Source organism: Triticum aestivum, chromosome 4B (genome assembly GCF_018294505.1).
Source record: "Triticum aestivum cultivar Chinese Spring chromosome 4B, IWGSC CS RefSeq v2.1, whole genome shotgun sequence".
In the NCBI taxonomy this organism is placed as follows: domain Eukaryota; kingdom Viridiplantae; phylum Streptophyta; class Magnoliopsida; order Poales; family Poaceae; genus Triticum; species Triticum aestivum.
In genome coordinates, this window is record NC_057804.1 from 562,595,602 (window position 1) to 562,739,780 (window position 144,179).

Consider the following 144,179-nt stretch of genomic DNA (forward strand, 5'->3'; position numbering starts at 1 on the left):
CGACGTTCACATAACACCACTAGAGGAGAGACAACATACATCTCATCAAAATATCGAACGAATACCAAATTCACATGACTACTTATAGCAAGACTTCTCCCATGTCCTCAGGAACAAACGTAATTACTCACAAATCATGTTCATGTTCATAATCAGAGGGGTATTAATATGCATTAAGGATATGAACATATGATCTTCCACCAAATAAACCAACTAGCATCAACTACAAGGGGTAATCAACACTACTAGCAACCCATAGGTACCAATCTGAGGTTTTGGTACAAAGATTGGATACAAGAGATGAACTAGGGTTTGAGAGGAGATGGTGCTGGTGAAGATGTTGATGGAGATTGAACCCCCTCCCGATGAGAGGATCGTTGGTGATGACGATGGTGATGATTTCCCCCTCCGGAGGGATGTTTCCCTGGCAGAACAGCTCCGCCGGAGCCCTAGATTGGTTCCGCCTCGTGGCGGCGGAGTTTTGTCCCGTAAGCTTTCTTATGATTTTTTCAAGGTAAAATACTTCATATAGCAGAAGATGGCCACCGGAGTGATGTCAGGGGGGCCCACGAGGTAGGGGGGCACGCCCCCACCCTCGTGGATACGGTGTGGGCCCCCTGACGTTGATTCTTTCGCCAGTATTTTTTTATTAATTCCAAAAATGACTTTCATGGAGTTTCAGGACTTTTGGAGCTGTGCAGAATGGGTCTCTAATATTTGCTCCTTTTCCAACCCAGAATCCCATCTGCCGGCATTCTCCCTCTTCATGTAAACCTTGTAAAATAAGAGAGAATAAGCATAAGTATTGTGATATATATTGTCATATGATTCCTTATGCTCAAGTAGCAATCTATTCACAATGTCAAGTATGAATCAGAAACTTCATTGAAAACTAACAAACTATAATCTTGGTCATTGAAGCAATTACAATTTATCATAACATCGGAAAGAGTCAATATAATAGCTTTTCAGCAAGTCCACATACTCAAGTATCATTTAGTCTTTCACAATTGCTAACACTCCGCAATACTTATGGGTATGGAGTTTTAATCGGACACAGAGAAAGATATGGTCTTGTAGTGTTGCCTACCAACATTTTACCTCAAGGGTAATGTCAACAATAATGGTTCATGCTAACTTACATCCAATTGGATATGTTAATCAGGATCTTTCCAACACAAGGTGCTTGCCAAAGGATAAAATATAAAAAGGGAAAGGTGAAGATCACCATGACTCTTGCATAATGTATAAGAAAAAATAAAAGATATGCCCTTCGCAAAGGGAAGCAGAGGTTGTCATGTGCTTTTATGGTTGGATGCACGAAATCTTAATGCAAAATAACGTCACTTTATATTGCCACTTGTGATAGAGACCTTTATTATGCAGTCCGTCACTTTTATTACTTCCATATCACAAGATCGTATAAAGCTTATTTTCTCCACACTAATAAGTCATACATATTTAGAGAGCAATTTTTATTGCATGCAACATGACAACTTACTTGAAGGATCTTACTCAATCCATAGGTAGGTATGGTGGACTCTCATGGCAGAACCAGGTTTAAGGATATTTCAGAAGCACAAGTAATATCTTTACTTGGTGCAAGGAATTTGGATAGCATGAGGGGGAAGGCAAGCTCAACATGTTGGATGATCCATGACAATATACTTTGTTTCGGATATAAGAAAACATAACCCATTACGTTGTCTTCCTTGTCCAAAATCAACTCTTTAGCATGTCATATTTTAATGAGTGCTCACAATCATAAAAGATGTCCAAGATAGTATATTTGTATGTAAGAACCTCTCCTTCTTTATTACTTCCTATTAATTGCAACGATGACCAAAATTATATTCATCTTTGTTTTAAAAGCTCCGAGCTCTGGCACCTCTCAAATTCTTGTTTCCCTCTGCGAAGGGCCTATATATTTACTTTTATTGTTGAGTCATCATCCTCTTATAAAAAGCACCACCTAGATAGCACCACTGTCATTTGTATGCTTTGTTATTAATTGATGTTGAGTTTGACTGTTACTGGATCTCTTTTTCCATGAATTATAATGTCTAGTCAGTCCTTGGTCTTCAGAGGTGCTCTGCATTTATGTTTTGCAGTCTCAGAAAGGGCTAGTGAGATACCATCACTATCGCAGGATGCTGCTAACGCGACACTATGATCAGAGACACTTTGACAAAACTGTGTGGGATGCATTAATCGCAAACAGTGATGTAAAAAACCGTCAAAAAGGATACAAAATGTCTGCAATGGCGGAGTCATCAAACACGGTTCCGATTTTAGTTGCGTGTGCGATGCAGGTGATACGTCTCCAACGTATCTATAATGAAGCATTCATGCTATTATATTATCTATTTTGGATGTTTATGGGCTTTACTAAGCACTTTTATATTACTTTTGGGACTAACCTATTAACCGAAGGCCCAACCCATATTGTTGTTGTCTTGCCTATTTCAGTGTTTTGAAGAAAAGGAATATCAAACGGAGTCCAAACGGAATGAAACCTTTGGGAAAGTTACTTTTGGAATGGAAGCAATCCAGGGGACTTGGAGTGCACGTACGGGAAGCTTCGAGGTGGCCACGAGGCAGGGGGCGCCCCCCCTCTGGGCGCGCCCCACACCCTCGTGGGCCCCTCGAGGCTCCCCTGACCGACTTCTTTCGCCTATATATATCCATATACCCTAAAAACACCAGGGAGCAAGATAGATCGGGAGTTCCGCCGCCGCAAGCCTCTGTAGCCACCAAAAACCAATCATGACCCTGTTCCGGCACCCTGCCTGAGGGGGGATCCCTCACCGATGGCCATCTTGATCATCCCAGTGCTCTCCATGACGAGGAGGGAGTAGTTCACCCTCAGGGCTGAGGGTATGTACCAGTAGCTATGTGTTTGATCTCTCTCTCTCTCTCTCTCTCGTGTTCTTGAGGTGATACGATCTTGATGTATTGCGAGCTTTGCTATTATAGTTGGATCTTATGATGCTTCTCCCCCTCTACTCTCTTGTAATGGATTGAGTTTTCCCTTTGAAGTTATCTTATCGGATTGAGTCTTTAAGGATTTGAGAACACTTGATGTATGTATTTCCGTGCTTATCTGTGGTGACAATGGGATATTCATGTGATTCACTTGATGTATGTTTTGGTGATCAACTTGCGGGTTCCGTGACCTTGGGAATCTATGCATAGGGGTTGGCACATGTTTTCGTCTTGACTCTCCGGTAGAAACTTTGGGGCACTCTTTGAAGTACTTTGTGTTGGTTGAATAGATGAATTTGAGATTGTGTGATGCATATCGTATAATCATGCCCACAGATACTTGAGGTGACAATGGAGTATCTAGGTGACATTAGGGTTTTGGTTGATTTGTGTCTTAAGGTGTTATTCTAGCATGAACTCTATGATAGATCGAACTGAAAGGATAGCTTCATGTTATTTTACTACAAACTCTTGAATAGATATATCAAAAAGGATAACTTTGAGGTGGTTTCGTACCCTACCATAATTGTTCATTTGTTCTCCGCTATTAGTGGCTTTGGAGTGACTCTTTGTTGCATGTTGAGGGATAGTTATATGTTCCAATTATGTTATTATTGTTGAGAGAACTTGCACTAGTGAAAGTATGAACCTTAGGCCTTGTTTCCTATCATTGCAATACTGTTTACGCTCACTTTTGTCGCTTGCTACCTTGCTGTTTTTATAATTTCAGATTACAAATGCTCATATCCACTATCCATATTGCACTTGTATCACAATCTCTTCGCCGAACTAGTGCACCTATACAATTTACCATTGTATTGGGTGTGTTGGGGACACAAGAGACTCTTTGTTATTTGGTTGCAGGGTTGTTTCAGAGAGACCATCTTCATCCTACGCCTCCCACGGATTGATAAACCTTAGGTTATCCACTTGAGGGAAATTTGCTACTGTCCTACAAACCTCTGCACTTGGAGGCCCAACAACGTCTACAAGAAGAAGGTTGTGTAGTAGACATCAAGCTCTTTCCTGGCACCGTTGCCGGGGAGGTGAGTGCTTGAAGGTATATATTTAGATCTGGCAATCAAATCTTTTAGTTTCTTGTTTTATCACTAGTTTAGTTTATAAAAGAAAAACTACAAAAAAATGGAATTGAGTTTGTCTCATATGCTTCATCTTTTTAATATCTTTCATGAGAATGATGGTAAGGAAAATTGTACTCAAGTGCTAGAAGAAGAAATCTATAAAATGTCTGGCACTAATTCTTTGAATGAGGAGCATGATTGCAATGTTATCAGTATGAATTCTTTGAATACCCATGATGCTAATGATATGCAAAGCCACAAGCTTGGGGATGCTATGTTTGATGAAGATGATATGTTTAGTCCCCCAAGTTTTTATCAGAATATTTATTATGATGAAAGCATGCCTCCTATTCATGATGATTATTGTGATGATACATATGCTATAAAGAATAAGGATAACCATGAAATGTGTCATCATGATTTTAGTTTTCAATTGGATTATGCCTCACATGATAGTTATTTTGTTGAGTTTGCTCCCACTACTATTGATGAGAAGAAATTTGCTTATGTGGAGAGTAGTAAAAATTATATGCTTGTAGATCATGAAAAGAATGCTTTAGGTGCTAATTATATAGTTGAATTCATTCATGATGCTACTGAAAATTATTATGAGGGAGGTACACATGCTTGTAGGAATTTCAATAATATCAAGTTTCCTGTCTATGTGCTCAAAATTTTAAAGTTATGCTTGTTTTACCTTCCTATGCTGGTTGATTATTGTTCCCATAAGTTGTCTGCTCACAAAATCCCTATGCATAGGAAGTGGGTTCGACTTAAATGTGCTAGTCATATTCTTCATGATGCTCTCTTTATATTTCAATTCTTTCCTTTTATGTGAGCATCATTGAAATCATCATGCCTAGCTAGGGGCGTTAAACGATAGCGCTTGTTGGGAGGCAACCCAATTTTATTTATGTTCCTTGATTTTTTATCATGTTTAGTAATAAATAATTCATCTAGACTCTGGTTAGATGTGGTTTTATGTTTTAATTAGTGTTTGTGCCAAGTAGAGCTTTTGGGAAGACTTGGGTGAAGTCTATATGATCTTGCTGTAAAAAACAGAAACTTTAGCGCTCACGAGATTAGCTGCCAACTTTTACTGGAGAGTGATTTTAGGTTTATTCTTTTTGAAGATGATTAATAGACAAATTACTCAGGTACACAAATTTATTTAAGAATTTTTGGAGCTCCAGAAGTATTCGAATGATACATATTACTACAGACTGTTCTGTTTTTGACAGATTCTGTTTTTATGTGCTGTCTGCTTATTTTGATGAATCTATGAGTAGTATCGGAGGGTATGAACCATAGAGAAGTTGGAATACAGTATGTATTACACCATTATGAATTTAGAATGAGTTCACAACAGTACCTAAGTGGTGATTTATTTTTCTTATACTAAAGGAGCTTACGAGTTATTTGTTAAGTTTTGTGTGGTTGAAGTTTTGAAGTTTTGGGTAAAGATTCGATGGACTATGGAATAAGGAATGTCAAGAGCCTAAGCTTGGGGATTCCCAATTAACCCCAAGGAAATATTCAAGGACAACCAAGAGCCTAAGCTTGGGGATGCCCCTGGATGGCATCCCCTCTTTCGTCTTCGTTCATCGGTAATTTACTTGGAGCTATATTTCTATTCACCACATGATATGTGTTTTGCTTGGAGCATCATTTTATTTTATTACTATTTTCTTACTGTTATTTAGAATAATGTTTTGCATCTTTATTTCCAATAAAAATGTCAAGGATAGCCTTTACCATGCTTATTTTGCAAGTATACATGTTGCTGTTTCAAAGCAGAAAGTTTACCGCTGTTGCAAAAATTCCCTAAAAAGTCAGGGAGTGATATTATGTTGATTCTTTTTGCATACTGAGATCTGATAAATCTTCTACAGCGTAGTATTTTTCTTATAATTTTTTGAGTTAGGGAAGTATGATTAATGTTGCATTCTTTACAGACTATACTATTTTGTCAGATTGCTGTTATGTTTGCATAATTTGCATATGCTTGCTTGTTTAATGATTCTATTTGAGGACAAGAGTATTAAATATGAAGAGACATTTAGTATGCAATGTTGAATAATAATGTTAGTGATTTGTTACAGTAGGAAATGATAAGGTTTTTGCATTGTTTTATACTAACTTATCTCACGAGTTCCTGTTGAGTTTTGTGTGGATGAAGTTTTTGAGATTTAGGGAAACCGTGATATGAAAGGAATTAAGGAGACACAAAATCTCAAGCTTGGGGATGCCCAAGGCACCCCAAGATAATATTTCAAGAAGTCTCAAGGATCCAAGCTTGGGGATGCCCCGGTAGGCATCCCACCTTTCTTCTTCAACAATTATCGGTTAGTATCGGTTGAGCCTAAGTTTTTGCTTCTTCACATGAGCTGTGCTATCCTTGCAATGTCATTTTGTTTTGTTTTGCTTGCTGTTTAAATAAAATACCAAGATCTGAAATTCTTAAATGAGAGAGAGTCTTCATATAGCTACATAATTATTTAACTACTCATTGATCTTCACTTATATCTTTTTGGAGTAGTTTGTCATTTACTCGTGTGCTTCACTTATATCCTATGAGTAAATGGTTGAATGAATTGAATATCATAAATCTTAAATTATTTATGTTTCATATGCTTATGCCATGGGTAGTGATGACTTCACATATAAGAAGTAGAGGTTGTAAATTTATTGAAGGTTAGCAAACATTGTATTGGTCACTTGAACAATTTATGAAAGAATATTGAAGGAAGAGAGATTTCACATATAAATATACTATCATGGACATCTTTTGTAGTTGTGAGCACTCATTAAAATATGACATGCTAAAAGGTTGACGTTGGACAAGGAAGACAACATAATGGATTATGTTTTCCTATATCTGAAAAATTATATTGTCTTGGATCATCCAACATGTTGAGCTTGCCTTTCTCCCTCATACTAGCCAGATTCCTTGCACCAAGTTGAAATACTACTTGTGCTTCCGAATATCCCTTAAACCAGTTTTGCCATGAGAGTCCACCATACCTACCTATGGATTGAGTAAGATCCTTCAAGTAAGTTGTCATTGGTGCATGCAATAAAAATTGCTCTCTAAATATGTATGACTTATTAGTGTGAAGAAAATAAGCTTTATACGATCTTGTTATGGAATCAATAAAAGCGACAGACTGCATAATAAAGGTCCATATACAAGTGGCAATATAAAGTGATGTTGTTTTGCACTAAGATTTTGTGCATCCAACCATAAAAGTGCATGACAACCTCTGCTTCCCTCCGTGAAGGGCCTATCATTTACTATTATCTTCTACCCTTATACAAGAGTCATGGTGATCAACACCTTTCCTTTTTACACTTTTTTCCTTTGGCAAGCACTTTGTGTTGGTGTGATCTGGATATATATATCCACTTGGATGTAGGCGTTCATAAATTATTATTGTTGACATTACCCTTGAGGTAAAAGGTTGGGAGGCGAAACTATAAGCCCCTATCTTTCTCTGTGTTTGATTAAAACTTTGGACCCATAAATATCACGTGAGTGTTAGCAATTGTGAAAGACTAAATGATAGTTGAGTATGTGGAGTTTGCTAAATCAAAGATCGAACATAGACCCTTCCTGAAAATAAGATGAATTGCAATTGCTTGATGACTAAGAATGAAGTTTGCTAGTTTTCAAGAAAGTTTATGGACTATGCTTTAACATGTGAATAGCTTGTTACTTGATCATGAAAAGTTTTATGAGATGAACACTGTTATGAGATATAATGATGCTAGAAAAGGTGATTGAAATTATCATTGATCAAACTTGTGCACCTGCTAGCATTCACACTTCACAAATTCTTTCTTTTATCATTTACCTACTCGAGGACGACCAGGAATTAAGCTTGGGGATGCTGATACGTCTCCAACGTATCTATAATTTATGAAGCATTCATGCTATTATATTATCTATTTTGGATGTTTATGGGCTTTACTAAGCACTTTTATATTATTTTTGAGACTAACCTATTAACCGGAGGCCCAGCCCATATTGTTGTTTTCTTGCCTATTTCAGTGTTTCAAAGAAAAGGAATATCAAACGGAGTCCAAACGGAATGAAACCTTTGGGAAAGTTATTTTTGGAACGGAAGCAATCCAGGGGACTTGGAGTGCACGTAAGGGAAGCTTCGAGGTGGCCACAAGGCAGGGGCGTGCCCCCCACTCTCGTGGGCCCCTCGAGGCTCCCCTCACCGACTTCTTTCGCCTATATATATCCATATACCCTAAAAACACCGGGGAGCAAGATAGACCTGGCGTTCCGCCGCCGCAAGCCTCTGTAGCCACCAAAAACCAATCGGGACCCTGTTCCGGCACCCTGCCGGAGGGGGGATGTCGGTGTCAAAACCAGCGGATCTCGGGTAGGGGGTCCCGAACTGTGTGTCTAAGGCTAATGGTAACAGGAGGCTGGGGACATGATGTTTACCCAGGTTCGGGCCCTCTCGATGGATGCAATACCCTACTTCCTGCTTGATTGATCTTGATGATATCAGTATTACAAGAGTTGATCTACCACGAGATCGTAGAGGCTAAACCCTAGAAGCTAGCCTATGATTATGATTGTTGTTCTTCTCCTATGGACTAAACCCTCCGATTTATATAGACACCGGAGGGGCCTAGGGTTACATAGAGTCGGTTACAGAGAAGGAGATCTACATATCCAAATTGCCAAGCTTGCCTTCCACGCAAAGGAGAGTCCCATCCGGACACGGGACAAAGTCTTCAATCTTGTATCTTCATAGTCCAATAGCCCGAACAAAGTATATAGTCCGGCTGTCCGAGTACCCCCTAATCCAGGACTCCCTCAGTAGCCCTTGAACCAGGCTTCAATGACGATGAGTCCAGTGCGCAGATTGTCTTCGGCATTGCAAGGCGGGTTCCATCTCCGAATACTCCATAGAAGATCTTGAAAATGAGGATCGTGTCCGGCTCTGCAAAATGAATTCCACATACCAACGTAGAGAGCATAATATTCCACAAATCTAATCTGCTGCGAGGTAGTTTTATTGGCACTACACGTGTTGCGAGGTAGTTTTATTGGCACGTCTTGTCGAAGCAAAGATCGTGTTCCCCTTATCGCGGGATTCTCATCAATACGGGCGTGGGTAACCCAACTACGCATGTTGGTATGACTCCTCGATTTCAGGAAAGTCCCAAACGGTCACGCTGAGGATGCTTGATATTCACCCCCTTTATAGAGGGACCAAGGCATGTCCCTTTCTTCCCACGCTTGCTCCTTCCCCCACCTCGAGTTCCGACACCCAAAGCTTAGGCGTAAGCACTTCGGACCTTCAATCATGTCCGGATCCAACCTTCAAGGTCGATGGATGGCCTCCTCTATCACAGAGGAGGACATCGAGAAGCTCAGGGAGGCCAGGTATCTGACCGCTGAAATCCAGCACAGGCTTCCTGCCCAAGGGCAGGTCATCCCCACTCCCGGACCCAACGAGAGCATCGTATTTGTTTCCCACTTCCTCTGAGGCTTAAGCTTTAGTCTTGATCCCTTTGTGAGGGGGCTCATGTTCTATTACAGGCTAGATTTTCACAATCTAGCTCCAGATTCCATCCTTCACATCTCGTCGTTTATCGTCGTGTGCGAAGCCTTCCTCCACATCACCCCACTCTTCGGTCTATGGCTCAAGATCTTCAATGTAAAGCCAATGGTGATCGACGGGCAATACGCGGAGTGCGGAGGCGCTATAATAAGCAAAAGTGCCGATGCCCCATGGCCAGAAGGTTCCTTCCCGGAGGTGTCCGATTTATGGCAATTGAGGTGGTTCTATATCATAGCTCCCTGAGGCACAAAGTGGGCGGCCGCCCCTGCCTTCCGCTCGGGCCCTCCGCTGCAACTGGTGTCATGGGTCAACGAGGGATTGAACTAGGGGCCTGCTAATGACGTACCGATATTGCAGAGCCGCATTCGGGATCTTCTTGAGAGGGATGTCAGCCTCATCAAAATAATTCAGGTAATGCTAGTCCGTCGGGTCCTGCCGTGCAAACGTCGACCTCTCCGGATGTGGGAGTTCAACCCAGAAGGACCACGAACTATTCAGCACTTCTTCGGCATGACGCTCGAAGGGATGTATCAGTTATTGTTAGGATCACGAATAAAGTGTCCGGACACCACCGAGGATGTGGGTTTGAACTGTAATCGTCCAGATACCCAAGTAAGTAACTCTACAACCGAACACACTGTTCATGTTTATCATAACATTATTCTGAAAAATATTCGCGGCTAGGATTGGCTAAGTAAGGTGGAGAGGATCAGGTGTCCGGCCCCGCTTCCTGAAGGGTCACTAAATCCTGCATTAACCAGGATGCTTAAACACGCACCATATCAAAAGCCATCGGGGAAGGATGAAGTGAAGAGTAGAGAAGCCGAAAGCGAGCTTCATACATTGCACATCCAAACCGAGGGAATTAATGTCTCCACGAAGGAGGATAATTGGGGAGGTGAATCTAAAATTCCCTCCCCCCACGGGAAGAAAAGGACCGCCTACGAAGGCTCGGAAGCGGAGGTGCCCAAACAAGGGAAGAAACCCTCGCCAGGGAGTCCTGCCCTAGAGGGCGTCCTCACTGCACAGCGCCCGCAAACGGGCCAGCCCTCCACCGAGTTGTAAGTGAAAAACTACTGTGATAAAATATGTCCTGCTTTATCTCTGAGAATAATAACCGAGACGTATCTTGCAGTCCGGATCATAGTCCTTCTCAATAGAGTTTGTCTTCTGGGGATCTTCTTCCGGAGATGATGGAGAGCGAAATGCCTCCTCCTGCCTCCCCGCCCCATGGGGTGGACGACCCCAAGGTGTCGTCACGGAGGATTTCTCCTGATCCACTAAGGCCAGAAGTTAATGCTTCGGCCGCCCGAAGCCCGGAGTATTCGGCTCCCAGGGAGAGCAACAAGAAGAGTCCGGGATTGTCCGGCACCGAGACGGACACACTGACGGGCCTTCTGGAGCGAGCGACTATATCAGAGGCGCACCGTACTTTAATGAGTATGGTGTTTGAGAGGATTTCATCCGCCAAAAGCGGGTTGAATGAAGCTTTTACGAGCCTGCTCGAAGGCTTTGAGGTACGCAAAGAAATATGTAAACTTTCAGCTGTACCACACACGCTAGGTGTGCTCTGTATAGATAGTAGGCCCTGAGACTCTAGTTGCCAGCCCGAGGCGGCAAACAGAGGATTATACTCCCAAGTAATGATCGCGCTGCGTTATGTGTAGACGGCTAAGTGTCCGGCGGTGGACCGGACTGCTGATTTCGCGGAACTGAGACGACAGCTTGATGTGGCGGATGCCGACATCGCGCTTGTGAACAAGCGGCTTGACGAGGCATAGGGTATGTGTTTATTTTGTAAATTGTCAGCAAATATTTTAAGAGGAGCATGATGCTAGTATCTATAATATGATGTGGCTACAGATGGAGCTGCTGCCGTGGAGGCCCTTTGGGCGTAACTTGCCCTAGCCAAGGAACAAGCCAGGAAAAGTGATGCGGCCTCCCTAAAGGCGGCCGAAGAGTTAAGAGCCGAGCAGGCTACTCATCGCCAAAGCGAAGATAAAATAGCCAAGATGGCTGTTGAGCTGAAAGATGCTGCCGGCCGATATGAGCTCCTTGAAAAGGAGAGCCAAGCGAAAGCGGCTGACCTGAAGAAGACCTTGGAAGCGGCCAAGGAAACGCGCTCTGAAATCAGAGCTGCACTGGAGGAGCTTCGACAAGCCGGAGATATCACGGCTGGGAGGCCCTTCTTGTTGCGGATGAAGTTTGGAGATTCGAAGTATGCCCCTCTGGATCAGCTATGGAGTGCTGCAGACGCGTATGCGGACCTGGCGAAAAGTACTGCTGATGCGACCAAGTTTTTCAAAGATCAGAAAGATAATGAGGTGGAAAGGTTATTCTGGTCGCAATTCAGTTCCCCGACGTGTCCGTTGCCGTTGAATGAAAGGATGGCCACATGGGCCGAGCTCCATAGGTTGTCCGGACTTGCCATGAGGTATGTCGTAGAACATCTTTGGCCGAAGGGACCAAGGCCGGACAGCTATTTTGGTTTTGTGCAACAATTCCTAGGCGCTGTGTCGCGTATAGACGCTGTGAAGAGGTAGGCATGCATAGAGGGTGTGCGGATGGCTCTTGCCCATGTTAAAACATATTGGGCAGGGATGGAGGCCACTGGTATTGCAGCCCGGGATCCGGCAGGAGGCCAGGAGCCGACCGAGCACTATTTTGAGCAAGTCCCACAAGGCGCCTGTTTAATAGAGGCTTAGTGCTCGAAGAGTATTATGTTCGAGTAACATATATCTCAAGTGTAAAGACAACGCTATTTTGATTATAAAGGATGTATTTATACTTTTGCCCGAAAGTATTGTAGTGTCTCTTGTGCGGCAGTTTATGTATGTATATAACCTGAAAGTTTGCAGTTGTCGGCTTCAGCCCCCACGCATACAATGCGGGGGTATTCGAAAAAGGCACGTAATCACACTTGATCCAACGTCTTGGTCCATTAAGGAGGTGATCGCATGTCGATCTAGGCAATCGGACTATATTACTTTAACACTTTCACTTAGCCATAGGAGTTTGATAGTGGGGCTACTATATAGCCCCTAGTACTTCCGCGTTCATCTGAATTTGGTGCGCAAACGTACATGACCGGGAAACCAGTCCTTTGTTAATGCGAAGGAATCCCGAAGATTCCGCTGAGTCATCGAGTGGTTGACCAGTCTCTCGTTGTATCACGAGAGTCAGTTTTCGGCTTTCTCTACTGAGGTGCTCGTCCGGAATAACCAGGGCACAATCGCAGTAGTTCTCCTTTGGCCGCCTTAGCCGATAAAACGGAACATAAGGTAGCAAACCCAGCAGCCGGGCAAACCCAAAATTTGACCAAAGACATGATTCAGAGCTGATGCATATAAGGCCAAACTCACAACGCCGAACACTCCCGAAGGTATTCAGACTTTGTAAAATATACTGCCCTGAGTAATGCCCTCGATAATGAACCCCAAATTTCCAGGTACGTGCATTAATCTGGCGTGGCGAAATGCCAATAACGCCAGTATCCCTCATGGGTGTATTAAGTACCCGGGGGATGTCAAGCAACAAGAGACATTAAAGAAGGTTTACACAGGGGCTTAATCTAAAGAGAAAACTTTGAGCGGGGCCCAGCTGCATGTCTGCGCCTTTGTCTTTGTTTGCCGTATCCTGGAAGGGTGTAGCACGATGGTCATCTATAAAAAGGAAAAACCCAGGTAAAAGAGTCTGGTGTAATCGTGCGAGAAGTTGGTTATTCTCACTGAATCATTAAAATGAATATATTATTATATTAATAGGGTCAAGCCAAACTGTGGTCTTTGTTATATGTTTGCAGCCCCTAGCATCGCCTATGGGGGTATATCTATAGACCCCAGCTCAGGTTTATCTAGGCTATTACCACCGGCGGTCCACCAGACTCATCTAATCGTGTTTGTGGTCTTGACGACTGGTCATGTATTCTGGTTGGAGAGGTCGCTCAGTCTTTGGCTGCTAGAGCCGCCACATATTCTTCCGCTCGTAAGGAATGCTCTGTGTTTCCGCTAACTATGATGACGCCACGTGGACCGGGGATCTTGAGTTTAAGGTAGGTGTAGTGCGGTACTGCGTTGAAGCGAGCGAAGGGCGCTCTTCCGAGTAGTGCGTGATAGCCGCTTCAGAATGGAGCGATGTCGAAGATTAACTCTTCGATTCTGAAGTTGTCGGGAGAACCAAATATAACCTCTAATACAATAGAGCCCGTGCAGCGGGCCTCAACGCCTGGTATTACTCCTTTAAAGGTAGTGTTACTTTGGTTGATTCTTGATGGGTCTATCCCCATCTTGCAGACAGTGTCCTGATATATCAGATTAAGACTACTGCCGCTGTCCATAAGGACTCGAGTGAGATGGTATCCATCAATTATTGGTCAAGCACCAAGGCAGCCGATCCTCCATGCCGGATACTAGTCGAATGATCCCTGTGATCGGAAGGGATTGTGCAGGACGACCAAGGGTTGAATTTGGGGGCGACGGGCTCTACAGCGTATACATCTTTGAGTGCGCGTTTGCGCCTTCTCTTCGGTATGTGAGTTGCGTAAATCATGTTCACTGTTTTGACTTCTGGTGGGAATTTTTTCTGTCCCCCAGTGTTCGCCTGGCGAGGCTCATCCTCGTCTTCACTTGGCGTCTCCCTTCCTTTGTGTTCGGCGTTTAGCTTGCTGGCCAGCTTGAAGACCCAACATTCTCTATGGGTGTGGTTTGCAGGTTTTTCGGGGGTGCCATGAATTTGACATAATCTGCCTAGAACCTTGTTTAGGCTGGACGGTCCATCTCGGCTGCCTTTAAATGGCTTTTCCCGTTGACCGGGTCAAGAGCCCCTGAATCCGGCATTGACCGCCGTGTTGTCCGGACTCTCTTCCTTGTTTTGACACTTGTTTTTGTTGCGTCGTCGCTTCCCATTGCCATCCCTAATTTCAGATGTGTCTGGGTCGCTGGTGCCCCTACGGGCCAACCAGCTGTCCTCACCCGCAGAAAGGCGGGTTATAAGGCTTATAGGGCCGCCATTGTCCTTGGCTTTTCTTGGCCGAGGTGTCTGGTGAGCCATTCATCTTGGATACTGTGCTTGAAGGCCGCTAAGGCTTCGGCATCCGGACAATCAACGATTTGATTCTTTTTAGTGAGAAATCTGTTCCAAAGCTTACGGGCTGACTCTCCGGGTTGTTGGATTATGTGAATTAAATCATCTGCGTCCGGAGGTCGAACATAGGTCCCTTGAAAATTGGCCCTGAAAGCATCCTCAAGTTCCTCCCAACTTCCAATTGAGTTTTCAGGGAGGCTTTTCAACCAATGTCGAGCTGGTCCTTTCAACTTGAGGGGCAGATATTTAATGGCGTGGAGATCATCTCTGCGAGCCATGTGGATATGAAGGATAAAGTCCTCAATCCAGACCCCAGGGTCTGTCGTTCCACCGTATGCCTCTATGTTCACGGGTTTGAATCCCTGTGGAAATTCATGATCCAACACTTCATCGGTGAAGCACAGGGGGTGTGTCATGGCATGCTGTCGACGGTTGTTGTGTTCGGGGTTGATTCCAAACTTGTATTCGATCGTTATGATTGTTTTGTTGGCTATGATCTTGCGCCGGAGCACGTCCTCTAGATACATAGATGGACCTAGTCGCACCGGCCTTTTTGTCTAGGAGCTCACGTAAATTGTGTGATGGCTTGTGTGCGGCATCAGTAGCTGCGCTGTCGCGGCCACGAGGTGGTCGGTCCGGCTGATCAGCTATATTATTCTTCGGCGGAATGGGCTCTATGGCCTCGTCGTCGAATTCGGGCAGCAGCTTGTGCTTTGGATAGCTCTTTGTGTGGTGATCGTCGCCATATTTTTCTTTAGTGTCTAGCACTTTGTTCCATCTGCGGTTGAGCATATCCTATGTGGCCTTAAGCCTTTGCTTATGCTTTTTCATGCTCCTCGCAGTGGCCATAAGCCTTCTATGGAGGTTCTCTTGTTCCAAGTGTTTTTCCGGGATGAATGCGTCATCGTCCGGACTGTCCTCCTCTCCGGAGGCAGGTTGATGAGTTTTACCCTCGGGGTCGTCATGATCGGGCGTCTGCTCCAGACTATGTTTGGCGTGCCTTGGCTCAGCCTGCTCCATCGCTGGGTCCATGGGGTCGTCGTTTCCTTTGGAGTCGACCGGGGTGTCAATTTTTCTTGCGCTGTTATCGCTATTTTTACTGTGGCTGGACTTAGGCAGCGCCTGCACCGTCATTTTGGTTTTTTCCCGAGGGGTTATCCTTCATTGCATCATTTTTGTCACCGTTCTTCTCCTTGGGTGTGTCCACCATGTATATATCATATGATGAGGTGGCTGTCCAGCGTCCCGTGGGCGGTGGTTCCCGATCATCTCCAGCATCGACGTCCATACCGTCGATGTCTTCGGAGTCGAAGTCCAGCGTGTCGGTTAAGTCATCGACAGTGGCAATTAAGTGGGTGGTGGGTGGGCAGCGAATTTCTTCGTCATCTGCATCCCACTCGAGCCGGACATAGTTTGCCCAGGAATCTCCTGATAAAGAGAGAGAGAGCTCAGTGAATTTAGCATGTCACCAAAGGGTGAGTGTTGAAAGATATCCGCGGAGGTGAAATCCATGATCGGTGCCCAATCAGATTCGATAGGCATGGACGCGCGCGGTTCGGAACCTAAGACCGGAGATAGGTCCGGGGGTCCGGTGACACATGTTTCCTTAGAGGTGGAGCCTGTGTTCGGGTCCAACGCCAATGAGTGCGCGGCCTCCGTGGCAGGGTCCATCCACCCATCCTCGGATGGCACGATCTGCTCCAGATTAAGGGCCAGGGAAGCCATAGGTGCAATATCCGAACACCATCCGATGGTAGATCTAAGTCATGCACGTCGTGACTTTTCTCCGCTCCTGACACATGCTCGAACCCATCGAAGATCAAGTCTCTGCGAATGTCAGCCGTGTAGTTCAAGTTTCCAAATCTGACCTGATGGCCAGGGGCGTAGCTGTCGATCTGCTAGAGATGGCCAAGCGAGTTGGCCTGCAGTGTGAAACCGCCAAATATGAAGATCTATCCGGGGAGAAAATTCTCACCCTGGACCGCATCGTTGTTGATGATTGAAGGAGCCATCAAGCCTCGTGGCGACGACATAGTGGAACTCTCAATGAAAGCACCAATGTTGGTGTCAAAACCGGCGGATCTCAGGTAGGGGGTCCTGAAGTGTGCGTCTAAGGCTAATGGTAACATGAGGCTGGGGGCATGATGTTTACCCAGGTTCGGGCCCTCACGATGGAGGTAATACCCTACTTCTCGCTTGATTGAACTTGATTATATGAGTATTACAAGAGTTGATCTACCACGAGATTGTAGAGGCTAAACCCTAGAAGCTAGCCTATGATTATGATTGTTGTTCTTGTCCTACGGACTAAACCCTCCGGTTTATATAGACATCAGAGGGGGCTAGGGTTACACAGAGTCGGTTACAGAGAAGGAGATCTACATATTTGAATTTCCAAGCTTGCCTTCCACGCAAAGGAGAGTCCCATCCGGACACGGGACGAAGTCTTCAATCTTGTATCTTCATAGTCCAACAGTCCGGCCAAAGTATATAGTCCGGCTGTCCGAGTACCCCCTAATCCAGGACTCACTCAGGGGATCCCTCACCGGTGGTCATCTTCGTCATCCCGGCCCTCTCCATGACGAGGAGGGAGTAGTTCACCCTCGGGGCTGAGGGTATGTACCAGTAGCTATGTGTTTCATCTCTCTCTCTCTCTCTCTCTCTCTCTCTCTCTCGTGTTCTTGAGGTGATACGATCTTGATGTATTGTGAGCTTTGCTATTATAGTTGGATCTTATGATGCTTCTCCCCCTCTACTCTCTTGTAATGGATTGAGTTTTCCCTTTGAAGTTATCTTATCGGATTGTGTCTTTAAGGATTTGAGAACACTTGATGTATGTCTTGCTGTGCTTATCTGTGGTGACAATGGGATATCATGTGCCACTTGATGTATGTTTTGGTGACCAACTTGCGGGTTCCGCCCATGAAACTATGCATAGGGTTTGGCACACATTCTTGACTCTCCGATAGAAACTTTGGGGCACTATTTGAAATACTTCGTGTTGGTTGAATAGATGAATCTGAGATTGTGTGATGCATATCGTATAATCATGCCCACGGATACTTGAGGTGAAAATGGAGTATCTAGGTGACATTAGGGTTTTGGTTTATTTGTGTCTTAAGGTGTTATTCTAGTATGAACTCTATGATAGATCGAACGGAAAGAATAGCTTCATGTTATTTTACTATGGACTCTTGAATAGATAGATCAAAAAGGATAACTTTGAGGTGGTTTCGTACCCTACCATAATCTCTTCGTTTGTTCTCCACCATTAGTGGCTTTGGAGTGACACTTTGTTGCATGTTGAGGGATAGTTATATGTTCCAATTATGTCATTATTGTTGAGAGAACTTGCACTAGTGAAAGTATGAACCTTAGGCCTTGTTTCCTACCATTGCAATACATTTACACTCACTTTTATCGCTTGCTACCTTGCTGTTTTTATAATTTCAGATTATAAATACTCATATCCACTATCCATATTGCACTTGTATCACCATCTCTTTGCCGAACTAGTGCACCTATACAATTTACCATTGTATTGGGTGTGTTGGGGACACAAGAGACTCTTTGTTATTTGGTTGCAGTGTTGTTTGAGAGAGACCATCTTCATCCTACACCTCCCATGGATTGATAAACCTTAGGTCATCCACTTGAGGGAAATTTGCTACTGTCCTACAAACCTATACACTTGGAGGCCCAACAACGTCTACAAGAAGAAGGTTGTGTAGTAGACATCAGCAGGGCATACTGTTCAGTTTAATTAACTATTTGCGATGAGGAAGAAGAACCAAAATGGGCATACAGATGATGGCGTGTGCAATATACGGCATACAGTTCACTCAGATTAACTGTTTGTGATGAGGAGGAACAACAGAAACAGGCAGCTAGATAAAGGTGTGTGTGATTGGGGGCATACGCTTCAGAAGGATTGAATGTTTGCGATTAGGAAACATAACAAAAATAGTCAGCCAGATCAAAGTGTCTGCAATTGACGGCATACACTTCACACAGATGAACTGTTTGCTATTAGCCACAACAAACAGAAATAGTTAGACAGATCAACGTGTTGTGCGCTAGACGGGCACACATTCTAATTAAAAGAAGCGTGCGCGATGGTAATTACGAGCACACACGGTTGTTGGAACAAGACGTGTGCTGACATTGCCTATTGCAGTCCACCCTATGGTGCAAACGCCACGTACGCGGCCGAGAAAGTGTGCCGACGTTACGCCGTCTGGGAACAGTGTCGCACCTAGAAATTATAGAACCGTCAATAAATTTTGAGCATGCGTCCCGTCACATTCCAAATTACTACCACACTATATTTAATTACAAACCTGTTCACGCCAATCAAAACCTAAACGGTTTCCCACTTAGGAGCGTATTAGTACTCGGTTATAAATACTACTACTCCAAGATGACTGCACATTCCTCCTCAACTCCTCATCCACAGAAACAAACAAGTCATTCATCATCGTTCCCTTGCGTCTGCCATGGCCAGCGTGAGTTCTGGGTCGAGAGATTACCACCAGGGAGAGGCGAGCATGGAAGCAGAAGGACGAGAGATGTCCCGCCTCGCCGCGAAAGCAGCCGATATGTCCCTCTGCGCGGCCGTAGCACACAGACGTCCTGTTGAGCCGCCAAAGCAACACGGAGGTCCCGCTACACCGTCGATGCAGCAGACTAGTCCGGCCGCGCTGCAGAAGCAATAGAGATGTCCCGTCGCACCGTGAATGCAGCAGAGATGTCCTCCCGCGCCGCGGCAGCCTAGGAAAATGTCTCATGGGTAGGCGAGGACTCTTATAGGCCCATGCATGTGATCGTCCATAGCCAGATGGATCAGATCTCCGGCTGGATGAGGTTGCAGGACGACATGAAAGCCTCATTTGAACAGGCTACCAGCGTCATTCGGCAACTAAGGGAGGGCAATGAGAAGCTCCGAGCCGAGCGCTGATACGTCTATTTTGCATCATGCTTTTATATCAATATTTATTGCATTATGGGCTGTTGTTACTCGTTATATCACAATACTTATTCCTATTCTCTCTTATTTTACAAGGTTTACATGAAGAGGGAGAATGCCGGCAGCTAGGATTTTGGGCTGGAAAAGGAGCAAATATTAGAGACATATTTTGCACAACTCCAAAAGTCCTGAAACTCCACGAAAGTTATTTTTGGAATTAATAAAAAATACTGGGCGAAGAAAGTACTAGAGGGGGCCCACACCCTGTCCACAAGGCACTACAAAAAAATACACTTCCGTGATGATACGTGTTTGTCACAGTAGGTCGCGTTTTTTTCATGCATGTACATCCATGATGATTTGATGACAGAATCAAGATAGTCATACCTATGCTGTCGTAGAAGTGTTCCATGACATTACCAAAATTATCATCACGGAAGTGTCCACTTCCATGACGATAAATCGCGCGTCATAGAAGTGCTTTCGTCAAGGGTGACCGACACGTGGCATCCACCATAAAGGAACGTTGTTAAGCTATCGGGTCGGGTTTTGGATCCGATAACCCGTTAACAGCCCTGACCAATGGGGATTTTCCACGTGTAAAATCATCATTGGCTGGAGGAAACACGTGTTGGCTCATCGTTGGGACAAATGTCATCCACTCATTGGACAGAAGGCGCCTATGATACGTCGACACGTGGCACGACCCAACAGTGGCCCATTCCTATGAAAAGGCCAGCATGTTTGACTTGGTCAAAAGGTGGCGGGCCGGCCCATGGAAAGCCTGTTAACGGCCTGTTCGCATATAGCCCATTTACAGCCTGCTAACCGAAGGCCCGTTACGCCCTATCTCAATTAGGCCCAGTAGCGTCATCTGGGCCATCCAATATGATTCCAGCCTGTTTTCACTTCTGGCCCATGTATGGCCCATGACGTGTTTCAGCCCATATGAGGCCCTTTGTAACTCTTGGCCCATTAACGGCCCGCGGTGAAGCTGGCCCGTAAGGAACAATGTATCACTTTACACCCATTAACGGCCCATGGTGAAACTGGCCCGTAATGAACAGTGTATCACTTTATACCCATTAACGGTACGTTATTCCGTTGGGCCGTTTCCAGCCCATGTTATCTTTCGGCCTTCTAAGAGCCCATTTATTCTTGGGCTCATTTCAGCATTCGTTTACTTACGGTTCGTTACTGTCATTTTCTGCTTGTGGGCCAAATTTAGCCTGTGGTTACAGTCGGCCCGTTTGTGGTCCGTTAATACGTTGGGCCGTTTTCATAGCGTCATCAAATACGGCCTATTAAGGATGGCCCGTTATGGTCGGCCCATGAACGGACGATTCCAACTCTAGCCCGTTTACGACCATAATGGGCCCTATTTTTGGCCCATGTTTGGCCAATCGATCATACGGCCCATATAAGGCCCATTGATGATACGACCCGTAGAAGGCCCATTATTTCTACGGCCCATAGAAGGCCCATTGTTTCTATGGCCCGTAGAAGGCCCACTGTTTCTACGGCCCGTAGGAGGCCCAGTGTCACTATAGTAAATATTAGCCCATGGTTATTGTGGCCTAGTTTTAAAAAATAGGTTATTGCAGCCACTAGCAAACCGCGGAAAAAGAACTGCAATGACTACAAGCAAACAAAGTAAGCAACTTACGCTAGGCTATCACGGCAATCACACATATTACATCCATTGGGCATCAAAGTTCGCCACCAGTGCAAATAAACACACTGACAAAAGAATATACAGAACTAAGAGCACTTTAGAAGGCACTAGGCCTGGCCAGGTCGGGCCCCCCAAACAACCAAAGAAGCTGAGTAGACCTCAATTGTGTCAACGATAGATGCACCAACACTAGATTTATGGCATGATGTTGCGCACGGCAGTCCTCTGACATCTTCATTGCCTCTTTGACTTCAAGTCGGAGCTAAGCTGAAGCAAGCCTTTCCGCATTAAGTTGAGACTGAAGAAGTCGAACTGACTGAGGCAGCGACTGCACAGAGGTTGTCTCACACCTGCTGGTGAGTAGCTTCAACTCACTGTCTTCATCAAGACAGGACCTTGGGGTCATCTCGCTGTCCTCAAGATGGTTTGGCTCACTATCTCCCCTAAAGTTCTGCCTGGCGTAAGAGATACGACTCTGAAAGAGAAACAAGGAGACACGTAACATGTTTCACAATTATATAAGCAAATAAATGGATCTGTTCTGCATAAGGAACATGTTTTTACAACTACAATTTGAAACTGGTAGTTGTTGCAAACATCCAATCAGATGTAAAGAGCAAAGCAAACAGCAGCGGATGAAATGATGCCTATCCAAATCTATACTAGAACAAAGTTTGAAGGCTTGAGAAGGATGAACTTACATTACATGTTAACACGGGCTAGACAAAGCCCTTCTCCATGTTGATGGAAGGATAATTCAATAAATTACCCAAAGAAAATTCTTTATAAGCGTTGCCATTATTCTACATTTTGCAAAGAATAAATATAGATCAAATAATATTGGAAGAAATAGAGTATAATGAAGCCCAGCTGCAGACTGATGATACATAATCAAATAGCAATTAATAAAGTACAACATTACAAGGCAAAAGGGAGAGAGGTACTGACAAGAGAAATGCAGAGCCCAATATTGTTTTGAGATCGTATGATCCTTTGAGCAAGGAGATTCATCTGAAATTAGTTTTCATACAAGAGAGAAGGTAAGGCACAATCAGAAATTTAGGAGTTCAAATTTTGAATTGATATCGTAGACAGTACCTGACGCTGGGCTCCCATCAGTTCTAATAGGGGTTTGGCCACTGGACTAGGGGTAAGCGTGGTACAGTTGGGCCTGTGTTTTCTGTGGCTGCTGATCTATCTGATTTAACAGGTATCACTACCTTTTCCAAATACCTAGTTTGTACTCCTTGAGGATCTGCACTCACCCTCTTCCTTTTGGACATCTATTACGAAAGAACAACATTTTACTAGAAAAACATAGTGTGACGACACATGGAATAGGTACAGAAAATGGATAGGTATGGCATATACTCATGTATGATGCTTAACTAAGCAGATGGTGTAACAAAGTAGAAGTAATGCAAGAGGTCAAATGCAAAATATGTGCGACCAATACAACTTTGCAAAGTCAGAGCAAGCACCTTGATGGGTGAATAAGATAGGCCATCCTCCACCATGCCAAGTTTGTTAGCCAGTGGATCGTTCCGCAATATTCCTCTCGTGCGCCCATTCTCATATTCATTTTGATAATGTTCAATATCTGACATGCATGAAAACATAAAAACAAGTGAGATTTTCTTTGTAATGCAGAAGTGATTCTAATCCAATATTGCCTCCCTGTAAACCCCTTTGTGCTATCTCTGCAATTCTTTTAAGAGATGCCATGCATGCTGTAATTTGTTGTGTGCATTAATATAATGTGGACTACTACTCAAAATATGAGAGCTCTAGAAGTGATGACACTTTGCAGATGACAACTTCAACATATAGTAAAGAAGAACAAGTTGACCTGGCCTAGCAGATTCAAATTATACTAACGGAGAACAAATCGACCTGATCAGTCGACCGCAAGAGAAGAGTATCATCTTAAAGAAGAGCAGAAGAGCAAGCAGATTGAAGATATTACAAGTCTTTCAATACAATGTCGGTTGGTCACCCATGATGAACCAGAGCGCACAGAGAAATACTATTCTTTCTGGTCTCTCCATATGTGGCTCACATGCATTTCGAAACTAAAGTAGGAACATTTAGCTAACCAATTAAACATCTCTCAGTTTTACTAATATCAGCAATAATATCATATATGAATTTGTACAACTAAGCTTGTTTAGCTCGATGGGGGGGAGCAGTGCTATTACGACATGAACCACGTAGGCTGATTGTGGTCATCATAAAATGGGGAAACCATAAGCATGATGAGTACAGTGTTGACCGTGGCAGTGGGATGGCAGATCTGAAGCTGCAAACCGCGCAAAGGGTAGTTAGCAACCGATGTTTGCTTTGAAATAACAACTAAGATTTGGTATGGACAAGAAAGTACGGTCAACAAGCGACAAAGAAATGCAATTATGCCGTCTCTCTATATGTCGCGACATGCATTTGGAAACTCAGTGGGACCTTTAGCTAACCAATTAAATGTGTCGGTTAACTAATATCAGTATCATGTCACAATCATATTTGAACAACTAAGCTTTCGAATTCTGAGTGTTGTGTTTTTTAGCTTGAAGGGTGGAGTAATGCTAGTACGACAGAAAGCACCTACGCAGATCATAGTAGAGTAGATAAAAGGGGAAAACCCTAAGCATCGAGAGAAAAATTAGGAAAGTGGAACTAGATGGACCAGTGGGTGGCACACATGCTTTTCGAAATGAATATAGGAACATTAGGTGACCAATTAAACGTTCTCTGTTTTAGTCATAGGAGCATCATATCAGATTCGTATTTCAACACGTAAGCTTTGGGTTGAGGTCTTGAGGAGCAGTGCTAGCATGACACGAAGCACCTACGATGATGGTAGTGAATATAAAGGGGGGAAACCATAAGCTTTATGAGTATAGTGCTCGTGCCATGGCGGATCTGAAGGTGCAAACCGGACAAAGCTACTTCACAAACAATGTTTGCTTTCAACTAGCCACTACAATTTGGTACGGACAAGAAAAGTACAGTAAATAAATAACGATCTATTTTCCAGGTGAGATCAATAACTTAAGCACATATCAAAGAGTACCACCTCTCTTGCGACGCCGTGTAGGCCTATGCTGATACATTGAGGGTGGTGCGGGTGCGATGGCTGTCGGCGGCGGGGAAGAAGACTTTAGACGGCAAACGGCTGGGTCGGGGGATATATCCTGTTGCCGTGGACGAGGCGGTCGTAGGAGCGGCAACGACAAGGGGGACAATGGCACTGATGAAGCAAGAGGAGGCGATGAAAGTATCCTTGTCCAGCACCGTGGATGAGAGACGTCCATCTCTTGTAGTGGACGACGAGGTAGGTGTAGCGGCTCCGGCAAGGTGGAGGATGGGGTGGCAGACGGAGGAGGCTGGCCGCAGTGCGGAGGTTGTCGTGCCACCGATGGTGTATGAATGGGGAAATGGAGGGGAGGGGGGATCTCAAACTTTGGGATGCGCTTCTCTGAAATGTGGGAAAGTTATGAACTTATCCCCCGTTTAAAATTTCGGACATCGCGTCGGTTGGGGATAGGACGGTAATCTCGCATCTCCCAAATATTTGCCGGTAACTATTTCAGGCGAGGAGAGGGTGTTTTGCCGCCCACGGTTGGCGCCCATGGTGTATGAACGGGGCTGACCGGTAGGGTGGTTGTGTCACGTCTGAGGGAAGTTACACATCTGCCCCTATTTAAAATATTAGCCTACATCAATTTCAGACGAGGAGAGTTTGTTTTGCCGCCCACCGTGTATGAATGGGGAAATGGAGGAGGAGACACGTGTCTTTCGGACGAGCTTGAATCAAATGTGTTTTGCCGCCCACGTTTGGCGCCCACCATGTTTGAATGGGCTCAGAGGCCGTCGTGTCATGTCTGATTGAAGTGACTAGTCTACCCCTATCGACAGCAGTGTAAATCCGGTCGATAAGGATGTCAAGTGTCAGGGGTAGACAGTAATTTGCATCTCGCAAACACTTGCTTCGGGCAGCCCACAAATTATAGTGAGTGTTTAGCCACTTCATTCAAAACTTGGGAGAATTAGCATTCACGTTTGCCCTGGGCCCTAGCAAAGTAAATTCAAATCCAATTTGTATTTGATTACGAATATCCACAGATAATTCTACGTTTTGTTATTTATTTCTTCAAAACCACAACAAAGATTTATTCCACCTTTATATATGATTATGATTTAGAAATGCCGTGATCTTCGAACTCAGTACGTTGGATACACTCTGAGTCAAACAATTATTTCATCCAATACAATATGCTCACACGAAAAACAGTTCACCTTATGTCAATCATACAAGTACTGAAGATTACCTCGCCTAAAAAATTCGGATCATTACAACACATGGACAACATAGGGGGTCTTGCAACATAATCCATTCAGAGACATGACAAAACATGCAAGTACAATAATCTAATGACAATTTCAACTCGTATCTAAAGAAGAACCGGGATTACCTTGGGCTTCAGATAGCAGAAACAGCAGGACCTCCTCCGTCTTCAAATGCAACATTCTTACTTCCTCCAATTCTTGGGTTGCTTGCATAATGCGTGCCGCTAATTCCGTAATTTCCAGTCTCAAGATAAAGATTACCTCATTCATGGCAGCCACACCATCTCTTTCTGCCTCTAGTAGAGCCTCAAGCACTATAATATCTGTGCTCAGACTGCTCTTCGGCGGTGTTGTCTCTGAACTGCTACCATCTGGTAACATGGATGGCGCACTGCTTCCACATATAGATTCTGGGGTTGTACATTGTGTCCTATTGTGAACGGCATCCTGAAAGGTTTTCGCTGGACATAAGTAAGAGATAGTTATCTTATGATCCATGCAGTAAGCTTACATGGTAAACGACGGACGAATTATTGCCGAGCATGGCAAACTATATTTAAATGGTTCGAAGCAACATCAGCCGAAAAGAAATTAAAATGGTAAAGATGAAACTAGGGATGTAAGTGGCAAATAAACGACATCCGCTAGTCCCATCTAGTTAGTTTTTGCTACCTCCCTAGTTCATTTTTCTCAAAAAACAAAAACTCTTTTGAACTATCATACCACTAGTGGACTTTAATCAGGATTAAATGGGACCCAGTTGAAAGGGAGTGTACCACCGCTATATTTAAGTTGCCAAGGCATCTAAGCAGTTGAAATAATCTGAGAAAGCACTTAACAGTGTGGCCTCATATAAACTACGAAGACAGTCTTGTGATGAAGTTGAGAGGAAAAGTTAAGGACACAAATGAAATAGGCATGCATTTCGTTACGATAGTACAGCAGGCACTGTGACATATTGGCCAACTCAGGTATGGCGTAACAACAAACAAGCATTCGAATCAAGCAATACAGCAAAGCAGACAATTGAACTATTTGTAATTCAGTAGGATTACAGGCTGAGGGCACAAGCCAAGAAAGCAGCCCACTCGCATTACATTACACTTGTACTAAAACACACTGGCTTACCATATGTTGCTGTGAAGCCTCGCTGCTGTTGCAATGTTCTTTGAAGATATCGTCAGCATCCCATGGTTGCAAATCTAGTTGTTGTAGTTTATTCTGCACCCTCTATTTAGGTAAAATTAATTTTAATCGCATGCACTGGTCCAAATTGATAATCGATGGTTCATCTAAACTAATGAAAGAAGAGTGTGTGCATACACGACAATATATCTGCTTCCCTCTATTTTTATGCTTGTTCGAGGTGCCAGCCCCAAAAGAACAAATATTTTGCTTGATGGGGTTGGCAGCTCCATAATTAATAGAAGCATCAAATTAGTCATGCAACTTGGGAATATCAAGAACACACAAACAAGTAATGAATAGAGGCTCGGAGCAGTGATGTAATAGCTAGCATCAGAAAATGTAGGGTAAAACGAACAAAAAGCAGCAGAACCACATGCTAGTTTGCTAATGTGTAATTAAGCATAGAGAACATTAAGTAGTCGGATGGAACCAACAGGTGGCATCAGAATAACACCATTATCATAAATATAGCATTCAAGAAGTAAAATAGTAGGCAGTGACATCTAGGAAGTATAGTAATACTACTTAGGACAAAACTAAAGCATATTAACTATACGTGCACTGGTATGTAATTTAGCACATGTAACATGTTCACTGCCAGAAGTATGGCCCTACAGGTGCAAGAAGAATAACGCGTCTCATGAAAAACTGAATGATGCCCTGAAGAAATTCAAAGGTGCAGTGCTTATGCTAGGAAAGTGAACGTAGGCACCGGCCGTTGGATAATAGTACCTGATTCTCGGCGGCGTATGGGTATCGTTGTCATACTTGATAGCTAAGGATCGTCGATGGTGCTCGTGTTGCGGTTGAGTTTGGGCCGGCTGTCGCCATTGCTGAAGAGGCTCCGGTGCTACGGTTGCGGCGCTAGTCGACATACAAGAAAGATCATCTGTGGTAAGTGAACAGTTGCACGATAAAGAGAAAAACTGAAGGAGTACAAATCGAAATAACCTGATGAGGCTGTGGCGTCGGTAAAGCAGGGCCGGTGGAGTTGAATATGGCATCCGTGGAGCGGGTCCAGTGCAGTGGATGAAGGCTTCAGCGGGCGCGTTGTATAGTGCTTTCAGTGAGGCGGATCTATTGCGGCGGACGAGGGCTTGTATGAAGGGCCAGCAAAGGGGCGGACGAGGGAGTTAGTGAAGTGCCTATGCTGTGGTGGACGAGGGCGCCGGTTAATCAGATCCGGTGCAGTGGACCATGATGGCGGTCATGGAGATCTCGAGCGGTGGACAAGCCAGTCGCTGAAGCGGCTCCGATGAAGTGGTGAGTTGGCAGTTGGGGGTTCCAAGGTGCGGAAGGTAGATCCGGCGGGGTGTGAGGTCCACCGCTGCAGCAGAGGACTAGATTCAGCAGCTTGCCGTGGTTGGGGGGGTCGGGAGGGGAAGGGGAGGGGCTTTGGGGAAGAATGTTGGGGGCAAAGAGGGGAAAACAATGGAATTACCAAAGCAGCCCTTTTCCGTTCATGTCGCAGGGGTAAAACAGGAATATCGCAGGGTTAAACTTTCGGGCGCGTGATATTTCGATGTGAGCGGGAAGTTTGAAAGCTTTTGGTGCCTAAAATTATAAGTATTCTGCTCTCGTACGACCGACTATGATATCATGGCCGACAATTTGTTTGTATTGCATGCAAAAAAATGTGCAAGTTTTGAAAATCAATGTCTCCAACTCGAGACTTAGATTGTCCGTTCAATTCAAATATGGATCATTGAGCTATTACAAGCAAATACCATCATACGGTCCAATTCAAATGAAATTCCAAATGTGTTTATCCTAAATATGATGACAAAAGCAAAAATGTGTATGTGTATGAATAAAGTGGATGATTATAAAGTTTGAACATGCTTGTATGTGTATATCTCTAGGTTTGATATATGAATTTGAAATCATGAAATCCCGGCTTAAAAAATGTACCTCCATTTAAATAAATTACAAAAGCTAATGATGGAGTCGAATTCCAAAATTCCAATCTTAGGTTGTTAATTATGGTACATCAAGGTATATCACACATGTTCAAAAGTATCGTTATCTCATAGTCCAAACTATGAAACAAATTGATCAACCATGAGTGCACAATATCTCAATTACGCTAAAGTCCCTCAAATATAGACACCTTACTCTTTATCTGAAGCCAACCCCCTCCCCCCCACCACCACCACACACACACACATAGATAAATCCTTCTCTCCCCCAAACACCAACACTCGAGCACATTAACACCCTTCTCTCTTGTAAAGTCCGGACCCCAATATAGGTCTCTATCACTTTGTCTCTCGGGCATGCACACATCTCTTCCCTCACTCTCTAGGTCTCCCACTATCTCTCTTACCCAAGCACATGCACTATATAGAGTGTATATTTCCCATACACACAAAACGTCGCCCCCAAACGTCTATCTCCCTAGTTATGTGGTTCTCGCGCACTCACCTCACACACAACCCCCACTGCAAACAAGCACAATTTGTCTCCTTGTGCACCACTCTCCTATTTCTATCTCTCCCACATGCGGACCCGCCCCAGCTCCTTCCCTGTATACATATATGTCGTGACTCTTTCCATAGCTCCCTAATGTATCATCGTTCTCGATTTTGCACATTGTTCTCTACACCATCTATTCTAGATCTCTCATGAAGTCCCTATCACACACACGATGACTCGCTTCCCTTGTGTCTCTGTACATAGGCCAATTTCGGACAACATCAACATTGTCTCCCTATCTATATGCCATTTATGGACACAAACGACCCCTCTCACCCCCTCTCTTCCTCCCTCCCTCTCTCTCTCCGTCGCTAGCTCTCTCTCTCTCTCTCTCTCACTCTCACACCCCTCTCCCACACACACAGTCGATGTCTCTTCCAAATAGTCTGCTCCCCCCGCCCGCACCCGTGCTATCTCGCTACTACACATGTCACACCCTTATACTAGGTTTACATCATCACTGGTCTCTCTACTCCACATACACACACTCCCTCTCACACACAAAACACGTGCACAAACACACCCAGACACGCACAGACACCCATTTATCTGGATCCTCATCTCTCCCCATGTCCGCATGTGTATCTCACACACTCACTCTCTAATTATGTATATGTGTCTCCACGTTACACAACACAAAGCCCCATGTACATGTCTCTCTCTATCCTCCACACAAATAGACACAAAGAATCTGTTATCATTGCCTCAGTCTCTAACATATCACACACACACATTGTCTTTCTCTCTTTCTCGCAAACATGCTCAACAAGGGTTTCCCCATGAATAACTAACCGTCTATTCGTCAACAATCATGGCAGTACGGCGAACACAAGACGTGAAAAAGAATAAATCTAATCGTGCTTAGACCACCTAGTATGACAACTAGGACTAGAGCAAGCCAAAAAGCGCGCCGCCGTCACCCCATCCTTATCGGCGACGGGAAAATCTTTGTTTTACATAGTCGAGAAGTCATTGTGCTAAGGCCCCACATGCCGAGGCGTTTAATAGAATGTAGATGCTAGTTTACGGAAGCAAGTATCGATAATACGTTTGTATCTCCATACTTATATTTCTTCTCTTATAAAAAATCGAGTTGGTGATGATGGTACGTGTGCCATCTTGCAATATAGACCGTCCGATCTATATCTGACGGGTGGAAATTAAACTAAAAGATACCCGCACCCCTCTCCACATTTGCAGACAAGGCCTTCCCTCGTTCATCCTTATCTCCAACAAACCTCATTGTTGAGCAATTAAGAAAGGAAGCCTCTGGAACAAACTGGCCTGGTGGTCGCTGCCGGTGTCATCAATCCCCATGCCTCCGCTCAGTCCGACCACCAATCAGCACCACACCCCACTCCTCTTCACCTTATCTCATATTTCTCAAGATATCATTAGTTTTTACAAATGGGATTACTCCCGCAAGGGTCAATCACAACAAGTGCTTTATAAAAAAATGCATCTTGATGTTTCATGCAATGCACGGATCTTGCTAGTACTCCTACAGAAGACTAAGTTGGTGATGATGGTGTGTCTGCCATCCGTCGTTTCTGACCATTAGATCTACATCTAACGACTGTGAGGTAAGTTGTTGCCTTTTCTCATGAACATCCCACTTGTCTACTAATTTGCAGAAAAACCCATAATTAGTATCTTAAAACCAACCACATCCCTCCCTGACCTCACCAAAATAGCCCAAGGAATATATTCTAATTGAAACATAATATATCTCTAGTGAAATATGTATATCAAAATTAGAGTGTTTTGTATAAAGTTTGTGAATAAGTATTATTCTAATTATGATTCGTTGCAACGCACATGCACATTGCTAGTATTTCCAACCATGCATTTTTCCCTAGTATTCCATAGTTTCGAGTTTTCCATCAAGATATTAGTCACTCATGGTTGATATTTACTTTCAATCATGTACACATATGGACTATGTAACTAGCCTTGCTTATTGGCTTCCAAAGGTTAACTTCCGCTCCTACTTGCAATATGTGGAGTATTTAACAAAAACTACCACTTTCAACCAGCCCTAGGAAGAATCTATTGTACAAAAAATAGCAAAAACATACCCAAAAATTCTTAATCCATGCCAGAAACTACTACCTAGTACTCCTACCGATTAGGTTCATTTAAACCCATTTATGACAGGGTTGGTCCACAGGTCCGTGCTGACGAGGCAGCTTAAACCAACAAATTTTGTTTGACCGTTTACACAAGGGATCGACATCTGACCTTCTATCCTGTTATTCCCCCTCAAATCTTATTTTTCTTGAACATTACTTCAAACAGTATTGATGCGTGCGCGTCGGTGGTGCCGGTGATGAACGAGTTGGCCGCCGCTCCGCCGGACGGGCCGGACGCCGCGCTGGCCTCCGCACGGGTTGGCAGGCTGGCCCGGGCGTGACTCGCGAGCGAGCAAGCCACCGCGCTAGCCTTCGCTTGAGCCAGATGGCTAGCCTTAGCGCGGCGCGCGCGAGCAAGCCGCCGCGCTGCCGTGCCAATCTAGCTAGCAAACCTTGCAGACAAGCAGCTGGACGGAGCTATCTTGGCTAGCTAGCGGCCGCGAGCACCGGACGGAGCTGGCATCCGGGCTGCTGCAACATGGGCTCCGCACGACCGGCGGTTTTGACCTTGCCTTCTTCCGGCGGCGGTAGCTGCGTCCCATGGCCGAGGATGACTAGGTGGACAGGCCGGAGGTAGGAGGTCACTCGGGGATTTTTGTGCAGACTGACATGTAGGTCCCACAAGTCATAACGCCCAGTCGAATAGAAGGTGTTGACTTAATGGGAGACATGGGCCCTGTCAGATGTTCGAGTTAGATTCTAACCATGAACTAACTCTAACCAAAGTGGTGTTTGGATGGCAGGGTTAGATTGACAACAAATGTATCCAAACAGGGCCATGGGTTGAAACGTGCCTATAACGGCACTTTGTAGTGTAGTCGTTTCTTGGTAGGGCTGGTTGGTAAGAGCATGTACAATGGTTGATAAAGTAGTCTTATCTTAAGTCTACCACGTATGCAAGTGGTAGTAGTTCCTTGGCATTTTAGTGGTTTCTTGCATTATTAGGGGTTTCTTGTAAGGAACAATGTATGTACTACTAGCAACAAAAGGCGATTCTAGGTTGCGTTGTACTCTAACGAGTACTACTAGTGGTCGCGGGAGTGTATACCTCGTTTTGTGGGTTCGATCCCGGCCGAACGCACGGCGGCCTTTTTTTTTAAAACGTACTACTACACTTCGCTGCGAGCCAATATTTTACACGGGTAGTTTGAGTTTTGAAGTCAAACGGACGTGCGGCTCCACAATCTGGGTGCACTGGATAGCCTAGCCACGTGAACGGGTTTTCCTTCCCAGCATCCCGTGGCTTGCATGCTCACCTTAGCCTCACCTCGCTTGCAGCTTCCTCATCAGCTAGTAGCATATTTAAACTAGTGCCTCCCAATTAAGCCCGAGGAGCTGGAAAAGCCTGGTGGGGCACTGGGAACTATGCAATATGGCTCTGTACGTAAAGTGCTCTACTACTACTCTCTAGCTTGTGGAGTTGCACGCATGGAGTTCACTCCATTATTGGCTCTACTAGAAAAGAAATTCCTCTTGACATGTTTTTTTTGAAACGGAGGCAAAAGCTTTGCTTCATCTCATTCATAAAGAAGGAACTACTAACAAAGTTCGACGAGATCCATTACACCTCCACAAATGGAAGTGCAAAGCCTAGTCTCGCTGTATCAAATAACTCAAATGTTCTGCCCCCGCAGTAACCTTCGCTGATAAACAGGCTGCTAGTGTGTGCGTGAGAGGAGCGGCTGAGTAGGCCAGCTACGTGAGAGGAGCGGCTGAATAGAGCACCGAGAGTACCCACTAGGCCACTACGCAGGTGTACTTTCCCTACATTGATAGTATAGCGATGGTTCTAGAGAACAGTAGTACCCTCCACTTCCAACTATAGCTCCTTGGCCCTGAGATTCAAGAGTTCAAAACTGGTGCACTATACTAGACTAGACTAGAAGTACAGTACCTCGCACTACTAGTTGAGAAAAAGTAGTACTAGTACTACTACAGTACGAGTACGTACTCCTTCGTCACATAATGTAAGACGTTTTTTAACACTAGTTGGTGTGTACAAAAAATGGCAAAAACATACCCAAAATTTCTTAATCCACAACAAAAACTACTACCTAGTGCCAAAAATTTATTACTAGTGCTATTATTTATAGTATAATGCAATCCCATAACATTCCATAATGCTAGTGCTAGTAGTAAATAATAGCCTGCCCCCTTCGCTGAGGAACGATCTACAGTTGGAAGGGACGAGGCCCTGCTGTTACTACGCTCTTATCTCCTCCTCGCCAGTCCCCCCCCCCCCCCCCCGAAGAGAAGGCAGTTCGTCGCTGCTCCCATGGATTCGCTAGGCGGTTCTCCTCCTCGTCGGGGCTGGGAGACCTTGGACGACGATCCTCTGGGATAAATCGCACGCCGCTCCGACGTCCTCACCGCCGCAAGACTCGGTGCTTCCTGCACAAACTTTTTCAAGATGCTGCTTAAACAGGCTTGGGAAAAGGCCATGCTTGTTGGTCTTCCATGCGTCCTCGAGGAGAAGGTTCTTCTATGGGACAATCCTTCGAAAAGTCCATCGCTCCCTGGCCATGGTTGCACGTTGACTCCGCTAGAGTTGCCGACGTTGAGAGGTAGTCGGATTTTGTCCGATGAGCAGGTCAGCAATGGAGTTTGATGATGTAGTACTTAGTTATTCCATTTCCATCCCGTAATTTCTCTGCTGCCCACCGTCTTATATATAGGTCTGGGTCGGTGCCAATGAAGACTGGCTTGCATACCTCCAGCCGGATACCACCATCATTTTGCACAACATCCACAGCAGTGCGGCCGTTCCGGTAGACCCCTTCTCCACCATTGGGATCGGCCTTCCGGACTGGCTGGGCTTGAATACGTATGATGATGCCTACATGAGATTGAAGAAGATAGCAATTGTGGACCCGCCGATAAAGCGACGCGACTACAATGATTACTATCTCATCACGGTGTTTGACATAAGGATTGCCATCAATGCAAGAGGCAGTAATGGCAGAGGCTGGCGCATGTTGACGACGGTAGATTTGTACCCCTACACGTTCGAAGACGTCGTGCGCCATCTAGGCCGCATCTTGGCGGTGACAAGCCAGGGGACTTGTTTCATCTGGTTGCCATCCTACAGTACGGGAGATTACAAACGGAATGCACAAACCATCATTTGCATCCCTAACGGTACTCCATTATTTTGCAGGGACCAGTCATCCCCCAATCAAAATAAGATCGCCGATCCTGGATGTGCATTTGCATCTGCGATTCGGTCTAACCTGGGACCTTGTAGCTAACTTTGGCATATTGGGATCAACTATCTTAGCAGTCGTTACCCATGGTACCACTGATGTGCAACATGGTCACACAATCTACCACAATCGGACCGTCACCATCTACCCAGGTATTCCATTTTTAACCCTCTCGCCTTCTCTTTCATTGTTGTACTAGTAGTATACTTAGTAGTGGTACTAGTAGGAGTAATTTTTACCTTGGAGGACGTGTATAGCTAGCTAGGCCCTGGAACACTTGAACCCACTAGCTGCCACCATTTTTGTTTTTCCATGTCTTACTATCTCATCCATGTAGCCAAGAGTGGCTATATATAATAAGCCGGTTATTTTACTTCCTCTATACCGGAGTAGTACTATTTGCTACACAGTATTACTGACCGCCATATTTGACCACAACATTATTATGCATGGACCTTGACTATGTACGCCACCATGTGTCCATATCAGGGATGCCGCGTGTACCAGATGAACGGCGCCGAGTTCGACCCCCGTGATGCTACGTGGGTACCGAGGAACACTCTGGGAGAGTACTCGCTTTTCATCGGGGACAGCTACCCCATTGTGAAGTGGATGCCACCTTCCGTGCACGACACGGAAGGCCTGCCGTTCATGAAGCATGGTTGTGTCTTCAGTGTGCACCGCCGGATGAACGACATGCTGGGACACGCTATCCCTGATTTATTCCGCTTCAGCTTGGATGAGTCTCCATCGTGTGGAACCGGACTAGAAAGCTACGACAGTGATTCCCGTTACCCACCGCTATGGATTGTGCCATCCATGAAGAACACCTGGGACCGGAACTTGGAGGAGGACATGTAGCCCATCTATAACGTGTAAGTGGAGTACGGTAATTGTGAACGGTAGCGCTGTGAATATATGTAGACTAGTCATGCACAAATTTATCACATGAACTGGAGATGAACTTGTGTGGCATACTGGCATTTGTCCTTTAGAATTTATTACTAGTAAATGTGTTATGTGTACGTGCAACTTGTGTGGTTGTTGCACGGGCTCCAATACGCTCTTTGAGAAAAAAAAGGTGGCACAACTTTGGATATACGTGACATGGCGGCATCATACAGTAGCATCGTTCGCTATAGTTGTAGTACACTCCTACTAGGACAACAACTCCTATAAAACCTTGCGCTCGGCTCTTTGCCTCTTCGGGAGGTTCAACAGTTCGTACTCGTGTGAACCTTGCACTTGGCTCTTCGCCTCTTCGGAAGGTCCAACAATGATGATACTACAGTACAATATGCTTCTGGCAATCTGACACCGATTGAACTGCTGCACGTCCACCGCGAGGGCGAGGGCGAGGGAGAGGGAGAGGGAGAGGACGCTGTAGACAAGACCCTCTCCTCGTCCTGCGAACCACCGCGCGTGTGGGCGAGGGAGAGGCGTATTAAGCAAGCTTCTCCTTGTTCGGCGAGTTGACGGGACACATCAAAGCAGTACTAGTACTAGTAGTCCATATTGCGTCCTTTCCGATTAATATGGCTTAATTTGAAACAAGGAAAATATACTGGCGGTCAATGTATGTAAAATACGCTCTTTACGGTCACTATATATAGTTTTGCGGTGATTATACAAGAACTAGCTCATTGTAGAGCACCGTATTGCACCCTACTGACCGGCCACATAGTCGACATGGCACTTTGTTGACTGGTTAAATTGTCACCTGGTTTTTGGGTCCCACCTGTCAGTTGGTAGAGAAAATAAATCAGTTAAACAAAACTTTACGCAGGCGCGACAGTAGTCCAACCCTTGCGCGCGAACCACCCTGGCTGTGTATGTGAGTGCATGCACATGTACTCCCTCGGTCTTCCAACAAAGAGTGTACATCGGCTAAAAAACAAAGAGTGTAGTACATGATGTACATCTACACTTCCAATGAATTTAGCCTTTAATCTAAATCGATATTGATTGACTAATGCACCAACTTGTGCTCTAGGTATAGGCTACATGTCTATCCTTAATGACAGCATTCAACGGCCTTGATTTAATCTTCTTTTCTCAATGGTCACATGCACACATAAGTCTGCTACTTTTGGGCGTTAATTATGCCCTAGTCAATGTGTAAATATCTAAATGTACTGTCTTTCACGGACATAGGGAGTAGGTTGAGCACTTGAGCGTGAGCGTGTGTGTTGCGTCGTGTGTTGTGTGCCCCATGGGTGCGTGAGTGTTGTGTGCGTCCATGTGAACGTGTGAGTGTTGCATGTTGCATGCATGCATGCATGCATGGGGCTTACTCCCTCCCATTGACATGTTCATATTTCAAGCTTCCTCTGTTCCCTCCATATGGTGATACTCCCTCTGTTCCCAAATATGGAGTAAAAGCCTCCCTCTTTTCACAAATATGGAGTAAAATGAGTGAAGTGAGCGTAGAGGCATAGGGATACTATAGAAAGGAAGTCTTCGCGATCCACCGCGAGGGCGAGGGCGAGGGAGAGGGAGAGGGAGAGGGCGCTGTAGTCAAAAGACTCAAAATCCTCTCCTTGTCCTACGAACCACCGTGCGCGTGGGCGGGGGAGACGGCGTACTAAGCAAGCTTCTCCTCGTTCGGCGAGTTGACGGGACACATCAAAGCAGTACTAGTACTAGTAGTCCATACTGCGTCCTTTCCGATTAATATGACTTAATTTGAAACGAGAAAAATACATTGGCAGCCAACTTATGTAACAATACGCTCTTTACGGTCACTATATATAGTTTTGCAGTGATTATACGATCACTAGCTCATCATAGAGCACCGTATTGCACCCTACTGACCGGCCACATAGTCGACGTGGCACTTTGTTGACTGGTTAAATTGTCACCTGGTTTCTGGGTCCCACCTGTCAGTTGGCAGAGCAAAGAAATCAGTTAAACAAAACTTTACGCAGGCACGACACGAGTCCAACCCTTGCGTGCGAACCACCCTGGCTGTGTATGTAAGTGCATGCATGTGTACTCCCTCGGTATTCTAACAAAGAGTGTACATCGGCTATAAAACAAAGAGTGTAGTACATGATGTACATCTACACTTCCAATGCATTTAGCCTTTAATCTAAATCGATATTGATTGACTAATGCACCAACTTGTGCTCTAGGTATAGGCTACATGTCTATCTTTAATGACAGCATGCAACGGCTTGCATGCACACATAAGTCTGCTACTTTTGGGCGTTAATTATGCCCTAGTCAATGTGTAAATATCTAAATGTACAGTCTTTCACGATCGTAGGGAGTAGGTTGAGCACTTGAGCGTGAGCGTGTGTGTTGCATCGTGTGCTGTGTGCCGCATGGGTGCGTGAGTGTTGCGTGCGTCCATGTGTATGTGTGAGTGTTGCATGTTGCATGCATGCATGCATGCTTGGGGCTTACTCCCTCCCATTGACATGTTCATATTTCAAGCTTCCTCTGTTCCCTCCATATGATGATACTCCCTCTGTTCCCAAATACTGAGTAAAATCCTCCCTCTGTTCCCAAATACGGAGTATTTGTCTTTCTACAGATTTCATCAAGTGACTAGGTATGGAGAAAAATGAGTGAAGGTGAGCGTAGAGGCATAGGGATACTATAGAAAGGAAGTCCTCGCGATCCATTATTCCCCATCTCGGTGAGAGAGAACTATTCAACTAGTCTTTGCAGTGAAGTGATAATACACGCTGCAGCAGATGGGACACATAATTAATAAGCTGAACCAGCGTGTTGGTGTTACTAAATCAGCCTTACCCAGTACTGCCATCATGTTTGCCAGTAGAGCACGCTTCCGCAAATACGCCTACGCACCTCTGTCCTCCATTAACTGACATATGGGCCCTCTTGTGGTAGACCCACATGTCATCGGTGTAACTATTTACACTCCGAAGGACGGTATATCCTGGTAGTAATACTAGTAGAATTGAGATTTACTGCACTTTCTTCCCCATCTTCCACTCTTCTTCCTCCTCTCTTCCCCATCGTCGGCCGCACACCATTTACCCTCGCTCACTGCTCGCCCACCCGCGCCATCTTCCTTGGTAGCTCACGCATACCATATCCCCCCGCTCACTGCTCGGCCACACGAGGAGATGCTTCTTCGCTCGCCCGCCCGAATCCACTTCCCCACTGGCTCACAGGCACCGAAAACCCCAATGGTAGAACCGACTGACATGCAGAGCCGTGATTGGAATTCCCTCCCCGATGTTCTCTTGGAGCAGATCTGTAGTCGTATGGACATACTCATCACCGTCCATCTGGCCGCATGCTCGGTGTCTTTGTACCGTCTACTCGTCTGCAACCGGAGTTCTCTTTTCAAGACACCGTGCTTGCTGATGCCCGATCCTCGCAGGTGGACCAGACACCGACTTGACGATCCTACGGAGGTTGCCATGGTGCCCCTCGACATGCTACCACTACCCGTCCACCTGTCCTTCATGCGCGGCCACTACTGGGCGGGCATGAAGGCCAACTGGATCATCCTCATCCACCACTCCGGTAGTCCGTGGCGTCTCATGGATATCTACACCCAGCGAGAGATCACCCTTCCATCGTTGGATACCACCGCCATCGAGCCTCGCAGCCCGCCGGACACTCCTGCCTACTACGCACGAGACGCGTCAAGCTCTTGGCTCGACCTCTGTTTGCAAAAAGTTGTAATCTGTGAAGTGCCCACACCATCAGAAGACTACATGGATTACAAGCTCATTGCCTTGTTCAACATGGGATTAGTCTATATGGAATCCGGCCGCCATACATGGTTATGGCTCATCATCAATCTTGTTGAGGCAACATTTCTGTCTGATGCTATAGTGCATGATGGCATCATTTACGCGGTCAACGCACAGATTGGCTGCCTATACTGGTGGAATCTATCGTCGTGTAATTGTTCTATCTCATCTCATCTTTACCTTATGAATATGACTGCATGTTCATTTGTTACAAATTTAGAATACATAGCATGTCTATAACCACATCATTGCTATATGTCCCTCTCATTTCCTAGATTTTTATGACCACACATGTTATTGTTAGAGTTGATATGAGAACAATTGGCATCTAATGATTGTTAGAATACATATTATGAGCATAACATCATAATTTCTATATGTTACTCTCGTTTACAAGATTTTTATAACAACGCATGTTATTGCTTAGAGTTGATATGAGAACAGTAGTAGTAAGTTCTATGGTAGAATATGAGTAGGCGCTGTCATAGCTGTTTTCCTCTCATTGTTACATGATGTTTGAACCATGACATATTGCTAGAATATGAAAGCCATTGGCTTATTTTTTTAACTTGGGGTATGATTATGACCACGGCATTGCAATTCTCTGTCTACGATATGTGTCACTGTTATAATAATCTTAATTCCACACATACTCTAAACATGATTGTTTAGTTTTGTCCTTTTGGTCTCCAATTTGAATTGTTGCAGCAGACGCAAATGCGCTGGCCTTCATGATTCCAGGACTTGGAATCATACCAGCCGATGGGTGGTGGTTTATCGCTCGTTCAGCTGACGGCAGTCATTTGATGCTCATTCGCATGTACCAAATTGACCAAACCATTACATCAAACCACATGCAGTACAATGCGTGGGGTGTTCATGACATTGATGGCTATGGCTGCTTCGTGTTCGAGAAAGATCTCAGCTCCGTTGGGCCAGGCGTATTCAACTGGAGGCGGGTTTACAGCCTCAGCAACCACTCCTTGTTCCTTGGGCTCAATTATCCGATCATCCAACCAATCATTGATCATATCACCAGCGATGATTATCGTGCTATGCAACTTCCATTCGCGTGGGGGGACTGTGTTTACACATCATACCATGGGTTTCATGAATCACCATATCCAGAGATTCGTCGACACAGCTTGTTGCCAGATAATCTTTAGTGTGTGAAAGGCGTCAAGCTTCCATGCGATGGATGGCTTTTGCAAACCCGACATGCGGCGATGTGGTTCATGCCAACAGCAAATATGCACAACTTGATTCGTGTTGATATCTAGACTGAGCCATGTATTCTGCTGCTATAGCACGACCCTCTTTTGTTGGTTATTATGTACTTTTGTTAGTTTGAAGCACTCCTCTGGTTTGAAGGATAGATACCTTCCTGGGATCAAGTGCATCCTAACTCACCTGCGTAGGATGTACTGATAATGATGATGGAGATGTTGTGCACCAAAGCCTTATTCTGCTAACACCCTGACCCACCCCTCCCTCCGTACCCACCCGGCCACCCCTCCTCCCGCATATCCCCCGTACCCACCCACCTTCTTCGTCTCCACCCCCACCACACACCACCACACCAACCTCCCTCCCTTCCCCCACCACAGCACCACCTCCCTCCCTTCCCCCACCCCATCAACCGGTGCCAATCTCCCCATCCGTGACCTTCCTCCCCTCGCTGACGAGCCCCCCTCCCCTGATCACCTCCCAGCAAGAGCGGGCACCGGATCCAAGCCGCGGTGACCCCCCACCCCCACCCCCGCCGACGAGCCCCCCTCTCCTGACCACCTCCCAGCACAAGCCGGCACCGGATCAAAGCCGCGGCGACCCCCACACCGCCCACCCCCACAATGCCCCGGCGCCGGATCCAGGAAGCGAAGGCCTGCCACTAGAGCTAGGCCACGCCCCCCGCCTCCACATCCAATCGACGCAGTTCGGGTCGACCGCCACACTGCCGCGCCGGATCTGCTCGCCCCTGACCTCCTAGCACCTTCTTCAACCTCTCGCCGGTCCTCCTCTACATTCGAGCTTGTTGTTCGCCGCATGTTGGGTCGAGCCTTCGGCATCCACTTGCTCATAGGAGAATCCCCCACCTCCTCTTCCTCGTTACATCGGTGAGATCTGCCACCCCACGCCCCATCCTGCACAACCCCTCGCCAGATCTGCATCGAGACCTCACCTCGCCCGCACCCCCACTTGTCGGAACTAATATGCAGTTCGGTGGGCTGTGTCGTACGGTTCGGTGGGTCATGCCATCAAGTGCGGTGTGGGCTGCAGCTCCCCCTCATGACCTCATGCAGTTTACCGGCAACACTCACTCATGTTATAGTTCGTTCTGGTCGCCATCGACGCCGTACCCATGGTGGGACGTTGCAGTTCATTTTCCTATGTGTGCAATTCGTTTTTTTCTTTCTCATTGCCCAACCAGCGGATTTGGTTTGTCTCGCCCCTATGCACAATGAGCACGTACATGGAGTACATCCTTCGAGTACTTGCGGTTCGGTCGGGCAGACATTGCAGCCTGTTGTGCACACATCAAGTTCATTGCATTTTTATGTGTCGTGGGATGTATTTTGTCTATGTTTTGCAATGTGGAGAAAAAAATGCATTTTGCACTATTTTCCTATGCAATCTGCTTCTCTTGTTTGTAGGAAAACTCTTCGGTGCACTCCATAAAAGAGGAAAGAAGAAGGGGAAACCCTAAGCAGTTCACTACTTGCCCCCATGCAAATCCAAACTCATGTTGCCCAGACAACATGCATAAAGAAAAAAACTGCAGTACACTACATTCGAACAAACAGTCCAGATGCATTTATAAGAAGTTAAAAAAACAAAACATAAATTAAATGGAGTTCACTAAACTCACCATGTAGTTTGAATGCATTTGTAAAGAAGCTGAAAAAAGGACAAAAAAATATGATGTTCGAATTAATGGAAACCAAAAATTGATGTCGTGTCAGGACCCCGACTCAATGCCACATCGATCTAGCATGTAACACCTCATATCACTTTGCGGCCTCACGCACGGTATTCCCACGGGTGTCGCCTTACCTTAGCCCGGGACCGTTTGCGCCTTTTGGCACACGTATATGACGGTGTCACTAGCATCCATATGATAAGGAGCCCGGGCTGACATGGCTAGTCGTAAACCCAAAGTAGCACAGACTTACAGGGACAGGCATCCATGACCCAGCATCCGAACGTGTCGGTCATCAGCGAGTGAATCCAGGCTGTAGCACTGGGCTAACAGGACTCCGGTGAACCGGGCTGTAGCAGGCTAACAGGACTCCGGTATTCATCGCGTGACATTTCCCCGAAGGGACAGACACAGGAACGAAGAAGGACACATGCCGGCCAGCCTAAGTGTTCCGGAGCAGTAGCAAGCTACCATGGCTCGGTGAAACACTAGGAGACATTTCCCCGTAAGAGAGGCTACTAAAGATAAACAACTAGATGGTCAGATCCCACACATACCAAGCATTTCAATAGCATACACACAATATGCTCGATATGTGCAAATACAACATGGCATCACAACATGACTCTACGACTCAAGTAATTTATTCAATAGGCTCCGAGGAGCGAGATATTACAAACAGGGGTCTCATGACCCAACATTCAGAGCATACAAATCAAAGCACAAACGGAAGCTATCATGTCTGAGTACAGACGTCTATAAATGAAAAAGGCTGAAAGCCTGACTATCTACCAGATCCTGCCGAGGCACAAGATCGTAGCTGAGGTAACAAGCTAAACGTCGAAGTCCACGTGGAACTACTAGTGAGACTGAAGTCTCTCTGCAAAACATAAAATAGGCAAACGTGAGTACAAATGTACCCAGCAAGACTTACATCAGAACTAACTACATATGCATCATTATCAACAAAGGGATGGTGGGGTTTAACTGCAGCAAGCCAGCTTTGACTCGGTGGCTATCCTAAACTACGACTGCAAGCGACTCTTTTGAGGTGGCGCACACGAGTCCACATATTCACCATATCAATACACCACTATGGATCCGCTCCCGTCTCCCTACGAGAACGCCATCCATAGCACTCACGCTTATCTTGCGCATTTTAAAGTATCCACTTTCACTTGTCTATGAACTGATATAAGCAATCCAGAAGTCCTTTTCCGCGGACACGGCTATTCGAATAGATGATGTTAACCCTGCAGGGGTGTACTTCTTCATACATGTTTCCACCACTTAGCGTCTGCACACGACATGTGCTCGGCAGACTTCAAGCGAAAGCCGACGTGGGTGTAGACCACGACCTACCTAAACACTCAAGTCTCTAGTCCAGGTTTATCGCCTATTCGGGTTCCATCCATGAGGAGATCCGGCCGGAGTTTCGCTCACAGCCCCAAACGATGTGAACAGGGTTCCCGAGATACCAAACGGGCATCCGGTACACCGTGCCACGTACCTACCGCATCACAGCCCACCCCTACGGTCAGCGCTGTCCACGGCCTCCAGTAAGCTACAAACACCAGAAACTACTTGCAACTCCTGGACAGAGGACGAGGGTGAATAAGAAGTCGAGCGGGGTCATATTTCAGGGCCCAATGTATGGTAGTAGCTGAATCATGGATCACAAACACAGAACTCAGTTCCTAAGGACGGCTTCAATGAGACAACCCACCATGTACTCCTACATGGCCTCTCACCGACACCTTTTACCAAATCGTGTTCACACACTTAGCTCACACATGGTAGGACATGTTCACACACCTCTGATTCATCCCCGATGAATCAGACCTGACTCAACTCTAAGCAGTAGCAGGCATGACAAACAAACATGAATGAGTAGGCACAACAGGGCTCAAACAACTCCTACTCATGCTAGTGGGTTTCATCTATTTACTGTGGCAATGACAGGTCATGCAAAGGATAAAGGGGTTCAGCTACCGCAGCAAGTAACAGATGAATCGATGTTGTCCTAATGCAGTAAAAAGGAGCAGGAGCGAGAGAGTAGGATTGTATCGGAATGAACAAGGGGGGTTTTGCTTGCCTGGCACTTCTGAAGATAACATTGAGTCTTCATCAGTGTCAACGATCACATCATCGGTATCACGTCTATCGAGAGGGGACAAATACCGGCAACACAGAAGGGAACACAATCAATGCAATGCACAATATGATGCATGATCATGACATGGCAAAATGAATGTGTTATGAGCTAATGCAACTAGCAATAGATTAAATGAAGTTGGTTTGAATACAAGATTCAAATTCAAACTCCATATGTGATTATTTAAATGCCCTTTAATTGATTTGTGCTAAACAGCATCTATAAGTTGTTCTAACATGCATGGAAATGGTACAGATGGATTCCTTGAATTTTTCTGATAATTTTTCATATATAAATTATTTAATTTGGAGTTACGGTTAATTTTCTATGATTTATTGAAGTTTTAGCTATTTTCTGGAATTTCCTGATTATTTTTAAATCCAGAAAATACTTATTGCGTCAGCATGACATCATCATGACGTCAGCAGGGTCAACTGGGCTGGCTCGGGTCAAACCTGACGTGTGGGGTCCACACGTCAGTGACACAGAAGCTAATCCCGCGTTGACTCTGGCTTTGACCCGCTACGGGGCCCGCTGTCAGTGTCTGTTAGTGTGTTAATGGGAGGGGGATTAGCCGCTAATGACGGTTCACGTCAGATGCGCCGGCGGTTGGACGACGGCGACGATCAGAGCGGCGGTGGCTCGCCGGAGTTGCGCCAGAGACGACGGTTCGACGCGCCGGGGGCACCAGAGGATAGCCCGTGCCCGCGCGCATCTAGGGGAACCATCGGGAGGTGCGGGGGTGGACGGAGTTCGCCGGAGGCGAGGTTGTGGCGGCGGCCGGAGTTCGGCGCCGATGGAAACGACGACACCGTGCACGGGAGGAGCTACGGTTAGCATCTACGTGTTCTACAAAAGCTCACGAACCCAACGGAGGCACGCACGGGACCAAATGGCCACCGGAGCCTCGTCGGCGATGAGCTTGTGCGGCGGCGTACTGTCGGGGAAGAGAGGCGCGGCGGCTACGGCATGCTAGAGAGAAAACGGAGAGGGGGAGGATGATTAGGAGCTCACGTGGAGTGCAGTGGTGGCCTCGGCGTGTTCGGGGAAGCTCGGACGGCGACGAATCGACGGCGACCATCGGCGGCGGTCGAGGACGAAGACGATGGCGTGGAGGCGAAGCAGAGCTTCCCGAGGGGCTTGGCTCGGTGGGGAGGAAGAGGGGGTCGGGGCGGAGCTCGTGGGTGTGTCGGAGCGGCTCGGGGGTGGCGGTGGCCGCGAGGGAGCTCGTCGGTGGCGGCGGCTCCGTTCGGGCGAGTGAGAGAGAGAGGTCCAGGGGAGAGGATGAGGACGCGGGAGAGTGAGGGAGAGAGGCAGGGAGGTGCGTGGCGTCGCTAGGAGGGGCCGGGGAAGAGCCAGGCAGGCAGGGAGGGAGGAGGTGGCCGGCGCGGGGCGGCCACGCGCCTCCGTCCTTCTGGCGAGGGAGGAAGACGACAGGGAGGAGGCGGTGGTGGGCTGGGCCGCTGCTGGGCTGCACAGTGTTGGGCTGCGGGTGGGCTGCCAGGTAACTTCCTTCTCTCTCTCTGTCTTTTATTTCTGTTCTGTTTTTCTTTTATTTAATCTGTTTTGCCACTGTTTTGAATTTAAAAATAATTCAGACAATGCCAAAAACTCCTCTGAAAATATTTATGCTGCTTAATGGACTTTTCCAAAAGCACATAAAATGTTTCAGGGTATTTGGAAATATATTCTATACAAGTTATGAATATAGTTCCAAATGCAAATAAAGTAATGATTTAAATTCAGTGCTCAAAATATTCCTCAAAAATGTTCATTATTTTTGGTTTGGTGCAGAACCCTTGCCAAAATATAACCAACATTATTTAAGGCCATTTTGAAAACATTGAATGCATTTACCAGGGTTCTTTGCCCCTCTTTTATTTTAAGTTTTGAGGCTTCCAAAATTCCTCAGTTCAAGTTTCAGAAATTTAAATATGATGCCTGGATGAAGATGCAACTATTTACAATCAATATTCTAGGGCTGTGACAACTCACCCCCACTAAACAAAAATCTCGTCCCGAGATTCAAGTGTAGGGTAAGGTGAAGGGGGAACGCAAACTAGCACAATCTTCACGATCCAGTTGCACTTCAAATGGACGTTGATTCGTTCACCATCATTGTCTCGAAGTCTTGCTCTGAGAACTCCAACTAACATGACAACGAGAGGAAAAGAGAGACCCTAAAAGAATGGTTCTTCTCGAAGGTCGAACAACTCAGGATTAACTCACGGAATGAGACATAGCAACATCTCTCGAGCTGAGAGGCGAAGCACACATCCATAGGAATGGAGTGAAGCAGATGACGAAGGTTCACTAGGTAGACAACAATTTCACGCTTAAGAAGGTGGTAAACAATTGTCAACGTAGCGAGGAGTTGAATTGCCATGATACCATAACGATGCACCTTAGGGAAGGTGACTTGTAGATATATCCCCTTAAGTGGCAAAAAGAATTACTTTTGATTCAGAGATCATTGAAACTCTTTAAACCAGCCTAAGGCAATTCTCGAGCGATCGTTTGGAGGGGGTCGGTAGAATGGCATACTCGGACTTGGATGATGTGGATTACCTTGTTGAAGACAACGTAATGGATGATTTTGCTTATCACCGGAAATGGAAGAGACCCATGGTAGAATGGCACATTGGCGGTGCAGGCTGGGAACAAAATGCAAATGATGGGAATGATTCTGGTAACTAGGGAAGAACCCAACAATAGAGAGTGGATTCACTGTTTGAAAAGATCATAGCATTGCCGAGGAAACTGAGAGCAAACCCAGTTAGTGCCGATGATAACACGTAGCGCTTGTGCGTGCTCTCAAGAACTTGAGCATTTCCATATTCATCTAGGTTTTATCAACAACCGCGTCAAGGGTGCTGACAACACAACATACTACCATGATGAATAGCGATGGACGATGCAGATGCGAAGGAGGATAACACTTTCTCAGATTTCACCTTAGCGAGGCCAAGCAAATAAAATCTGGATGATCGACCGAGAGACATTTAGCACTCCGCTTCTAATGTTCTCCTTGATGTGCTAGCGTAACCCATTCATAGATATGGTTTGATATCTAGAACATCAAGTAAAGGTCGGACTTCGGGAGCACAAGAATCCATAAGGAACAACTAGGGAGGTAAATCCTACGAAATCCTTATGGGGAGGTGGCCAACTTCCTCAATCAAGATATTATAATAACAGGGCTACCGGATGGGTGTGTTGGCCACGACATCCACCTTACCGGTTATCGAGAGACCAATATTATAGTTCTTGGGGAAATGTTCCAACCATCATATCTGCCTGAGATTCAGATCTGGTTGGTGTCAGAATATTCCAGGCTCATCGAGTCTAGGAAGAAAAATGAAAGTTTGCAACACAAATCGACGAGATGACGTTGCGAGATTCTCGGGAGATGAACTACGATAGCAAGCTCCAAAACATGAGCGGGTTCTGCTACAAACATGTGAACACGTTGTCCCAGACAAGCATGACCACAAAGTAGTCTTATAATAAAACACTACCGAGTTCAGGAGGGGGAGCCATCATTAATGACATCGAAGTCTCCACGCGTGGAAGTCCAAAGAGTTCACCTTGGACAGACTCCTTTATCTTTGAACAACTCAATCAGTGGCTTGGTGTGCTAGGATATACATATAGAATGGAGGTTGCAAATCTCCAGACCACAGAATACTTCGCACGTATGCATGACTGACTTGGGATGATTCCAGAGGAAGCAAAACTAACTTTCTCAAATTCACGGCGGCAACTTTCACCAAATGCACATGTATAAAAGGAAGTCACTCCTTTCATCAACAAATACTTCATGAGCTAGCATGAAGAAAATGCTTTCAAAAGTTTCCAACACTAGCTTAATGTCCAACAAAATTATGGAGGAGATAAGGATGTTGTCAATGGGCTCAACAACAATTCATCTGGGTTTCCTTTTAAAAGGAATTCCATAGTTAAGTGAACAAGTGATAGTATTGGTCAGGCCAAAGATGTAATGGTGTATGCTCGAGGGATCAACCACGAATAAGACAACATTACGAGCATCATTGGTACTGATTTGATTTGACGATAGCCCACACTCAAATCAAAGGATTGATAAGACAATAGGTCCAGCAACTGATCACAGGGACCAATCGATGAAGATATCATCTTTCTTCAACACACACTACACAAGATTATCCCTTTGGAACGAACTAAGTCAGGCAAGCTTTTATCTTCCAACTCTCCAAGTTGTTGTCTAGCTTAACTAACTAGCTCCGGGATATCCAACACAGATTCTTGGAGAAAGGGTGGTTCACAAGAAACCAACTTGATCACAAGCCCAACATAACAGTCAGGAAATAACCCGGTAACGCTTCCAAGAAGATATTTGGAAAGTCACGAACCACCGGTATGTTACTAAGCTCGAGAACAATCTTGCCTTTCAGGGCAAGACGATATGATCAAATGAGCGAGGACTTGACAAAATCCTAACTCATCAATCGAAATGTGCACCAGGAAGATGGACAAGGTAGCACGATCAATCTTAGAAGGATGATTCAAAAACCAACACGCTAAGAATGAAATTATTGTCCTTTAACTACCAAGCAACGAGGTTGCTAGGAGTATTGATTTCACACATCACGATTCACTTGTCGACATTCCGGTTATAACCACACGGAACCGAGGAATGAGTAATGATGGCGAGAAGTATCACTGTACCAATAGTTCACAGGATGGTGTGCAATTCCTATAACAATCCCGATATAAAATATGTAATACTCCAAGGTAGAGCAGAACAAAAGCTGGATTAGCAATTTGATCTGCGGAGCACAACTTCTTTGACCCAATCCTGGATATGGATGAGGTACCGGAGTTTGTTTCTCCTAGTCATTCCGCGATAGAATGGCTTGACGGACCACAAGAGTAATAGGCATCGATAAACGAACGCACGCATACTCTTGACTATCAATTGATAGACGAAGGTCAGTAGACAACTAAAGAGGGACAATTCAAAGGAACATATAACTTTTGAGTTGTGGATGCGTAGATTAGTATGTCAAACCAGGTTCAACATAATTCTTCCGGATAACCCATGCAGAAAGATTGAGCTGGCAGAGTCACAATATAGCATGGAGAACTCATCAAGAGCACTCTGGTTGTGATCGTTCAGTTCAACGAGGAACTTCTGCCATAAGTAGTTCATGGTATTTGGAAGAAGAAGATACCACGGACTTCAAGGACTATCGCAAAGGTTACTAATAACCTAAGGGAGCTAGCAATTACTATCAACATGAAGTAAGTAGGGTGAATCTCGGGTTCAAAACCCAAGGAGTAGAATACCTACTACTAAGTGGCATCACGGGATGCTTTCGAGAATAAAAGCCAGAATCATCACACTGGGACACAAAACATGGCTAGACTACTAGATGATCCCCTGAGACACCTAGGGTCATAATAATATCTCCAACATATATGTCAAGGTAACGGAGTACCTCAACTCACTGATTAGTGTGGTTAATCTGGCCCATGGGAACATTGAAGCGGGAAGAAAGGATTTGCAAATGCTTCAAACTATTTAGAAACCTGGGATGACTCGGACAGCATAACGGCTATAATTGCTCAAAAAGATTTGAGACAATCACAAAATGGTGGCATAACCACTCAGGAGCACAATATCAAGGTTTCGAGATCAACAGTTAACATACAGAAGATAGTAGGAACTGAACTGAGGCTTGAATCCAACAATCTTATATGTCCACTGATTAGTAACGCGTGATCCTGACAGAAAGAAGAGATAGCCTAGTTCTTAATCCCCGTAGAAGAGAAGATGATGACTCAGATCAGAGGGCCATGAGGTATAAGGAGTAAAAGAGCCTTACGTTCCATCCCACAATCAATTCCCTTACATATAACTAAGAATTTCTAGACTCAACTTCGACCAGTTTGGCTTGGTAATCCTACAGGCAGTCAAGCTCTGATACCAACACTGTCAGGACCCCGACTCAATGCCACATCGATCTAGCATGTAACACCTCATATCACTTTGCGGCCTCACGCACGGTATTCCCACGGGTGTCGCCTTACCTTAGCCCGGGACCGTTTGCGCCTTTTGGCACATGTATATGACGGTGTCGCTAGCATCCATATGATAAGGAGCCCGGGCTGACATGGCTAGTCGTAAACCCAAAGTGGCACAGACTTACAGGGACAGGCATCCATGACCCAGCATCCGAACGTGTCGGTCATCAGCGAGTGAATCCAGGCTGTAGCACTGGGCTAACAGGACTCCGGTGAACCGGGCTGTAGCAGGCTAACAGGACTCCGGTATTCATCGCGTGACATTTCCCCGAAGGGACAGACACAGGAACGAAGAAGGACACATGCCGGCCAGCCTAAGTGTTCCGGAGCAGTAGCAAGCTACCATGGCTCGGTGAAACACTAGGAGACATTTCCCCATAAGAGAGGCTACTAAAGATAAACAACTAGATGGTCAGATCCCACACATACCAAGCATTTCAATAGCATACACACAATATGCTCGATATGTGCAAATACAACATGGCATCACAACATGACTCTACGACTCAAGTAATTTATTCAATAGGCTCCGAGGAGCGAGATATTACAAACAGGGGTCTCATGACCCAACATTCAGAGCATACAAATCAAAGCACAAACGGAAGCTATCATGTCTGAGTACAGACGTCTATAAATGAAAAAGGCTGAAAGCCTGACTATCTACCAGATCCTGCCGAGGCACAAGATCGTAGCTGAGGTAACAAGCTAAACGTCGAAGTCCACGTGGAACTACTAGTGAGACTGAAGTCTCTCTGCAAAACATAAAATAGGCAAACGTGAGTACAAATGTACCCAGCAAGACTTACATCAGAACTAACTACATATGCATCATTATCAACAAAGGGATGGTGGGGTTTAACTACAGCAAGCCAGCTTTGACTCGGTGGCTATCCTAAACTACGACTGCAAACGACTCTTTTGAGGTGGCGCACACGAGTCCACATATTCACCATATCAATACACCACTATGGATCCGCTCCCGTCTCCCTACGAGAACGCCATCCATAGCACTCACGCTTATCTTGCGCATTTTAAAGTATCCACTTTCACTTGTCTATGAACTGATATAAGCAATCCAGAAGTCCTTTTCCGCGGACACGGCTATTTGAATAGATGATGTTAACCCTGCAGGGGTGTACTTCTTCATACATGTTTCCACCACTTAGCGTCTGCACACGACATGTGCTCGGCAGACTTCAAGCGAAAGCCGACGTGGGTGTAGACCACGACCTACCTAAACACTCAAGTCTCTAGTCCAGGTTTATCGCCTATTCGGGTTCCATCCATGAGGAGATCCGGCCGGAGTTTCGCTCACAGCCCCAAACGATGTGAACAGGGTTCCCGAGATACCAAACGGGCATCCGGTACACCGTGCCACGTACCTACCGCATCACAGCCCACCCCTACGGTCAGCACTGTCCACGGCCTCCAATAAGCTACAAACACCAGAAACTACTTGCAACTCCTGGACAGAGGACGAGGGTGAATAAGAAGTCGAGCGGGGTCATATTTCAGGGCCCAATGTATGGTAGTAGCTGAATCATGGATCACAAACACAGAACTCAGTTCCTAAGGACGGCTTCAATGAGACAACCCACCATGTACTCCTACATGGCCTCTCACCGACACCTTTTACCAAATCGTGTTCACACACTTAGCTCACACATGGTAGGACATGTTCACACACCTCTGATTCATCCCCGATGAATCAGACCTGACTCAACTCTAAGCAGTAGCAGGCATGACAAACAAACATGAATGAGTAGGCACAACAGGGCTCAAACAACTCCTACTCATGCTAGTGGGTTTCATCTATTTACTGTGGCAATGACAGGTCATGCAAAGGATAAAGGGGTTCAGCTACCGCAGCAAGTAACAGATGAATCGATGTTGTCCTAATGCAGTAAAAAGGAGCAGGAGCGAGAGAGTAGGATTGTATCGGAATGAACAAGGGGGGTTTTGCTTGCCTGGCACTTCTGAAGATAACATTGAGTCTTCATCAGTGTCAACGATCACATCATCGGTATCACGTCTATCGAGAGGGGACACAATCAATGCAATGCACAATATGATGCATGATCATGACATGGCAAAATGAATGTGTTATGAGCTAATGCAACTAGCAATAGATTAAATGAAGTTGGTTTGAATACAAGATTCAAATTCAAACTCCATATGTGATTATTTAAATGCCCTTTAATTGATTTGTGCTAAACAGCATCTATAAGTTGTTCTAACATGCATGGAAATGGTACAGATGGATTCCTTGAATTTTTCTGATAATTTTTCATATATAAATTATTTAATTTTGGAGTTACGGTTAATTTTCTATGATTTATTGAAGTTTTAGCTATTTTCTGGAATTTCCTGATTATTTTTAAATCCAGAAAATACTTATTGCGTCAGCATGACATCATCATGACGTCAGCAGGGTCAACTGGGCTGGCTCGGGTCAAACCTGACGTGTGGGGTCCACACGTCAGTGACACAGAAGCTAATCCCGCGTTGACTCGGGCTTTGACCCGCTACGGGGCCCGCTGTCAGTGTCTGTTAGTGTGTTAATGGGAGGGGGATTAGCCGCTAATGACGGTTCACGTCAGATGCGCCGGCGGTTGGACGACGGCGACGATCAGAGCGGCGGTGGCTCGCCGGAGTTGCGCCAGAGACGACGGTTCGACGCGCCGGGGGCACCAGAGGATAGCCCGTGCCCGCGCGCATCTAGGGGAACCATCGGGAGGTGCGGGGGTGGACGAAGTTCGCTGGAGGCGAGGTTGTGGCGGCGGCCGGAGTTCGGCGCCGATGGAAACGACGACACCATGCACGGGAGGAGCTACGGTTAGCATCTACGTGTTCTACAAAAGCTCACGAACCCAACGGAGGCACGCACGGGACCAAATGGCCACCGGAGCCTCGTCGGCGATGAGCTTGTGCGGCGGCGTACTGTCGGGGAAGAGAGGCGCGGCGGCTACGGCATGCTAGAGAGAAAACGGAGAGGGGGAGGATGATTAGGAGCTCACGTGGAGTGCAGTGGTGGCCTCGGCGTGTTCGGGGAAGCTCGGACGGCGACGAATCGACGGCGACCATCGGCGGCGGTCGAGGACGAAGACGATGGCGTGGAGGCGAAGCAGAGCTTCCCGAGGGGCTTGGCTCGGTGGGGAGGAAGAGGGGGTCGGGGCGGAGCTCGTGGGTGTGTCGGAGCGGCTCGGGGGTGGCGGTGGCCGCGAGGGAGCTCGTCGGTGGCGGCGGCTCCGTTCGGGCGAGTGAGAGAGAGAGAGGTCCAGGGGAGAGGATGAGGACGCGGGAGAGTGAGGGAGAGAGGCAGGGAGGTGCGTGGCGTCGCTAGGAGGGGCCGGGGAAGAGCCAGGCAGGCAGGGAGGGAGGAGGTGGCCGGCGCGGGGCGGCCACGCGCCTCCGTCCTTCTGGCGAGGGAGGAAGACGACAGGGAGGAGGCGATGGTGGGCTGGGCCGCTGCTGGGCTGCACAGTGTTGGGCTGCGGGTGGGCTGCCAGGTAACTTCCTTCTCTCTCTCTGTCTTTTATTTCTGTTCTGTTTTTCTTTTATTTAATCTGTTTTGCCACTGTTTTGAATTTAAAAATAATTCAGACAATGCCAAAAACTCCTCTGAAAATATTTATGCTGCTTAATGGACTTTTCCAAAAGCACATAAAATGTTTCAGGGTATTTGGAAATATATTCTATACAAGTTATGAATATAGTTCCAAATGCAAATAAAGTAATGATTTAAATTCAGTGCTCAAAATATTCCTCAAAAATGTTCATTATTTTTGGTTTGGTGCAGAACCCTTGCCAAAATATAACCAACATTATTTAAGGCCATTTTGAAAACATTGAATGCATTTACCAAGGTTCTTTGCCCCTCTTTTATTTTAAGTTTTGAGGCTTCCAAAATTCCTCAGTTCAAGTTTCAGAAATTTAAATATGATGCCTGGATGAAGATGCAACTATTTACAATCAATATTCTAGGGCTGTGACATGCCGTTCCCTTGTACTGTGTGCGCTTTGTTTTGTTATGAAACAATACTCTGATGCGGTTTAGTTTAAATTACTATATGGTTCGCTTGGTGAAAATGATGGAAAAACATCTCAAAAAAGAAGTTCACTTGTTTGTGGATGTACTTCATTAGCTTCTGCCTCGCGGTTCACTTGCCCTCGGCACTATGGTCCACTCCCATTCATAAAAAAGTTAAAAAAAGACAACAAAAACTCATCTAAGAAAGTTTACGCCCGAGAAAAGAAACTATGAAGTTCACTTGCATGTTTGATGCAGTGCGGTTTTTAGTCGGAAGCAGTACGTTCTTCTGTCTGATGTAGGACCCACGTGGACTTTGATGTTGCGAAAAACAGAGTATTCGCATTTTGGTAAAATCGCAACAACTCTTAAACCGTAAGAAATTAGAGAGAGTGTTCTACATGAAAAAGTTGCGCCTCATCGATATCTTTCCAACGGCGTATAATTTGAATCATTCCGATCAGCGGTTTGTAAAAATTTTGTGAAAAACGGCCGCTGCCTCTCGTCGTTAGCCGCACGATTTTCAAAATTAACTAAAAAACCGTAAGAAATCTCAAAACTATTTCTACATATGAAAGTTACGCCTTGTCCATAGTTTCTAACTATGTATTACACGCCTCGTTTGGACAGACGGTTCAAAAACTAGAGCGAAAACAGTACCAAAAAATATAAAAATTTCAAAAAACGTAATTCCGCGATTTAGTAAATTTGAAACTGCTCTTAAACCGTAATGAATTAGAGAAAATAATAGATATAAAAAAGATGCGCTTCGACGATATCTTTCCAACGGCGTATCATTTGCTTTATTCCGATGAGCGGTTTAGAAAAAATCACGAAAATTCGCTCGCTGTCACTCGTCGTCCGCTGCACCGTTTTTCAGACTGCTCTTAAACTGTGAGGAATCTCGAAAAGTGTTCAACATGCCGAAGTTGCGCCTAATCTATAGCTTGCCAACAGTATATTATACGCCTCATTCCGATAAACGGTTAAAAAAATAGAGCGAAATCGGTACCTGAAAAATATTGCGTGCAGTTTTTTTGCGACGGGAAGTTCACTCGTGTGAGTACTTCAGCACACTTGGTTCAAACAATGACATGCACTTGCGTTGAGCGTGCAGTGCAGAAGTGTTATCAGAATAGTTATTCTGCTAATATTAGCAGAATAGACCGGCTATATATATATATATATATATATATATATATATATATATATATATATATATATATATATATATCAGTTAGGCTTCAAGTGTGTACTTGTTAGTTAAACATATGTATAAATTGTGACACTAAATACGACTAGTAAGTAGTACAGTAGCAGTACTAGTATACGTCGGTCATATTATTCATCATGTCCACACATTGAATTGACATGACAACACCCTGCGCATGAGGTGACACAAGAATCCCGGTGGCGTGTTCGGGTATTCTGGACTTCAGATTTGGAGTACCACTTATCTGTCGAAATCTTTCATCATTCACTTAAAACAGTTGATTGATCAGACATTGAGTACCATATAACTAGAATTACCGATGCAAGTCGAAGAAGGATTGGCCGGTGCTGCCGGCTGGTGTCAAGTTCGATCCCACGGATCAGGAGCTGATCGAGCACCTTGAGGCCAAAGTGAGTGCTGACAGCGCGAGATTTCAGTCTCTCATCGATTTGTTCATACCAACCATCGACAGCGAGCACGGCATATGCTACACCCAACCTGAGAAACTTCCAGGTAAGACACCGATCGGCCGTCTACTTGCACAAACATATTCCTTTGTCCATAGCTCTATTTTTCTTTTTAGACGTAGACCTGGTGAAGCAATTACAATTTGACAGTTAATAAAAAGTGAAACAAGTGACTGCAACATGCCAAATATGTTATGAAAATGCCAACTACGTACACTAAAACATGTATTCCACAATACTGCAGGTATCACACTGAGTGGCCTAAGGAAGCATTTCTTCCAGCGCAATTCCAGGGCGTTCAAAAGGGGCACGTGGACGCCTCGCAAGATACAGTCGGAGTGCGGCATGCATGCGATGTGGCACAAGACCGGCATACCTTGCCGATGATGGTCAACAGCCGGCAGAGGGGCAGCAAAAAAGGTTCTGGTGCTGCACACCAACAAGAACTTCGACCAACAGAGGACCAACTGGGTGATGCACCAGTACCACCTCGGGCACTTGGAGCAAGAGAAGGAGTGGGAGCTGGTCCTCTGCAAGATTTTCTACCAGACGAACACTAGGGCCAGGAGTAAAAAAGATTATAAGTTAGTGTGGTATTGGTAGTTGTACTACCTTGTCGTCCGCAAGTTGGTATTGTTGTTAACGATCTTTTGGTATGAACTTGCATTTGCTTCCAACCATCATGCCGAGGGTCGACGTGGATATAAAGCTGAATCATTTGTTTTGAAACGAATTTTTAGGTACCTAATTTCTATTTGATGGGTAGCATAAGCACCTGCTGTTCGAATTCCTAGTTCTCCAATTTTTTAGAAACAAGTGCATGCACTTATTATCATGATGAAAAAACAATATCCCTGCTGCATCCCAGTTATCAGTCTGTATTTGCAGAATTCTCTCGTTTATTGAGCACATATATTGTTTTTTCAGGTCGAGCAAGTTTCAACTGGGCTGTAGACTGCCCAGGGTTGGTTTTGTTCAGCCCATGACGACAACGGGGCACAAAGATCCAGTAGGTATCTACTGGCCTCTGGCCCGCCAGCGTTAGTTATATTTTGTCTTACAACATCCGTAGGCAGTTTTTTTACTGAATCAAACACACAGCCTAGTTCTATTTTCCTCTCGAAACGCATGTCCTACATCCGTTTTCTAATCTCTACCTATAGGTTTACTAGTTCATATACACGTATCATTACATTGAAAACACATAAAATTCCCTTTTCATATTTACATCCTTATTTTTGTTGTTTTTCCCACCCAGTGCTAATTTTTTTACACTGGTTTTCCCTTAAACCAACTCAATTGTCCCACGTCTTATTTGCTTACAAAAACAAAACGATTTTTTTGGCAAATCAATAAGTTCTTAAAAAATGTTTATCATTTCGGGATTACAACAGTTCGGACTCCACCGAAATATGCAAAATAAGGTTGAACTTTTTGACCGTGGTCCTGGGCAGAAAACGGGTTGTAATAAATTACTTAAGAATTAGCAAATGGGCTGCAAATTATAAAAAATAGCAAATGGGCTTTGTGTTGTCTGCCGCAGATTTGGAGGCTGACTTGTCGGCCTACTAAGTTCATGCGTACACAAGGTTTCTCAAAAAAGAAACTTAGTCAACAATCGACTCTACCAGCGTCAGACCGTTAGATGTCAATCAAACGACAATCGTGCTTCTTCAGTCTCTGATCTTCCTGCCCAAGCCGCCCAAACCAGCACCGTAGTAACTGCCTGCTCCCGCCTCCCGTGGCCGGCTGTGCTGCCGGGCAGGCCTCACGGCCCCATCATACTCGCATCCCTGGCCAGTCTATCCGTCTACTCACCCACACCTCCTGTTATTTTCTGGCGACGGCAGCCGAACCAGTCAACCCTCGTACTCTCCACCGCGTGGGCAGCCACTGTTGTGTCTCCCCGGCTCCATGTCGTTCCCTTCGTAGGCCTCGCCATCGTCCACCGCCCAGGTGCTCTCGGCGCGGCGTGGTCAACGATGTCCATCCAACGGCCGTAGTGCTTCTTCAACCTCTGGTCTAGTCTTCTTACTCCAGCCGCCCAAAGCAGCACCGGTCGTGCCGCATGCTCCTGCCTCCCGTGGCCGGCTGTGTTGCCGCGGAGGCCTCACCGCCCCCATACTACTCCCACCGCTGGCCAGGCCATCCCTCCACTCACCCACTCCTCCTGTTATTCTGCGGCGACGGCAACCTCACACCGCAGCCGAACCAGTGAACCCTCGTACTCCTCTCCGCATGGGCATCCACTGTCGCGTCTTCCCCGGCTCCGCGTCATCCCCTTCCTAGGCCTCGCCGTCGTCCACCGCCGTGGTGCTCTCGGCGCGGCGTGGTCAACGTGGTCAACGACCGAATTCCATCGGAAGAGTACTGTACGTGGAGAGGCTGACAGCTGGCTCCACGGCAGCCGCAAGGAAGTGCCTCCTTATTACGTGCAAAATAATTATTCCTCCACCTGACAGCAGGGACCCACCGGACGGGCCACCAGTATTTCGCGAAAAAAAACGTTTCCCCCTGATTGCTGGGACCCACCAGCTACATCCTCTTACGCAAGGAAGTGCGTCCGAGCAAAAAAACGATTCGCCCCCTGACTGCTGGGACCCACCAGCTACATCTTCGCACGCAAGGAAGTGCGTCCGAAAAAAAACGATTCGCCCCCTGACTGCTGGGACCCACCAGCTACATCTTTGCACGCAAGGAGGTGCCTGACAGTCGGGACCCACCTGGTTGAAGCGTATGTAGCGTTGTCATTCTGGTCGCGAACGTGTATGTACATATATATTGGTCGATGTAGAGGCGCGCACGTGTCGTAGTAGAGGCGCGCACGTGTCGTAGTAGAGGCGGGCACGTAGCATGTACACGTACGTACAGCAGCCAGTGCGCAAGAAAGAAAATACGGCCACGTATGTGTACATACGGGCGGGGTCTCGAACGCCTACTCGCGCATATATACGTACGGCCAGGGCTCGTGTACATGGCTGGGTCGGAATGGAGAAACAGCGTCGTCGTCATGTTCATGGGGAGCTAACCGGCTGGGTCAGAACGGAATGCATCGTCATGTTCATCGGGAGGGCTTGGACGGAACAGGCGATGGAAACGTGGCCTGGCGTACCGCAGCATGGAGGAAACGGCCTTGTGTTCGACTGGCCACGTTCGAAACGGGATCTTGTTCATCGGGAGGGGTCTGGCGTACCGCAAAACGGACCTCCTACGGTCGAAACGGGGGTCCTATTGATCGGAAGGGGTGTGGCATACCACAAAACGGACAAAACGGACCTCCTACGGTCGAAACGGGGGTCCTGTTGATCGGGAGGGGTGTGGCGTACCGCAAACCAGATGGAACGGACTTGTGTTGGAGCGCTACGGTCGAAACCGGGGTCCTGTTCATCGGGAGGGGTGTGGCGTATCGCAAAACGGGACTCCACGGGATAATGTTCATCTCCACCGTCGACCTCCTCCAGCCTCCACGGGCTACTTTTCATCCACCGTCGACCTCCTCCAGCCTCCACGTGCGACTGTTCATCCACGGGCTCTTGTTCATCCAGCCTCCACCGCGTGCTACTCCACTGGCTACTGTTCAACCACCCCTCTCCACGGGCTCCTGTTCAACCACCCCTCCACGGGCTACTGTTTATCCACCCCTCCACCTTCTATTGTTCATCCAGCCCTCCACGGGGTCGTCCTGTTCATCCAGCCATCCACGGGGTCGTCCTGTTCATCCAGCCCTCCACGGGGTCGTCATGTTCATCTAGCTATCCACGGGGTCCTGTTCATCCAGCCCCAACCGGCTCGATCGATCGGGGTCCAGTTCATCCAGAGGAAACGCCACGGGTCCTGTTCATCCACTCCCACTGCTCACAGTTCATCCAACCCCCCCCCACAACGCTCACTGTTCATCCAGAGAGGCAGCATCAATCGGCTTCAGTTAGCAGCAGCAGTGAAGGAATCGCTCGATCGGGTTCAGTTAACAGCCATCGATCGCTCGCTCGGGTTCAGTAACGCATAGCCTGCAGTGCAATCGCTCGGGTTCAGTTAGAGCCCAACGCCTCGCTCGGGTTCAGTTAGAGCCAACGCCTCGCACACACGCACGTATGTGTACGAGAGAAACGCGCATCGCTCGGCCCCCGACCACCCACCGTAACCGGGAACTTCCCGAAATTTTCCTCGCCCTCGCTTCTACCACGGTTTTTTCCGTCATGGACGACCCAAAGAATGTCATGCAGCTGCGTCTCTGGCCCGCCCAGGACAAAAAGCCCATTTTCTGTCATGATTTTTTGTCATAGAAGTAGGAGCCCACCACATCTATTATGATACCGGGTTTTTTCACAATTATCATCATAGAAGTGTCATATGTATGACAGAAAAAAAAATTGTTCGGCCCAAAATGTCACGAATGTGTCTTTTTTTTGGAGTGAGGGTGGGGGCGCGCCCTACCCCCCTGGGCGCGCCCCCTGCCTCGTGGGCCCCCTGGCAGCCCTCTGGTGGCCATCTTCTGCTATATGAAGTCTTTTATGCTGGAAAAAATCATAAGCAAGCTCACGGGGCGAAACACCGCCGCCACGAGGTGGAACCTTGGCGGAACCAATCTAGGGCTCCGGCGGAGCTATTCTGCCGGGGAAACATCCCTTCGGGAGGGGGAAATCATCACCATCGTCATCACCATCGATCCTCTCAGCGGGAGGGGGTCAATCTCCATCAACATATTCACCAGCACCATCTCCTCTCAAACCCTAGTTCATCTTTTGTATCCAATCTTTGTCCCAAACCCTCAGATTGGTACCTATATGGGTTACTAGTAGTGTTGATTATTCCTTGTAGTTGATGCTAGTTGGTTTATTCAGTGGAATATCATATGTTCAGATCCTATATGCATATTAATACCCCTCTGATTATAAACATGAATTTGATTTGTGAGTAGTTACATTTGTTCCTGAGGACATGGGAGAAGTCTTGCTATAAGTAGTCATGTGAATTTGGTATTCGTTCGATATTTTGATGAGATGTATGTTGTCTCTCCTCTAGTGGTGTTATGTGAACGTCGACTACATGACATTTCACCATTGTTTGGGCCTAGAGGAAGGCATTGGGAAGTAATAAGTAGATGATGGGTTGCTAGAGTGACAGAAGCTTAAACCCTAGTTTATGAGTTGCTTCGTAAGGGGCTGATTTGGATCCATTAATTTCATGCTATGGTTAGGTTTACCTTAATAATTCTTTTGTAGTTGTGGATGCTTGCAATAGGGGTTAGTCATAAGTGGGATGCTTGTCCAAGAAAGGGCAGTACCCAAGCACCAGTCCACCCACATACCAAATTATCAAAGTAACGAACGTGAATCCTATGAGAGTGATGAAAACTAGCTTGACGATAATTCCCACGTGTCCTCGGTAGCACTTTTCTCTATATAAGAACTTATCCAGGCTTGTCCTTTGCTACAAAAAGGATTGGGCCACCTTGCTGCACCTTATTTACTTTTAATACTTGTTACCCGTTACGAATTACCTTATCACAAAACTATCTGTTACCGATAATTTCAATGCTTTCAGAGAAAACCTTACTGAAAACCGCTTGTCATATCCTTCCGCTCCTTGTTGGGTTCGACACTCTTATTTATCGAAAGGACTATGATAGATCTCCTACACTTGTGGGTCATCAAGACTCTTTTCTGGCGCCATTGCCGGGGAGTGATGCGCCTTTGGTAAGTGGAACTTGGGAAGGAAAAATTTATATAGTGTGCTGAAATTTACTGTTACTTGTTACTATGGAAAATAATCCTTTGAGGGGCTTGTTCGGGGTATCTTCACCCCGACTAGTAGAGCAAAGAATTTCTCCTTAACCTACTAAACCTATTGAAAATGTTTACTTTGAAATTCCTTCGGGTATGATAGAGAAACTGCTAGCTAATCCCTTTACAGGAGATGGAACATTGCATCCCGATTTACACCTAATCTATGTGGATGAAGTTTGTGGATTATTTAAGCTTGCAAGTATGCCCGATGATGTTATCAAGAAGAAGGTATTCCCTTTATCTTTGAAGGGAGAGGCATTGACATGGTTTAGGCTATGTGATGATATGGGATCATGGAACTACAACCGATTGAAATCGGAATTTCATCAGAAGTTTTATCCTATGCATCTTGTTCATCGTGATCATAATTATATATATAATTTTTGGCCTCGCGAAGGAGAAAGCATCGCTCAAGCTTGGGGGAGGCTTAAATCAATGTTATATTCATGCCCCAATCTGAGCTCTTGATACGTCTCCAACGTATCTATAATTTATGAAGCATTCATGCTATTTTATTATCTGTTTTGAATGATTATGGGCTTTATTATACACTTTTATATTACTTTTGGGACTAACCTATTAACCGGAGGCCCAGCCCATATCGTTGTTTTATTGCCTGTTTCATTATTTCAAAGAAAAGGAATATCAAACGGAGTCCAAACGGAATGAAACCTTCGGAAAAGTTATTTTTGGAACATAACCAATCCCAGGAACTTGGAGTGCACGTCAGAAGATCCTCGAGGAGGCCACAAGATAGGGGGCGCCCACCCCCCTGGGCACGCCCTACCCTCTCGTGGGCCCCTCGAGGCTCCCCTGACCGACTTCTTTTGCCTATATATTCTCTCGTACCCTAAAAACATCGAATATCAAGATAGATCGGGAGTTCCGCCGCCGCAAGCCTCTGTAGCCACCAGAAACCTCTCAAGAACCCTTCCCGACACCCTGCCGGAGGGGGGATCCTTCACCGGTGGCCATCTTCATCATCCCGACGCTCTCCATGACGAGGAGGGAGTAGTTCACCCTCGAGGCTGAGGGTATGTACCAGTAGCTATGTGTTTGATCTCTCTCTCTCTCGTGTTCCCTCTATGGCACGATCTTGATGTATCCCAAGCTTTGCTATTATGGTTGGATCTTATGATGTTTCTCCCCCTCTACTCTCTTGTGATGAATTGAGTTTTCCCTTTGAAGTTATCTTATCGGATTGAGTCTTTTATGAGAACACTTGATGTATGTCTTGCCATGCTTATCTGTGGTGACAATGGGATATCATGTGCCACTTGATGTATGTTTTGGTGACCAACTTGCGGGTTCCGCCCATGAACCTATGCATAGGGGTTGGCACACGTTCTTGACTCTCCGGTAGAAACTTTGGGGCACTCTTTGAAGTACTTTGTGTTGGTTGAATAGATGAATCTGAGATTGTGTGATGCATATCGTATAATCATGCCCACAGATACTTGAGGTGACAATGGAGTATCTAGGTGACATTAGGGTTTTGGTTGATTTGTGTCTTAAGGTGTTATTCTAGTACGAACTCTTGAATAGATTGATCTGAAAGAATAACTTTGAGGTGGCTTCGTACCCTACCATAGTCTCTTCGTTTGTTCTCCGCTATTAGTGGCTTTGGAGTGACTCTTTGTTGCATGTTGAGGGATTGTTATATGATCTATCTATGTTATTATTGTTGAGAGAACTTGCACTAGTGAAAGTACGAACCCTAGGCCTTGTTTCCTACCATTGCAATACCGTTTACGTTCACTTTTACCACTTGTTACCTTGCTGTTTTTATAATTTCAGATTACAAATACCTTTATCTACCATCCATATTGCACTTGTATCACCATCTCTTCGCCGAACTAGTGCACCTATACAATTTACCATTGTATTGGGTGTGTTGGGGACACAAGAGACTCTTTGTTATTTGGTTGCAGGGTTGTTTGAGAGAGACCATCTTCATCCTATGCCTCCTACGGATTGATAAACCTTAGGTCATCCACTTGAGGGAAATTTGCTACTGTCGTACAAACCTGTGCACTTGCAGGCCCAACAACGTCTACAAGAAGAAGGTTGTGTAGTAGACATCAGCTCTCAAGAGAAATGATTATTCAAACAAATTATGCTCGGCTTTCTCTCAACAATCGTTCCATGCTCGATTCTTCTTGTATTGGCTCTTTTATGATGAAGACTATTGAATTCAAATGGGATTTATTGGAAAGAATTAAATGTAACTCTGAAGATTGGGATCTCGACCAAGATAAGGAGTCAGGTATGACACCTAAGTTTGATTGTGTTAAATCTTTTATGGATACTGATGCTTTTCGTGAATTTAGCACTAAATATGGACTTGACTCTGAGATAGTAGCTTCTTTCTGTGAATCATTTGCTACTCATGTTGACCTCCCTAAGGAGAAGTGGTTTAAATATAATCCTCCCACTGAAGTTAAAGTAGTTGCACCTATTAAAGTTGAATAAAGGACTATCACTTATAATGATCCTATTGTTCCTACTACTTATATTGAGAAACCCCATTTTCCTGTTAGGATAAAGGATCATGCTAAAGCTTCAACTGTGGTTCGTAAGAGTAATACTAAAACACCTACACCACTTGAGCAAATTAAATTTGAACCTAGTATTGCTATGGTTAAAGATCTCTTGGATCATAATATTGATGGGCATGTTATTTACTTCTGTGATGAAGCTGCTAGAATTGCTAGACCTGATACTAAGAATAAACATAGACATGTTGTAGGCATGCCTATTATTTCTGTTAAAATAGGAGATCATTGTTATCATGGCTTATGTGATATGGGTGCTAGCGCTAGTGCAATACCTCATTTCTTATACAAAGAAATTATGCATGATATTGCACCTACTGAGATAGAAGAATTTGATGTTACAATTAAGCTTGCCAATAGAGATACTATTTCACCAGTTGGGATTGTTAGAGATGTTGAAGTTTTGTGTGGGAAAGTTAAATATCCTGCTGATTTTCTTGTTCTTGGTTCCCCACAAGATGACTTTTGTCCCATTATATTTGGTGGACCCTTCTTTAATATTGTTAATGCTAAGATAGATTGCGAAAAGGATAGTGTTACTATTGGTTTGGGTGATATGTCTCATGAGTTTAACTTTACTAAATTTCATAGACAACCCCATGATAAAGAATTGCCTAGTAAGGATGAATTTATTGGTCTTGCTTCTATTGCCATGCCTCCTAATGATCCTTTAGAACAATATTTGCTAGACCATGAAGATGATATGTTTATGAATGAAAGAAGGGAGATAGATGAAGTATTATTTAAACAGGGACCTATTTTGAAACACAACTTGCCTGTTGAAATCCTAGGGGATCCTCCTCCACCCAAGGGTGATCCCGTGTTCGAGCTTAAACCGTTACCTGATACTCTTATATATGCTTATATTGATGAAAAGAAGATATATCATGTTATTATTAGTGCTAACCTTTCAGAGCAGGAAGAGGATAAATTATTGAAAATTCTGAAGAAGCACTGTGCTGCTATTGGATATACTCTTGATGATCTTAAGGGCATTAGCCCCACTCTATGCCAACACAAAATAAAAATGGAGAAAGATGCCAAACCAGTTATTGATCACCAACGACGGTTAAATCCTAAGATGAAAGAAGTGGTAGGAAAAGAAATACTAAATCTCCTGGAGGCAGGTATAATATATCCTGTTGCTGATAGTCAGTGGGTAAGTCATGTCCATTGTGTCCCTAAGAAGGGAGGTATTACTGTAGTTCCTAATGATAAAGATAAATCGATCCCACAAAGAATTGTTACATGCTATAGGATGGTAATTGATTTCTGCAAATTAAATAAAGCTACTAAAAAGGATCATTACCCTTTGCCTTTTATTGATCAAATGCTAGAAAGATTATCCAAACATACACATTTTTGCTTTCTAGATGGTTATTCTGGTTTCTCTCAAATACCTGTGTCAGCAGAGGATCAAGAAAAGACCACTTTTACTTGCCCTTTCGGTACTTTTGCTTATAGACGTATGCCTTTTGGTTTATGTAATGCACCTACTACTTTTCAAAGATGCATGATGGCTATATTCTTTGACTTCTGGGAAAAGATTGTTGAGGTTTTCATGGATGATTTCTCCGTTTATGGATTCTCTTTTGATGATTGCTTGAGCAATCTTGATCGAGTTTTGCAGAGATGCAAAGATACTAGTCTTGTCTTGAATTGGGAAAAGTGCCACTTTATGGTTAATGAAGGTATTGTCTTGGGGCATAAAATTTCTGAAAGAGGTATTGGAGTTGATAAAGCTAAAGTTGATGCTATTGAAAAGATGCCATGTCCCAAGGACATCAAAGGTATAAGAAGTTTCCTTGGTCATGCCGGTTTTATAGTAGGTTCATTAAAGCTTTGTTCAGCCACCTGATTGGAATTTACCCTTTGAAATTATGTGTGATGCTAGTGATTATGATGTAGGTGCTGTTTTAGGACAAAGAGTTGATAAGAAATTAAATGTTATTCAATATGCTAGTAAAACTCTAGACAGTGCCCAGAGAAATTATGCCACTACTGAAAAGGAATTTTTAGCAGTTGTATTTGCTTGTGATAAGTTCAGACCTTATATTGTTGATTCTAAAGTAACTGTTCACACTGATCATGCTGCTATTAAATATCTTATGGAAAAGAAAGATGCTAAACCTAGACTTATTAGATGGGTTCTCTTGCTACAAGAATTTGATTTACATATTATTGATAGAAAGGGAGCTGAGAACCCCGTTGCAGACAACTTGTCTAGGTTAGAGAATGTTCTTGATGACCCACTACCTATTGATGATAGCTTCCCTGATGAACAATTAGTTGTCATAAATGCTTCTCGTACTGCTCCATGGTATGCTGATTATGCTAATTACATTGTTGCTAAATTTATACCACCTAGTTTCACATACCGGCAAAAGAAAAGGTTTTCTATGATTTAAGACATTACTTCTGGGATGACCCACACCTTTATAAAGAAGGAGTAGATGGTGTTATTAGACATTGTGTACCTGAGCATGAACAGGAACAGATCCTGCGCAAGTGTCACTCCGAGGCTTATGGAGGACAACACGCTGGAGATAGAACTACACATAAGGTATTGCAATCTGGTTTTTATTGGCCTACTCTCGTCAAGGATGCCCGTAATTTTGTCTTGTCTTGTGATGAATGTCAAAGAATTGGTAATATTAGTAAACGTCAAGAAATGCCTATGAATTATTCTCTTATTATTGAACCATTTGATGTTTGGGGCTTTGATTATATGGGACCGTTTCCTTCCTCTAATGGGTATACACATATTTTAGTTGCTATTGATTATGTTACTGAGTGGGTAGAAGCTATTCCAACTAGTAGTGCTGATCATAACACTTCTATTAAGATGCTTAAAGAAGTTATTTTTCCGAGGTGTGGAGTCCCTAGATACCTAATGACTGATGGTGGTTCACATTTATTCATGGTGATTTTCGTAAAATGCTTGCTAAGTATGATGTTAATCATAAAATTGCATCTCCTTATCACCCACAGTCTAGTGGTCAAGTAGAACTGAGTAACATAGAGCTTAAATTAATTTTGCAAAAGACTGTTAATAGATCTAGAAAGAATTGGTCCAAGAAACTTGATGATGCACTATGGGCCTATAGAACTGCGTATAAAAATCCTATGGGTATGTCTCCATATAAAATGGTTTATGGAAAAGCATGTCACTTACCTCTTGAACTAGAACATAAGGCATATTGGGCCATTAAAGAGCTCAACTATGATTTCAATCTTGCTAGTGAGAAGAGGTTATTTGACATTAGCTCACTTGATGAATGGAGAAATCAATCCTATGAGAATGCCAAACTATTTAAAGAAAGAGTTAAAAGATGTCATGACAAAAGGATACAAAAGCGTGAGTTTAATGTAGGTGATTATGTGTTGTTATACAACTCTCATTTAAGATTTTTTGTAGGAAAACTTCTCTCTAAATCGGAACGCCCTTACGTTATCGAGGAGGTCTATCGTTCCGGTGCCATAAAATCAACAACTTCGAAGGCACAAGTCCGAAGGTGGTGAACCGTCAAAGGATCAAACATTATATCTCAGGTAATCCTATAAATGATGAAACTAATGTTATTGAAATGGTAACCCCAGAGAAATACATAAGGGACACTTTCCAGAACATTCCAGACTCTGAAAAGGAATAGGTATGTGGTACGGTAAGTAAACCGACTCCAAAACAGTTCTAATAGCAATTTTTCTATGTTTTGGAATATTTAAGAAAATAGTAAAATAAGAAGTAGTCTGGGAAGGACAAGAGCCATCCACGAGGGTGGAGGGCGCCCCCTACCCCCTTGGGCGCACCCCCTGCCTCGTGGGCACCTCGTGTGCTATCCGGACTCCGTTTTCTTGCACGATGCTTCTTCTGGTCGGTAAAAGTTCATTATATAATATCCCAAAGGCTTTGACCATCATATCATGCAAATATCCTCTGTTTTTGTCTTGAGCTGCTTTCTGTCGTAGATTAGAGCAATATGTCGTCCCAGGATTCGGAGGGAGAAAGCTATGTGGTTGATTACCTCACAGACCCTAAGCTCTATGGGGACTTGGAGCATTATGGTTGGACCACTGAGGAAGAAGAAGACTATGAGCCTAAGGGAAAGGAGGAGACGAGCTCACATGAAGATGAAGTCCCATTACCTCAACCTAGGGACGTGCATGTGGAGTTTAATAAGTCAAGCCTCCCTAAAAGAGCAAAGAAACCTAAGATCAAGTTTAGCCCTTTTCGTCTCTTGCAGGAGAACAAACAGGAACTGTGCAAAAAGATATTAAGCCTTGAGCTGGAGAACGATGATCTAAGGGAGCAAAATTCCATCCTCAAACGCAAATTAAGGAACAAGACTACATCATCAACAACACCACCTACATCACCCCCGAAGACGGAGACATAATCACATGGGTATGGGCACTCCCCTTGGCAACTGCCAAGCTTGGGGGAGGTGCCCCGGTATCGTATCACCATCACACCCCTATCTTTACCATTTTACTTAGTTTGATCCTTTTGGTAATATCTTGATCTAGTAGAATAAAGTTTTGGTATGATCTAGTTTTGAGTTCTGCCTTATGATCCTCTATGTAATCGAGTCCGTGAGCCATATATAATAAAGATTAGTGTTGAGTCAAGGGCTTTGCTATCTTGCTATGATCTTGAGGGAATAAAAGAAAAAGAAAGAATAAAAGGAAATAAAGAGATTACTGATCTTATGGAGAGTAATGGCTTCACATATAAAGAGTATGATGAATACAAGTTGTTGAGAGTTGACAAACACAGTTTTGGTCATCGTTGCAATTAATAGGAAGTAATAAAGAAAGATAGGTTTTCACATATAAATACACTATCCTGGAGATCTTTTATGATTGTGAGTACTCATTAAAATATGACATGCTAAAAGAATTGATGTTGGACAAGGAAGACAACGTAATGGGTTATGTTTTCTTATATCCGAAATAAAGTATATTGTCATGGATCATCCAACATGTTGAGCTTGCCTTTCCCCCTCATGCTAGCCAAATTCTTTGCACTAAGTAGAGATACTACTTGTGCTTCAAAATATCCTTAAAACCAGTTTTGCCATGAGAGTCCACCATATCTACATATGGATTGAGTAAGATCCTTCAAGTAAGTTGTCATGTTGCATGCAATAAAAATTGCTCTCTAAATATGTATGACTTATTAGTGTGGAGAAAATAAGCTTTATACGATCTTGTGATATGGAAGCAATAAACGCGACGGAATGCATAATAAAGGTCCATATCACAACTGGCAATATAAAGTGACGTCTTTTGCATTAAGATTTCGTGCATCCAGCCATAAAAGCACATGTCAACCTCTACCTCCCTCTGCGAAGGGCCTATCTTTTATTCTTGTCTTATACATTATGCAAGAATCATGGTGATCTTCACCTTTCCCTTTTATATTTTATCCTTTGGCAAGCACCTTGTGTTGGAAAGATCCTGATTAGTATATCCAATTGGATGTAAGTTAGCATGAACAATTATTGTTGACATTACCCTTGAGGTAAAAGGTTGGGAGGCAACATTGTAAGCCCCTATCTTTCTCTGTGTTCGATTAAAACTTCATACCCATAAGTGTTGCGTGAGTGTTAGCAATTGTGAAAGAGTAAATGATAGTTGAGTATGTGGACTTGCTGACAAGCTCTTATATTGACTCTTTCCGATGTTATGATAAATTGCAATTGCTTCAATGACCAAGATTATAGGTTGTTAGTTTTCAATGAAGTTTCTGATTCATACTTGACATTGTGAATAATTATCACTTGAGCATAAGAAATCATATGACAATATATATATATATATATATATGTTGTTGTTATAAGAATGATCATGATGCCCTCATGTCCGTATTTTATTTTATCGACACCTCTATCTCTAAACATGTGGACATATTTTTTGATATCGGCTTCCGCTTGAGGACAAGCGAGGTCTAAGCTTGGGGGAGTTGATACGTCCATTTTGCATCATGCTTTTATATCAATATTTATTGCATTATGGGCTGTTGTTACACGTTATGTCACAATACTTATGCCTATTCTCTCTTATTTACAAGGTTTACATGAAGAGGGAGAATGCCGGCAGCTGGGATTCTGGGCTGGAAAAGGAGCAAATATTAGAGACCTATTCTGCACAACTCCAAAAGTCCTGAAACTCCACGAAAGTTATTTCTGGAATTAATAAAAAATACTGGGCGAAGAAAGTACCAGAGGGGGCCCACACCCTGTCCACGAGGGTGGGGGCGCACCCCCTGCCTCGTGGGCCCCCTGGCAGCCCTCCGGTCGCCATCTTCTTCTATGTGAAGTCTTTTACCCTGGAAAAATCATAAGTAAGCTCACGGGACGAAACACCGCCGCCACAAGGCGGAACCTTGGCGGAACCAATCTAGGGCTCCGGCGGAGCTATTCTGCCGAGGAAACATCCCTCCGGGAGGGGAAAATCATCACCATTGTCATCACCATCGATCCTCTCAGTGGGAAGGGGTCAATCTCCATCAACATCTTTGTAACGCCCCGGATTCGATGCGTCAGGTGTCTTCTAGTTATTCGCCGTCGTTGCCATGTCATTTGCTTGCGTGTTGCATTTTTGCCATGTCACCACCTGCATTTCATCTGCATGTTTTTCAAAACTTGCATCCATTCGGGTTCCCCCGGTTCTCTCCGTGTCCATTCGAAGTCCAGACCTCTCACGCGCGCCCGTCGCCCCTCTCAGACCTTGTTTCGTGAGCAGGATAAAAACGTTCTCGGAATGGCCCGAGGTTTGCCAAGCGGCCTTGGTATAGCACCGGTAGATCGCCTGTCAAGTTTCGTGCCATTTGGAGGTCGTTTGATACTCCAATGGTTAACCACGTAGCCCGAGACCCCTCTCCCTTTGCAGCCCAGCCCCTCTTCACCACAGCCTATGAGCCCATCCAAACCCCCTCCATGCTCTCGATCGTTCGATCACGATCGTGTGGGCGAAAACCGCACCTCATTTCGAGTCTCCTAGCTCCCTCTACCTATTTATATGTGTGCCCCCCCCCCCTCGAAATTCGCGGTACAAACCCTAGCCATCTTCATCCTCGCGCCGCCGGACACGTCCGCCCGTGCCGAACACCTCACTCTGGCCAATCGCAAGCCGCCACCTCAGCGTCGCCGCCGCCAGGACCTATCCCCTGCCGCCACGTGTCCCCGCAGCCGTCTCTTCCCCCGCGCCGTCTGCGCGGCCCGCCCGGCCCGATCCGCCGCCGCCGCCCGCCTGCGGGATGCCCGCGCCCGAGCCCACGGGAGCGCTCTGCCGCCTGTGCCTGAGGTCGCCGGCGCGCCTCCACTCTGGCACCGGCTGCCTCCCGCCTCCGCGTCGCCTCCTCGCCGACCCCGCCTCTGCACCGACCGTTGGCGCCTCCGCCGACCTACACGCGTTGCCGCTTGCCGCCCCCGCGCCACTGCCGGCTTAGCTCGTCGCCGCCTCAGCTTCCGCGCCGACCGCCGCCCGGAGTTCGCCGCCCCTCGCACCCGCGCCTCCTCTCCTTTGCCCCCGGCCAGATCCGGCCGCGGGAGGGCCGGATCCGGCGACCCCGAGCTCGCCGGCAACCGTCTCCGTCCACTCTGGCAAAGCCCCGGCCATCCTCGTAACCCGATCCAGATCCAGATCCGCAGGTTGACTCCCCCCCCCCCCCCGTTTTTTCCCCATGTCCCGAAATTATTTGCATTCTGGTCTCCTGTTCATTGCATCATAACTTGTTGCATACTGCTCCGTTTCGTGCGTGCAATATATCAAAGTGTTCATCAGGAGATGCTCTTCACTTCATTCTTTAGTGGAATGTTCATTTGAGTCCATCGTGATGCCCTAATCATCGCTGCAAGAGTGCTATATGATGTTAACTGCTGCCTGTTATCAGAACTTGGTGATTTGTCTTTTTCGTTGCATTTTGTGTGTTCATCCTATGAGCATGATTCCTACATGAGTCTTGAGCTACATCATGCCATCTTCACTTTGGTTCAATCCATATATTTTTGTGATTCCTGTAGTGAGTGCATCGAGCTCGTGAAGTAGGGTAATTGTTGTTGCTGTTTTGCTAGGCTGAATCTGTTATATCATGATGCTATGTAAACCTGCTACTACAAGTCATTCTATGCATAATCTGGAGATGTTCACTATGAAGGTTTTGTTGTACATGTTATGCTCTATTCATCCTTGCCCCTGGTTGCATTTATAGACTGCTGTAGCTTGTTGTAATCTTGCTCTCAAGTTGCTAAATAATGTTGATGTCAACCTGTTAACATTAAGTTCAGTTTTGTCATGAACTTTGCTAGTGATCCATGCACCCTATGACCATGCGCTTGCCATTCTTAGCTCATAAACATGTATTCTTACTGCTGGTTGCCTTTCCATGCCATGTATTGCTCTGTGGTGAGTGGTACAAGCTCACCAACATGCCTACTTATTGTTGTTCCTGCCATGTATGAATCTGTCATATCACTTACTATGTTTACATGGGTCCCATCATATTTTCTGTGCCCTTTTGGCTCATGGTCAGTAAGGGACTTTTGTTATATGCAATTATTAGATTCATTCCATGCCTTTGTTTTCCATGATAAGTTCCTGTAGGATGCTGTTTGATAGCTCTAAACATTGCAACCTGATGTTATTTCTGCTAAGTCTGAAACTGTTATTATTTGCAATCTTGCCATGTGTTTTGGAGCATGTTCTAATGATTTCTGGAGATAGCTCAGTGGTCATGTTTTGTTATGATTTACCTGTACATCATGTCCAGGCCTTTTGTATTTATATTGTGGTACTGTAGCATGTTGTTTTGGTGTTTGCAATATGCCTAGTTGCTGTTTTGGACAGCTTGTCCTTTAAACTTGTATGGTGTGTATGTGTTGAACCGTTGCTCCGTTTTGAGTGTGCTCTATATGACACTTGCTTGATATTGCATGTAGTTTCATATTATCATGTTGCATCCATGTTTTGAGGTGTTTGCTTGATGTTTGGATGCATTTAGCATCAATGCCATGTTTTACTTGTTTTGCTCATATCTTCTAGGTCGTAGCTCCGAATTAAATGAACTTTATATGTAACTTGACTAGAATCTTGTGTAGATCATCTTGGTGCATCTTAACTTGCTGTTTAACAACTTGAACATAAGGTTTATTCAGATCTGGACCAATTTCGAAACTTGCATATGAGGATTTACCAGAATTGTTATATGTTGTTTCCAGCCTCATTTAAACTTGCGTTGATGTGTTGTTCTTGTTTGCATCATCTCTTGCCATGAATAGCTTCATGTAGCCTTGTATTGCATCATACTTGGTTGAGCATCATGTCTTGTCTATGTGTGGTGTGTTTACCACGTTGTGCGCTTCTTCTCGATAGTTCCCGTTTCGTTGCGATCGTGAGGATTCGCTCGTCTACGCTTGGTTCGTCTTCGTGGCTTCATCTTCTTCATGGCCTCGTTCTTCTTCCTAGCGGGATTTCAGGCAAGATGACCACTACCCTAGATCTCACTACTATCATTGCTATGCTAGTTGCTTCGTTCTATCGCTATGCTGCGCTTCCTATCACTTGTTATTCAAGCCCTCCCAATTTGCCATGTCAGCATCTAACCTTTTTCGCCCTTCCTAGCAAACCTTTGCTTGGCTATGTTACCGCTTTGCTCAACCCTTCTTATAGTGTTGTTAGTTGCAGGTGAAGTTGAAGATCGCTCCATGATGGACAGGATTATATTGGGATATCACAATATCTCTTATATTATTAAATACTTGGTAAAGGGTGGAAGACTCGGCCTTATGCCTGGTGTTTTTTTCCACTCTTGCCGCCCTAGTTTTCCATCATATCGGTATTATGTTCCCTGATTTTGCGTCCTTAACACAGTTGGGTGATTTGTGGGACCCTCTCGACAGTTCGCTTTGAATAAAACTCCTCCAGCAAGGCCCAACCTTGGTTTTACCATTTGCCTCACCACCACCTACATTTCCCTTGGGAGTAATTAACCCGAGGGTCATCTTTATTTTAGCCCCCCCCCCGGGCCAATGCTTGTCTAAGTGTTGGTCCAAACCGAGTAGACTGCGGGGCCCCCTCGGGGAAACTCGAGGTCTGGTTTTACTCATAGGATGTGTCATCCAGTGTTGCCCTGAGAACGAGATATGTGCAGCTCCTATTGGGATTGTCGGCGCATCGGGCGGCTTTGCTGGTCTTGTTTTACCATTGTCGAAATGTCTTGTCACCGGGATTCCGAGACTGATCGGGTCTTCCTGGGAGAAGGAATATCCCTCATTGATCGCAAGAGCTTATCATGGGCTAAGTTGGGACACCCCTGCAGGGTATAAACTTTCGAGAGCCGTGCCCGCGGTTATGTGGCAGATGGGAATTTGTTAATATCCGGTTGTAGATAACTTGACACCAGATCCGAATTAAAACGCATCAACCGCGTGTGTAGCCGTGATGGTCTCTTTTCGGCGGAGTCTGGAAAGTGAACGCGGTTTTTGGGTTATGTTTGATGTAAGTAGGAGTTCAGGATCACCTCTTGATCATTGCTATCTTCACGACCATTCCGTTTGCTCTCTTCTCGCTCTTATTTGCGTATGTTAGCCACCATATATGCTTAGTCGCTCCTGCAACCTCACCACTTTACCCCTTCCTTTCCCTTTAAGCTTTGCTAGTCTTGATACCCATGGTAATGGGATTGCTGAGTCCTCGTGGCTCATAGATTACTACAACAATAGTTGCAGGTACAGGTTATGCGATGATCATGATGCGGGAGCGATGTTTTCTTGTTTTGGAGTTCTCCTTCTACTTCTTCTTCGATCAGGGGATAGGTTCCAGGTTGGCAGCCTGGGCTAGCAGGGTGGATGTCGTTTGAGTTCCTGTTTGTGTTTCATCCGTAGTCGGATGTTGATCTTATGTATGATGATGTTGTATTCGTGTGGCATTGTATGCCTCTTGTATGTATCCACATCTATTATGTAATGTTGATGTAATGATATCCACCTTGCAAAAGCATTTCAATATGCGGTTCTATCCTTGGTGGGACCTTCGAGTCTCTTTAGTATAGTATCGCATATTGGGCGTGACAAGTTGGTATCAGAGCCTCGACTGACCATAGGAGCCCCCTTGATTGATTGTGTAGTTTGGCGTTGTTGAGTCTAGAAGAAAACTATTTTCGGAGTCTAGTTATATCGGAGAGTAGGAATTATTTTTACTCCTCATCCCCTTCGTCGCTCTGGTGAGAAATCTTCACGTAGGTGTTTTGAACTACTCCTCTTCCCTTCAAATTTTTCTTTAGGATCACGTGGTTAGTTTCGTGAGTTGTCCATCCTCTTTTATCCGGTGCATCTCTCGTCAAGTTGACTCAAACCTATTTGTCTTTCGCGAGATCAATCCTTAGTTCTTCCTCCACAACGTTGTTTTCCCTGTTCGAAGTTGTCCTTGTTTTTCCCACCCACCTACCCTTATTCTTCTCGGAGCCAGGATCTGAAATCGAGTATCCATCCTACTCGTGTGAAGCCTCTGCATTCTCTCCTCAATCATTTCAACCGGTGTTTTTTCTCTTCAAGTATTCGTTGATTCCTTCCAAGTCGCCTTTGTTTTTCCCGCCCTCCCACCCTCTTCCTCCCGGAGCCTAAGTCTGTTTCGAGCATCAATTTTCATTCGTACTGAGGTTCTTCAGTCTTCCCTCAATCATTTCAACCGGTGAATTCTCGTCTCCGTGGACATTCTTCAGCTCTTTTTCTTCTCCGGTGGACTCAATCCAAGTTTTTCGGTTGATCATACTCTTTTCCTTGGATCAAGTGTTCTCCTTGCTCGTTTGCCTCTCGCCAGTTTATTATTCCGGAGTTCGGAAGACATCTCAGGAGATTCGTCTGTGTTCTGATTAATTCAAGGTTGTCACCTCATTCAAATATTTCAATTATTCCGGTGCATCATCTATCTTTTCAACAATCATTTTCAACGGTGTTAGCTCTTCAGTGGGCCCTAACCCACAGGTCTTTTCCCAGGATCTTACCTGACTCTTCTAATTTCCTGGAGCTATTCCCAAATTCATTTCCAAGTTTGACGTAAGAATGAATTATCATCAGTCATATTCCTTCTTCAAGATCGCTTTTAAAACATTTTCATCATTGGTTCAACATTTCTATTCTTCTTTGCTCCGGAGTGTCTCATAAATTGTCATGTTGGTTCTCATCTTCATTCTCAACATTTGAAGACCGAAGAAGTGTTTCCTCTAAATCTTGTCCCTTCTCTCGAAGATTCATGGCTCTCTTAAATTCTTTTCACCCATTCAGAGCAATTCAAGAGTCTTTTCAGATTGATTCTCTGTAGCCCATCATCTCAGAATTATTCATTCTCAGCTTTCAACTCTCGTTCTCGAATTCTTCTGATGCATCATTCAAATACCCTCTAATTAGTTCATGATCTCTTCGTTCTCATGTATCTAAATCCCCTCAAGTATCTTCATTCGTTTTTCAACTCTTCCCGGTGAATTGTGCCTTTGCTACTTTCATTTTCAATTCTTACGGTGGTTCGTTCAAGATTCTTTTTCCTTGATTATCATTCAATCCATTTGTTCTTTCCAATCTACCAGTGGTTCATTAAGACTTTCTCAAGTTTTGCGCTATATCCCCCCTTAATCCTTTTCAACGCGGATAAGTTGTATGCAATCCACTGCTTCTCATCAATTTAATTGATGGAGGATACGCATAACATAATTCTTATTCTTGTTTCATCCAAGTGTCCAATTCTTTTCTACTGGAGTTTGTTCGTGTTACCAATTTCTCAGTTATGTGTTGTTCATCCTTATTTCTGGAGTTCCAAGTTTTCTCGGTGATCTTGTCTCGAACCTCCACCTGAATCATCGCAAGGCTCATCTTATTCTTTTTTCCTTCATTCTATCTCATCATCCTTTTGTCACCGGAGTTCTTCATGGTGGTTCTTCATGATTTAATTCATTCTTAAAGAATTCATCAAGACTTCAGAGAAATTCAAGTATCATTCCATCCTCTCAAGCTCGTGTTCTATTCCTCCATGTTTTAGATGGAGTGCTGCCTAAATCCTTTCAGTCTTATTCATTTCTTATCTCGTTCTAACCAGAAAGGTTTCATAGTCTATCTGATTCTGTGAGTTTTCGATTCTCGTCATTCTCGTCGTTCCTCTCTTCTTCTCGAGGGCTCTCGATTCTTTGCTTCTTATCTTGAGTTCTTGTTTCACCTCATCCCCATTTCCCTTCCATCTCGGTCCTAAGATCTCAGGACGAGATCTCTTGTTAGTGGAGGAGAGTTGTAACGCCCCGGATTCAATGCGTTAGGTGTCTTCCAGTTATTCGCCGTCCTTGCCATGTCATTTGCTTGCGTGTTGCATTTTTGCCATGACATCATCTACCTTTCATCTGCACGTTTTTCAAAACTTGCATCCATTCGGGTTCCCCCGGTTCTCTCTGTTGTCTGTTCGGAGTCCAGACCTCTCGCGCGTGCCCGTCGCCCCTCTCAGACCTTGTTTCGTGAGCGGGATAGAAACATTCTCGAAATGGCCCGAGGTTTGCCAAGCGGCCTTGGTATAGCACCGGTAGACCGCCTGTCAAGTTTCGTGCCATTTGGAGGTTGTTTGATACTCCAACGGTTAACCGCGTAGCCCGAGACCCCTCTCTCTTTGCAGCCCAGCCCCTCTTCACCACAGCCCATGAGCCCATCCAAACCCCCTCCATGCTCTCGGTCGTTCGATCACGATCGTGTGGGCGAAAACTGCACCTCATTTGGAGTCTCCTAACTCCATCTACCTATTTATATGTGTGCCCCCCCCCCAAATTCGCGGTACAAACCCTAGCCATCTTCATCATCATGTCACCGGAGACATCCGCCCGTGCCGGACACCTCACTCCGGCCAATCGCAAGCCGCCACCTCAGCGTCGCCTCCGCCCGAACCTATCCCCCGCCGCCACGTGTCCCCGCAGTCGTCTCCTCCCCCGCGCCGTCCGCGCGACCCGCCTGGCCCAGGCAGGGCCCACCAGCCCGATCCGCCGCCGCCGCCCACCCACGGGACGCCCGCGCCCGAGCCCGCGGGAGCACTCCGCCGCCCGCGCCCGAGGTCGCCGGTGCGCCTCCACTCTGGCGCCGGCCGCCTCCGCGTCGCCTCCTCGCCGACCCCGCCTCTGCACCGACCGCCGGCGCCTCCGTCGACCTCCGCGCGCCGCCGCCTGCCGCCCCCGCGCCGCTTCCAGCTTCGCTCGCCACCGCCTCGGCTTCCGTGCCGGCCGCCGCCAGGAGTTCGCCGCCCCTCGCCCCCGCGCCTCCTCTCCTTCGCCCCCGGCCAAATCCGGTCGCGGGAGGGCCGGATCCGGCGACCCCGAGCTCACCGGCCACCGTCTCCGTCCACTCCGGCGAAGCCGCGGCCATACTCGTAATCCGATCCAGATCCAGATCCGCAGGTTCACTTCCCCCCCCCCCCGTTTTTTCCCTGTCCCGAAATTATTTGCATTCTGGTCTCCTGTTCATCGCATCATAACTTGTTGCATACTGCTCCGTTTCGTGTGCGTAATATATAAAAATGCTCATCAGGAGATGCTCTTCATTTCATTCTATTGTGGCATGTTCATTTGAGTCTATCGTGATGCCCTAATCATCGTTGCAAGAGTGCTATATGATGTTAACTGCTGCCTGTTATCAGGACTTGGTGATTTGTGTTTTTCGTTGCATTTTGTGTGTTCATCCTATGAGCATGAGTCCTACATGAGTCTTGAGCTACATCATGCCATCTTCACTTTCGTTCAATCCATGTATTTTTGTGAGTCTTGTAGTGAGTGCATTGAGCTCGTGAAGTAGGGTACTTGTTGCTGTTTTGCTAGGCTGAATCTGTTATATCATGATGCTATGTAAGCATGCTGCTACAAGTCATTTTATGCATAATCTGGAGATGTTAACTAAGGAGGTTTTGTTATACATGTTATGATCTATCCATCGATGCCCCTGGTTGCATCTATAGCCTGCTGTAGCTTGTTGTAATCTTGCTCTCAAGTTGCTAAATAATGTTGTTGTCAGCCTGTTAACATTAAGTTAAGTTTTGTCATGAGCTTTGCTAGTGATCCATCCACCCTATGACCATGCTCTTGCCATTCTTAACTTCATAAACATGTATTCTTACTGTTGGTTGCCTTGCCATGCCATGTATTGCTCTGTGGTGAGTGGTACAAGCTCACCAACATGCCTACTTATTGTTGTTCCTGCCATGTATGAATCTATCATATCACTTGCTATGTTTACATGAGTCCCATCATATTTTCTGTGCCCTTTTGGCTCATGGTCAGTAAGGGACTTTTGTTATATGCAATTAGTAGATTCATCCCATGCCTTTTTTTTCCCATGATAAGTTCCTGTAGCATGTTGTTTTATAGCTCTAAACATTGCAACCTGATGTTATTTCTGCTAAGTCCGAAACTGTTATTATTTGCAATCTTGCCATGTGTTTTGGAGCATGTTCTACTGATTTCTGGAGATAGCTCACTGTTCATGTTTTGTTATGCTTTACCTGTACATCATGTCCATGCCTTTTGTTTTTATATTGTGGTAATGTAGCATGTTGTTTTGGTGTTTGCAATATGCCTAGTTGTTGTTTTGGACAGCTTGTCCTTTAAACTTGTATGGTGTGTATGTGTTGAACCGTTGCTCCGTTTTGAGTGTGCTCTATATGAAACTTGCTTGATATTGCATGTAGTTTCATATTATCATGTTGCATCCATGTTTTGAGGTGTTTGCTTGATGTTTGGATGCATTTAGCATCAATGCCATGTTTTACTTGTTTTGCTCATATCTTCTAGGTCGTAGCTCCGAATTAAATGAACTTTATATGTAACTTGACTAGAATCTCGTGTATATAATCTTGTTTCATCTTAACTTGCTGTTTAACAACTTGAACTTAAAGTTTATTCAGATCTGGACCAATTTCAACACTTGCATATGAGGACTTACCGGAATTGTTATATGTTGTTTCCGGCCTCATTTAAACTTGCTTTGATGTGTTGTTCTTGTTTGCATCATCTCTTGCCATGAATAGCTTCATGTAGCCTTGTCTTACATCATACTTGGTTGAGCATCATGTCTTGTCTATGTGTGGTGTGTTTACCATGTTGTGTGCTTCTTCTCGATAGTTCCTGTTTCGTTGCGATCGTGAGGATTCGTTCGTCTACGCTTGGTTCGTCTTCGTGGCTTCATCTTCTTCATGGACTCGTTCTTCTTCCTAGCGGGATTTCAGGCAAGATGACCGCTACCCTGGATCTCACTACTATCATTGCTATGCTAGTTGCTTCGTTCTATCGCTATGTTGCGCTTCCTATCACTTGTTCTTCAAGCCTTCCCAATTTGCCATGTCAGCCTCTAACCTTTTTCGCCCTTCCTAGCAAACCGTTGCTTGGCTATGTTACCGGTTTGCTCAGCCCCTCTTATAGTGTTGTTAGTTGCAGGTGAAGTTGAAGATCGCTCCATGATGGACATGATTATATTGGGATATCACAATATCTCTTATATTATTAAATACTTGGTAAAGGGTGGAAGACTCGGCCTTATGCCTGGTGTTTTGTTCCACTCTTGCCGCCCTAGTTTTCCATCATATCGGTATTATGTTCCCGGATTTTGCGTCCTTAACGCAGTTGGGTGATTTGTGGGACCCCCTCGACAGTTCGCTTTGAATAAAACTCCTCCAGCAAGGCCCAACCTTGGTTTTACCATTTGCCTCACCACCACCTACATTTCCCTTGGGAGTAATTAACCCGATGGTCATCTTTATTTTAGCCCCCCCCCCCGGGGCCAATGCTTGTCTAAGTGTTGGTCCGAACCGAGTAGACTGCGGGGCCCCCTCAGGGAAACTCGAGGTCTGGTTTTACTCATAAGATGTCTCATCCGGTGTTGACCTGAGAACGAGATATGTGCAGCTCCTATCGGGATTGTCGGCGCATCGGGCGGCTTTGCTGGTCTTGTTTTACCATTCTCAAAATGTCTTGTAACTGGGATTCTGAGATTGATCGGGTCTTCCTAGGAGAAGGAATATGCTTCGTTGATCGCGAGAGCTTATCATGGGCTAAGTTGAGACACCCCTGCAGGGTATAAACTTTTGAGAGCCGTGCCCGCGGTTATGTGGCAGATGGGAATTTGTTAATATTCGGTTGTAGATAACTTGACACCAGATCCGAATTAAAATGCATCAACCGCGTGTGTAGCCTTGATGGTCTCTTTTCGGTAGAGTCCAGAAAGTGAACGCGGTTTTTGGGTTATATTTGACGTAAGTAGGAGTTCAGGATCACCTCTTGATCATTGCTAGCTTCATGACCATTTCGTTTGCTCTCTTCTCGCTCTTATTTGCGTATGTTAGCCACCATATATGCTTAGTCGATGCTGCAACCTCACCACTTTACCCCTTCCTTTCCCTTTAAGCTTTGCTAGTCTTGATACCCATGGTAATGGAATTGCTGAGTCCTCGTGGCTCACAGATTACTACAACAATAGTTGCAGGTACAGGTTATGCGATGATCATGACGCGAGAGCGATGTTTGCTTGTTTTGGAGTTCTCCTTCTACTTCTTCTTCGATCAGGGGATAGGTTCCAGGTCGGCAGCCTGGGCTAGCAGGGTGGATGTCGTTTGAGTTCCTGTTTGTGTTTCATCCGTAGTCGGATGTTGATCTTATGTATGATGATGTTGTATTTGTGTGGCATTGTATGCCTCTTGTATGTATCCACATCTATTATGTAATGTTGATGTAATGATATCCACCTTGCAAAAGTGTTTCAATATGCGGTTCTATCCTTGGTGGGACCTTCGAGTCTCTTTAGGATAGTATGGCATATTGGGCGTGACAATCTTCACCAGCACCATCTCCTCTCAAACCCTAGTTCATCTCTTGTATCCAATGTTTGTCCCAAAACCTCAGATTGGTACATGTGGGTTACTAGTAGTGTTGATTACTCCTTGTAGTTAATGCTAGTTGGTTTATTCGATGGAAGATCATATGTTCAGATCCTATATGCATATTAATACCCCTCTGATAATGAACATGAATATGATTTGTGAGTAGTTACGTTTGATCCTGAGGACATGGGAGAAGTCTTGCTATAAGTAGTCATGTGAATTTGGTATTCGTTCGATATTTTGATGAGATGTATGTTGTCTCTCCTCTAGTGGTGTTATGTGAACGTCGACTACATGACAACTACATGACACTTCACCATTGTTTGGGCCTAGAGGAAGTCATTGGGAAGCAATAAGTAGATGATGGGTTGCTAGAGTGACAGAAGCTTAAACCCTAGTTTATGAGTTGCTTCGTAAGGGGCTGATTGGGATCCATAGGTTTCATGCTATGGTTAGGTTTACCTTAATACTTCTTTTGTAGTTGTGGATGATTGCAATAGGGGTTAATCATAAGTGGATGCTTGTCCAAGAAAGGGCAGTACCCAAGCACTAGTTCACATACCAAATTATCAAAGTAACGAACGTGAATCATATGAGCGTGATGAAAACTAGCTTGACGATAATTCCCACGTGTCCTTGGGAGCACTTTTCTCTATATAAGAACTTGTCTAGGCTTGTCCTTTGCTACAAAAAGGATTGGGCCACCTTGTTGCACCTTATTTACTTTTATTACTTGTTACCCGTTACGAATTACCTTATCACAAAACTATCTGTTACCGATAATTTCAGTGCTTGCAGAGAAACCCTTACTGAAAACCGCTTGTCATTTCCTTCCGCTCCTCTTTGGGTTCGACACTCTTACTTATCGAAAGGACTATGATAGATCCCCTACACTTGTGGGTCATCAAGCGCGACTTGCTGAGGGCGAAGATCGTCGGAAATGCGAGCAGTAGGAGGAGACCACTGCCTTGTTGAAGAGGACTGGTGTCATCATCAAGAAACTTATGGACGAGAATGACATGCTCCGCATCGAGCGCCAAAGGCCGGTGGAGGAATCTAAGGATGCTCTCAAGCAGCGTCTTGAGGACACGAAATAGCTCATCGCCACTCGCCGTAGAGACTAGTGTCGCGGCCTGCAGCAACGCATCAAGAAAGTAGAGATCAACGAGCCAGATTGTTGTCTTCCTTCTTCTTTTGCCCTTGTGTATTTCGAGCGTTGCCGCATGTGGTTTTTTTAATTATCTTACTAAATATGTAAGACAATTATTATACACTATCATCATCCTTATATTCACCAGTCTTGGTATAAGTCGCAGTCGATGCTATATAGGTCTGTTGGATCATACATCAAGATCCGTGCAAAACTTTCTTTTCAGATTTTCTTTTTTTTCTCTTAAATCTCAGTCGAGTGAGACATATCCACACCGTGAAACAGGGGCTCAGGCACCATTAACGGAGATGTTGGGAGGGAGGTGGGGGTAGATAGAGGTCAAAGGGCTCTCCTCCTGATGAGCACGCGTAGGGGTCTAATCGCATGCCTCCCATACTCAAATAGCTACCCCGCATGACACCTCCTAGCCAATAAAAAAAGGGACGTGTGGCGGCACATAATTGGTAAACAGAACGCCCACAATTTTAATAATACTTGTGTTTCCGATTTGTAAGGTGACAACACTTGTTCCAAAATGACTTTGTTGATTGTTAATGTGCGCCTTCACAAATTGGACAGAAAAATTACTACAGCATGTTGGTGCCATGTCATCACACTATGCCAAGTTTCATGATTTTCAGGCGAGTTTTGGATTTACAGGGATTTTAAAACCAAGTTTCTCGATGTTTCCGGCCAAGCCAAGACGTCCAGATGTTTAAATTCCATTCCCACTTCTTCCATGGGGCCTAGAAGTTCGCCCCAGGTACACATAAATGATTTTCCAACTACCTTTTGCGCATTGGAGCATGCACTTGCACTTCAAATTTGAATTATGTGCATTAAATGCCTGGAAAATCAAATGTACAAAAAGGCCAAACGAATCCGAAATAATTCCAAAATTTAGCATGAAACTCCTATTTGGTCTAAGCTGCCTGTGTAAAAAAATCAAGGCAGGAGAAGGCAGTGTATGTTGTTTCGCACACGGAGGTGACACGTTCCCTCTCGGAACCATGAGCCTTCTTGAGAGAAGCTCCTATTTGCAAGAAGCTTATACCAAAGCTTGTCCCAATTCGGCCAAAAAATGTACCACAGCATGTTGGTGCCATGTCATGACACCATGCCAAATTTCCTGATTTTCAGGCGTGTTTTGGATTTACATGAATTAAAAAACAAAGTTTCTCAATATTTCCAGCCGAGGCACGACGCCCAGATGTTTGAATTCCATTCACATTTCTTGCATGGGTGTAGGATCGAGAGTATGTCTAGAGGGGGGCTGATTAGACTACTTGACCAAATAAGAAAATAACCTTTTCCCAATTTTAGTTTTTGGCAGATTTTAGCAACTTAGCACAAGTCAAGCAATCTCAATACAAATCAAGCAAGCATGCAAAGAGTATATAGGCAGCGGAAAGTAAAGCATGCAGCTTGCAAGAAAGTAAATGGGGGGAGTTTGGAGGGAGCAAATGCAATGTTGACACGGAGATTTTTGGCGTGGTTCTGATAGGTGGTGCTATCGTACATCCACGTTGATGGAGACTTCAACCCACGGAGGGTAACGGCTGCGCGAGTCCATGGAGGGCTCCACCCACGTAGGGTCCATGAAGAAGCAACTTTGTCTATCCCGTCATGGCCATTGGCCATGAAGGACTTGCCTCACTAGGGTAGATCTTCACGGAGTAGGTGATCTCCTTGCCCTTACAAACTCCTTGGTTCAACTCCACAATCTTGACGGAGGCTCCCAAGTGACACCTAACCAATCTAGGAGACACCACTCTCCAAAAGGTAATACATGGTGTGTTGTTGATGAACTCCTTGCTCTTGTGCTTCAAACGATAGTCTCCCCAACACTCAACTCTCTCACGCAGATTTGGCTATGGTGGAAAGATTATTTGAGTGGAAAGCAACTTGGGGAAGGCTAGAGATCAAGATTCATATGGTAGGATTGGAATATCTTTGTCTCAACACATGACTAGGTGGTTCTCTCTTAGAAAATGAGTAGCGGAAGTGTAGGTACGTTCTGATGGCTCTCCTCACAAATGAGGAATGGTGGAGGGGTATATAGCCTCCACACAAAATCTAACCGTTACACACAGATTCCCAAACTGGGTGGGACCGAATCAGCAAACTCGGTCGGACCGATCCAGGTAAAAATGTGAACTTTAGAGTTTTCGATGGGACCGATATAGTCATCTCGGTGGGACCGATATGCTAGGGTTAGGGCATAACGTAATCTCGGTGTGACTGATCGCATAAACACGGTGGGACCGATTTCAGCAATAGGTACACAGAGGGTTGGTCAGGCAAACTCGGTGGGACCGATTCGCTCACTTCAGTGGGATCGAAGTGTTACGAAAAGGAAACAGGAAGTTTGCAATGCAGACTCGGTGGGACCGATTTGCTCATTCCGGTGAGACCGAAATGTTACAAAAAGGAAGCAGAGAGTTTGCAATCCCATCTCGGTGAGACCGAGATCCCTATCAGTGAGACCGAATTAACTAGGGTTTGTGGCAGTGGCTATGTCAAATGAAACTCGGTGGCACCAGATAGATCAAATCGGTAGGGCTGAATTTAACATTTAGGTTTAGGACATATGTGGAAATAAGAAAGTGGTTGAGGGTTTTGGAGCATATCACTAAGCATTTTGAGAAAGTAAGCCATTAAGCAACGCCTCATCCCCTTTTAATAGTATTGGCTTCTCTATGGACTCTATGTGATCTTGTATCACTAAAATGAAAATGTAGAGTCTTAGCTTGTTGCCAATACATGCCCTTTGCATTTTGAGGGGTCCACATCCCTAGTCCATGCCATGCCAATCACTGAACTTTCTGAAATGATCATCTTGAACTAGCTTTAGTTCAATGAACTATATGTCGTTAAGAATTACCAAAACCACCCAGGGATTAGTTGCACTTTCAATCTCCCCTTTTTTGGTAATTGATGACAACATATAGATCAGAGCTTCGACAAATGATAATAAGAATGAAGTACATTGTTGCTTTGAGAGGTATGTGATAAGCAAGAGCTCCCCTTAAATTTGTGCATTGTTTAAAATTTGCTTTGGACTGCAAATGCACAATTTGTTAGGATCATGGGTTACTCTTCCATGTCACATACATCTTGGGGGAGCTCTCAAAATGATAATAGATAAGAACAAGCACTCATCACCGAGGCAAAGTGAAAGAACATACAAGTGATAGATAATGTCATCATTCAAGCATAAGCATAAAGTATGATATGATCAAGCACATGATCATACAAAGTATCTCACACACACATAATGTATATCACAAGAAAACAAAGCAAACAAAGCGAATAAGTAGCAAAAGAAGCAAAGCTCTCTCTCTCTCCGAAGCCTATGATCTATACACTTTCTCCCCCTTTGGCAACAAGTTACCAAAAAGCTCGAAAATGCATAGTGCTATGTGACTCTCTAGGCTAGATCTTCAGAAGGAGATGTTGAGATGACTCCAAGGTCAAATGCATCTATAGATGATGTTGGAGCTGGAGGGGTTGCCACTTGAGGGGCAACAGGAGTCGTGGCTGCAGGTGCTGAAGTTGTAGTTCTAGTGTCTGTCACTAGCACTGCTGTAGACCTATGTGCCCTAGGCACTCTGTGGAACACCTGTGTAGTTGCTTTGCCCTTCCTCTCTTGTACTTCTTCTTGGATTTCTTCAAAAGTTGTTTGTATCTGATGTCTACTACACAACCTTCTTCTTGTAGACGTTGTTGGGCCTGCAAGTGCACATGTTTGTAGGACAGTAGCAAATTTCCCTCAAGTGGATGACCTAAGGTTTATCAATCCGTAGGAGGCGTACGATGAAGATGGTCTCTCTCAAACAACCCTGCAACCAAATAGCAAAGAGTCTCTTATGTCCCCAACACACCCAATACAATGGTAAATTGTATAGGTGCACTAGTTCGGCAAAGAGATGGTGATACAAGTGCAAAATATAAGGTGGATAAAGGTATTTGTAATCTGAAATAATAAAAACAGCAAGGTAACGAGCGATAAAAGTGAGCGTAAACGGTATTGCAATGATAGGAAACAAGGCCTAGGGTTCATACTTTCACTAGTGCAAGTTCTCTCAACAATAATAACATAGATAGATCATATAACAAGCCCTCAAAATGCAACAAAGAGTCACTCCAAAGCCACTAATAGCGGAGAACAAACGTAGAGATTATGGTAGGGTACGAAACCACCTCAAAGTTATTCTTTCGGATAGATCTATAAAAGAGTTTGTGCTAGAATAACACCTTAAGACACAAATCAACCAAAACCCTAATGTCACCTAGATACTCCATTGTCACCTCAAGTATCTGTGGGCATGATTATACGATATGCATCACACAATCTCAGATTCATCCAACCAACATAAAAGTACTTCAAAGAGTGCCCCAAAGCTTCTACCAGAGAGTCAAGAACGTGTGCCAACCCCTATGCATAGGTTCCCAATGTCACGAAACCCGCAAGTTGATCACCAAGACATACATCAAGTGTTCTCATAAAAGACTCAATCCGATAAGATAACTTCAAAGGGGAAACTCAATTCATCACAAGAGAGTAGAGGGGGAGAAACATCATAAGATCCAACTACAATAGCAAAGCTCGGGATACATCAAGATCGTGCCATAGAGGAAACACGAGAGAGAAGACGAGAGAGAGAGATCAAACACATAGCTACTGGTACATACCCTCAGCCCCGAGGGTGAACTACTCCCTCCTCGTCATGGATAGCGCCGGGGTGATGAAGATGGCCACCGGTGGTGGGTTCCCCCTCCGGCAGGGTGCCGGAACGGGCTCCCGAGAGGTTTTTGGTGGCTATAGAGGCTTTCGTCAGCGGAACTCCCGATCTATCTTCTGTTCTGGAAGTTTTACAATACATAGGTATATATGGGTGTAGGGAGTACATCGGTGGAGCTACGGGGGCCCCACGAGGCAGGGGGGCGCCTAGGGGGGCGCACCCCCCACCCTCATGGCCAGCTCCCGTATCTTCTGAAGTAGAGTCCAAGTCTATCCGGTGGCTTTCCTTCCAAAAATAACTTCTCCAGTTGATTTCGTTCCGTTTTGACTCCGTCTGATATTCCTTTTCCTCGAAACACTGAAATAGGCATAAAACAACAAATCTAGGCTGGGCCTCCGGTTAATAGGTTAGTCCCAACAATAATATAAAAGTGTATAATAAAGCCCACAATCATTCAAAACACATAGTAATATAGCATGAATGCTTCATAAATTATAGATACGTTGGAGACGTATCAGTATCTCAGTCACTTTCAAGTCCAGATGATAGACTTTTGTCTCAATGATCCTCTCCTAGCTCTCCTGGTTCTGAGTCGGGGTGGCCAGTCCTTTCTCAATCCTCAAGGTTGCTTGAATCATAAATCCAAGTTGGTCTTGCTTTGACTTGAGAAATGCTTCTGAAGCTTCTGCTGCACTTGGCATCTTTGCTGCTTTTTCTGCTCTGGCTTTCTCCTTCTTCTCATGAGCTGCAACTGAAGTGGGATCTTCGGCATCCATGACAACTGTGTTGTCCTCAAAGTCAGGCAACAAAGGAAGATGTTCTTTATCCAACAGATATACTCCTTGCTTCATCTTGGAATTGATTAGCTCTTGAGTGTGTGGAGCATACCCACATGTTCTCTTTTGGTCAGCTGTTGTCCTTTTGATTGTCTCAACAATCAAGCTCATGACCTTGAACTTCTGTGGCACAACATCAAATAACTGCAGCAAGTTGATGGAATGACCTATGATCATCCTGTGATCTCCAGATTTGGGCAACAGAGTGTGCCTCAAGCTGGTGCTTTTGGTGACCAAACCAGACAACAAGTAGTAGAGTGACCCAAACTTGTGTGTCTCCAAGGGCTTATCTGGAATTTCCTTATACATATTGGCCATGGAGTTATGATCTTTCTTCTTCTCAGCATACACATCTATGTCATTCTCTTCTTCTTCAAGGGCATTTATGAGCCTAGCCCACTCATCAACTGTTGATTGGTGCCTCTGACCTTCTGTCATCCACACAATCCTTCCATGTGGATAGAAGTGAGTTGTTGGTCTGGAATCTTGGGTTTGAGCTTCCTAAGCACTGGGGCTTCAGCTTATTCTGCAGCTTCAGGCACTAGGGCCTTGTTCTTCTCTGTTGCAGGTATGTTCCTGGAGCTTATTTTTGGAGCTTGTGCTGGAGCTTTGGGGGTTGTCTTGGGCTTTGAAGGAGCTGCCCCAGACTTGATGGCATCCCCCATCAGCTTATGTGACTTAGCAGGAGGTGCTTGAGCAGCAACCTCTTCTTCCTCTTCCTCCTCACTTGCAGAATCCTTCCTCATAGATGGATTTCCAATTACTCTAGTTGTAGTTTTTATGACCCTCTTCTTGCCTTCTTCTCCTGATTTTGGCTCAAGTGTGAAAACCATAGTTTCCTGAGTGGAGGTTCTGGCCTTTGACGTAGGAAGTCTCTTGGCAGGTGCCTTCTTGTGCATACCAAGTTTTGTTGCAGCAGTAGTTCCATATTCCTTTTTCAGCACTTTCTTCTTGGAGCTTACTTCCTCCTCAGCAGCCACATAGTCCTCATCCTCTGAGTCTGAGGTTCTCTTCTTCCTTGTCCTTGTAGCTGCCTTGGGTAAATTGCTTGGAGTTCTCCTGCTGCCATCATCAGAGCTGCTAGAGGGACTAGTGCCCTCACTCATGTTCACTTGCTCTTCTGATTTGTTCTAGCTATCACTCTGGTCAGACATACTGGCAAAGCAAACTGACAGCAGACCCTGTGAATAGATATAGATAAGGTAAAGTAGATGAGCATCACAAGGTGCAGAGTTTTTTGCAAAAAGAATGAGTCAAAAACTTAGTTTTAGTTTTCTACAGGAAGCATTTCGGAGCTACCGATTTGAAAAACTCGGTGACACCGAAGCAACTTTGGAGTCTAAACATGTGGAATCGGTCAAACCGAGACACAGTTTGGTGAGTCTGAGTTTTCTAGGGTTTCACAAAGTCCTGGTATTGATCACACCGATTTGCAACTTTCGGTCAGACCGAAAATCACTTGTGCTTTGGCCTAAGCCAAATCGGTGGAACCGATTCCTACAATTCGGTATGTCCGAGATGAGTCCGACGGAAACCTAACCCTAAATTTTCAACTCAAATCTAATCTAAGGGATGTTTTCTCTGGATAGATTGATCTCATACGTGGTAAAGAACATGGCATTGACCTTGTGCTCAGAATCGGAGGTAAAAAGAATGCACAAGGGGTCGAACTCATACCCTAGTTCGGCTGTGAGTTCGCTACGGTGGCAACGGCGGCGTTGAAATCCGTTGACGGCAGCGGAGACCAGCGGCGGGAGGTTGCTGCCGACGAGGTGACAATTCGTAGACCCGAGAGGCAGAGTAGGACACGCGCGGGCGAAGAGGTTTTGAAGTGATTTCCAAAATCTGGCCCGTCAGTATATATCCTGACACTGTTGGGGTGACCGAGTGGAACAACTCGGTGGCACTGACACGCAGAATTGCAAGTGGTTACTGCAACTCGGTGAGACCGAAATGTTCTAATCGGTTGCACCGAGATTGAAAACTTGATCAACCCAGTGAACTCGGTGTACCGAAATGGAGGAGTCGGTCAAACTAAAATACACAGAGAGGTTTTGGAAGTTTTAAGTCTATGACAAAACAGGACTCCGAGTGCTGCTCACATAGAGGGTTTGAATTTGACTTAGATCAAGCTTTGTGATGTAGCATGTGAGGGAGTCATGGATTAGGGGGTATCCGGACAGTCGGACTGTATACATCGTCCGGACTATTGAAGCATGAAGATACAAGATTCAAGACTTCGGCCCGTGTCCGGATGGGACTCTCCTTTGCGTGGAAGGCAAGCTTGGCGATCCGGATATTGTGTTTCATTCCTTGTAACCGACTCCATGTAAACCCTAGCCCTCTCCGATGTCTATATAAACCGGAGAGGTTGGTCCTTAGAAGGCCGATCACAATTACAATCATACCATTGATAGGCTAGCTCTTAGGATTTAGCCTCTACGATCTCGTGGTAGATCTACTCTTGTACTACCCATATCTTTAATATTAATCAAGGAGGAAGTAGGGTTTTACCTCCATCGAGAGGGCCCGAACCTGGGTAAACATTGTGACCCTCGCTTCCTATTACCATCAGCCTAGACACACAGATCGGGACCCCCTACCCGAGATCCGCTGGTTTTGACACCGACATTGGTGCTTTCATTGAGAGTTCCTCTGTGTCGTTGCTGCAAGGCTTGATGGCTCCTTCAATCGTCAACAACACGGTCCAGGGGGAGACTTTTCTCCCTGGACAGATCTTCATGTTCGGCGGCTTCGCACTGCGGGCCAATTCGCTTGGCCATCTGGAGCAGATCGATAGCTACGCCCCTGGCCACCAGGTCAGGTTGGAAAACTTGAACTACACGGCGGATATTCGTAGAGATTTGATCTTCGACGGATTTGGGCCTGCGCCAGGAGCACTGAACAGTCACGATGAGCACGGCTTAGACCTGCCATCGGACGATGCTCGGGATATCACCCCTTCAATAAAAGCCTCGGATCTAAATCCGGAGCAGGTTGCGTTGCCTAAGGACGGAGGGGTGGACCCCGCCCCACAGGCCGCACACTCATCGGCGGTGGAGCCGAATACAGGTCTCACCTCTGTGGAAGCCTGTAACCCCGGGACCCCGGACTCGTATCCGGTTGTTAGTTCCGGTCCGCACACCCTCGAGCCAGTCGAGCCAGGTTGGGCTCCGGTAATGGAGTTTACCGCTACGGATATCTTCCAGCATTCGCCCTTTGGCGACATGTTAAACTCATTAAAGTCTCTCTCCTTGTCAGGAGGCTCTAGGCTGAACTATGTCCGGCTTGAGTGGGAAGCAGGTGACCAAGGAATTCGCTGCCCACCCACCACCCACTTCATTGCCACGGTCGATGATTTAACCAACGTGCTTGACTTCGACTCCAAAGACATCGACGGTATGGACGACGATGCAGGAGAAGTACAGGAGCCACCGCCAACAGGGCGGTGGACGGCCTCCTCCTCATACGATATATACATGGTGGACACTCCGAAGGAAACCAATGGCGACGAGGCAACGGAGGATAACCCCTCAAGGAGAAAAGCAAAGCATGGGCGGCGTCAGCGCTGCTCCAAGCCCCTCCACAGCAATACCGGCCCCGGAGATGAAAGCAATCCGGATGGTGCCGAAGAGGAATACAACCCTGACCAGTCCAAATGAACAGGCGACTGACGGATATCCGGAGGAGGACAACTATATGCCACCCTCCGAAGATGAGATTAGCCTCGGCGACGACGAGTTCGGCGTGCCCGAGGATCTCGTGGAGTAGGAGCGCTTCAAGTGCCGGCTTATTACCACTGCGAGGAGCCTGAAGAAGAAGCAGCAGCAACTCCAGGCTGATCAAGATCTGCTCACAGATAGATGGATTGAAGTCCTGGCAGCCGAGGAATAAGGACTCGAGCGCCAAATGGCTGATCGGCCACCCCGTGGCTGGGATAAAACGGGATATCAGCCCGAATACTAGCCCGCACCCCCACGCCAATACACCACAGCCTGGGGCAACAGGCAAGACCTGCAAGATATACTGGAAAACAAAGGAGGACAGCCAAGATCGATCTACGGATCGCAGGGGCGCGCCCCAGCGCGCGACGATGACCGTCACGCTAGATACACTATCAACAAGTCCGGTCGGGCCGAACACAGCAACCCATACCAATTCGAACTACGTAGCCACATAGCCCGGCACAGAGGCACCGCACACCCCCTCTGCTTCACTGACGAAGTGATGGATCATGAATTCCCAAAAGGGTTCAAACCCGTAAACATCGAATCATACGCTGGCACAACAGACCCCGCAGTGTGGATCGAAGATTTCCTTCTCCACATTCACATGGCCTGCGGAGACGATCTACACGCCATCAAGTATCTTCCCCTTAAGCCCAAAGGACCAGCCCGGCACTGGCTAAACAGCCTGTCAGCAAATTCCATTGGCAGTTGGGAAAACCTGGAAGGCGCATTCCTCGACAACTTCCAGGGCACATATGTGCGACCACCGGACGCCGATGACTTGAGACACATTACTCAACAGCCCGGAGAGTCAGCCAGGAAATTCTAGACCCGGTTCCTAACTAAAAAGAACCAAATAGTTAACTGTCCGGACGCCGAAGCCCTGGCGGCTTTTAAGCATAACATCTGTGACGAGTGGCTCGCTTGACACCTCGGCCAGGAAAAACCCAAGTCCATGGCAGCTCTCACAACATTAATGATCCAGTTTTGCGCGGGCGAGGACAGCTGGTTGGCTCGCAGCGGCACCACGCCACATTCCGGCACTTCGGATGTCCGTGACAGTAACGGCAAGCCACAACGCAACAGACATAAGCGACGGAACAACGGCGACAACACTGAAGACACGGCAGTAAACGCCGGATTCAGCGGATCCAAGTCCAGTCAGTGGAAGAAGCCGTTCAAAAGAAACAATCAGGGACCGTCCAGTCTGGACCGTATACTAGAGCGGTCGTGCCAAATTCATGGCACCCCGGACAAGCCAGCTAACCACACCAACAGAGATTGCTGGGTATTCAAACAGGCCGGCAAAATAAATGCCGAAAACAAGGACAAAGGGTTGCATAGCGATGACGAGGAGCCCCGGCGTCGGAACACGGGGGGACAGAAGAAATTCCCCCCCCCCCAGGTGAAAACGGTCAACATGATCTACACCACTCACCTCCCCAAGCGGGAACGAAAGCGAGCACTAGGACGTCTACACGATGGAGCCAGTCGCCCCCAAGTTCAACCCATGGTCAGCTTGTCCGATCACCTTTGATCGTAGGGATCATCCTACTAGCATCCGTCATGGCGGCTCAGCCGCATTGGTCTTAGACCCAATCATCGACGGATTCCACCTCACGCGAGTCCTTATGGATGGCGGCAGCAGCCTGAACCTGCTTTATCAGGACACAGTGTGCAAAATGGGCATCGACCCCTCAAGGATCAAGCCCACCAAAACCACCTTTAAAGGTGTAATTCCTGGAGTAGAGGCCCGCTATACGGGCTCTATATCATTGGAAGTGGTCTTCGGATCTCCGAACAACTTCCGAAGCAAAGATTTAATCTTCGATATCGTCCCTTTCCGTAGTGGTTACCACGCACTACTCGGACGAACCGCATTCGCTAGATTCAATGCGGTACCACACTATGCATACCTCAAGCTCAAGATGCCAGGCCCGCGCGGGGTCATAACAGTTAATGGAAACATGGACCGCTCTCTTCGTACAGAAGAGCATACTGTAGCCCTCGCAGCAGAGGTACAATGCGGCCTCCTCCAGCAAACCACCAATCCGGCGACGACAACCTCAAGCACCGTCAAGCGAGTCCGAAGCACCCCGCAACAGGATCTTCAGGCACGCCAAGAGCGCGATTAGCAGTCCGGCCACCGCTCACACCCCATTAAAGCAGCATCCGTGCCACGCGTACACAATTACGCACTCAAAATACCATGGGCACAGGCGGAGGCGCAGCAGTGACTCAGTCAAGTGTGGTATCACCGCAACATACCTTCATAATCTTTCCCTTTTACCTTTCAGGACATTGCTTTAGTGCAGCCTCTTCAGAAGAGCCGGATTGTTGGACTTACATAGGAGAGAAAACCAAGGAGGCAACCGACTTTGCGCATAGAAGGAAACACCTAGGTGGAATCTATTTATGATCGTTATACCTGTTTTATCTACCTGTACATGACCTGCCCCTGGATAGGACATGTCAAATAGTCCTATTTATCTCCGCTTAATGCATTCATTGTAAACATACGCTTAAACGTATTATTCATCAATGGGAGATCACATATAGCGTCAGCTTATCAGTCTTATTGGAGCATTTTTTTCTCGCAGATGTTTATTTGATATTGCATCCGTACACCTTAGTACGTTTAGTTTGCCAAGGGCTTCTGATGGCGCCCCATAATATGGCAAGTCAAGTCCAAACACTTTCAACAGTGCGGCACCCCAACCTTATAGCACTATATGCATTAGCTCCAAATCATGTCTTGGGTCTAAAGTTGGGTTAGCCCGGCTCCCTTGTTTTGGTACCTTACGTTCTGTTATATCGGCTAAGGTAGCGCAGGGAGAACTACTGCGATTGTGTCCCGGTTCTTCCGGACGAGCACCTCAGTAAAGAAAGCCGAAAACTGACCGGCATGATGTGGCGAGAGCTGGTCGCTGTTCGAGAGGTCTTAAAATCCTTAAAGATTTTTCTGCTTTAGGCGATAAATCGGCTTCGTCTGATCTAGGCGTATATAGCGCCCCAATTCGTCCTTCCGGATTCTAGGGGCTTCGCCAAAATTTAAAATTGTAGACATCTATGGCTAAGTGAAAGTTATAAAGCCGCATAGTCCGATTGCCTTGTTCGCTGCACCAGACACCTCCTTAAGGGACCAAACATTTGGATAAAGAGTCTCCGGGTTTCCACGAACACCCCAGTACTAGTTACATGGGGGCAGAAGCCGATGACTGGCCTACTTTCAGAATTTTATAAACAGCCGCACAGAAGGTAATATTTTAAATAACAAAAGCGCTACATAGCGCAAGTAACTTCGTCCTTAAATTACAAACATGACAGAAGTGAATTCATTCTAAAATTGTGTCCTTGGTACATTCATCAGCCACGAGACAAGCGCCCTTCATAACGCCATCGTAATACTTCTCCGGATAGCGATGCGCCTTGCCCTCCGGCGGCCCGTCCTTCACCAGCTTCTCCGGATCCAGCTTGCCCCAATGCACCTTCGTGCGGGCAAAGGCCCCGCGGGCACCCTCAATGCAAACGGATCACTTTATGACTTCGAGCTGCGGACTGGCATTCACCATCCGCTTGATCAGGCCGAAGTAGCTAGCCGGCGCGGGCTCACCAGGCTACATCCGGACTATGAAATCTTTCATAGCCGTTTCGGCCGCCCTGTGGAGTTCGACCAACTACTTCAGTTGGTCACTCAGAGGCATTGGATGTTCGGCCCCAGCATACTGGGACCAGAACAGCTTCTCCGTTGAGCTCCCCTCCTGGGCACGGTAGAACTCCGCGGCATCTGATATGCTGTGTGGCAGATTTGTGAATGCCCCTGGAGAGCTCCGAACTCGGGTAAGTAAAAGAAACGCCTCCTCCACATGTTTGCTTTGCATAAAGAATTTCTTACCTGCCGCTATCTTTTTGGCCTCCTAGACTTCCTGTTGTGCCTTCTCGGCTTCGGCCTTGGCGTCTTTTATACTAGCAAGGGCCTTCGCAAGCTCGGCCTCTTTCGCCTTAAGCTCATGCTCCACGGACTCGAACCTTTTCCCGAGCTCTTGGAGCTCTTGTTGTACCTCGCCCACTCTGGTATCTTGCTTCTCGCGCTCTATCCGTTCCAAGGCCGCCTTGTCTTCGGCCTCGGACAGCGCCTTCTTCAGAGAGGCCACTTCGGTGGTGGCCCCTATTACAAAATCACGATGCTTCGTCGTTAGAATAACTAATTTTATATAACCTTCATTATGTGAGAGCGGGGAATTACTCACCTTTGCTCTCTTCGAGCCGCCTCTTCGTGAGGTCAAGCTCTCCCTGCGCCTGCTCCAGATCCCATTTTAGTCCGGCGATCTCGGCTGTGCGGACAGCAGCGGCAAGCAGCACAGCCTGCTTATTCACATTAACACTCATTATTAGACTCCTGTGGATTATAATTGACCCTCCGTTTGGTTTTTCTTTCCGAGCACCAAACAGAGTATTGGGGGCTACTACCTATCGGGTGGTAATTTCACATATTTTCTACTTACCTCAAAGCCTGTCAGGAGGCTGGTGCAAGCTTTGGTTAGCCCTCTCTTGGCGGACGAAACCTTCTGAATCACCGCACTCGTAAGAGTAAGGTGCTCTTCATCCATGGAAGCGCCGTGAAGCGCTTCCAACAGACAATCCAGCGCCTCGGGCGCAATGGAAGTCCTCGACACAGACGGCTCGACCTCCCTAATGAGGGGCTGCCCGCCTAAGTCCGGAACCACTAAAGGCTCCGGAATAGTGTTTGGCTGAGAGCCCGGCCTACTGTGGCTCTCACCGACACGATCCGCGCGGATCTTGAACCCCGCGTGTCTGACATCTAGAATTCCGCCTTGGGGCGTCTCCAGAATCACCTCCCCCCGCTCTGGGAGCCTTCAGGACAACACCTCCGTGTCATCCGCGGGTTCAGGAGGGGTGGCCGTCAGGAGCGAGTTCATCTCCGAATCGCTCAGGGATCCATCCGAAGAAGATACCTCGGGATGAACCCTGGCCGGACTGCATATATGTTCGGCGTTATAAAAAGACTGTGAAGTAAAGTCATTACAGGGAGCGGATACTTACGATCGTGCTAGGGGCTTCCCCCTAGGCAGCCACCCCTCCTCACTATGGGTGGCCATGGCGGAATAGTCCAGAAGGGACACCTTTCCCTTCTTGGATGACCCAGCCTCCCCCTCCAGGGCGGCTTTCCACTTTTTCTCCTCCCCAATGCGGGGAGGTAGAGTTTCTTCTTGCTTCCCCCCGCCTCCGCGAGAGGAATCTGTCTCGTCATCATCAGACGACGTGGGTATGACACCCTTGCGCCGAGGGCCTTTTCCGGCCCCCTGGTCCGCCTTCTCGGGCCCCTCACCCTCTCCGGGTGGGGCGGTCCCTTCTTCTTCTTCCTCCCCTTCGGGGGAGGAGTGTGCCTCGTCGTCTTTGGATGAGGATTCTGGCGCAAGCTTACGCCGGAGACCCTTTCGGATCCCCAGGGCCTTCTTATCGGACTTCTTCTCTGGAACCTTGTAGGGCACCGGGACCAGCATCACCATTAGGAGAGCATTAGCTGGGCTTTCTGGTAGCGGAACCGGACAGTCAATCTGCTCCGCTGCCTCCACATAATCCTGAACAAATATGCACAATTACTTAAGGCTCCCCCATGAATATACTGGGAAGAACCGAATCTGGTGGTAGCCTGAGAACTCACCTGACTAGGAGGCCGCGCGGCGAGGAGCCCACGGTCCTCGGATGTGGGAGGAGGTAGTTCGGAGGCCTTGAACAATGCCTTCCACACGTCTTTGTGCTTCATGCCGTAGAGCCTCTGAAGCGTCTGGTGTTCGGCCGGGATGAACTACCACAGATTGAATGCCCGCCTTTGGCACGGCAGAATCCGGCGAACAAGCATGACCTAGATCATGTTGACAAGCTTGATGTTCTTGTCCTTAATGCTCTTGATGCAGTTTTGGAGTCCGGTCAGCTTTGTAGATTCGCCCCAGGACAGGCCCTTCTTTTCCCAGGAGGTGAGCCGCATGGGGGGTCCGGATCGGAACTCGAGGGCCGCCGCCCAGTTGGCATCGCGGCTCGGTGATGTAGAACCACCCCGACTGCCACCCCTTCACGGTTTCCGCAAAGGAGCCGTCAAGCTAGGTGACGTTAGGCATCTTGCCCACCATGGCTCCTCTGCACTCCGCTTGCTGGCCGCTCACAATCTTCGGCTTCACGCCTAAGATTTGCAGCCACAAGCCGAAATGAGGCTTGATGTGGAGGAAGGCCTCGCATACGACGATGAACGCAGAGATGTTGAGGACGAAGTTCGGGGCCAGATCATGGAAATCTAGCCCATAGTAGAACATGAGCCCGCGGACGCAGGGGTGAAGTGGAAACCCCAGTCCACGGACGAAGTGGGTGAGAAACATGACCCTCTCGTGGGGTCCTGGGGTTGGAATGACCTGCCTGTCGTCTGGTAGCCAGTGCACTATGTCTGCGGCCAAGTATCCGGCCGCCCAAAGATTCATGATATCCTTCTCCTTCACGGTGGAAGCCACCCACTTGCCTCCTACTCCGGACATGTTTAGCTATGCGGAGAAGACTTGGACTAGGGCGCTGGATCTCGAGGGGGCAAGAGTGGGCAAAGGAGGAAGAAGGTGTGGGTAAAAATGGGGAACTCTTATCCCTTTATAGAGGCGACGGAAGCGGTGCGCCTCCCCACTTGCCCGCTGGGAATCACTCACCTCCCAAGCGCCACGATTGATGGCATGGTGGGATTACCCATACCCGTATTGATGAGAATCCCATGATAAGGGGACACGATCTCTGCTTTGACAAGACGTGTCAAGGAAACCGCCTCGCAATATGCGTTGTGGCTGGTTGTAGGAAAATAGTTCGAATAATGACCCGATCTTAATGACATGTCACGTTGTCTAAAAAGTTGTCGGCCGATTGCATTTGTGAAATATCACTCTCTCTCTACAGTGGTGTGTGAAGATCATTTTGCGGATCTGGACACGGTGTACATGTTCAATAAATTACTTTGGAGTATTCAGAGAAGGAACCCGCCTTGCAATGCCGAAGACAAGACTGCGCGCCGGACTCATCGTCATTGAAGCCTGGTTCAGGGGCTACTGAGGGAGTCCTAGATTAGGGGGTATCCGAACAGCCGGACTGTATACATCATCCGGACTATTGAAGCGTGAAGATACAAGATTCAAGACTTCTGCCCGTGTCTGGATGGGACTCTCCTTTGCATGGAAGGCAAGCTTGGCGATCCGGATATTGTGTTTCCTTCCTTGTAACCGACTCCATGTAAACCCTAGCCCTCTCTAGTGTCTATATAAACCGGAGAGGTTGGTCCTTAGAAGGCCGATCACAATTACAATCATTCCATCATAGGCTAGCTCTTAGGGTTTAGCCTCTACGATCTCGTGGTAGATCTACTCTTGTACTGCCCATATCTTCAATATTAATCAAGCAGGAAGTAGGGTTTTACCTCCATCGAGAGGGCCCGAACCTGGGTAAAGGTTGTGTCCCTCGCTTCCTATTACCATCACCCTAGACGCCCAGATCGGGACCCCCTACCCGAGATCCGCCAGTTTTGACACCGACAGCATGAAAAGAATTTGAGAAGAGAAAAGTATAGATAGCTAGAGGAAGTTCTTAGGCATTCTTGTCCATCCATTTGGCAAAAAGAAGAAACTCCAAACAATCAAAGCAACAAATGGATGTCCTCGATGAGAAAAGGATGCAACCAACATGCTCACATAATAAAATAGCAAATGAAATATGTGGCAAAGCATGCACAATCACTCTAGCATCTATCAAGCAATTGGCGATGACTAATATATGAGTATATTGACTTAGGAGTCAAATGAGAACATTTGATCATAGGTCATACTCATCGTTTAAGCACAAGTGGTGTTACCACTTTTACATAAAGCATTATTGTGTTCACGCCATTAGAGTTGATTTAGCTCAATTCTTAGAGTAAAGTTCCCCCAAGATGTGATATCCCCCCTAAGAGGGATGAACTAACCTTGGATTTTGTTGATGATGACTTCATGTAGATGTTGAAGATGTGGATGCTCATTGTTGATGTAGATCATTTGAAGCAATCCATTGGAGTGAGTTGCACTTTCAATACCTACATGGGTTAGTCCCACAGGGAACAAACAAAGATATCCATAGACATAGAGTCAAGCACACACAAGATGATGTCCATGATAGCATTAGGTTACCTTGTCCCTTGTCTTACCAACAAGAGGGTTTGTGACCCCTTGAACTAGTGCAAGATGTGGAAGTTGTTTGCACTTGTCCTTGCCAAAATAAATATGAGTGAAGTATGTTGGCGGAGTCACCCTCAAGTACTCTCTAGTTCTTCTTCTTCGGGATCCACATCATCTTGATGGGAATACTTGGAGTTGTAGATGTACTTGATGAAGTAGAACTTGATGTAGTCTTGGGAACCCACTTGACCAAGGTCTTCGGAGCATCTTCAAACGCATCAATCTCTTCTTGAAGCTTGTCCTTGCCTTTTAGCTTGTGGTCTTGTGGTGGAAGATCATCTTGAGCTTGTGTCCCCTTGAAGGAAGTAGGGTCATACTTCTCTTGTTGAGGATCAAACTTCGTCTTGGGGTATTGATCTTCTTCCCACTCAACTCCATTGGCATTGAACCTTCGTTCAAAACCAACACCTTGATTCTTCCGGTGCTTTCCTTTCTTGCGTAAAATTTCTCAAATTGCTTACTTCCGGCAAGGCTTTTGTAAACACGTTTCTCTTTAATTCCCTTCAATAAGCTATTTTCTTGCTCAAGTGTAACTTGGCTAAGAGAATCATTAGTGGAATCAAGAGAACTACTAGAAGCAACAATATTGGATTTAGCATAATTATTGTTACTACTAGAAGAAGAATCTTTCTTGTTCTTATTGCTAGATTTTACTTGTGGCATGTAAGTAGACAAGAGTAAATGCTTGCCAATGTAAGAAGAACTTTTCTTCCGAAGATCATCATTGATGGCCTTTAAGAACCCATGCTCTTGCTCAAGATTGAGCTTTTCGAAGCGTAACTTCTCATGGGTTTTTAAAAGTTCTCGATGATCTTCTAAAGTAGTTTCATGAGCTAACTTAAGAGTGTTTAGTTCTTTAGTTAGACGCTCAATCTCCTTCTTATCATTGTCATTCGTTTTATCTTTATTAACATGATTAATTTACATTTCATCATAGTATTCATCACTAGAGTTGTCAACAAGTAAATCATCATCACCTAGCAAGTCATCTTCATCACTATTGAAATCAACATACTTGGGGTGTGTTACCTTGGGGCCTTTAGCCATGAAGCATCTCCCAATTACTTCATTTGGTGAATCAAATATGTCATAGGAGTTGGTTGACACGAGTGCTAGACCGGCAACACCTTCATCTTAAGTATATTCAGAGTCAGAGTGATAACTTCTCTCGGAGTGGTGGTCAGAGTCGGAGCAGGATACCCATTCACCAAAATGAGCTTGATGTCTTCGTTTTGTGTACCTCCTTGATGACTTGTCCTTCCTTTCTGAATCCTTGCTTCTTTGAGATGTTCTTCATTCATAGCGATCATCTCTACTCCTTCTCTCTCTTGGAGGTGACTCTTCCCTTTTGCTTCTTATTTTAGGCGAGTCTTCTCTTATTTTGTAGGGAGCCGTACACTCGTTGGAGTAGTGTCCGGGTCTTCCATAATTGTAGCAATTTCGCTCATGACTAGAAGATCTTTTGTCATTGTAGGACCTTGACTTGGAACTTCTTTCCTTGCTTCTACTCTTGTAGAATTCTTTGAAGTTCTTCACCATTAAGCTCAGTTCTTCATTGAAGGCTTGTTTCTCATTTGAGGATGTAGGAGCATCCAATGAGGCTTTGTAAGCACCACTAGATTTGTTGTGAATCTCTTCTTTGTCCTTGAGTGACATCTCATGAGCAACAATTCTTCCAATGACTTCGGTTGGCTTGAGGTCTTTGTAATTTGGCATCATTTGGATCAATGTGCAGACGGTATCATATTTTCCATCCAAGGCTCTCAAGATCTTCTTGATGATGAATTTGTCGATCATCTCTTCACTTCCTAAGTCGGCAATCTCATTTGTGATGAGAGCAAGCCTAGAGTACATTTCAGCGATACCTTCACCATCCTTCATTTTGAACTTGTCAAGTTGACTTTGGAGCACATCCAACTCCGATTCCTTGACGGAGTCAGTACCTTCGTGCATATCAATCAAAGTATCCCAAATTTCCTTTGCATTCTCAAGACAGCTGATTTTGTTGAATTCTTCGGGGCACAATCCATTGAAGATGATATCGCAAGCTTGAGCATTGTATTGCAACATCTTCAATTCTTCCATGGTAGCTTCACGGTTTGGTTCTCTCCCATCAAAGAATTCACCTTGCAAGCCAATACACACAATAGCCCAAATGGCGAGGTTATGTCTAAGAATATGCATTTTCATCTTATGTTTCCAACTAGCAAAATTAGTACCATCAAAGTAAGGACCTCTACGGTGGTAATTTCCCTCGCTAGACGCCATACTCTCCTAGGTTGTGAAACCAAGGCTATGATCACCAAAGCTATGGAAATCAAGGCAAATGGAGTCCAAAGATCTGATACCACTTGTAGGATCGAAAGTATGTCTAGAGGGGGGGTAATTAGACTACCTGACCAAATAAAAACTTAACATTTGCCCAATTTTAGTTTTTGGCAGATTTAGCAACTTAGCACAAGTCAAGCAATCTCAATACAAATCAAGCAAGCATGCAAAGAGTATATAGGCAGCGGAAAGTAAAGCATGCAACTTGCAAGAAAGTAAATGGGGGGAGTTTGGAGGGAGCAAACGCAATGTTGACACAGAGATTTTTGGTGTGGTTCCGACAGATGGTGCTATCATACATTCACGTTGATGGAGACTTCAACCCACGGAGGGTAACGGCTGTGCAAGTCCACGGAGGGCTCCACCCACGAAGGGTCCACAAAGAAGCAACCTTATCTATCCCATCATGGCCATCGCCCATGAAGGACTTGCCTCACTAGGGTATATCTTCATGAAGTAGGTGATCTCCTTTCCCTTACAAACTCCTTGGTTCAACTCCACAATCTTGACGGAGGCTCCCAAGTGACACCTAACCAATCTAGGGGACACCACTCTCCAAAAGGTAATATATGGTGTGTTGTTGATGAAATCCTTGCTCTTGTGCTTCAAATGATAGTCTCCCCAACACTCAACTCTCTCTCACAGATTTGGCTATGGTGGAAAGATGATTTGAGTGGAAAGCAACTTGGGGAAGGGTAGAGATCAAGATTCATATGGTAGGTGATACGTCTCCAACGTATCTATAATTTTTTATTGTTCCATGCTATTATATTATCTGTTTTGGATGTTTAATGGGCTTTAATATGATCTTTTATATTATATTTGGGACTAACCTATTAACCGTAGGCCCAATGCCAGTTTTTGTTGTTTTGCCTATTTTAGAGTTTTGCAGAAAAGGAATATTAAACGGAGTCCAAACAGAATGAAACCTTCGCGAGGATCTTTCTAGGACCAAAAGCAATCCAGAAGACTTGGAGTTGAAGTCTGGGACTCTATGAGGAGGCCACGATGCAGGAGGGCGCACCCAGGGGGTAGGCGCGCCCCCACCCTCGTGGGCCCCTCATAGCTCCACCGAGTACTTCTTTCACCTATATATACTCTCGTACCCTAGAAACATCAGGGGGAGCCATGAAACCACTTTTCCACCGCCGCAACCTTCTGTACCCATGAGATCCCATCTTGGGGCCTTTTCCGGCGATCTGCCAGAGGGGGAATCGATCACGGAGGGCTTCTACATCCACACCATTGCCTCTCCGATGAAACGTGAGTAGTTTATGACAGACCTTCGGGTCCATAGTTATTAGCTAGATGGCATATTCTCTCTCTTTGATTCTCAATACAAAGTTCTCCTCGATGTTCTTGGAGATCTATTTGGTGTAATATTCTTTTGCGGTGTGTTTGCCGAGATCCAATGAATTGTGGATTTATGAACAAGATTATCTATGAATGTTATTTGGTTCTTCTCTGAATTCTTATATGCATGATTTGATATATTTGCAAGTCTCTTTGAATTATCGGTTTAGTTTGGCCTACTAGATTGATCTTTCTTGCAATGGGAGAAGTGCTTAGCTTTGTGTTCAATCTTGCGGTGTCCTTTCCCAGTGACAGTAGGGGCAGCAAGGCATGTATTGTATTGTTGCCGTTGAGGATAAAAAGATGGGGTTTATATCATATTTCTTGAGTTTATCCCTCTACATCATGTCATCTTGCTTAATGCGTTACTCCGTTCTTATGAACTTAATACTCTAGATGCATGCTGGATAGAGGTCGATGTGTGGAGTAATAGTCGTAGATGCAGAATTGCTTCGGTCTACTTGACACGGATGTGATGCCTATGTTCATGATCATTGCCTTAGATGTATTCATAATTATGCGCTTTCCTATCAATTGCTCAGCAGTAATTTGTTCACCCACCGTAATACATGCTATCTTGAGAGAAGCCACTAGTGAAACTTATGCCCCCCAGGTCTCTTTCTTATTATATTGCATCTCTTTTCCTTTTTATTGCATCTTGTTTACTATTTTGCAATCTTTACTTTCCAATCTATACAGCAAAAATACCAAAGATATTTACTTTACTATCTCTATCAGATCTCACTTTTGCGAGTGATCGTGAAGGGATGACAACCCCTTTATCGTGTTGGTTGCAAGGTTCTTGATTATTTGTGCAGGTACTAGGTGACTTGTGTGTCGTCTCCTACTGGATTGATACCTTGGTTCTCAAAACTGAGGGAAATACTTACGCTACTTTGATGCATCACCCTTTCCTCTTCAAGGGAAAAGCAACGCATGCTCAAGAGGTAGAAAGAAGGATTTCTGGCGCTTGTCGCGGATATCTACGCCAAGTCAAGCCATACCAAGTACCCATCATAAACTCGTCTTCCTTGCATTACATTATTCGCCATTCACCTCTCGTTTTCCTCTCCCCCACTTCTAAAACGATTTTCGAACACCTTTGCCTTTTCTTCGCCCTTCTTCCGTTTGATCTTTTGTTTGCTTGTGCTACCATGTGCCTTCTTTTTGCTTGCATCTTCGCTTGCTAAAATTTTATGGATCCCCATCCACTTTCTAATCTTTTTAAGAGATCCAATTATGATGAACCAATTGCTAGTGAGTTGAGTGCACTAGATTATTTTTATGAGGATTTGTTTGAAATTCGTGAATCTGAAAATTGTGATGAAGGAATTTATGAAGGGATTCACGATAGCTCCTTCAATAAAAAGCATGATTGCAATGATTTTACTATAAATTCTATTGATATCAATTGTGCTAATAATATGCAAAACCCTAAGCTTGGGGACACTTGTTTTGCTATGTCCATTACTTGTTGCAATGATCATGATTGGTGTGATAGTGCGTCTTATGATCTTGAAAATTTGTTTAAGCCCCATGATGAATATGAGATTGATAACAGTGTTTGCAATATTATTGAAAGTGAGTTTGGAAGAGTGCCAACTTTAGATCCCACATATTTGGATAATGTTCAATCCTATGATTTTTTTTAAAGTGGGTTTGGAGAGGTCATGACTTTAGTTAATGTTAATCCCACTATTTTGGAAGAGTGTCAACTTTGCATGCATGTGGATCGTGTTGAAAATATTTAATGTGATAGCTATTTTTTTGAATTTGCTAATGATCCCACATGTAATTATTATGAGAGAGGAAAAAATGGTTATAGAGATTTCCATGTTGTTAAATTACCTCTTGTTATGTTGAGATTGCTATTGTTTCTTTCTGCTTCCTTGCATATGCTAGTTTTTGCTTGCTATGATAATTTGTTTTCCTATAAGATGCCTATGCATAGAAACTATGTTAGACTTAGATGTTTTTATCATGTGTTTCATGATGCTCTCTTTGCGCTTCAATTCTTGTCTTTCATGTGAGCATCATTGAAATTATTAATGCCTAGCTAGGGGCATTAAACAATAGCGCTTGTTGGGAGGCAACCCAATTTTATTTTTTGTTCTTTGCTTTTTGCTTCTGTTTAGTAATAAATAATTCATCTAGATTCTGTTTAGATGTGATTTTATGTTTTAATTAGTGTTTGTGCCAAGTAGAACCTTTGGGAAGACTTGGGTGAAGTCTTTGCGATCTTGCTGTAAAAAACAGAAACTTTTGCGCTCACAAGATTAGCTGTCATTTTTTACTGGAGAGTGATTTTAGGTTGATTCTTTTTTAAGATGATTAATAGACAAATTTTGCACGTCCACCAATTTATTTCAGAATTTTTAGAGTCACATAAGTATTCTAAAGGTACATATTGCTACAGACTCTTCTGTTTTTGATAGATTCTGTTTTTCGTGTGTTGTTTGCTTATTTTGATGAATCTATGAGTAGTATCTGGGGGTATGAACCATAGAGAAGTTGGAATACAGTAGGTTTAACACAAATATAAATAAAGAATGAGTTGATTATAGTACCTTAAAGTGGTGGTTTATTTTCTTATACTAACGGAGCTCATGATATTTTCTGTTGAAGTTTTGTGTTGTGAAGTTTTCAAGTTTTTGGGTAAAGATTTGATGGATTTTGGAATAAGCATTGGCAAGATCCTAAGCTTTGGGAGACCCAAGGCAACCCAAGATAATTCAAGGACAACCAAAATCCTAAGCTTGGGGATGCCCCGGAAGGCATCCCCTCTTTCGTCTTCGTCTATCGGTAACTTTACTTGAGGCTTAATTTTTATTCACCACATGATATGTGTTTTGCTTGGAGCATCTTGTATGATTTGAGTCTTTGCTTTTTAGTTTACCACAACCATCCCTGCTGTACAGACCTTTTGGGAGAGACACGCATGAATCGGAATTTATTAGAATACTCTATGTGCTTCACTTATATCTTTTGAGCTAGACAATTTTGCTCTAGTGCTTCGCTTATATCTTTTTAGAGCACGGTGGTGGTTTTATTTTATAGAAATTATTGATCTCTCATGCTTCACTTATATTATTTTGAGAGTCTTTTAGAACAGCATGGTAATTTTCTTTGGTCATAAAATTAGTCCTAATATGATGGGCATCCAAGATGGGTATAACAAAAAACTTTCATATAAATTGCATTGAATACTATGAGAAGTTTGATGCTTGATGATTGTTTTGAGATATGAGGATGGTGATATTAGAGACATGCTAGTAGAGTAGTTGTGAATTTGAGGAATACTTGTGTTAAACTTTGTGATTCCCGTAGCATGCACGTATGGTGAACCGTTATGTGATGAAGTTGGAGCATGATTTATTTAATGATTGCCTTCCTTATGTGTGGAGGTCGGGATCGCGCGATGGTTAACTCCTACCAACCCTTCCCCTAGGAGCATGCGTGTAGTACTTTGTTTTGATTATTTGTAGATTTTTGCAACAAGTATGTGAGTTCTTTATGACTAATGTTGAGCCCATTGATTATACGCACTCTCACCCTTCCATCATTGCTAGCCTCTCTAGTACCGCGCAATCTCGCTGGTACCATACACCCACCATATACCTTCCTCAAAACAGCCACCATACCTACCTACTATAGCATTTCCATAGCCATTCCGAGATATATTGCCATGCAACTTTCCACCGTTTTGTTTATTAGGACACGCTCCATCATTGTCATATTGCCTTGCATGATCATGTAGTTGACATCGTATTTGTGGCAAAGACACCATTCATAATTTTTCATACATGTCACTCTTGAATCATTGCACATCCCGGTACACCGCCGGAGGCATTCACATAGAGTCATATTTTGTTCTAAGTATTGCGTTGTAATTCTTGAGTTGTAAGTAAATAAAAGTGTGATGATATTCATTATTAGAGCATTGTCCCATGTGAGGAAAGGATGATGGAGACTATGATTCCCCCACAAGTCGGGTTGAGACTCCGGACTAAATAAAAAAAGAGGCTAAAAAAAAGAGAAAAGGCCCAAATAAAAAAATGAGAGAAAAAGAGAGAAGGGACAATGCTATTATCCTTTTACCACACTTTTGCTTCAAAGTAGCACCATGATCTTCATGATAGAGAGTCTCCTATGTTGTCACTTTCATATACTAGTGGGAATTTTTCATTATAGAACTTGGCTTGTATATTCCAATGATGGGCTTCCTCAAAAGTGCCCTAGGTCTTCGAGAGCAATTGATACGTCTCCAACGTATCTACTTTTCCAAACACTTTTGCCCTTGTTTTGGACTCTAACTTGCATGATTTGAATGAAACTAACCTGGACTAACGTTGTTTCCAGCAGAACTGCCATGATGTTGTTTTATGTGTAGAAAAGAAAAGTTCTTGGAATGTCCTGGAAATCCATGGAGGCACTTTTAAGATTTAATAAGATTTTTTGGCGAAAGAATCAAGGTCAGGGGGCCCACGGGCTGTCCATGAGACAGGGCGTGGGCCCCCCGGACCTCCTCCGACCTCAACTCCAACTCCATATATACCGTCTCGGGGAGAAAAAAATCAAGGAGAAAGTTTCATCACATTTTACGACACGGAGCCGCCGCCAAGCCCTAATCTCTTTCGGGGGGGCTGATCTGGAGTCTATTCAGGGCTCCGGAGAGGGGGATTCGTCGTCGTCGTCATCATCAACCATCCTCCATCACCAATTTCATGATGCTCACCATCGTGCGTGAGAATTCCATCGTAGGCTTGCTGGACGGTGATGGGTTGGATGAGATTTACCATGTAATCAAGTTAGTTTTGTTAGGGTTTGATCCCTAGTATCCACTATGTTCTGAGATTGATGTTGTTATGACTTTGCTATGCTTAATGCTTATCACTAGGACCCGAGTGCCATGATTTCATATTTGAACCTATTATGTTTTCATGAATATATGTGTGTTCTTGATCCTATCTTGCAAGTCTATAGTCACCTATTATGTGTTATGATTCGACAACCCCGAAGTGACAATAATCAGGATACTTCTCGGTGATGACCGTAGTTTGAGGAGTTCATGTATTCACTATGTGTTAATGCTTGGGTCTGGTTCTCTATTAAAAGGAGGCCTTAATATCCCTTAGTTTCCACTAGGACCCCGCTACCACGGGAGGGTAGGACAAAAGATGTCATGCAAGTTCTTTTCCATAAGCACGTGTGACTATTTACGGAATACATGCCTACATTACATTGATGAATTGGAGCTAGTTCTATATCGCCCTATGTTATAACTATTGCATGAGGAATCGCATCCGACATAATCATCCATCACTGATCCATTGCCTATGAGCTTTTCACATATTGTTCTTCGCTTATTTACTTTTCTGTTGCTACTGTTACAACTACTACAAAAACCCAAAAAAAATTATCTTTTCTGTTGCTACTGTTACCATTACTATCATACCACTCTTGCTACTAAATACTTTGCTGCAGATACTAAGTTATCCAGGTGTGGTTGAATTGACAACTCAACTGTTAATACTCAAGAATATTCTTTGGCTCCCCTTGTGTCGAATCAATAAATTTGGGTTGTACTTCACCCTCGAAAGCTGTTGCGATCCCCTACACTTGTGGGTTATCAAGACTAATTTATGGCGCCGTTTCCAGGGAGCATAGCTCTATTCTCTGAGTCACTTGGGATTTATATTTGTTGATCACTATGAAGAACTTGAAAGACGCTAAGACCAAGATTTTGCCCTCAGCTATGAGGGGAGGTAAGGAACTGACATCTAGCTCTGCACTAGATTCTCCTTCCATTATTAGTAGGCTTGCGACACCTAAACCTGCTACTGCTATGAATTCTAATATGTCGCATGTTATTGATGATGCCACTTCTGCTATACATGATGAAACTACTTCTGTGCGTGATACTACTTTGCCATTAGGTGAATTTCTTGATGAACAACTTGCTAGAGTTAGCGGGAATGAAAATATTGAAGATGCTATTGATGATAGAGATGATGAATGTTCCCCCAATGATTATGTTTTACCTGTTGTTCCTAAGGGTTATGTTATGAATGAAAAAGCTGCTATGGAAATTCTTGCTTGCAATGATAGATCTGATCTTAAGAAATTATTAGCTAAATGGAAGCAGCAGTCTCTTAATGCTAGAATGAAACCCGATCCTACTTTTGCTACTTCACCTATCTGTGTTACTGATAAGGATTACGAATTCTCTGTTGATCCTGATATTATTACTTTAGTTGAATCTGATCCTTTTTATGGCCTTGAATCTGAAATTGTTGTGGCACATCTTACCAAGTTGAATGATATAGCCACCCTATTTACTCATGATGAGAAGTCTCGCTATTTATATATCCTTAAGATATTTCCGTTCTCATTAAAGGGTGATGCTAAGACTTGGTATAATTCTCTTGCTCCTGGTTGTGTGCGTAGTCCCTAGGATATGATTTATTACTTCTCTGCTAAATATTTCCCTGCTCATAAGAAACAAGCTGCCTTGCGGGAAATATATAATTTTGTGCAAATCAAAGAAGAGAGTCTCCCACAAGCTTGGGGGAGGCTTCTCCGGTTGCTTTATGCTTTGCCTGATCATCATCTTAAGAAAAATGAAATACTTGATATCTTTTATAATGGACTAATCGATGCTTCCAAGGACCACTTGGATAGTTGTGTTGGTTGTGTTTTCAGGGAAAGAACAGTCGACAAAGCTGAAATATTATTGAATAATATGTTGACTAATAAAAATAATTGGACTCTTCCCGAGCCAGTTCCTGAAGTAATTCTTGAACCAATTGAGCCAACTCCTGAACCTATTCCTAAACCCACTCCGAAGAAGAGAGGTGTTTTATTTCTCAGTCCTGAAGATATGCAAGAGGCAGAGAAATCAATGAAAGAAAAAGGTATTAAAGCTGAAGATGTTAAGAATTTACCTCCTATTAAAGAAATACATGGTATGAACATACCGCCTGAAGAACTACATTGTCTTGATAACCCGACACAGGTAGTGAAGGTAAATTCTCTCTATAGATACGATAAAGTTGAAATACCCTCTACTAAATTTCACAGCCCTTGCTTAGATGAATTTGATGACTTTATGGCTAGACAAGAAAGTTTTAATGCTTATGATGGTAGAGAGTTAAAGAATAATGCTTTCGAGATAGGACGCGTAGGTGATAATCTGGCTAGAGTTAAAGATGAACTTCACCGCGTTAGCAAATATGCTTCTATGGTTGCTACTCAAGCTGAGCAAGTACTCAAAGCTCAAAATGATTTGCTTGATGAATTGAATAATAAAAATGACTTTGCTGTTAGAGTGGCTACTAGAACTGGTAGAATGACTCGGGAACCTTTGCATCCTGAAGGCCACCCTAAGAGAATCGAGCAAGATTCTCAGAGAAATAATTTAGAGGCACCTAGTTCTTCTAAGAAGAAGAAGAAGAAAAATGATAGAACCTTACATGCTTCTAGTGAACTTACTATAGACACACCTGAGAATCCCAATGATATTTCTATTTCTGATGCTGAAACGCAATCAGGTGATGAACATGAACCTAGTAATAATGTTAATGATAATGTTCATGTTGATGCTCAACCTAGCAAAGATAATGATGTAGAGATTGAACCTGCTTTTGATCTTGATAACCCACAATTAAAGAATCAACGTTATGATAAGAGAGATTTTGTTGCTAGGCAGCACGGTGAAGAAAGAGATCCATGGGTTCAGAAACCCATGCCCTTTCCTCCTAAACCATCCAAGTCAAAGGATGATGAGGATTTTAAGCGTTTTGCTGAAATGATTAGACCCATTTTCTTAGGTATGCGCTTAACTGATATGCTGAAAGTAAATCCTTATGCTAAATATATGAAGGATATCATCACAAATAAAAGAAAGATACCGGAAGCTGAAATTTCCACCATGCTTGCTAATTACACTTTTAAGGGTGGAATACCAAAGAAACTTGGAGATCCGGGTGTACCAACTATACCATGCTCTATTAAAATAAATTATGTTAGAACTGCTTTATGTGATCTTGGAGCCGGTGTTAGTGTTATGCCTCTCTCTTTATATCGTAGACTTGAATTGAATAAGTTGACACCTACTGAACACCGGGGATGTCAGACGGTTGCCACGCAAACACGTCGACGTTCGCCTGCAGGAAAGCAACGAGCGCGCTTTCCTATTTAGGGTCGAGAGTGGCACTGATGGTGAAAGTACCACCAGTGCCGTCCTCCTTGGCGGACACCTTCTTGGTCTCTGGTGGAGCTGCCATTGCCTTCTTACACTTGCCGGTGGAGCTCGATGGTGCGTCCTCGACGGTAGCGCAGCACTCCAAAGAGGTGCGCTTGCCGGAGTGGGCATCAGAACTCTCACTGGACTTGGTCTTCTTCTTCGCCCCGGGAGCTTCAACGGCAAGTGGTTTGCGATCTGCTGCGGCTGCTGCTTCCCGGTAGATCTTGTCGGCGCAGATAAGGGCATCCTTCTTGTCGCCAGGGACAGAGATGACACTTCTCGGGGCTGGCATCTTCAGCACGTTGTATGCATAGTGAGAGGCTGCCATAAATTTGGCGAGTGCTAGACGGCCGAGTATCCTATTGTAAGGCAATGGAAAGTCAGCGACGTCAAAAGTGACCCTCTCAGTTCTGAAGTTCAACTCGCTGCCAAATGTCACCGGCAACGTGATCTTTCCCTTCGGCTTGCTCCTTCCCGGATTGATTCCTTGGAACGTGCCAGTCTCTTCGAGCTCGCTATCAGGGATCTAGAGTTTCTAGAGTACCGCGGAGGAGATCAGGTTCAAGCCGGCCCCGCCGTCAACTAGCATCTTAGTGACCTTGAGGTTGCGGATCGTTGGTGAAACCAACATCGGCAAGCACCCGACCGCAGTTATGCGATCAGGGTGGTCCTCAATATCAAAGATGATAGGCGTGCTGGGCCATTTCAGAGGCCTGCGTGACTCGACGGGTGTTCTGCTGCATTGACTTCCCGCATCCACTGCTTGAGCTGGCGGTGGGAAGTATGCAGAGATGCACCGCCATCAACGCACAAGACCTCTGTGGCTTTCTGGAACTCCTGCTCATCGGTCTCATCATCATCCATATCTTCATCCTCGTCGTCATCTTCATCCTTGTCGCGGCCGCGGGGAGGTCGGTCTCCTTGCCGCTGCTTGGCCTTGCTGCGGCGTCCTCCTCGGCCAGGGCGTTTCTTGCCGGCTCCTCCAGCACCTTCCTGGTCCTTCTCCTTGTCGCGTCGCTCGTATTCAGCCTTTTGCTGCTCGACAAGCTGCTCGACCTTCTTGCAGCTCTGGAGGTCATGGCCCTTGGTGCGGTGGATTTTGCAGTACTGCTTGTTGGTGTCGTCCTGCTTGTCGGCGACCGCCACAGCCTGGCAGTTGTTGCCGCCGGAGCTACCAGTTTTGGCTTCCTTGGCGCCACCTCCGTTGCCGGACTGCTCAATGACTAGCACATCTTTGCCTTTCTTCTTCCGGTTGTTCCGCCGCCGGTTTTTCTTTGTCGGGGCGGTCCCCTCACTATCTGATCCTGCTGCTTCTATATTCTCTCTGGGGAGTTTCCTCCCCTCCTCAGCACGCGCACACTTGTCAGCCAGGGCGTATAGCTCACTGACGTCTCTGATCTTGCACATCGCCATCTCCTCCCGCATTCTGCGGTTCCGCACGTTCTGATGGAACACGCTGATTACCGCGGCAGGGTGGACATCTGGGATGTTGTGCTGTATGCGGCTGAATCTCTGAATGTACTTGCGCAGGGGCTCTCCTTCCTTCTGGGCGAGCAGATGAAGGTCGCTTTCTTGGCCAGGAGGCTTGTGGCCGCCTGTAAAAGCGCCGACAAACTGATGGCATAGGTCTGCCCAGGAGGATATGGAGTTGTTCGGCAAGTGCATGAGCCAGGATCTGACATTGGGCTTGAGTACCAGCGGGAAGTAGTTGGCAAGGATCTTGTCATCCCGCCCCCCAGCAGCTTGCACCGCGATGGTGTAGATGCTGAGGAACTCCGACGGATGCGACTTGCCGTCGTACTTCTCTGGCACGTCTGGCTTGAAATTCTTCGTGCTGGGCCACTGGACTTGCCGCAGCTCACGAGTGAACGCAGGGCAACCTACCGCGTACGGCAAGTCGCCTGGTTCCCCTGGCGCATGCATGTCGACAGAGGGCCCAGCGCGCTGGTCTGATTGACGCCGCGCTTCTCTTCGGCGCTCGATATGAGTTCGAGCGTATTCTTGCGGTCGCTCGTGAAGAACTTGGCGTTGATCGCGACGAGCTCGTGGATCTGATGACGCGGTAGAGTCGCCATCGAGGTGGATCCGGCGAGTCGGCGATCTTGGCCTTCGGGGTGGAGAATGCATGGTGGTCGCACCTCCACCGGTTTCGTCGCCACCGGCTCGTGCCCGGCAATCCTGCCGCGGCAGCGATGTACTCGACTGCCGCGGGGTGTCGCCATTGGCGAAGCCGATGAGACTCTGAATGGTGGCCCTCCATTCATTGATCTTGTCTGCCATTGGAGGGTAATCCAAGAGCAGTTGAGCTTGTGCCAAAGCTTCTGCTGGAGTGGTGGGCGGTAGTGGCGAACGGTGCGAAGAGCGGGATAAGCTCGGACTTCTAACTATGTTAGAAGGAGCAGTATCCCGTCCAGGCGACTGTGTCTCGCTCGTGCTAGCATGTTGGCGTGCACGCTGATCTTGAGCACCCCGAGATCCTCCAGCTCGATCTTGGTCCAACAAGCGTATGGTACTGCGAATACCATGACGATGTCGGTCCTGCGCCTCCTGAGATGGGCGCGGTACATGCACGGACGCCGAGGTCTGCGCAGCCTTGTCCTTGGACCTGGCTGCACCGTGAGTTCCCTCGTCGATGTCCGTTCTTCCGCCGACGTCTACCCCACCACCCGCTCGCTCCGGCGGTGGTGGGATCGACGAGGACGGAACGGCTGCCGCCGAAGTCTTCTTCTTCGGTGGCATGTCGATGAAGAAGATGAAGATCTAACTCGTGTGAACGCCGGATCAGGTTCACACAATCCCGACGCCCCCTACCTGGCGCGCCAAAGATGTCGGGGAAACTGATCCACGAGCACCTATGGGACCGGCGGACCGAGCCCCTTTCGGTTCGGCAGGGGGCGGAGGTCGCACAAAGAGCAGATCGAGGCGAAGCACACGAGCAGTTTACCCAGCTTCGGAGCTCTCCGGAGAGATAATACTCCTACTGTTGCATGTCTGAGTGTATTGAGCTCTTGCTCGGGAGTGCTGAGTGCTACAGTACACACCAGCTGCTAACAAGACCGAGCGTGAGTGTTTTCTGGCCTTCGGAACCTTCCGAACCCCCCTCTACGTTGCGCATGGGCCTCCTTTTATATGCTCAAGGGGTCACCGACAGGTGGCAACATAGACAAGGGTAAAAATGGAAAAGGACTTGCGGTTGGTTCAACAACCTGTACAGTGTACCATACCTAACCCTGACGGCAGGGGACAAAGGCATTAAATGCCCGTCTACGTCGCCCAAATAGTGCAAACAGGGACCGTCAAGGACGCCACCGCTCGCCACGATGGCAATCTTGTTAGCGCCGCTTGCCACCGCGCACCGCTGGCTGCATAGCCTCTCGCCACGCGCGCCTGGAAAGGCCCCAGGGCGACACGTTGGTGGATGCGCTGGAGCGTAGGTACAGGGTGGTAGCGTGCCACGGCAAGTGCCTTGCCGCGGTCGTTGTCTTGTCACGTCCAGAAGCTTGTCGCTCCCCGGGCCTTGCCGGGACGCGTGGCGCGTCGCGGCAAATTCCTTGAGATGCCTTGGTGGGCCTTCCCGGCAAGCTCCTCTTGCCGGGGCCTTGTCTCCTTGGCTTGGATACTTTGTTCTTATGCCTTGGTTGGCCTTCCCGGCAAGCTCCTCTTGCCGGGGCCTTGTCTCCTTGGCTTAGATACTTTGTTCTTGAATGGCTCCACAGGAACCGCGGAGGACCTTGGCGGTCACCCGGCAAGCCTTGCCGCGGGTGGCTGCAACTGCCCGTGCACAAGTTCGGGATACTAGGGTACCCCTACTCTAGTACACCGACAATAAGTAGTCGAATAATTATGCAACTATGTGAAGACTCTCCCAATTAATAATTTCAGATCTTGATACTTTATTCAAACAGCAAGCAAAGCTAAAGAAAACTACATTGCAAGGATAGCACAACTCATGTGAAGAAGCAAAAACTTAGGCTCAACCGATACTAACCGATAGTTGTTGAAGAAGAAATGTGGGATGCCTACTGGGGCATCCCCAAGCTTAGATGCTTGAGACTTCTTGAAATATTATCTTGGGGTGCCTTGGGCATCTCCAAGCTTGAACTTTTGTGTCTCCTTAATTCCTCTCATATCATGGTTTCTCTTCTTTTATCAAAAGCTTCATTCACAACAAACTCAACAAGAACTCGTGAGATAGGTTAGTATAAACCAATGCAAAACCTTATCATTTTCTACTGTAAAAAATCACTTAAATTATTATTCAACATTGAATACTAAATGTCTCTGTATATTTAATACTCCTATCCTCAAATAGAATCATTAAACAAGCAAACATATGCAAACAATGCAACCATAACAGCAATCTGCCAAAACAGTACAGTCTGTAAGGAATGCAACAGTATCAATACTTCCCTAACTACAAAAAATATGAGAGAAAATTCCCACTGTAATAAATTTATCAGATCTTAATATGCAAAAAGATTCAACGTTATACCATTCTCTGACTTTCCTAGGGAATTTTTGCAACAGCGGTAAACTTTCTGTTTTCAAACAGCAACATGTATACTAGCAAAATAAGCATGGCAAAGGCTATCCTTGACATTTTTATTGAGACTAAAGATGCAAAACATTATTCTAACTAACAGCAAGCAAAAACTAATACGAGAAAATGATGCTCCAAGCAAAACACATATCATGTGGTGAATAAAAATATAGCTCCAAGTAAAGTTACCGATGAACGAAGACGAAAGAGGGGATGCCATCCGGGGCATCCCCAAGCTTAGGCTCTTGGTTGTCCTTGAATATTACCTTGGGGTGCCTTGGGCATCCCCAAGCTTAGGCTCTTACCACTCCTTATTCCATAGTCCATCGAATCTTTACCCAAAACTTGAAAACTTCAACCACACAAAACTCAACACAAAACTCGTAAGCTCCGTTAGTATAAGAAAATAAAACCACCACTTAGGTACTGTAATGAACTCATTCTAAATTCATATTGATGTAACATCTACTGTACTCTGATACGTCTCCGTCGTATCTACTTTTCCAAACACTTTTGCCCTTGTTTTGGACTCTAACTTGTATGATTTGAATGGAACTAACCCGGACTGACGTTGTTTTCAGCAGAATTGCCATGGTGTTGTTTTTGTGCAGAAAATAAAAGTTCTCGGAACGACCTGAAACTCCACAGAATGTCTTAGGATAATTAATAAAAAATCCTCTCCAAATAAGAAGACCAGGGGGCCCACACCCTGTTCACGAGGGTGGTGAAGGAAATATGCCCTAGAGGCAATAATAAAGTTATTATTTATTTCCTCATATCATGATAAATGTTTATTATTCATGCTAGAATTGTATTAACCGGAAACATAATACATGTGTGAATACATAGACCAACATAACGTCACTAGTATGCCTCTACTTGACTAGCTCAGTAATCAAAGATGGTTATGTTTCCTAACCATAGACATGTGTTGTCATTTGATTAACGGGATCACATCATTAGGAGAATGATGTGATTGACATGACCCATTCCGTTAGCCTAGCACTTGATCGTTTAGTATATTGCTATTGCTTTCTTCATGACTTATACATGTTCCTATAACTATGAGATTATGCAACTCCTGTTTACCTGAGGAACACTTTGGGTGCTACCAAACGTCACAACGTAACTGGGTGATTATAAAGGAGTACTAGAGGTGTCTCCAAAGGTACATGTTGGGTTGGCGTATTTCGAGATTAGGTTTTGTCACTCCGATTGTCGGAGAGGTATCTCTGGGCCCTCTCGGTAATGCACATCACTATAAGCCTTGCAAGCATTGTAGCTAATGAGTTAGTTACGGAATGATGCATTACGTAACGAGTAAAGAGACTTGCTGGTAACGAGATTGAACTAGGTATTGGATACCGACGATTGAATCTCGGGCAAGTAACATACCGATGACAAAGGGAACAACGTATGTTGTTATGCGGTTTGACCGATAAAGATCTTCATAGAATATGTAGGAGCCAATATGAGCATCCAGGTTCCGCTATTGGTTATTGACCGAGAATAGTTCTAGGTCATGTCTACATAGTTCTCGAACCCGTAGGGTCCGCACGCTTAACGTTACAATGACAGTTTTATTATGAGTTTATATATTTTGATGTACCGAAGGTTGTTCGGAGTCCCGGATGTGATCCAGGACATGACGACGAGTCTCGAAATGGTCGAGACATAAAGATTGATATATTGGAAGCCTATATTAGGTTATCGGAATTGTTCCGGGAGAAACCGGGATTTTTCCGGAGTACCGGGGGGTTACCGGACCCCCCCCCCCGGGGGGGGGGGGTTATTGGGCCTACATGGGCCATGAGGGAGAAGAGGAGGGCCGGCCAGGGCAGGCCGCGCGCCCCCTCCCCCCCTAGTCCGAATAGGACAAGGAGGGGGGCGCCCCCCTTTCCTCTTTCCCCTCCCCCCTTTCCTTCTCCACCAAGTCAAGAGGGAGGAGTCCTACTCCTGGTGGGAGTAGGACTCCTCGAGGCGCACACCTTCGGTCCGGCCACACCTCCCCCTCCCTCCTTTATATACGGGGGCAGGGGGCACCCTAGAACACATAAGTTGATCTACGTGATCGTTCCTTAGCCGTGTGCGGTGCCCCCCTCCACCATATTCCACCTCGGTCATATTGTCGTGGAGTTTAGGCGAAGCCCTGCGCCGGTAGAACATCATCATCGTCACAACGCCGTCGTGCTGACAGAACTCATCCCTGACACTTTGCTGGATCGGAGTCCAGGGATCGTCATCGAGCTGAACATGTGCTGAACTCGGAGGTGCCGTATGTTCGGTACTTGGATCGGTCGGATAGTGAAGACGTACGACTACATCAACCGCGTTGTCATAACGGTTCCGCTTACGGTCTACGAGGGTACGTGGACATTACTCTCCCCTCTCGTTGCTATGCATCACCATGATCTTGCGTGTGCGTAGGAAATTTTTTGAAATTACTGCGTTCCCTAACAGTGGTATCAGAGCCTGGTTTTATGCGTAGATGTCATATGCACGAGTAGAACACAAGTGAGTTGTGGGCGATACAAGTCATACTGCTTACCAGCATGTCACACTTTGGCTCAGCGGTATTGTGAGATGAAGCGGCCCGGACCGACATTACGCGTACGCTTACGCGAGACTGGTTTCACCGTTACGAGCACTCGTGCTTAAAGGTGACTGGCGGGTGTCTGTCTCTCTCACTTTAGCTGAATCGAGTGTGGCTACGCCCGGTCCTTGCGAAGGTTAAAACAGCATTAACTTGACGAACTATCGTTGTGGTTTTTTTATGCGTAGGTAAGAACGGTTCTTGCTAAAGCCCGTAGCAGCCACGTAAAATTTGCAACAACAAAGTAGAGGACGTCTAACTTGTTTTTGCAGGGCATGTTGTGATGTGATATGGTCAAGACGTGATGCTATATATTTGTATGAGATGATCATGTTTTGTAACCGAAGTTATCGGCAACTGGCAGGAGCCATATGGTTGTCGCTTTATTGTATGAAATGCAAACGCCCTGTAATTGCTTTACTTTATCACTAAACGGTAGCGATAGTCGTAGAAGCAATAGATGGCGTAATGACAACGATGCTACGATGGAGATCAAGGTGTCGCGCCGGTGACGATGGTGATCACGACGGTGCTTCGAAGATGGATATCACAAGCACAAGATGATGATGGCCATATCATATCACTTATATTGATTGCATGTGATGTTTATCCTTTATGCATCTTATCTTGCTTTGATTGACAGTAGCATTTTAAGATGATCTCTCACTAAATTATCAAGAAGTGTTCTCCCTGAGTATGCACCATTGCCAAAGTTCGTCGTGCCCAGACACCACGTGATGATCGGGTGTGATAAGCTCTACGTCCATCTACAACGAGTGCAAGACAGTTTTGCACACGCGGAATACTCAGGTTAAACTTGACAAGCCTAGCATATAACAGATATGGCCTCGGAACACGGAGACCAAAAGGTCGAGCGTGAATCATATAGTAGATATGATCAACATATTGATGTTCACCGTTGAAACTACTCCATCTCATGTGACGATCGGACATGGTGTAGTTGATATGGATCACGTAATCACTTAGAAGATTAGAGGGATGTCTATCTAAGTGGGAGTTCTTAAGTAATATGATTAAGTGAACTTAAATTTATCATGAACTTAGTACCTGATAGTATTTTGCTTGTCTATGTTTGTTGTAGATAGATGGCTCGTGTTGTTGTTCCGTTGAATTTTAATGCGTTCCTTGAGAAAGCAAAGTTGAAAGATGATGGTAGCAATTACACGGACTGGGTCCATAACCTGAGGATTATCCTCATTGCTGCACAGAAGAATTACGTCCTGGAAGCACCGCTGGGTGCCAGGCCTGCTGCTGATGCAACTGACGACGTTAAGAACGTCTGGCAGAGCAAAGCTGATGACTACTCGATAGTTCAGTGTGCCATGCTTTAAGGCTTAGAACCGGGTCTTCAACGACGTTTTGAACATCATGGAGCACATGAGATGTTCCAGGAGTTGAAGTTAATATTTCAAGCAAATGCCCGGATTGAGAGATATGAAGTCTCCAATAAGTTCTATAGCTGCAAGATGGAGGAGAATAGTTCTGTCAGTGAACACATACTCAAAATGTCTGGGTATAATAATCACTTGATTCAACTGGGAGTTAATCTTCCTGATGATAGTGTCATTGACAGAATTCTTCAATCACTGCCACCAAGCTACGAGAGCTTCGTGATGAACTATAATATGCAAGGGATGAACAAGACTATTCCCGAGCTCTTCGCAATGCTAAAAGCCGCGGAGGTAGAAATCAAGAAGGAGCATCAAGTTTGATGGTTAACAAGACCACCAGTTTCAAGAAAAAGGGCAAAGGGAAGAAGAAGGGGAACTTCAAGAAGAACAGCAAACAAGTTGCTGCTCAAGAGAAGAAACCCAAGTCTGGACCTAAGCCTGAGACTGAGTGCTTCTACTGCAAGCAGACTGGACACTGGAAGCGGAACTGCCCCAAGTATTTGGCGGATAAGAAGGATGGCAAAGTGAACAAAGGTATATGTGATACACATGTTATTGATGTGTACCTTACTAATACTCGCAGTAGTACCTGGGTATTTGATACTGGTTCTGTTGCTAACATTTGCAACTCGAAACAGGGACTACGGATTAAGCGAAGATTGGCTAAGGACGAGGTGACGATGCGCGTGGGAAATGGTTCCAAAGTCGATGTGATCGCGGTCGGCACGCTACCTCTACATCTACCATCGGGATTAGTTTTAGACCTAAATAATTGTTATTTGGTGCCAGCGTTGAGCATGAACATTATATCTGGATCTTGTTTGATGCGAGACGGTTATTCATTTAAGTCGGAGAATAATGGTTGTTCTATTTATATGAGTAATATCTTTTATGGTCATGCACCCTTGAAGAGTGGTCTATTTTTATTGAATCTCGATAGTAGTGATACACATATTCATAGTGTTGAAACCAAAAGATGCAGAGTTGATAATGATAGTGCAACTTATTTGTGGCACTGTCGTTTAGGTCATATCGGTGTAAAGCGCATGAAGAAACTCCATACTGATGGGCTTTTGGAATCACTTGATTATGAATCACTTGGTACTTTTGTGAACCGTGCCTCATGGGCAAGATGACTAAAACGCCGTTCTCCGGAACTATGGAGCGAGCAACTGATTTTTTGGAAATCATACATACTGATGTTTGTGGTCCAATGAATGTTGAGGCTCGCGACGGGTATCGTTATTTTCTCACATTCACAGATGATTTGAGCAGATATGGGTATATCTACTTAATGAAACACAAGTCTGAAACATTTGAAAAGTTCAAAGAATTTCAGAGTGAAGTGGAAAATCATCGTAACAAGAAAATAAAATTTCTACGATCTGATCGTGGAGGAGAATATTTGAGTTACGAGTTTGGTCTACATTTGAAACAATGCGGAATAGTTTCGCAACTCACGCCACCCGGAACACCACAACGAAATGGTGTGTCCGAACGTCGTAATCGTACTTTACTAGATATGGTGCGATCGATGATGTCTCTTACTGATTTACCGCTATCATTTTGGGGTTATGCTTTAGAGACTGCCGCATTCACATTAAATAGGGCACCATCAAAATCCGTTGAGACGACGCCTCATGAACTGTGGTTTGGCAAGAAACCAAAGTTGTCGTTCCTTAAAGTTTGGGGCTGCGATGCTTATGTGAAGAAACTTCAACCAGATAAGCTCGAACCCAAATCGGAGAAATGTGTCTTCATAGGATACCCAAAAGAGACTGTTGGGTACACCTTCTATCACTGATCTGAAGGCAAGATTTTCGTTGCAAAATTCGGATCCTTTCTAGAGAAGGAGTTTCTCTCGAAAGAAGTGAGTGGGAGGAAAGTAGAACTTGATGAGGTAACTATACCTGCTCCCTTATTGGAAAGTAGTTCCTCACAAGAACCGGTTCCTGTGACAACTACACCAATCAGTGAGGAAGCTAATGATATTGATCATGAAACTTCAGATCAAGTTTCTGCTGAACCTCGTAGGTCTACCAAAGTAAGATTCGCACCAGAATGGTACGCTAATGCTATTTTGAAAGTCATGTTACTTGACCATGATGAACCTACGAACTATGAGAAAGCGATGATGAGCCCAGATTCCGCAAAATGGCTAGAGGCCATGAAATCTGGGATGGGATCCATGTATGAGAACAAAGTATGGACTTTGGTTGACTTGCCCGATGATCGGCAAGCTATTGAGAATAAATGGATTTTTAAGAAGAAGACTGATGCTGATGGTAATGTAACTGTCTATAAAGCTCGACTTGTTGCAAAAGGTTTTCGACAAATTCAAGGGGTTGACTACGATGAGACTTTCTCACCCGTAGCGATGCTTAAGTCTGTCCGAATCATGTTAGCAATTGCTGCATTTTATGATTATGAAATTTGGCAAATGGATGTCAAAACTGCATTCTTGAATGGATTTCTGGAAGAAGAGTTGTATATGATGCAGCCAGAAGGTTTTGTTGATCCAAAAGGTGCTAACAAAGTGTGCAAGCTCCAGCGATCAATTTATGGACTGGTGCAAGCATCTCGGAGTTGGAATAAACGCTTTGATAGTGTGATCAAAGCATATGGTTTTATACAGACTTTTGGAGAAGCCTGTATTTACAACAAAGTGAGTGGGAGCTCTGTAGCATTTCTGATATTATATGTAGATGACATATTATTAATTGGAAATGATATAGAATTTCTGGATAGCATAAAGGGATACTTGAATAAAAGTTTTTCTATGAAAGACCTCGGTGAAGCTACTTATATATTGGGCATCAAGATTTATAGAGATAGATCAAGACGCTTAATTGGACTTTCACAAAGCACATACCTTGATAAAGTTTTGAAGAAGTTCAAAATGGATCAGGCAAAGAAAGGGTTCTTGCCTGTACTACAAGGTGTGAAGTTGAGTCAAACTCAATGCCCGACCACAGTAGAAGATAGAGAGAAAATGAAAGATGTTCCCTATGCTTCAGCCATAGGCTCTATCATGTATGCAATGTTGTGTACCAGACCAGACGTATGCTTAGCAATAAGCTTGGCAGGAAGGTACCAAAGTAATCCAGGAGTGGATCACTGGACAGCGGTCAAGAACATCCTGAAATACCTGAAAAGGACTAAGGATATGTTTCTCGTATATGGAGGTGACAAAGAGCTAGTCTTAAATGGTTACGTAGATGCAAGCTTTGACACTGATCCGGACGATTCTAAGTCGCAAACCGGATATGTTTTTATTAAACGGTGGAGCTGTAAGTTGGTGCAGTTCTAAACAAAGCGTCGTGGCGGGATCTACATGTGAAGCGGAGTACATAGCTGCTTCGAAAGCAGCAAATGAAGGAGTCTGGATGAAGGAGTCCATTTCCGATCTAGGTGTCATACCTAGTGCATCGGGACCAATGAAGATCTTCTGTGACAATGCTAGTGCAATTGCCTTGGCAAAGGAATCCAGATTTCACAAGAGGACCAAGCACATCAAGAGACGCTTCAATTCCATCTGGGATCAAGTCCTGGTGGGAGACATAGAGATTTTCAAGATACATATGGATCTGAATGTTGCAGACCCAATGACTAAGCCTCTTCCACGAGCAAAACATGATCAGCACCAAGACTCCATGGGTGTTAGAATCATTACTATGTAATCTAGATTATTGACTCTAGTGCAAGTGGGAGAATGAAGGAAATATGCCCTAGAGGCAATAATAAAGTTATTATTTATTTCCTCATATCATGATAAATGTTTATTATTCATGCTATAATTGTATTAACCGAAAACATAATACATGTGTGAATACATAGACCAACATAACGTCACTAGTATGCCTCTACTTGACTAGCTCATTAATCAAAGATGGTTATGTTTCCTAACCATAGACATGTGTTGTCATTTGATTAACGGGATCACATCATTAGGAGAATGATGTGATTGACATGACCCATTCCGTTAGCCTAGCACTTGATCGTTTAGTATATTGCTATTGCTTTCTTCATGACTTATACATGTTCCTGTAACCATGAGATTATGCAACTCCCGTTTACCGGAGGAACACTTTGGGTGCTACCAAACGTCACAACGTAACTGGGTGATTATAAAGGAGTACTACAGGTGTCTCCAAAGGTACATGTTGGGTTGGCGTATTTCGAGATTAGGTTTTGTCACTCCGATTGTCGGAGAGGTATCTCTGGGCCCTCTCGGTAATGCACATCACTATAAGCCTCTCAAGCAATGTAGCTAATGAGTTAGTTATGGAATGATGCATTACATAACGAGTAGAGAGACTTGCCGGTAACGAGATTGAACTAGGTATTGGATACCGACGATCGAATCTCGGGCAAGTAACATACCGATGACAAAGGGAACAACATATGTTGTTATGTGGTTTGACCGATAAAGATCTTCGTAGAATATGTAGGAGCCAATATGAGCATCCAGGTTCCGCTATTGGTTATTGACCAAGAATAGTTCTAGGTCATGTCTACATAGTTCTCGAACCCGTAGGGTCCGCACGCTTAACGTTATGATGACAGTTTTATTATGAGTTTATATATTTTGATGTACAGAAGGTTGTTCGGAGTCCCGGATGTGATCCAGGACATGACGAGGAGTCTCAAAATGGTCGAGACATAAAGATTGATATATTGGAAGCCTATATTAGGTTATCGAAATCGTTCCGGGAGAAACCGGGATTTTTCCGGAGTACCGGGGGGTTACCGGAACCCCCGGGGGTTATTGGGCCTACATGGGCCATGAGGGAGAAGAGGAGGGCCGGGTAGGGCAGGCCGCGCGCCCCCTCCCCCCCTAGTCCGAATAGGACGAGGAGGGGGGCGGCGCCCCCCTTTCCTCTTTCCCCTCCCCCCTTTCCTTCTCCACCAAGGCAAGAGGGGGGAGTCCTACTCCCGGTGGGAGTAGGACTCCTCCAGGCGCACCCCTTGGGGGCCGTCCGCACCTCCCCCTCCCTCCTTTATATATGGGGGCGGGGGGCACCCTAGAACACACAAGTTGATCTACGTGATCTTTCCTTAGCCGTGTGCGGTGCCCCCCTCCACCTCGGTCATATCGTCGCGGAGTTTAGGCGAAGCCCTGCGCCGGTAGAACATCATCATCGTCACCATGCTGTCGTGCTGACGGAACTCATCCCCGAGACTTGGTTGGATCGGAGTCCGGGGATCGTCATCGAGCTGAACGTGTGCTGAACTCGGAGGTGTCGTACGTTCGGTACTTGGATCGGTCGGATCGTGAAGATGTACGACTACATCAACCGCGTTGTCATAACGCTTCCGCTTACGGTCTACGAGGGTACATGGACATTACTCTCCCTTCTTGTTGCTATGCATCACCATGATCTTGCGTGTGCGTAGGAAAAATTTTGAAGTTACTACGTTCCCTAACAGGTGGGGGCGTGCCCTCCCTCCCTGGGCGTGCCCCCCTACCTCGTGGGCCCCCTGGTGGCCCTCCGACGCCAACTCCAACTCCATATTTTGGCTTTCGGGGACAAAAAAATCAGTGAGAAGAAATCATCACGTTTTACGATATGGAGCCGCCGCCAAGCCCTAATCTCTCTCGGGAGGGCTTATCTGGAGTCCGTTCGGGGCTCCGGAGAGGGGCATTCGCCACCGTCGTCATTATCAACCATCCTCCATCACCAATTTCATGATGCTCACCGCCGTGTGTGAGTAATTCCATCGTAGGCTTGCTGGACGGTGATGGGTTGGATGAGATTTATCATGTAATCGAGTTACTTTTGTTAGAGTTTGATCCCTAGTATCCACTATGTTCTGAGATTGATGTTGCTATGACTTTGCTATGCTTAATGCTTGTCACTAGGGCCCGAGTGCTATGATTTCAGATCTGAACCTATTATGTTTTCATGAATATATGTGAGTTCTTGATCCTATCTTGCATGTCTATAGTCACCTACTATGTGTCATGATCCGGCAACCCCGAAGTAACAATAATCAGAACCACTCCCGGTGATGACCATAGTTTGAGGAGTTCATGTATTCACTATGTGCTAATGCTTTATTTCGGTTCTCTATTAAAAGGAGGCCTTAATATCCCTTAGTTTCCAATAGGACCCCGCTGCCACGGGAGGGTAGGACAAAAGATGCCATGCAAGTTCTTTTCCATAAGCACGTATGACTATATTCGGAATACATGCCTACATTACATTGATGAACTGGAGCTAGTTCTGTGTCACCCTATGTTATGACTGTTACATGATGAACCACATCCGGCATAATTATCCATCATTGATCCGGTGCCTACGAGTTTTCCATATACTGGTTCTCGCTTATTTACTTTTCCGTTGTTACTGTTACAATCACTACAAAATACCAAAAACATTACTTTTGCGGTCTTTACTTTTGTTACCATTACCACCACTATCATATTACTTTGCTACTAAACACCTTGCTGCAGATACTAAGTTTCCAGGTGAGGTTGAATTGACAACTTAGCTGCTAATACTTGAGAATATTCTTTGGCTCCCCTTGTGTCAAATCAACAAATTTGGGTTGAATACTCTACCCTCGAAAATTGTTGCGATCCCCTATACTTGTGGGTTATCAAGACCTTTTTGTGGTGCCGTTGCCGAGGAGCATAGCTCTATTCTTTGAGTCACTTGGGATTTATATCTGCTGGACACTATGAAGAACTTGAAAGACGCTAAGACCAAGATTTTACCCTCAACTACGAGGGGAGGTAAGGAACTACCATCTAGCTCTGCACTAGATTCTCCTTCTGCTATAAGTAAGCTTGCAACACCTAAACCTGCTACTGCTATGAATTCTGATATGTCGCATGTTATTGATGATACCACTTCTGTTATGCATGATACTTGTGATGAAACAACTTCGATGTTTGATACTACTGTGCCCCTTGGTGAATTTCTTGATGAGCAAATTGCTAGGTCTAGAGAAAGAGAAATTATTACACCTGAATACGATGATGATAGTGATCATGAGAATATGCCTCCTATTCCTGAGGGTTATCTTTTTGATGCAGAATCTTCTGCCGCTATTTTTGCTTGCCAAGATAGATATGAACTTAAGAGGTTGCTAGTCAAATGGAGTAAAGAATCTCTTAGAGATAGAATGAGACCCGACCCTGCTTTTGCTACTTCACTTATTTGTGTTCCTGATAAGGATTATTATGATTTTTCTGTTGATCCAGATATAATTACTTTGGTTGAATCCGATCCTTTCTATGGCTATGAATCTAAAACTGTTGTGGCACATCTTACTAAGTTGAATGATATAGCTGCCCTGTTTACTAATAATGAGAGATCGCGCTATCTTTATTTACTCAAAATATTTCCGTTCTCATTAAAGGGTGATGCTAAGATATGGTTTAATTCTCTTGATCCTGGTTGTGTGCAAAGTCCCCAGGATATGATTTATTACTTCTCTGCTAAATATTTCCCTGCTCATAAGAAACAAGTAGCCTTCAGGGAAATATATAACTTTGTGCAAATTGAAGAAGAGAGTCTCCCACAAGCTTGGGGGAGGCTTCTCAAGTTACTTAATGCTTTGCCTGATCATCCTCTTAAGAAACCTGAAATACTTGATATCTTTTATAATGGACTAACCGATGCTTCCAGAGATTACCTGGATAGTTGTGCTGGTTCTCTTTTCAGGGAAAGAACACCGGATGAAGCGGAAATTCTATTGAACAATATGTTGACAAATGAAAATAACTGGACACCTCCTGAGCCAGCTCCTGAGCCAATTTCTAAGCCAATTATTGAGCCTATTCCTAAACCAACTCCGAAGAAGAGAGGTGTTCTATTTCTCAGTCCTGAAGATATGCAAGAGGCAAAGAAATCTATGAAAGAGAAAGGTATTAAAACTGAAGATGTTAAGAATTTACCTCCTATTGAAGAAATACACGGTCTTAATTTACCGCCCGTTGAAGAAGTATATGATCTCAATTACTTATTTACTGAAGAACCTCCCGATATCCCGACACAGGTAGTAAAGGTAAATTCTCTCTATAGATATGATAAAGCTGAAGTCCCTCCTACTAAAATTGCTAGTCAATGTTTGGATGAGTTTGATAACTTTATGTTTAAGCAAGATGACTTTAATGCTTATTTTGGTAGACAATTAAAACAAGATGCCTATATGATTAAATGCTTGGGTGATTATATGGCTAATATTAGAGGTGAACTTAAACTTGTTAGCAAACATGCTTCTATGGTTACCACTCAAGTAGAACAAGTACTTAAAGCTCAAAAAGAAGCGTTTGATGAAATGAATAGTAAGAAAAATGATTATGTTGTTAGAGTGGCTACTAGAACCAGTAGAATGACTCAGGAACCTTTGTATCCTGAAGGCCACCCTAAGAGGATCGAGCAAGATTCTCTGAGAAATGATATTGATGTGCCTAGTTCTTCTAAAAGGAAGAAAAAAGAAAAATGATAGGACTTTGCAAACTTCTAGTGAACCTATCGCTGAGCCACCTGAGAATCCAAATGATACTTCTATTTCTGATGCTGAAACACAAGCAGGTGATGAACGTGAACCCAGTGATAATGTTAATGATAATGTTCATGTTGATGCTCAACCTAGTAATGATAATGATGTAGAAGCCGAACCTGTTGTTGATCTTGATAACCACAATCAAGGAATCAACGCTATGATAAAAGAGACTTCGTTGCTAGGAAACATGGTAAAGAAAGGGAACCATGGGTTCAAAAACCCATGCCTTTTCCCCCGAAACCATCCAAGAAAAAGGATGATGAGGATTTTGAGCGCTTTGCTGAAATGATTAGACCTATCTTTTTGCGTATGCGATTAACTGATGTGCTCAAAACAAATCCTTATTCTAAGTATATGAAGGATATTATTACTAATAAAAGAAAGATACCTGAAGCTGAAATTTCCACCATGCTTGCTAATTATACTTTTAAGGGTGGAATACCAAAGAAACTTGGAGATCCCGGAGTACCTACTATACCATGCTCCATTAAGAGAAATTATGTTAAAACTGCTTTGTGTGATCTTGGAGCCGGTGTTAGTGTTATGCCTCTCTCTTTATATCGTAGACTTGACTTGAATAAGTTGACACCTACTGAAATATCTTTGCAAATGGCTGATAAATCAACTGCTATACCTGTCGGTATTTGTGAGGATGTGCCTGTTGTGGTTGCAAACGTTACTATTTTAACGGACTTTGTTATTCTTGATATTCCTGAGGATGATAGTATGTATATTATTCTTGGAAGACCATCCCTTAATACTGCAGGGGCTATTATTGATTGCAACAAAGGCAATGTCACTTTTCATGTTAATGGCAATGAGCACACAGTACACTTTCCGAGGAAACAACCTCAGGTTCACAGTATCAACTCTATTGGAAAAATTCCATCGATTATATTTGGAGGTTTTGAATTTCCTCTCCCTACTTTCAAGAAAAAGTATGATATACTTATTGTTGGGGATTCATATCCCCGTTGAGGTAACTTAGTGCTATTCAAAATTTCTCCAGTTCCGTGTTAATCGGAATGAGCTCGTTAACAAGACTTGATCAACCTTGTTAGTGGATTCATTTTGATGATCATGAGATGTATGAAACTAGAAGCACAACCTTCTGTACCCTCTTTATATTTTCTGTTATTTAGTAGAAATAAAGTAAATTAGTACTTTTCTGTCTCTCTCCCGACTTATCCGTGCAATATAAAAATTTCCCGAAAATAAAAGTCCTCAGAATTCCATGCCAATTTAATATGATTTTTTCGGGAATATTTAAGAATTTACTATGCAAAAATCACCGCGGGGGAAGCTGCCACCTGGCCACGAGGGTGGAGGGCGCGCCCTACCCCCTAGGCGCGCCCCCCTGCTTCGTGGGCCCACGGTGGCCCTCCTCCACTTATTCCTGCACCCATCTTCTTCCTCTGTCTCACACAAACACGAAAAACCAACTCAAGCACGAGTTCCAGCCCTCGTTGCTGTGATTTTCGATCTCCTTGCTCAAAGCACCTCTCGCAAAACTGCTTGGGGAGATTGTTCCTTGGTATGTGACTCCTCCATTGGCCCAATTAGTTTTTGTTCTAGTGCTTTATTCATTGCAAATTTGTGCCGCATAGGTGACCATGTTCTTGAGCTTGCATGTCAAATTTATATGGTTCCAAGTAGTTCCAATGCTTAATATAGGCTCTAGGCACTTGCAGGAGTTGTTGCTATCAATTTTATTGAAGTTGGTTCACTTTTATTTGAAGTTACTAAAAATTTCAGATTGTTTCAGAATTAATGACGAGATTTTTGAGGGGCTCGTCGAGCCGAAGCGCTAAGGAAAAACAAAAGGAAGAAGAACAGAAGCCCAAATTTAATTTGCCTCGCACCATGGAGGTCCGGCCGTGTGAATGGCCTTCCGATGGCTTCTTGAGGAGAGCCAGGATTTGTGAAGACTTCTGTTTATTAATTGAGAATGCTGGCCTCACCGACTTCCTCCGCGACCAACGTCATCAGTATCTCTTACTCACCAATACTTTTGTGCAAAATTTCTACTTTTTCCCTAAGAGTTCACCTCCATCGGTAGAATTTCATCTATATGACGTTGTTAAGCGGATGTCATTAACTGAATTTTGCGAGGTTTGCAAAATACCTTTTGAGGGCACCTTGGGTGGACCACACCGTAATGAAGTAGAAGCTTTTATTAACACTATCACGGTGGGAGAAACCAGGAAGGTTTTTGATGCAAGAATCACTAGCATACATTTTCCTGTTTTACGCTACTCTGCCTTATTTGCTAGTCGTTGCCTGATAGATCGCAGAAACTGTGGAAACCTTAGTATTCCTGATGTTATCATTTTGTTTCATGGTTTATATCGAAGTAACTCTGTTAGTATGGGTGGAATTGTTGCTAGGCGGTTAAGTCTGAACCGTACTAAAGGCCCCATCTTTGGAGGTATTTATGCCTCATGCCTAGCTGAACATTTTGGAAATACCTATTAGGCATGAGGAGGAAGAGGAAACATCGTTGCCTCGTGCTTATTTAGATTATAGGAGTATGCTAGCGCATGATTTTCTTATTAAGAGTCGTGAAGGGGAACTCAAATATAAATTGTACTTTGATAAACATCACCCTGAGATTATTACTTTGCCTTCTCCCTCTTTGTTTAACTTGTCTGCAGGTCCTCACATTGTTCCATGGGCGGCCATTCAAGCCTATCGAAATCCTGCACCCGCCCCGGAACCGGAGCCACAAGATGAGCCTCCACGACTATCCGTTTATTCTTGGGATCCAGAGGAGGCTGACAGCCAATGGCAGCTGGAGCCTTCTTCGTCACAGTATGACCCCAGCTTCACTTACGGGTATCCGCCAGGCCATCCCTGGCAATAGACCAACTTAGGCTAAAAACCTAAGCTAGGGGGAGTACGTATTTCCCACCGACATTACATTCATGTTCACACACACGCATTGCTAGATGTCGGTGTTCATACTCTTTCACTGTAATATCCATGCTAGTTTATTTTCTTTTTCCTGCTTTCTTCTTGTGTGTTTAATAAATCTTAAGAAAAACAAAAAAAATAGTAGTAGTTTATTTCTTTGCTATAGAAATTAAAATGGAAAACCCAAAAATATTTCCCGTTCTTCTTTTGCTTGTTGGGAGCTTTCCCGTGTAAACAGTTTTCCTTTTCTTTTCTTTGGAGGTCAGTAGGAGAAGACCATGATTAAATTGTTGAAGTGGCTCTTATGTGCATGATTGATTATTTAACTTAGAGCCCATATTACTTGTCTTCTCCTGGTTATTTAATGCTTGCAGATTCCAGCTTAGTCCAATGCACATGCACTCTTATTATTATTCACATCGTTCGGTCGTGCAATTGAAAGGCAATAATGATGATATATAATGGACTTATTGGGATGAGAAAAGCTGGTATGAACTCGACCTCTCTTGTTTTTATAAATATGATGATTCATCGTTCCTGGGTTAGCTATTATGAAGTAAGCATATTTGCAATGACATTTAGAGATTATAGTTGCTTGTGCCATGCTTGATTAGCTATGAGTTATAATGGTTTACCTTGCGTGCCAACATGCTATTAGAATGATTATGATGTGGTATGATGGGATGGTATCCTCCTTTAAATGAATTGAGTGACTAGACTTGGCACATGTTCACGCATGTAGTTGAATCAAATCAACATAGCCTTCATGATATTTATGTTCATGGTGGATTATATCCTACTCATGCTTGTATTCGGTGTAAATTAATTTTGATGCATGTTTACGACTGTTGTCGCTCTCCCAGTTGGTCGCTTCCCAGTATTTTGCTAGCCTTCACCTGTACTAAGCGGGAATACTACTTGTGCATCCGAACTCCTTAAACCCCAAAGTTGTTCCATATGAGTCCACTATACCTTCCTATATGTGGTATTTACCTGCCGTTCCAAGTAAATTTGTATGTGCCAAACTCCAAACATTCAAATGAAATTCTGTTTTGTATGCTCAAGCAGCTCATGTTTCAACTAGGGCTGCCCTTATCTTCCATGTTAGGCGGTTATTCTCAAGAGGAGTGGACTCCGCTCCTCATTCACGAGAAAAATGGCTGGTCACCGGGATGCCCAATTCCATGCTTTATGCAAACTAAATCAAAATAATTGCAAACAAAACTCCCCTTGGGACCCGTTGAATGTTGGAGGCACTCGTTGTTTCGAGCAAGCCATGGATTGATGCTTGTGGAGGAAGGGGAGTATAAACTTTACCATTCTGTTTGGGAACCGCCTATAATTTGTTTAGCATGGAAGATATCATCATCTCATAATTGTTGCGTTGACAGCAAAAGTATGTTGCTCAAAATGTTATTCAATCTCTATTTTAAAACTGAGCTCTGGCACCTCTACAAATCCCTGCTTCCCTCTACGAAGGGCCTATCTATTTACTTTTATGTTGAGTCATCACCCTTCTTATTAAAAAGCACCCGCTGGAGAGCACACTTTCGTTTGCATTCATTATTATTGGTCTATTTTGGGTATGACTTGACAGGATCTCTTTTACCATGAATTACAATGTTTAGTCAGTCCTTGATCTTTGAAGGTGCTCTGCATTTATGTTTTGCGGTCTCAGAAAGGGCTAGCGAGATACCATTTTGTCATATCATGTTATGATTATTTGGAGAAAGTGTTGCCATCCGAGTTTTATTATTATAGCTCGCTAGCTGATTATGCTATTGATATGAGTAATTGTGAGACCTTTGTGTTATTGTTAGTATGGTTAGTCCATAATATTTGCTAGAACTTGAGTGCTGGCTTTTCATGTTTACAACAACAAGAGCAAACAGAGTTTGTAAAATTTTTTCTTTTTTCTCTTTCAGTTTGTCAACTGAATTGCTTGAGGACAAGCAAGGGTTTAAGCTTGGGGGAGTTGATATGTCTCCGTCGTATCTACTTTTCCAAACACTTTTGCCCTTGTTTCGGACTCTAACTTGTATGATTTAAATGGAACTAAACCGAACTGATGCTCTTTTCAGCAGAATTGCCATGGTGTTGTTTTTGTGCAGAAAATAAAAGTTCTCGGAACAACCTGAAACTCCACGGAATGTCTTAGGATAATTATAAAAAATCCTTGCCAAAGAAGAAGATCAGGGGGCCCACACCCTATCCACGTGGGTGGGGGCGCCCCCCCCCTGGGCCTGCCCCCCTACCTCGTGGGCCCCCTGGTGGCCCTCCGACGCCAACTCCAACTCCATATATTAGCTTTCGGGGAGAAAAAAATTAGAGAGAAGAAATCATCGCGTTTTACGATACGGAGCCGCCGCCAAGCCCTAATCTCTCTCGGGAGGGCTGATCTGGAGTCCGTTCGGGGCTCCGGAAAGGGGCATTCGTCACCGTCGTCATCATCAACCATCCTCCATCACCAATTTCATGATGCTCACCGCCGTGTGTGAGTAATTCCATCGTAGGCTTGCTGGACGGTGATGGGTTGGATGAGATTTATCATGTAATCGAGTTAGTTTTGTTAGGGTTTGATCCCTAGTATCCACTATGTTCTGAGATTGATGTTGCTATGACTTTGCTATGCTTAATGCTTGTCACTAGGGCCCGAGTGCCATGATTTCAGATCTGAACCTATTATGTTTTCATGAATATATGTGAGTTCTTGATCCTATCTTGCAAGTCTATAGTCACCTACTATGTGTTATGATCCGGCAACCCCGAAGTAACAATAATCGGAACCACTCCCGGTGATGACCATAGTTTGAGGAGTTCATGTATTCACTATGTGCTAATGCTTTGTTCCGGTTCTCTATTAAAAGGAGGCCTTAATATCCCTTAGTTTCCAATAGGACCCCGCTGCCACGGGAGGGTAGGACAAAAGATGCCATGCAAGTTCTTTTCCATAAGCACGTATGACTATATTCGGAATACATGCCTACATTACATTGATGAACTGGAGCTAGTTCTGTTTCACCCTATGTTATGACTGTTACATGATGAACCACATCCGTCATAATTATCCATCATTGATCCGGTGCCTATGAGTTTTCCATATACTGGTTCTCGCTTATTTACTTTTCCGTTGTTACTGTTACAATCACTACAAAATACCAAAAACATTACTTTTACTGTCTTTACTTTTGTTACCATTACCACCACTATCATATTACTTTGCTACTAAACACCTTGCTGCAGATACTAAGTTTCCAGGTGTGGTTGAATTGACAACTCAGCTGCTAATACTTGAGAATATTCTTTGGCTCCCCTTGTGTCGAATCAACAAATTTGGGTTGAATACTCTACCCTCAAAAACTGTTGTGATCCCCTATACTTGTGGGTTATCATACTCCAACTTATCTATGGTTCATACCCTCCGATACTACTCATATATTCATCAAAATAAGCAAACAACACATAGAAAACAGAATCTGTCAAAAACAGAACAGTCTGTAGTAATCTGTATCAAACGTATACTTCTGGAACCCGAAAAATTATTAAATAAATTAGTGGACCTGAGTAATTTGTGTATTAATCATCTGCAAAAAGAATCAACCTAAAATCACTCTCCAGTAAAAAATGGCAGCTAATCTCGTGAGCGCTAAAGTTTCTGTTTTTCACAGCAAGATCGCATAAACTTCACCCAAGTCTTCCCAAAGGTTCTACTTGGCACTTTATTGAAACAAAAGCTATAAAAAATGATTAATACAGTATCATAATCACGTGGGTACACAAAAACATTAAGGGTAAATATTGGGTTGTCTCCCAACAAGAGCTTTTCTTTAATGCCTTTCTAGCTAGGCATGATGATGACAATGATGCTCACATAAAAGATAGGAATTGAAACATAACAGGAGCATCATGAAGAATATGACTAGCACATTTAAGTCTAACCCACTTCCTATGCATAGGGATTTTGTGAGCAAACAACTTATGGGAACAATAATCAACTAGCATAGGAAGGTAAAACAAGCATAGCTTCAAAATTTTAAGCACATAGGGAGGAAACTTGACATTATTGCAATTCCTACAAGCATATGTTCCTCCCTCATAATAATTTTCAGTAGCATCATAAATGAATTCAACAATATAACCCGCACCTAAAGCATTATTTTCATGATCTACTTGCATATAAAATTTACTACTCTCCACATAAGCAAAATTCTTCTTGTTCGGAATAGTGGGAGTATCATAAGAGACTTGAATACTATAAATTGTTTCCACGTTAAAAGAGTGATGTTTCGAAAAAGGGTAATCATAATCATGACAAGTTTTATAAATATAATCATCACTACTTTTTATAGCATAAGTTTTATCACAATAATCATCATAAGTAGCAACGTTGTTCTCATCATAATCGATTGAAACCTCTTCCAAGATAGTGGAATCATTACTAAGTAAAGTCGTGACCTCTCCAAATCCACTTTCATAAATATTATAAGATTCAACATCCTCCAAAATTGTGGGATCACTACTTCCTAAACTTGACACTCTTCCAAACCCACTTTCATTAATATAATCATCATAGGTAGAAGGCATGCTATCATCATAACAAGTTTGCATATCAAAACTTGAGAGGCTAAAAATATCATCATTATTAAACATAGCATCCCCAAGCTTGGGACAAACACTAATTGCAGCAAATATATTCTCAAATATGTCATCCTAATTAAACATAGCCTCCCCAAGCTTGGGCCTTTTCATATCATAAGAATAATCACTCTCATCATTAATAGTATGGATAGCACCAATAGTATAGCAATTGTCATATTCCAAGCAAGTACCAAAAAGATCTTCAAGATCATAAGAAGTATCATTATCTTCCCAATCATAATCATCACAACAAGCAATAGGCATAACGAGATCATCATCAAGTGCATCATCTTCCACAATTATTTTTGATTCATTTTCATGAGGCACAACAATAATAGGAGCAACTTTATTTGGGAGAGATACATTTTTACCTCTCTTCCTTTTTCTTTTCTTCTTATTCACCACATCATGTGTGGGTTCAATCCTCTTTTTGGAGCTCCTTATTAATGAGATTGGTTGAATAGAAGGCTCCTCCTCGTTACCTGATTCATCATAAGAAATAATAGGAGGATATTGGGAAGTCTCTTCCCTTTCATTAGTATTCTCTTCATCTTCTATTTGTTTTCTTTTCTTTATGTAATTAGCAATATAAGGATTTTCAATGCAATTCACCGCACAATACATATAAATTTCCTCTAGATCAAAACCAAGAAGTTTATAACGGGCAAAATCTGGGAGATAGTTGGTTATACGTTTCGTTTCTTCATAGCCCATAAGAAAACTAAGTTCATTATAATGTGCAAGGGAAATCAAGTCATCATAATTTTTGGACACGATTAGATCATGAAACAATTTGCATCGGATAGCTAAATGACCACTTTCACTGCAAAGTCCACAAGTACGGCCAGGATAATTTAAATCTTTAACACAAACATCTAGCTTTTCTTGCAAAAATTTAGTTTCTAAATGCTTATGCCTCTTGCAATAAATATCTTCTCTATTTGGTGTGTTCATGCAAACATGCACTCCACAAAAGTTGACATGCTCATAAGAGATATTTTCATCATGACTAGAGCAACCATCATTAATACTATGGATATTCAAGGAGTTTATACTAACAACATTGCAATCATGCTCATCATTCAAAGATTTAGTATCAAGCATTCTAATGCATTATTCTTCTAGCACTTGAGCACAATTTTCCTTTCCATCAAACTCACGAAAGATATTAAAAAGACGAAGCGTATGAGACAAACTCAACTCCATTTTTTTTGTAGTTTTCTTTTATAAACTAAACTAGTGATAAAACAAGAAACAAAAAGACTCGATTGCAAGATCTAAAGATATACATTCAAGTGCTAACCTCCCCGGCAACGGCGCCAGAAAAGAGCTTGATGTCTACTACACAACCTTCTTCTTGTAGACGTTGTTGGGCCTGCAAGTGCACAGGTTTGTAGGACAGTAGCAAATTTCCCTCAAGTGGATGACCTAAGGTTTATCAATCCGTAGGAGGCGTAGGATGAAGATGGTCTCTCTCAAACAACCCAGCAACCAAATAACAAAGAGCCTCTTGTGTCCCCAACACACCCAATACAATGGTAAATTGTATAGGTGCACTAGTTCAGCGAAGAGATGGTGATACAAGTGCAAAATAGATAGTAGATAAGGGTTTTTGTAATCTGAAATAATAAAAACAGCAAGGTAACAAGTGATAAAAGTGAGCGTAAATGATATTGCAATGATAGGAAACAAGGCCTAGGGTTCATACTTTCACTAGTGCAAGTTCTCTCAACAATAATAACATAGATAGATCATATAACAAGCCCTCAACATGCAACAAAGAGTCACTCCAAAGCCACTAATAGCAGAGGACAAACGTAGAGATTATGGTAGGGTACGAAACCATCTCAAAGTTATTCTTTCGGATCGATCTATAAAAGAGTTCGTACTAGAATAACACCTTAAGACACAAATCAACCAAAACCCTAATGTCACCTGGATACTCCATTGTCACCTCAAGTATCCATGGGCATGGTTATACGATATGCATCACATAATCTCAGATTCATCCAACCAACATAAAAGTACTTCAAAGAGTGCCCCAAAGTTTCTACCGGAGAGTCAAGAACGTGTGCCAACCCCTATGCACAGGTTCCCAATGTCACGAAACCCGCAAGTTGATCACCAAAACATACATCAAGTGGATCAATAGAATAACCCATTGTCACCACGGTTATCCCACGCAAGACATACATCAAGTGTTCTCATAAAAGACTCAATCCGATAAGATAACTTCAAAGGGGAAACTCAATTCATCACAAGAGAGTAGAGGGGGAGAAACATCATAAAATCCAACTACAATAGCAAAGCTCGGGATACATCAAGATCGTGCCATAGAGGGAACACGAGAGAGAACACGAGAGAGACAGATCAAACACATAGCTACTGGTACATACCCTCAGCCCCGAGGGTGAACTACTCCCTCCTTGTCATGGAGAGCGTCGGGATGATGAAGATGGCCACCGGTGATGGGATCCCCCTCCGGCAGGGTGCCGGGAAGGGCTCCCGAGAGGTTTTTGGTGGCTACAGAGGCTTGCGGCGGCGGAACTCCCGATCTATCTTCTGTTCTGGAAGTTTTTCGATGCGTAGGTATATATGGGTGCAGGGGGTACGTCGGTGGAGCTACGGGGGCCCCACGAGGCAGGGGGCGCGCCCTAGGGGGGTGGGCGTGCCCCCCACCCTTGTGAGCACCTCCCGTATCTTCTGACGTGGGGTCCAAGTCCATCAGGTGGGTTTCCTTCCAAAAATAACTTCTCCAGTTGATTTCGTTCCGTTTTGACTCCATCTGATATTCCTTTTCCTCGAAACACTAAAATAGGCATAAAACAGCAAATCTGGGCTGGGCCTCCGGTTAATAGGTTAGTCCCAAAAATAATATAAAAGTGGATAATAAAGCCCAATATTGCCTAAAATAGTAGATAATATAGCATGGGGCAATCAAAAATTATAGATACATTGGAGACGTATCAGTCAGCTATTATGAAGTAAACATATTTGCAATGGCATTTAGAGATTATAGTTGCTTGTGCCATGCTTGATTAGCTATGAGTTATAATGGTTTACCTTGCGTGCCAACATGCTATTAGAATGATTATGATGTGATATGATGGGATGGTATCCTCCTTTGAATGAATTGAGTGACTCGACTTGGCACATGTTCACGCATGTAGTTGAATCAAATCAACATAGCCTTCATGATATTTATGTTCATGGTGGATTATATCCTACTCATGCTTGTATCCGGTGTGAATTAATTTTAATGCATGCTTACGACTGTTGTCGCTCTCTTAGTTGGTCGCTTCCCAGTCTTTTGCTAGCCTTCACCTGTACTAAGCGGGAATACTGCTTGTGCATCCAAACTCCTTAAACCCCAAAGTTGTTCCATATGAGTCCACTATACCTTCCTATATGCGGTGTCTACCTGCCGTTCCAAGTAAATTTGTATGTGCCAAACTCCAAACCTTCAAATGAAATTCTGTTTTGTATGCTCGAGCAGCTCATGTTTCAACTAGGGCTGCCTATATCTTCCATGCTAGGTGGGTTATTCTCACAAGGAGTGGAGTCCGCTCCTCATTCACGAGAAAGGGTCGGTAACCGGGATGCCCAGTCCCATGATCCAAAAAGATCAAAGCAAATCAAAATAATTAAACAAAACTCCCCCAGGGATGTTGTATGTTGGAGGCACTCGTTGTTTCGAGCAAGCCATGGATTGATGCTTGTTGGTGGTTGGGGGAGTATAAACCTTTACCATTCTGTTTGGGAACTGCCTATAATGCATGTAGTATGGAAGATACAGCCATCTCATAGTTGTTCCGTTGACAGCAAAAGTATGCCGCTCAAAATGTTATTCAATCTCTATTTTAAAATCGAGCTCTGGCACCTCTACAAATCCCTGCTTCCCTCTGCGAAGGGCCTATCTATTTACTTTTATGTTGAGTCCTCATCCTTCTTATTAAAAGCACCCGCTGGAGAGCACACTGTCATTTGCATTCATTATTATTGGTTTATATTGGGTATGACTTGACAGGATCTCTTTTACCATGAATTACAATGTTTAGTCAGTCCTTGATCTTTAAAGGTGCTCTGCATTTATGTTTTGCGGTCTCAGAAAGGGCTAGCGAGATACCATTTTGTTAAATCATGTTATGATTATTTTGAGAAAGTTTTGTCATCCGAGTTTTATTATTATGACTCGCTAGCTGATTATGCTATTGATATGAGTAATTGTGAGACCTATGTGTTATTGTGAGTATGGTTAGTTCATAATATTTGCTGAAACTTGAATGCTGGCTTTTCATGTTTACAACAAGAGCAAACAGAGTTTGTAAAAGTTTTTCTTTATCACTTTCAGTTTGTCAACTGAATTGCTTGAGGACAAGCAAAGGTTTAAGCTTGGGGGAGTTGATACGTCTCCAACGTATCTACTTTTCCAAACACTTTTGCCCTTGTTTTGGACTCTAACTTGCATGATTTGAATGAAACTAACCCGGACTGACGTTGTTTTCAGCAGAACTGCCATGATGTTGTTTTATGTGTAGAAAAGAAAAGTTCTTGGAATGTCCTGGAAATCCACGGAGGCACTTTTCAGATTTAATAAGAATTTTTGGCGAAAGAATCAAGGTCAGGGGGCCCATGGGCTGTCCACGAGACAGGCCCCCCCCCCTAGCGGCGCGCCCTCCTATCTCGTGGGCCCCCCGGACCTCCTCCGACCTCAACTCCAACTCCATATATACTATCTTGGGGATAAAAAAAATCAAGGAGAAAGTTTCATCGTGTTTTACGACACGGAACCGCCGCCAAGCCCTAATCTCTCTCGGGAGGGCTGATGTGGAGTCCGTTCGGGGCTCCGGAGAGGGGGATTCGTCGCCGTCGTTATCATCAACCATCCTCCATCACCAATTTCATGATGCTCACCACCGTGCGTGAGTAATTCCATCGTAGGCTTGCTGGACGGTGATGGGTTGGATGAGATTTACCATGTAATCAAGTTAGTTTTGTTAGGGTTTGATCCCTAGTATCCACCATGTTCTGAGATTGATGTTGTTATGACTTTGCTATGCTTAATGCTTGTCACTAGGGCCCGAGTGCCATGATTTCAGATCTGAACCTATTATGTTTTCATGAATATATGTGTGTTCTTGATCCTATCTTGCAAGTCTATAGTCACCTATTATGTGTTATGATCCGACAACCCTGAAGTGACAATAATCGGGATACTTCTCGGTGATGACCGTAGTTTGAGGAGTTCATGTATTCACTATGTGTTAATGCTTTGGTCCGGTTCTCTATTAAAAGGAGGCCTTAATATCCCTTAGTTTCCACTAGGGCCCCGCTGCCACGGGAGGGTAGGACAAAAGATGTCATGCAAGTTCTTTTCCATAAGCACGTGTGACTATTTACGGAATACATGCCTACATTACATTGATGAATTGGAGCTAGTTCTATATCGCCCTATGTTATAACTATTGCATGAGGAATCGCATCCGACATAATCATCCATCACTGATCCATTGCCTACAAGCTTTTCACATATTGTTTTTCGCTTATTTACTTTTCCGTTGCTACTGTTACAACTACTACAAAAACCCAAAAACATTTATCTTTTCTGTTGCTACTGTTACCATTACTATCATACCACTCTTGCTACTAAATACTTTGCTGCAGATACTAAGTTATCCAGGTGTGGTTGAATTGACAACTCAACTGCTAATACTCAAGAATATTCTTTGGCTTCCCTTGTGTCGAATCAATAAATTTGGGTTGTACTTCACCCTCGAAAGCTGTTGCGATCCCCTACACTTGTGGGTTATCAGCAATCAAGTTGGATGCACACCCACTTAGTTTCTTCTATTGAGATTTCATAAACTTATAGCTCTAGTGCATCCGTTGCATGGCAATCCCTACTCACTCACATTGATATCTATTGATGGGCATCTCCATAGCCCGTTGATATGCCTAGTTGATGTGAGACTATCTTCTCCTTTTTGTCTTCTCCAGAACCACCATTCTATTCCACCTATAGTGCTATGTCCATGGCTCATGCTCATGTATTGCGTGAAGATTTAAAAAGTTTGAAAATACTAAAGTATGAAACAATTGCTTGGCTGAAACTGGGGTTGTGCATGATTAAATACTTTGTGTGATGAAGATAGAACATAGCCAAACTATATGCTTTTGTAGGGATAACTTTTTTTGGCCATGTTATTTTTAGAAGACATGATTGCTTTGTTAGTATGCTTGAAGTATTATTGATTTTATGTCAATATTAAACTTTTGTCTTGAATCTTTCGGATCTAAACATTCATATCACAATAAAGAAAATTACATTGAGAAATCTGCTAGGTAGCATTACACATCAAAAATTCTGTTTTTATCATTTACCTACTCGAGGA